A 144,179-nucleotide genomic window follows, 5' to 3' on the forward strand; every position below is an offset into this window, starting at 1 on the left:
ACTTGCTTACTTGGTACTTTTGGCAGTGCTGTTATCCAAATTGGCAAAACTGACTGTTCGCTGCTGACTGGTGGACATCTGCTCACAGGGTCATGAGGAGGACAAAGTTGAGTAAGATAATCAGTGGATGAGAAGCTCAGGAGATGGTGTATGAGGGGAAGCTGAATTCATATTGGATAGCGTTGACAATTTTGGGTAAGACCTGTGTGTCTAAATAAATGTGAGAGGTTATGGGGGAATATTTACAAAATGTAAAGGTCAACATTTATCCCTCAACCAACACCTAAAAAACAGATGATCTGATCATTTTTTTTATTCGTTCATGGGATGTGGGCGTCGCTGGCAAGGCCAGCATTTATTGCCCATCCCTAATTGCCCTTGAGAAGGTGGTGGTGAGCCACCTTCTTGAACCGCTGCAGTCCGTGTGGTGAAAGTTCTCCCACAGTGCTGTTATGTAGGGAGTTCCAGGATTTTGACGATGAAGGAACGGTGATATATTTCCAAGTCGGGATGGTGTGTGACTTGGAGGGAACGTGCAGGTGGTGTTGTTCCCATGTGCCTGCTGCCCTTGTCCTTCTAGGTGGTAGAGGTCACGGTTTTGGGAGGTGCTGTCGAAGAAGCCTTGGCGAATTGCTGCAATGCATCCCGTGGATGGTACACACTGCAGCCACGGTGCGCCAGTGGTAAAGGGAGTGAATGTTTAGGGTGATGGATGGGGTGCCAATCAAGCGGGCTGCTTTGTCCAGGATGGTGTTGAGCTTCTTGAGTGTTGTTGGAGCTGCACTCATCCAGGCAAGTGGAGAGTATTCCATCACACTCCTGACTTGTGCCTTGTAGATGGTGGAAAGGCTTTGTGGAATCAGGAGGTGAGTCACTCGCCACAGAATACCCAGCCTCTGACCTGCTCTTGTAGCCACAGTATTTATGTGGATGGTCCTGTTAAGTTTCTGGTCAACGGTGACCCCCAGGATGTTATTTTATTGCTGTTTGTGGGACCTTGCTGTCCACAAATTAGCTGCCACGTTTCCTACATTACAACAGTGACTATGCTTCAAAAAATACTCATTGGCCAGAAAGCGTTTTGGGACGTCTTCAGGAAATGAAATACTCCATATAAATACAAGTTCTTTCTCATTTTCTTTTTAGAGGAGCACTTAACTAGGTGCAAAGAGAAGTGAAAGGTGTATTGGGGGAAAGGCGGACACACGAGGATAAAGCTGAAGGACAGAAACAGAGTGGGAGGAAAATTGAAAACTTTAATAATGTGAGGGAACAAGCTGTGAAGAGAGGCCTATGGTGTGCTGAAAAGTTTATGAGAATAGAAAGTGGATGAGTCAAGAAAAAATGTGGAGGCTATAACCAAGCCAAGGGTCTGTTTTAACTGCGAGAGCCAAAAATAGGGAAGGAAAAGGAAACCAAAACAAAACCACACAGGACAATATTTCAAGTGCGTGTGAAGCAATGTTTGCATCGATCACAGCTGCTGATCATTGTTTGTCAGTCCCTAATTTCCCCCGTCCCCTGAATGTTAGTCACGCAAGGAAATGGGAAACAAAAATACCGTTGTGTGAGTTCAAGTGTCCTCTGGCAGCCAACAAGGCTGGCCGACGTCATTCTGTCCAGTCCCTGTCTCCATGTCAGTCAGGAAGTAGAGATGGAAGCTCATCCCTGCTGTCACACTGCACTCAAAACGTAGGAAGCTGCAGCATAAAAGGCAGTGATTATGATCTGTCGTAAAACAAAACAAGTTTGAGGAAAAATCCCATTCAAGTAGGGGTTGTATAAGAATCTGGATGCAAAATAACGTGTAGGTAACATCTTCACGTGGAATGGTGGGGGAGAAATTCAACTTGGGCTGCATTGCGTCAGGCACACATTATACGCCCCACCCAATATTCAGTTCCATTGGTCACACCGAATATCGAGTGGGGCGTATAACGTGTGCCCGACGCGATGCCGCCCATTTTGCGATGCCGCCCAGGGTGAATTTCTCCCCTGGTGTCTCTACTCACAGGTAGGTTCATTCTTGTTTGGTATCTCTTTGTTTCTCAACAATGCATCATTAAAAAAAACACACAGACTAACCTTCAGCAGCTACACCAGCCCTGTGCTCCGGGTGTCTGTAAAGATGCGAGTAATTTTACACTACCAATCTTGTTATGGGCTGAACACCCTGGAGTAAAAATTGGTATGTGTTGTGCTCAATTTTCGGGCATAAAACAGGTGCGAAGCATGCTAATTCAGCATTGGGACGTCCTGCACCCAATTTGCGTAGACGTTGGTTCCACTGCTAAATTCGTGGGCGCCTTTATTTAGGCGTCCCGGGCAGATGTCTAAAACAGGCACTTGGCCCCTTAAATACGTAAATCATGGACCTAATGCCTGTTAACGGGCCCCTTTTCAAAATTTGTCGGTGATGAACCTGCTCGGCTCAAGATTCTTCAGCTGTCCCCGCGCCCGCCAGCGAAATGTAAGGCATAAAAGAAAGGTTTTTTAAGAAACCCCCATCCTGTGGAGTCAGGAGAAGCAGGAGTGTTCTTCTGACTTAAGAGCCCTCCTCCTCCCTGTAGCCCACTCCAATCCCCTCATCCCAGGAATAAGCTGATGCCTGCTGCCGGTGAGTTAGGCGGCCTGACATCGATGTCTTCACTCGAGCGAGCTACTTATGGAGGTGAGACCAGCCCCGACAGCTCACCCGAGTATGCTGATGAGGCCCGAGGGCCAATTTCCATCGACCCTCCGGCCTCCCGGATCAGATCTTGCTGATCGTGCAGTGCCAAGTCTCAGCCCAAACGTGGGCGCAGGCTCATTTCTCTTGAGTAAAATGTCTAAAATGTGAACTAGACAACATGGAGTAGATTCCTGTCTTTAGTGCTCCCCACACTGAGCTTCGCACGCCAGGAGCTCATTTCAGGAAGTCCTGCCCTTAGCCAATTTACATTCTCAGCAATTTTCTGTGCATTATAGGTGAAAAATCATGGGAATCCCAATCAGGTGAGTGTCAAACCTGCTGGACCCTGAATTTCTCTGGAATTCTGCTCAGCGGAACCCCTGAGGAATCAGCAGACACTTTTTTTAAATTTCAAGATATACTTTATTTCATAAAATTTAAGGATAGGCACAATTCAATGTAAATATCAATTACAATTCAAAACAATACAATACGGACTGTACGCACTACGATCCCATTATTCCAATTCAAAACACAGTACATATCTTATAATACCTGGTGAACAATACAAGGTGGGGTGGCCTTACACGGTGGCCTTTCTTATTAGAGCCTTTGTGTAGGTCGCACCTCACTTCAGAGCGTCCCGCAGCACGTACTCCTGAACCTTGGAATCTGCCACTCGGCAACACTCAGTCATGGACCGCTCCTTCAGCTGGAAGACCAACAGGTTTCAGGCAGACCAAAAGGCCTCCTCCACCGACTTGATGGTCTTCCAGCAGCAGTTGATATCTGTCTCGGTGTGCGTCCCGGGGAACAGCCCGTAGAGCACAGCGTCCTGTGTTACCGAACTGTTTGAGAAGAACCAGCACAGATACCAGCTCATCTCTCTCTACGCCCTCTGCGCGAAGGGGCAGCCCAACAGGAGGTGGAAGATGGTCTCCTTCCCGCCACAGTCTCGAGGGCAGTTGACGGTGGCGCTGAGGTTCCATGCGTGCAGGAAGGACCGCACTGGGAGGGCCCTTCTCACCACCATCTACTTTACATCCTGGTGCCTATTAAGTCAGTTCCGGCGACGAGACGTTCTGCCAAATGGCTTTGACCGTCTGGTCGGTGAACTGCCCGATCGGATCCACCCTCTCCTTTCCCTGCAGGACTCCCAGAACGTTCCGTGCCGACCACTATCTGATGGCCTTGTGGTCAAAAGTGTTCCTCTTCAGGAACTTCTCCACCTGGAACAGGTGGTGGGGTACAATCAGTATAAACAGCTATTTTCAGCTCCCCAGAATTCCAGCTGTGTTCTTTTAATGTGTGGTCGGGAGGAACAATCCTTCTCCTCCCGGTTCCACATTCAGGTAAGTATATTTTAGAACCTTACCTCGCTGGTTGCGGCCTAAAAGGCGGTTCCTTTAAGGACCACCTGTTAGGTCACATGTAGACCTGGTTTTCCTGAGTGCAGCTGGGAAACCAATCTAACAGTGAGGGCCTCAGACAGGTGTTAGACCCCTTATTTGCATATGCAAACGTGCTAATGCCTGTTTCAAGTATGGGCACCGCACGGCGATTTTTTGGCCTTTACCAATATGGTGAGCGACCCACTTGTGAATCGTAATGAGTGTGCGTTTCCTGCCCGTCATATTGGCGCTTAAGAGGCCATTTAGCACTCGGAAAACAGGTGCTGCACGGCCAAATTTCTAGTCCGATGTCTGCCTTTTGGATCTCTGCTTGATCACGGTGTCTATAATCCCAGCATCATCTCACCAATGCTTACTTGTTCAAGAGCTAACAACGCTGCTCCCAGTATGCCAACATTCTATGGTGTTGTAACCTGTAATTGGTCGCTGCAGATCTAAAAGTCACATTTTCCCTCATACCCCAGTGGCCTCTTTGAAATAGGCCATTAAAAGAATGGTTGCAGCCAGGAATTCTGCCTCGGTTCAGGTTTGGATTTTGGAAAAGATGCCAACCTTACTTTGCTACAGTCAAAGGATAACAGAAGTCAGTCCCTCCATGAAGGAATAGGAGGGCAGTCAGTACCATGGGGTGCAATATATCTGCTTAATAGGGAATTTCCATCTGGTTCTGGTGGTTGTGGGCACCCTCCTTGGTATGTAGACCTGTCTGGAAATAATGGCTAAGTCATGTTCGGTTTCTTAGGACTGCATTTTTCTCTATGGGTAAAATTTAAAGAAAAATTAGATCTGAGGAAACAGGCAAGGAAAATCAGTAGAAATCGTGAGCGTAGATTTTTTTTTACATACTCGGTACCTTGCTTCCATGCTGAAAATACGAGCCAGCCGACAGGATCGGTCCCACTGCTGCAGAACGTGCGATTGTCTTCTAAAAAAAAATTACCATTCCCCCTTAACGTCCATCCCCGTGCATTTAAATGGGGGCAAGTGAGGGTGGCCAATGTTCCCGCTGCATTTTCCCCAAATCCGACCCAAAGTAATGTCGCCAGTTTATAATTGGAAAGGGTTACGGCATCCCCGAGGCTGACAGACACTGCATTCAGGAGGAGGCCATTTTATTGGCTGGAGATGAAGGTTTACTTTACATTGCCCACATATCAATTTTGATTGTTTGGTGTTCTGGGGGGTCTGCCAAGACTTTTCCTGCCATATTTAGACAGCTCTGAAGGAAGAATAGTTTTGGACTGGAGACATAGAATTTGAATTCCCTCTGTTCCTGTGTTTTGAAGAGGAGGAGGTTGAGGGGATGGAAGCGGTTAGATTGAGGCTAGATTAGACTGAGGCATCACAGAAAACGTTTGTCTCCTACACATAGATATTCACCAAGAAAGTCCTACATTTGTCTGCATGTCACGGCCTCAGAAGGTGGTGCTTCCCCCAGCGACTCTTTGGCTGCTGTCTGAAGACCTGCAGCCCACTTCCACCCGGAGAACAGCACTGTCTGTACCAGTCAAAGTCGCCACTGTCGTGACTTTGTTTGCAACTGGATCCTTCAAGGCAACATCTGGTGTCACACTCAGGCAGCAGCACACCGTTGTGTGAAGGAGATCATTGATGGTCTCTTCAGGTGGGCCACACAGTTCTTTTTTCTCATTGGAACTGGCTAAACAAAGACAGCGAGCTATCCAAATCTGCAGACTGGCGGGACTCCCTCAGGTGAAAGGAGCAATTGACGGAATGCAAATGGTACTCAAAGCCCCACATGAAACTCCCTTCAGTGTCTTGAATAGGAAAGGCTTTTTTCGATTAGCATGCAGCTAAAGAAAGATTTGCATTTATATAGCACCTTTCACAACCTCAGGATGTCCCAAAGTGCTTTACAGCCAATGAAGTACTTTTGAAGTGTAGTCACTGGTATAATGTAGAAAACACAGCAGCCAATTTGCGCACAGCAAGGTCCCACTAACAGCAATGTTATAATGACCAGATAATCTGCATGGTTGAGGGATAAATATTGGCCCGGACGCCAAGGAGAACTCCCCTGCTCTTTTACGAAATAGTGCCGTGGGATCTTTTACTTCCACCTGAGAGGGCAGATGGGGCCTCGGTTTAACGTCTCACATGAAAGACGGCACCTTCGGCAGTGCAGCACTCCCTCAGTACTGCACTGGGAGTGTGAGCTGAAGTCTCTGGAGTGGGAATTGAACCCACAAGCTTCTGACGCAATGGCGAGAATGCCATCACTGATCCAAGGCTGGCATCTTGTGTGCAATGCCAGTCACCTTAACTTGCATTTAAATGCCCACTACCCAGCAAGCTATCATGGTGCTTCCACCATGTGCCAGTCCACCATATCAGCCCTGATGATTCAAAGCGATGTGTCAGAATAGTTGATTGGCGTTCAGCAATGGTGGCAGCTATATGGGTGACTGAAGAATGGCTGTATCTCCAGCAGCGAATGGTCTTATCTCCAGTCATGTATCTTTCTGGAGTGTTTCTGCCGCCAGCTAATAGACTCAGTGGTGAGGGGCTCAAGTTCTGTGTGTTCCAACGGCAATCGATGGGGCCAGTCAATGGGTTTTATTCAACATTTCCATTTACTGCTCAGTCTCTTCCCTACCACCAATGGCAGCCAAGAATAATGCCAACCACAGCGGCCGGAGCCAGCCAAGCAGTCGTTAAAATATTCAATCATCCCTGAAGAGAAAACAGCAAAAGTAGGTGGAAGTGGAGTCTGTCTGTTGACAAGCTGCAGATTGATTCAGCACAGTCCTGACTTTGAGCTGAACATCCTGAGCCCCGATTTGGACACTGAATGTGCAGACAGAGGATGGCAGAGCGCGGAGAAGGTGACGCACTGTCTCATACACACCGGGAGCCGCAGTCAGGATCCAAGTAAGGGTTCGAGAATAACTGAATGTTTGTCAGTTTGAGTGCTCTGAGGACTTGTTTATTTTTCATTATAAACAAATAGTTTGGCAGCCTGAATGACACAGGCCAGAGGGAAATGCAAGACTGTTACTGACTGACCAAGCCTGATTAAAAAAAGGGTAAGGACATTATTGCACAGTTCAGATCACTCTGTAGACAATGGGGCAAATACCGGAAAATGGCAGTCAAAGCTAATTTTAATGTACTGTTGTATTAAGTTTGAGAAATGCTGCGATATACAAGGACTGAGGGGTTCAGAGTTCAACAAGAACGATCGACAGATAATAAATGTCCAGGATACATTTCAGAATGAAAGTGGGGTTATTTTTATAACTCTGCATCTGATACTCAATGAGTGGCATTGTGCCTCAGTGAAGCACAGCAGAAAAACTCGTTATCTCAGTGTGTCATGACTTGTCTGCTCATTTCCTTCATTTGTAAACAATTTTACAACACCAAGTTATAGTCCAGCAATTTTATTTTAAATTCACAAGCTTTCGGAGGCTTCCTCCTTCCTCAGGTGAACACCTGAGGAAGGAGGAAGCCTCCGAAAGCTTGTGAATTTAAAATAAAATTGCTGGACTATAACTTGGTGTTGTAAAATTGTTTACAATTGTCAACCCCAGTCCATCACCGGCATCTCCACATCATTTCCTTCATGAAAGTTAGTCCAACACTGTTGGGCTAAACAATGTTCAGGACTGTCAGAATGAATGGAGCAAAGTAGTGAAAGCTACCGAGTGTAAATTATAATTCCACTTTGGGCAGGGTGGAATACCATTGGTTGAGGATCTCTCCCCTATTATACTCCCCACCTGATTTTCTGTTCCATTCATGCCAATGGAAGGGGAAAACTGGGCAGGGTGTACAACAGGCGGCCAATCCCATACCTCCAGTTTCCTGCCTCCTGCCAAAAATGAGAACTACCCCCATACTTGGATGGCCCCCCTCTGGCGTATAAAAACTAACCAACTTGAGCTTTGAGTAGAATGCATGGACTTAGACTTTAATACCAGTCCATACCAGCTAACCTGCAGTCTGTCCTGAGTATGGTGTACACAGGGAGTGTGATTTTACATTTTAATACCAGAATACGCCAGCTCACCTATCGTCTGTCCTGGGCTTTATAATAGAAGGCGTTCCAGTAATACCTGTACAAGTACCTGCTGTCCAACCGCAATTCATTTACTTTTCTGGGCCCCTTCTAGCCCCCGGCTCCTCTTACTGCCAGGTTACCCTGCTGGGGAAGCGTCATTCAGATTCCTCTCTCAGAGGACAGCGGATTGGAATAAATTGCCACAGAATTGGGTTTGTACTGTAAAAGGGTATAGAACTATAGTCATGTCCACTTAAATGAATAACTGATAAACTCATAAAACGTTTAAGAGAATAAAATCTCCGTGCACAAATCCCTTTTCTATTGTTTTCAGCGATAACAGTCCCTGTTAAATGAAACAAAAACAGAAAATGCTGGAAATGCTCAGCAGGTCAGGCAGCATCTGTGGAGAAAGAAGCAGAGCTAACGTTTTAGGTCGAAGACCTTTCGTCAGAACTGGACGAAGTAAAGGTTTAACAGTTTTTAAGCAAATACAGAGCCTTGTACCATCATCCCTTTTGTCATTTAATCACTCCTGCCCTCCACCCTATCGCAGACCTTCCCTTTTGTTCTTCACCCTCTCCCCCCTCTGCTTTCCCTGGCTCTGTACTTGCTTAAAAACTGTTAAATCTTTATTGCTTCCAGTTCTGACAGAAGGTCATTGATCTGAAACGTTAACTCTGTTTCTCTCTCCACAGATGCTGCCTGACCTGCTGAGTATTTCCAGCATTTTCTGTTTTTATTTTAGATTTCCAGCATCCACAGTATTTTACTTTCTACCTGTTAAATGAATATCGGTTAAGTGAATACAATGTTTAAATGACTTGCAAAAGTCTGGATTTATTAATTGTACTGCCTCACTAACACCGATGTGTTATTTTTTGCCAATCAATGTGTTAAGATTTTTTTACAAATGTTTTTGTCTAGGTGTGAAAATCGCCTAGAAACCAACTCAATGATGTTTCCGAGTCTTTTTCACCTCATCAGATGCTGGGGCTCAAGCACTTTTGGCAATGTGAAAACTGCCTTATCAGGTGCTAATGCTCAAGCTTTGTGATGCTTAAATATTATGCGATATTGTAAGATGTGATTAATCTGTATTTAAAGGAGTTTTTTTTTAAAAGATTTTATGTCCTTTTTTTTAAAAAGGTTCGTTGTCCCGCGCACTAATAAATGTATTGTAATGAAGCAAATGATGTAAATATGGTTTCCATAACAACTGTGTGACAGTTTTTACAGCACTGTCATTGCAATCCAGTTTACATTCCATTGTTGGCTTCTTGCCAAACTTGATACAACAGTTAAAACAGATGAAAGAAGAGAATGGTTAAGTGACTAAAATTATTTGGCAAAATTATTATTCATTTGACCATTTTGCACTGTACAGAGAAATTACAAAACCGCACTCACAATGCAAGCTTAGTCCACTGGGGACTCTGAGCAGGAATTTGGACTGGACATAGCAGGAACTCTCCATTCATTTTAAGTAGAAACATTTTTTTAAAAATCTGAACCCATTATCAATACAGGAGGGGTATACGAACAAATGATGGGCAGGAAAAGACGAGCTGGTCCATCAAGCCGGCCCTACACTTATGATGGCTGGAACATCATGATTAGAATCTTCCCACCCCCTCCCCCCATAATCTCCTGGGAGAGGCCAAAAAAACAGAGAAAAACCCAGCGCCAATAAGGGAAAAAATACTCTGGGAAATTCCTCTCCGACCCTCTCAAGTGATCGAAACCAGTCCAGGAGATCACATAGGCCATGTGTTATTTGCAAAACCACTGCATTAGGTTCTATATGATGCGATCTCTGTCCCCAGTCAAGAGTGGCAATCAGAGTTGTCAATTAGTCAATTGAAATGGAAATGAAGGTAAAACAAAGTGGTGGTGGGAAATGCCTTAAAATTCAAAGTCTTATCTGGCTGTATTAGTGATCAATCGTTTAATGAGTTTGTGCAACATTCCTCTATCCATTATTTTATGATGTGGAGATGCCGGTGATGGACTGGGGTTGACAATTGTAAACAATTTTACAACACCAAGTTATAGTCCAGCAATTTTATTTTAAATTCACAAGCTTTCGGAGACTTCCTCCTTCCTCAGGTAAATGTTCAGGAGCTCCTCGAAGCCTACGCATTTATACATATAGAACAATACATGGTGTTACAGAATGCCCCTGCAACTGCCCGTTGCCAAGGCAATCACCGTGTTCAGACAGAGAGGTGTCACCTGCAGAACCCCCGAATACACATTCAACAAAAAAACAAACAGGAAAAAAAACAGAGAGAGGCAGAAACATCCGGAAGGCAGAGAAAGCCAGCAAATGACCCATTATATTAAAAACAGATAACATTTGTTCGCTGGTGGGGTAACGTGTAGCGTGACATGAACCCAAGATCCCGGTTGAGGCCGTCCTCATGGGTGCAGAACTTGGCTATCAATTTCTGCTCGACGATTTTGCGTTGTCGTGTGTCTCGAAGGCCGCCTTGGAGTACGCTTACCCGAAGGTCGGTGGATGAATGTCCATGACTGCTGAAGTGTTCCCCGACTGGGAGGGAACCCTCCTGTTTGGCGATTGTTGCGCGGTGTCCGTTCATCCGTTGTCACAGCGTCTGCATGGTCTCGCCAATGTACCATGCTCTGGGGCATCCTTTCCTGCAACGTATGAGGTAGACAACGTTGGCCGAGTCACAGGAGTATGAACCATGCACCTGGTGGGTGGTGTCCTCTCGTGTGATGGTGGTATCTGTGTCGATGATCTGGCATGTCTTGCAGAGGTTACCTGCCACGGTAACCTCTGCAAGACATGCCAGATCATCGACACAGATACCACCATCACACGAGAGGACACCACCCACCAGGTGCATGGTTCATACTCCTGTGACTCGGCCAACGTTGTCTACCTCATACGTTGCAGGAAAGGATGCCCCAGAGCATGGTACATTGGCGAGACCATGCAGACGCTGCGACAACGGATGAACGGACACCGCGCAACAATCGCCAAACAGGAGGGTTCCCTCCCAGTCGGGGAACACTTCAGCAGTCATGGACATTCATCCACCGACCTTCGGGTAAGCGTACTCCAAGGCGGCCTTCGAGACACACGACAACGCAAAATCGTCGAGCAGAAATTGATAGCCAAGTTCTGCACCCATGAGGACGGCCTCAACCGGGATCTTGGGTTCATGTCACGCTACACGTTACCCCACCAGCGAACAAATGTTATCTGTTTTTAATATAATGGGTCATTTGCTGGCTTTCTCTGCCTTCCGGATGTTTCTGCCTCTCTCTGTTTTTTTTCCTGTTTGTTTTTTTGTTGAATGTGTATTCGGGGGTTCTGCAGGTGACACCTCTCTGTCTGAACACGGTGATTGCCTTGGCAACGGGCAGTTGCAGGGGCATTCTGTAAACACCATGTATTGTTCTATATGTATAAATGCGTAGGCTTCGAGGAGCTCCTGAACATTTACCTGAGGAAGGAGGAAGTCTCCGAAAGCTTGTGAATTTAAAATAAAATTGCTGGACTATAACTTGGTGTTGTAAAATTGTTTCCATTATTTTAAACAGAGGCATTAACCCATTTACTTTAAAGTAAATAAATTGACTCTGGCATTTAAGTAACAGACACAGGAATGTCATACAAATACATAGAATCTTACAGCACAGAAGGAGGCCATTTTGCTCATCGTGCCTGTGCCGGCTCTTTGAAGGACCTATCCAATTAGTCCCTGCTCTGACCCCACAGCCCTGCAAATATTTCCTTCTCAAGTATTTATCCAATTCCCTTTTGAAAGTTATTAATGAATCTGCTTCCACCATCCTTTCAGGGAGTGCATTCCAGATCATAGCAACTCGCTGTGTAAAAAAATTCTCCTCAGCTCCACTCTGGTTCTTTTGCCAATTATCTTAAAATGTACTATTTCACATTTATTGAGCTGAACTGCATTTGTCACATATCTGCCCATCTGCTAACCAGTCTACACCTTCCTGCAATCTCCTGTATTGTTTCTCATATTTTGCTGTGTGCCTACAGTTAAAAAAAAACTCAGAGTCTATGCAATATGTAATGTTCTTTATATCAGTTCATTGCAGCTCAGATGAGAACCATTTAGCCCATCTTGCACATCCTCACTCATTATGGCTTAAACATCCACTCACTTCACTAGTGACACACCGTGTCTGCGGTGTGTACTATCTACAGGATGCACTGCAGCAACTTGCAAGGCTTCTTCGGCAGCGCCTTCCAAACCCACGACCTCTACATAGACGGACAAGGGAAGCAAGCGCATGGGAATACCATCACCTGCACGTTCCCTCCAAGACACACACCATCCTGACTTGGACATATAAGAACATAAGATGCCTTTAATATCTGGAAATCTATCGATCTCTGTTTTGAATGTACTCAATGACTGAGCCTCCACAGCCTTCTGGGGTAGAAAATTCCAAAGATTTACCACCATCTGAGTGAAGAAATTTCTCCTCATCTCAGTCCTAAATGGCCTACCCCTTATTCTGGGACTGTGACCCCTGGTTCTCGACTCCCCAGCCAGTGGAAACATCCTCCCTGCATCTACCCTGTCGAGCCCTGTAAGAATTTTGTATGTTTCAATGAGATCACCTCTCATTCTTCTAAACCCTAGAGAATACAGGCCGAGTCTACTCAATCGCTCCTCACATGACAATCCCGCCATCCCAGGAATCAGTCTGGTGGACCTTTGTTGCACTCCCTCTATGGCAAGTATATCTTTTCTTAGGTAAGGAGACCAAAATTGTACACAATACTCCAGGTGCGGTCTCACCAATGCCCTATATAATTGCAGTAAGACATCTTTACTCCTGTGCTCAAATCCTCTTGTAATAAAGGCCAACATACCATTTGTCTTCCTAATTGCTTGCTGCACCTGCATGTCAGCTTTCAGTGACTCATGTACAAGGACACCCAGGTCCCTTTGAACATCAACATTTCCCACTCTCTCACCATTTAAAAAATACTCTGCATTTCTGTTTTTCCTACCAAAGTGGATAACTTCACATTTTTCCTCATTATATTCCATCTGCCATGTTCTTGCCCACTCACTTAGTCTGTTTATATCCCCTTGAAGCCTCTTTGCATCCTCCTCACGACTCACATTCCCACCTAGTTTTGTGTCATCAGCAAACTTGGAAATATTACATTTGGTCTCCTTATCCAAATTATTGATATAGATTGTGAATAGCTGGGACCCAAGCACCGATCCCTGCGGTACCCCACTAGTCACAGTCTGCCAACCTGAAAAAGACCCGTTTATTCCTACTCTCTGTGTTCTGTCTGTTAACCAATTCTCAATCCATGCCAGTATATTACCCCCAATTCCATGTGCTCTAACTTTGTTCACCAACCTCCTGTGTGGGACCTTATCGAAAGCCTTCTGAAAATCCAAATACACCATATCCACTGGTTCCCCCTTATCTATTCTACTAGTTACATCCTCAGAAGAACTCCAATAGGTTTGTCAAACATGATTTCCCTTTCTTAAATCCATGTTGACTCTGCCAAATCTATTATTACTTTCTAAGTGTCCTGTTATCACATCCTTCATAATAGATTCTAGTATTTTCCCTACTACTGATGTTAGGCTAATCGGTCTGTAGTTCCCTGTTTTCTCTCTCCCTCCTTTCTAAAATAGTGGGATTACATTTGCCACCCTCCAATCTGCAGGAACCGTTCCAGAATCTATAGAATTTTGAAAGATGACAACCAATACATCCACTATCTCTATAGCCACCTCTTTCAAAACCCTGGAATGTAGATTATCAGGTCCTTGGGATTTATTGACTTTCAGTCCCATTAATTTCTCTAGTAATATTTTTTTACTAATACTAATTTCCTTCATATATCACCATTCCTTCATTGTCGCTGGGTCAAAACCTTGGAACTCCCTACCTAACAGCATTCTGGGAGTACATTCACCACACGGACTGCAGCGGTTCAAGTAGAAGGCTCACCACCACCTTCTCTAGGACAATTAGGGATGGGCACTAAATTCCGGCCTTGCCAGCGACGCCCACATCCCGAGAATGAATTAAAAAAACACAGGTGCAGGAAAGAAAGCATTACTCTGTATTTGCTGGGAGTGCTTAATGCTAACACTGCTTACATCCCTCACTTTGATGAGGACAACATTTCATTCCGCTGCCTCTAGAAACTGGAGGATAAAAATTTTAAAAATAACTTTCAAAATTATCACGTGCTAAAACTATAGTGTGCAACTAGTGGCAGAATTCCGTGTGCCAGGGTCAGAATATCGGGCGTGAAGGCTGGCACAGCAGCTTGCATTCATTTTTACCAAAGGAATGCCAAGCGGACTGAGAAACAAGCATGCCGACCTTCACGCCCAAAATTCCGATTAATGCTCCCAGTGCGAGAATCTCTGACCCGGGGACGAGAATACGGAAAATCTGTCCCCTAGTCATCAATTTGACATTAAGAAAAATTACTTGCAGCTTCAGTTCTTCTCCAAATAGTACTGCTACTGCTGAGTGCTAAGTTTCTTCTCGCCTCACAGAAAAAGGTGTGAGATTTGCATGTGATAGAGCTGATGCCAAGGAACAGTTTTGGTTTGGGGTGAGGTATGGTGGTGTAGCGGTTATGTTACTGGACCAATTAATCCGGCAACCTGGCCTACTAATCCAGATAAATGTGAGTTCATAATCCCACCGTGGCAGTGTGAGAATTTGAATTCAGTTTTTTTTAAATCTGGAAATAAAAAGTTGGTGTCAGCAAAGTGACCACGAAGCTGTCGGATTGTCGTAAAAACCCAACTGGTTCACTAATGTTCTTTAGGGAAGGAAACCTGCCGTCCTTACCTGGTCTGGCCCATATGTGACTCTAGTCCCACTCCAATGTGGTTGACTCTTAAATGCCCTCCGAAGTGGCCTAGCAAGCCACTCAGTTGTATCAAACCGCTATCAGTGGTTCAAGAAGGCGGCCCATCACCACCTTCTCAGGGCATCTAGGGATGGGCAATAAATGCTGGCCTTGCCAGTGATACCCACATCTCTGTAAATGAATTTTTAAGATATATCTAATGAAACAAGCTTTTTTCTGTGAGGGGATTCTGCAATTTCATTTATTTAGCCACTTTTCACAAGTCCACTCTTGCACCGCGATGGGTTTCTTTTGCTGAAGTCAGTGAGGGTTCACTGTCTTCTGAGGCAGCGCCTAGAGTCTGTTATACAGGGCTACACGATGGGACAGATTTTCTGTTGATATGAACGCCAATTGGCGGCTCCTGTGCTTCCCCTACCACGGCTAGGGGGCATCTTCTGACCGTCTGCATTGATCTGTCGGAGCACAAAACACTGGACCTTTAGGAAATCTTAGAATCTCTCCCTTCTGGTTGTCACTTTTCAAGTGAGTTGAAGCTGACAGTGTTCTATCTCTCAGTTTTTTAAACCTTCTCCCTGATGATTATAGTGTAATCCTGGAGTTAAGATCAGTTAAGACTAAATCTTCTGTGACAGCAGTGGAAACAATCATAATACATGCTCTTTCTGTGCCTATAGTCCGCATAACTGAGGTCCCCATTTCAGGTGACACTGTTACCATGGTGATGTACTCCTGCTTGCCTCCTTCTTTGCAAATTCTCCTCAACCAATAATGTTTTAGTGACGACCCAACAGCAACAACTTGCATTTATATAGCGCCTTTAACGTAGAAAAATATCCCAAAGTACTTCACAGAGGTATAATAAAAAATAATGAGAGAATTCACATTCACACCCATTAGAGAATTTGTTAGAAGGTGCAGTGTGTCGTCACTGAAATGTCTCTGTGTTGAACCGTTCTGTAGTACATGTTCATTGGATTAATGGACTTGCTGACAGTTAACTGGTTAAGTGGCTGGTAAGCTATTTGAGATGCATTAAGGGATCAGTACAAGTGGCTAGTTTTTCTCAGCCGTTGCATATTTGTAGAACATGCATTCCCACAATTTTGTTAGTGGGTCATTAATTTCAACAAAAAATATTTCTCCCATTTTCAAAAAAAAGGAATAGGCCCCACGAAGATTTGAGAACAAATAAGAAAGAGAAAGATTACATTTAGTTTTTTAGTTGAAATGTACCATGTGTCACATCCAACTATTAAAGTCAATTTGGTGGTTTGACTTTTAGTTTGTTAATATTTATATGTAATGGTGCCAGTGAGATCGCTGTTTGGCTGGGATCTACTGTCTTAATATTACAGGAAAACACCATGCGGACAAATAGTGGCGTCATAGATTGACTCCGTATTGTAAGTTGATTTTATATAAGTGTTGACCTTGGTATGTCTTAAATCAGAAGAAGGGCAGTCTCTCAGAGCATGGGTTAACTAATCTTTAGATGTACTGCAACAGTCATAAGAAGGATGGGTAATGATTTTGCAAGTTCCTCCATTAGTGTATTAAAATCTATCTATAGATTATTTGGCGAGTTTTACTTTGTGATTTCACTCTCACATTTCCAACAATTTTCTGAAGCTAAGGGAAACACGTTGCAGCTCCGTTTATCAATTGTCCTGGCAGTTGTGACCAATCAAGAATGCTATCGAGTTAAAGGATGCCTTTCGTGAACTAAGAATTGCCTATAGCATACACTATCAAACAGATCGGCCTAAATTTTAACCCTGAAGAACGGGTGGGATGGGGGCGGGGAGGCAGTAAAATTTTTTAAAGTTTGGAGTGGGAACGAATCCCAGCTCCAACCCTCCGACTTCCGCGTTTCACCCAGACGCATCTGGGTGTGCGTGCGCTTCTGAAACCCGGAAATCCCGCCGGCAATTAAAGCTGGCGAGATGGCATGTAATGGGGCAATTAAGATAGTTGAAGTAGTTAAGGGAATTAAACTTTTGTGTATTGAGGCTGACAAATGATTTTCACTCTACCTGAACATGTCACCCGTGGCCTCTGAAATACGCCATGGAAATGGAAGCAAGTTGCAGCCGTCAGTCATTTGGATCTTTAAACCAATGATTGACATGTGAAGAAAAGGTGAGTTTTTGCAGCAGGGCAATCAGTTCTCTCAGACAAACCTTTGGCTGGGAATTCTTTGTGTTTAGACTGAGATTTCTTGGCTCACACTCAGAATTCTTGTGTTCAGACATAGTTACCCACATTTTGGACCCCCCTCAAACTGACACCATCAGGATGGGGGGAGCAATGGATGTATTCAGCACTACATCTAAGGAGGAGGCACACCACCATCTGCGATAGGCACGGCGTGCAGTTCTGGGAGTTGCTGGGTCAAAATCCTGGATCATGAAAAGACACTTTCACAAAAGGGGCTCAAGAATGGGCAAGACGTGACAGTGGTGGTAAGAGTGATAACATTTAATGTGAATTTAACAAAAAACAAATATAAATGAAAAACATGACATTATGTCAGACACCCTTGTGCATACCCCTTGTGATTACAAAACCTTCGACTTCCTCTTCCTACAGCTTCTACGTGGTTCATCCCCTGTGGTTGCAGCTGAAGTAGTGGCAGGTTGCTCAGAACCATGCCTGGACTGCTTAGATGTTTTCGGCCTACGACCTCTGGGTTTTGGAGCCTGTGAGTGCCCTTCCAAAGACTGCTCCACCTGCACTTCTACAGAGGCAGACTCGGCCATCTGGAGAGGAGGTAGCATTGCAGGTACTGGTTGGGTGGGAGCAAAGGGTGAGGCATGGGAGCGCTTTGCATGGAGTCCCCAATTCCATGTTCCCTTTCACCATCATCCCTCTCCTGGGCCAGGCCCACATTACTCCTGCCAGTCTGCTGGACAACAGTTTGGAGGACATGTGTGATGCCTTGTAAGGCCAGTGCTAATGTTTCTGTCTGTCTGTTTAAGGCGGCAGCAAGTTGTTCACCCTGAGTTTGCACGGCCATTGCCAGGGCCTGAATGGACTCATTTGTGAGCCGTGCATGAAACTCAATGGAGGCTGCCAATCTTTCCATCGCAGACATTCCCGCACTTACCTGTACCACCAGTCCACTAATGCTGGTGTTGGACTCCTCCATCCACTGCGCTAGTGTGGAGACTGAGCGTGGCAAGTCTTCCAGTACGTCGCAAAGGTGTGTCTGTACCTCTATCATTCTCCTTTTCAAGGATGGCCCCCGGGGTTCAGCATCTGTGTCCAGCTGAACAGAGCTTGGAGCCGAATGTTCCCACCGACGCAGAGTCTCTACCACGGCCCCTACTACCAGTGTCTGGTCATGCTCACTCGTGTGTGGTGACTCACCAGATGACATCCCAACCACTTCTCTAATAGGACTCACTGAGGTGTGAGTATCTGCGCTGGTGGATGGCACACTAAGATGTGACGCTGCGCCCTCAGAGGCAGGGAGCTCCTTTGAGGAATTGCCCTGGTCCATGTCTTCAGTTCTTGACAGCCCTGGAAGACAACATACAGCAATATTAAGATATAACGCAGAAGTAATGTTGCGATGAGCATACTGAGGAGTGCAACAGGTCAATCGTTGATGACATTAATTCATGTTGACTGTGAGGGATGTTAAAGTTCTGTCACCAGACATTTACGGGCTGCCAGACTCGGCATCCCCGATGGCCAGGCACTCCACCATTCAACTAATTTCCAAGGCCTCCTCCTCCACCTCTGCACGGGCCACTATTTGTGGAGGCCCCCTCCAGTCCGACTTCTCTCCCTTGTATTTTGCGCTCTCTTCTCCTACAAGGGGAGAAAGTACAGATGTGTGAGTGAGTGAGGGTGATGTGGTCACCCAATGGATGCATTGCTCTGGGTCAGGCTGACAATGAAGCAGATGCATCGGAGGGTGACTATCAGACAGATTGATCACATTGTATCAGGACTGGGGTGAGTGGGAGAGCTGGGTGCACAAATCGGGGGGGGGGGGTGAAGAAGTGCACAGAAAGTGAAGGTAACTTGACACTGAGCCTTAAGTGGGTGTGAGGAGTGATGTGATGGAGTAGGCTTCACAGGGCAGTGTGAAGGGAGGTAATGTTCACCACAGAATGCAGGTCAATCAGTAACTGTACTCACTTTTCCTGATCTGGTTAGGTCATTAAATCACTTCCTGCATTGCAGCCATGACCGGGACACCGTGCTCCTGCTGCTTCCCGGTTCTGCCACCTCCAGCCACACCTTCTTTGTAGCAGAACCAGGTTTCTTCCTCCTGTCTGTTGGGATAGAACCTTCCTCCTGTTTCTGACAGTACCCAGTAGTGTCTCCAGGGCAATGTCTGAGAACCTTGGTGCAGGCTTTGCTCTAGGACGTTCCATTGTGATTTTTCCTCCTTTCTCCTTCAAGATGCATTGTTGGACTGACCCTTTACATAGTGGGCTTTAAACGCCTTATGCGGTTGCACAGTCCGCCCGCTGCACAGCTTGAGGATGCGAAACCCGCAAGTTCAGTTATGTGGCTTCAATTGAGTCGTGATTGCTCAGGAACACGCACAATAATTTTTTCTGGGTTTCCCACCTGCTTATTGACCGCGTCCCCCCACTGAGGTCCCGCCTCATTGTTAAAGTTTAGGCCAACGTGTTTTGTTGCCATTATAACCCTCTGACACAATATTCAGGATTGGATTCCGACACTCAATTGTTTCCTAAAGTCTTTTCTTGTTTTGTGAAAGAATTGTATTACAATAAACAAAAGTACCTCACCTCATATTGGCAATCCCTTCTTTTGGCTAACTTGCTCTTCCCCCCTCCCATGGAACTGCTCAGCCAATGGTTCATAGTCTTAGCCATTATCTATTTGTCTCTGTCAATCTATCCTATTTTTTCCTGGAATCCAGGGCTTTCATCATTATCTAGCTTTTAGGGGACATTGTTATCCCATTGGGATTTGGTTGATTTAAAAAGCTATTATGGATTCTGCTTCCACTGCTGTTTCTAGTAAGGCATCCCATGCACTAATATTATTAATATATATTATTAATATGTACTAAAAAATTCTTCTTTTGATGATAATCTTAAATTTATGCCTCCAGTTACTGGCTCAATTATCAGTGGAAATAGCTTTTCCTAATTTATTTTATCAAATCCACTTATAATTTTAAATATCTCTATTAGATCTCTTCTTAACTTTGGTCTAATGAAAAGAGCCCCTAACAAGTAACCGGAAGCAGACAGTATCGGTGAACTGAATGGTTTTCCGGACTGGAGGAAGGTTTATAGAGTGGTGTTCCCCAGAGGTCGGTCACTGCTTTTCTTGATATATATTAATGACTTGGACATTGCTGCAGGAGTTCCTCAGGGCAGTGACCTGGGCCCAACCATCTTCAGCTGCTTCATCAATGACCTTCCCTCCATCATAAGGTCAGAAATGGGGATGTTCGTTGATGATTGCACAGTGTTCAGTTCCATTCGCAACCACTCAAATAATGAAGCAGTCCGAGCCCACATGCAGCAAGACCTGGACAACATTCAGGCTTGGGCTCATAAGTGGCAAGTAATATTCGTGCCAGACAAGTGCCAGGTAATGACCATCTCCAACAAGAGAGAGTCTAACCACCTCCCCTTGTCATTCAATGGCATTACCATCGCCGAATCCCCCAACATCAACGTCCTGGGGGTGACCATTGACCAGAAACTTAACTAGACCAGCCATATAAATACTGTGGCTACAAGAGCAGGTCAGAGGCTGGGTATTCTGCGGCAAGTGACTCACCTCCTGACTCCCCAAAGCCTTTCCACCATCTACAAGGTACAAGTCAGAAGTGTGATGGAATACTCTCCACTTGCCTGCAGCTCCAACAACACTCAAGAAGCTCGACACCATCCAGGACAAAGCAGCCCGCTTGATTGGCACCCCATCTATCACCCTAAACATTCACTCCCTTCACCACCCAAACCCGTGACCTCTACCACCTAGAAGGACAAGAGCAGCAGGCACATGGGAACAACACCACCTGCACATTCCCCTCCAAGTCACACACCATCCCGACTTGGAAATATATCGCCATTCCTTCATCGTCGCTGGGTCAAAATCCTGGAACTCCCTTCCTAACAGCACTGTAGGAGAACCTTCACCACACGGACTGCAGCGGTTCAAAAAGGCGGCCCACCACCACCTTCTCAAGGGCAATTAGGGATGGGCAATAAATGCCGGCCTCGCCAGTGACACCCACATCCCATGAACAGATTAAAAAAAATTGGGGGTACAGGGCACAATTTCCAAATTTGCAGATGACACAATACTCGGAAGGGTAGTAAACTGTGAGGAGGATAGTGATAAACTTCAAGAGGATATAGACAGGCTGGTGGAATGGGCGGACACGTGGCAGATGAAATTTAATGCATAAAAATGCAAAGTGATACATTTCGGTAGAAAGAACGAGGAGATGCAATATAAACCAAAGGGTACAATTCTAAAAGGGGTACAGGAACAGAGAGATCTGTGGGTATATGTGCACAAATCATTGAAAGTGGCAGGGCAAGTTGAGAAAGTGGTTAAAAAAGCAAACGGGATCCTGGACTTTATAAATAGAAGCATAGAAAGCAAGGAAGTAGTGATGAACCTTTACAAAACACTGGTTCGACCACAACTGGTGTATTGTGTCCAGTTCTAGGCACTGCACTTTAGGAAAGATGGGAAGGCCTGCAGAAAAGATTTACCAGAATGATTCCAGGGATAGACTGGAGAAGCTGGGGTTGTTCTCCTTGGAATAGAGAAGGTTGAGAGGAGATTTGATAGAGGTATTTAAAACCATGAAGGGTCTAGACAGAATAGATAGAGAGAAACTGTTCCCATTGGCGGAAGGGTCAAGAACCAGAGGACATAGATTTAAGGTGATTGGCAAAAGAACCAAAGATGACATGAGGAAAAACTTTTTTACACAGAGAGTGGTTATGATCTGGAATGCACTGCCTGAAGGGGCGGTGGAGGCAGATTCAATCATGGCCTTCAAAAGGGAATTGGATAAGTACTTGAAAGGAAAAAAACTTGCAGGGCTTTGGGAATAGGGCGGGGGAGTGGGACTAGCTGGATTGCTCTTGCATACAGCCGGCATGGACTCGATGGGCCAAATGGTCTCCTTTTGTGCTGTAACCTTTCTATGATTCTATGATTCTACTCTAGCCCCTTCTCATAACTAAAGTCTCTCATCCCTGCTATCACCTCAGTGAATGTTTGCTGCACCATCTCTATGGTCTTGATATCTCTCTTAAACTAATGTGTCCAAAATTGGGCACAATTGGGTGAAATTGGTCTTCGGCGAAAGCATGAAATGGGTGATAGCGAGTTGGCACCCGTTTGATCCCCAATATTTTAATTGTGATCTAAACAATGATGGTCATAGGTTTAGCATTATTCCCTTGCTTTTGTCGTTTATATCCCTGTTTATGCAGCTTTATCAACTTGCCCTGCCACTTTTAAAGATTCGTGTATCTGAATTCTTAATTCTTAATTTTCTTAACTCCTTTTAAAGTTTTACCTTTCAGAATATATGTTCTTTGCTTATTCTTTCTCCCGAAATGTATCACCTCACATTTCAACAACAACAACAATAACAACAACTTGCATTGATATAGCGCCTTCAACGTAGTAAGACGTCCCAAGGCGCATCACAGGAGCATTATCAAAGAAGATTTGACACCAAGCCACATAAGGAGATACTAGGAGAGGTGACCAAAAGCTTGGTAAAAGAGGTAGGTTTTAAGGAATATCATAAAGGAGGAGAGAGAGGCAGAGAGGTTTTGGGAAGGAATTCCAGAACTTTGGGCCTAGACAACTGAAGGCATAGCCGCCAATGGTGGAGCGATTAAAATCAGAGATGCACAAGAGGCCAAAATTGGAGGAGCGCAGAGATCTCGGAGGGTCGGAGGGCTGGAGGAGGTTACTGAGATAGGGAGGGGCGAGGCCATGGAAAGATTTGAAAACAAGGATGAGAATTTTAAAATCAAGGCGTTCCCGTACGGGGAGGCAATGTAGGTCAGCGAGCACAGGGGTGATGGGTGAACAGGACTTAGTTCGAGTTAGGATATGGGCAGCAGAGTTTTGGATGAGCTCAAGTTTGTGGAGGGTGGAAGATGGGAGGCCAGGAGAGCATTGGAATAGTCACGTCTAGAAGTAACAAAAGTATGGATGAGGGTTTCAGCAGCAGATGAGCTGAGGCAGGGGTGGAGACGGGCGATGTTACGGAGGTGGAAGTAGGCAGTTTTGGTAATGGAGTGGATATGGGGTCCAAAGCTCATCTCAGGGTCAAATAGGACGCCAAGGTTGCGAATGGTCTGTTTCAGCCTCAGACAGTGGCCAGGGAGAGGGATGGTCACGATGACTAGGGAATGGAGTTTATGGCAGGGACCAAAGACAGTGGCTTTGATCTTCCTAATATTTAGTTGTTGGAAATTTCTGCTTATCCAGTGCTGGATGACGGACAAGCAGCATGACAAAGTAGAGAAAGTGGAGGGGTCGAGAGAGGTGGTGTGAGGTAGAGTTGGCTGTCGTCAGCGTACACATGGAACCCAATGTTGTGTTTTCAGATGATGTCGTTGAGGGGCAGGTGTAGATGAGAAATAGGAGGGGGCCAAGGATAGATCCTTGGAGGACTCCAGAGGTAACGATGCGGGAGTGGGAAGAGAAACCATTGCAGGTGATGCTCTGGCTACGACTGGATAGATAGGAATGGAACCATGCGAGCACAGTCCCACCCAATTGGACGACGGAGGAGAGGCATTTCTCCACATTAAATTTTATCTGACATCTATCTGCCAAATCCACTAACTTGTCCATGTCCTCATGATGTCACTCCTCAAGTCAAGTGACGGTTGACAGCAGTTTTCTCGCTGCCTGAATTCTAGAATTCATGTTTGCAATCCAAAAGTTCTTGGTGACAGAGCTCTTTAAATCAGCATTGTGGCAAATAAATGCCCTTGCTGATATTTTTTGATTATTATTGATTCTCGGGCTGTGGGCGATGCTGGCAAGGTCGGCATTTATTGCCCATCCCTAGTTGCCCTGAAAACTGAGTGGTTTGTTAGGCCACTTCAGAGGGACGTTAAGAGTTAACCCCATTGGTATGGGACTGGAGTCACATATAGGCCAGACTGGGTAAGGACGGCAGATTTCCTTCCCTAAAGGGCATTAGATAAAAGGGAGATGCCTTGGATAATGGGGCGTAACTCACACAAACCATGTTATGAAGATTTCCAACCAGGGATGCCTGCTTCCACCAAAACTCAGCACAGCTATGGCACTTGTTGTATATGTGCCGGTAAATTTACGGTGACGTGGCAATTGTAAAGTGTTCCGAGCTCTCCAGTCTGTGTGGCCAGTATAACCCAGTATAACCCAGCTACACACACATCACACCTATCTAGAAATGGATCGTGCACCAGTTTGAGGAAGTCCGACTATTTTATGAGTGAAGAAAGCTATTGCACAACCTAAGGCCCTGCGTAACGCTCCAGTTAGATTTCCCCTAATGTTGCAGTGTGATATGTTTGTTATTTAGAGTGATATAAATAAGCAGCCACTATTTGGGAAAAGTGGAGCTCCATGCATATTCAAGCATAGACAGAGCTCTGCTCCTGGCCTCTCTCTGCCAATGAAATTTTTTTAAGTGTCAGCTTAGCTCAGTTGGTAGCACTCTTGCTTCTGAGTCAGAAGGATGTGTTCACACCCCACTCAGGACTTGAGCACGTGATCTAGGCTCACACTCTAGTGCAGTACTGAAGGAGTGCTGCATTGTCAGAGGCGCCATCTTTCATGAGAGGTTAACCAAGGCCTGTCTAGGTGGATATGAACGATCCCAATGCATTATTTGAAGAAGATTAGGGAGTTCTCCTGGTTTCTAGGACAACATTCCTCCATCAATTAACACCACCCAAAAACAGATTATTCAGTCATTCATTCATTTGCAATTTTTGAGATCTTGCTGTGCACAAATTGAATGCCTACATAACAGTAATTGCACTTCAAAAAATAAGCAAGTTTTTTTTTCATTATTGGGACGTGGGCATCACAGGCAAGGCCGGCATTTATTGCCCTTCCCTAATTGCCCTTGAGAAGGTGGTGGTGAGCCACCGTCTTCTTGAACCGCTGCAGTCCGTGTGGTGAAGGTTCACCCACAGTGCTATTAAGTAAGGAGATCCAGGATGTTGACCCAGCGTTCAAAGTTGTAAAGAGCTTTGGGACATCCTGAGGATATGAAAGACACTATGTAAATGCAGGTTCTTTCTCTGATGGTGGAAAATACCTAATGGGATTTAAGTGCCATGCAGTCGGTCACCTGACTTCCTTTGAAGTGCACCAACTGCAGCCTACAATAAGGAGGACCTTTACGAACAGCCATTAGGGAGTTGCTGGTTTATTATCTGAAGATCAGTGACAGGATTTTGGAGAATAATACCTGTCAACAATAGGCTGCCAACTTCTATGAAATGGAATGCTTGCTATTGGTGCAGTTAAAAAAGAAAGATTACACGGGAGGAGGAGGCTCTGTAAACATCCCCATCCTCAATGATGGCGGAGTCCAACACGTGAATGCAAAAGACAAGGCTGAAGCGTTTGCAACCATCTTCAGCCAGAAGTGCTGAGTGGATGATCCATCTCAGCCGCCTCCCGAAATCCCCACCATCACAGAAGCCAGTCTTCAGCCAATTCAATTCACTCCACGTGATATCAAGAAACAGCTGAGTGCACTGAATACAGCAAAGGCTATGGGCCCCGACAATATCCTGGCTGTAATGCTGAAGGCTTGTGCTCCAGAACTAGCCGCGCCTCTAGCCAAACTGTTCCAGTACAGCTACAACACTGGCATCTACCCGACAATGTGGAAAATTGCCCAGGTATGTCCTGTCCACAAAAAGCAGGACAAATCCAATCCGGCCAATTACCGTCCCATCAGTCTACTCTCAATCATCAGCAAAGTGATGGAAGGTGTCGTCGACAGTGCTATCAAGCGGCACTTACTCACCAATAACCTGCCCACCGATGCTCAGTTTGGGTTCCGCCAGGACCACTCGGCTCCAGACCTCATTACAGCCTTGGTCCAAACATGGACAAAAGAGCTGAATTCCAGAGGTGAGGTGAGAATGACTGCCCTTGACATCAAGGCAGCATTTGACCGTGTGTGACACCAAGGAACCCCAGTAAAATTTAAGTCAATGGGAATCAGGGGGAAAACTCTCCAGTGGCTGGAGTCATACCTAGCACAAAGGAAGATGGTAATGGTTGTTGGAGGCCAATCATCTCAGCCCCAGGACATTGCTGCAGGACTTCCTCAGGGCAGTGTCCTAGGCCCAACCATCTTCAGCTGCTTCATCAGTGACCTTCCCTCCATCATAAGGTCAGAAATGGGGATGTTCGTTGATGATTTCACAGTGTTCAGTTCCATTCGCAACTCCCCTGATAATGAAGCAGTCCGAGCCCGCATGCAGCAAGACCTGGACAACATCCAGGCTTGGGCTCAGAAGTGGCAAGTAACGTTCACACCACACAAGTGCCAGGCAATGACCATTTCCAACAAGAGAGAATCTAACCACCTCCCCTTGACATTCAACGGCATTACCATCGCCGAAACCCCCAACATCAATATCCTGGGGGTCACCATTGACCAGAAACTTAACTGGACCAGCCACATAAATACTGTGGCTACAAGAGCAGGTCAGAGGCTGGGTATTCTGTGGCGAGTGAAACACCTCCTGACTCCCCAAAGCCTCTCCACCATCTACAAGGCACAAGTCAAGAGTGTGATGGAATATTCTCCACTTGCCTTTTTTTTTATTAGTTCATGGGATGTGGGCGTCACTGGCAAGGCCATCATTTATTGCCCATCCCTAATTGCCCTTGAGAAGGTGGTGGTGAGCTGCCTTCTTGCACCGCTGCAGTCCGTGTGGTGAAGGTTCTCCCACAGTGCTGTTAGGAAGGGAGGTCCAGGATTTTGACACAGCGACGATGAAGGAACGGCGATATATTTCCAAGTCAGGGTGGTGTGTGACTTGGAGGGGAACGTGCAGGTGGTGTTGTTCCCATGTGCCTGCTGTTCTTGTCCTTCTAGGTGGTAGAGGTCGTGGGTTTGGGAGGTGCTGTCGAAGAAGCCTTGGCGAGTTGCTGCAGTGCACCCTGTAGATGGTACACACTGCAGCCACAGTGCGCGGGTGGTGAAGGGAGTGAATGTTTAGGGTGGTGGATGGGGTGCCAATCAAGAGGGCTGCTTTGTCCTGGATGGTGTCAAGCTTGAGTGTTGTTGCAGCTGCTCTCATCCAGGCAAATGGAGAATATTCTTCTACGTAAGAGGGGTTAGTTCCCTGCATATCCAGGAAGTGGTTGAGATCACAGGCTTAGTCTATCGACAATCTTTGTCTGAAACATCAGCTTTGACTGAAGCAAATAGAGAAATCCTTTTTCAGCTGCACTACTAAGAAAGAAGTGAGCACGTTGCTTTTCAGCAGTTCCAGGTAAGGAAATCTTTTTCTTTCCTACCCTTGAGTGCAAGGAGCCCTTACCATGGGGTTCACAATGGGCATCCCATATATGTCCTTATACTGGAGGCAGAACAGGAGCAGGAGAAAGATGAAATGAGAAATCAGGAATTCTCTCCCCCAAAGAGCTGTTGAGGCTAGGTCAATAGAAAATTTCAAAATTGAGATTGATAGATTTTTGTTAGGCAAGAGTATTAAGGGTTACGGAACCAAGGCAGGTAGATGGAGTTAAAATACAGATCAGCCATGATCTAATTGAAAGGCGGATCAGGATTGAGGTGCTGAATGGCCTACTCTTGCTCCTATAATCCTAGAAAGGTACACAGGGTAAGACCAACTTGGAGGCACTTTCCCACCAGAGTCTATAGACCACTCCACTCCTTTTAGAATGTATGCAAAGAGGTCAACTTAAGGAGGTTCAGTAACCACCTCCTTGACAAAGTTTTTGTTCACCCCTTCTAATATGTCCTTCTTTGGCTCAGCATCCACTTTTGTCCGATTGCACTTCTCTGAAGCGCTTTGGGACATTTTTCTCCATTGAAGGCATTATATAAATGCAAGTTGTTGTTGTTGTAAGGAATTGTAAACAATTTTACAACACCAAGTTATAGTCCAACAAATTTATTTTAAATTCCACAAGCTTTCGGAGGCTTCCTCCTTCCTCAGGTGAACGGTGTGGAAAATGTTTTTCTACACCGTTCACCTGAGGAAGGAGGAAGCCTCCGAAAGCTTGTGGAATTTAAAATAAATTTGTTGGACTGTAACTTGGTGTTGTAAAATTGTTTACAATTGTCAACCCCAGTCCATCACCGGCATCTCCACTTCATTGTTGTAAGGAGGCATTGAAGGAACTGTGTCCCCCATTACAACTGACCTCCAAACATCCTCTCAAACACAAAAAACCAAACAAGATGGCTGGACTTCACATCACAAAGTGGTGTTACTGTGCACCTGTACATTTCTATATATGTACGATGGCTCTGGGAACCCTGGGGGGGGGGGGGGGGGAGGGAAGCTTTACTGTAATGCCTTAGTGCACAGAAAGAAGCCTCTACCCATTGCTGGCAAAATGGGATGGAGTATGAATCGATCAAGAAGCACGAGTGAATTTTACTACCACATTTCTCCAAGGTACCATCAGCGTAAATCTTTGTATCAACAACAATTTCTAGGCATGAATTTATAGAGTATTTTAAGTAATAATTGTATTGTTTAAATAGCCAATTTTTTTTGTGATAAATTGTAAATGGTGTGCTAGTTTATTTTATAAAGTATGTTATAAAATTACCAGCGGCGGCTCATAAAGTGTTTTGTTGTGTGTTTTCAATTACTGTGGCGGTTGTTGTAATCTTATGGCCTGCGCTAAAAAAAAAATGGGCTAAACCACCTAATCCTAACCAACACAATTAGTTATTTCTCCGTGAAACAGTGTAAATTTTGCTCCATGTAACAGCCAGCATACTTCTGGAGTAATGTTGACAATAAAACTGCTAAGAATTGGTAAGTGTTTTTTTCAAGAAAAAAGCGGTCTGGAAGTAACCAGGTGATATGTTGTAAATCAAGCTACCAGTTTGTCAGCAAGCATTTAATTCTTTGGCTGCAGACACTGAAGTGTGAAGGCAGCAAAGATTCCAGAAAAACTGTTTACATTCCCATTAGCAATCCTGTGGAGTGGGAGAGAGCGACGTCTTCCTCATAATCTTCTGGCCCAAGCTAAGAAAAATACGAAGAGAATGGGGTCGATTTCCAGTCTTCAAGCTGGCGAGCAGCGTCAGGAAGCCTGTTTGTCAACCCACAGCTCACCTGGCACCTCCCAGAACTGAGAGGATATCCTTATCAGGAAAGGCGGAACAGGCTGGGGCTCTTTTCTCTAGAATAGAGAATGCTGAGGAGTGACCTGATAGAGGACTTTAAGATTGTGAAAGGGTTTGATAGGGTAGAAGTAGAGAAAATGTTTCCACTTGTGGGGGAATCCAAAACTAGAGGCCATAAATATAAGATCGTCACTAATAAATCCAATAGGGAATTCAGGAGAAACTTCTTTACCCAGAGAGTGGTTAAAATGTGGAACTCGCTACCACAAGGAGTAGTTGAGATGAAGAGCATTAAGGGGAAGCTAGATAAACACATGAGGGAGACAGGAATAGAAGGATATGCTAATAGGGTTAGATGAAGGAGGGAGGGAGGAGGCTCGAGTGGAGCATAAACACCGTAGAGCCCTTTTGGGCCGAATGGCCTATTTCTGTGCTGTAAATTCTATGTAAAAATCTCAGGCTGGGGAGCACAGAAGTGGAAAATCAAGCCAAGAACTCTGAAAACATTTGTCTGATGGCCCGGGCCTTATGCTGGTGACATCGTGGGCGCTTCCCACCCACCCACCCCGGCTCCTGCACACCACATTCATATCTCCGAGTTAAAATCGGGGCTAGAGAGAGAGAGAATGGGACAAGAGAGAGATTGCCATCATTAAGAAAGAAAATTGTGGAGAAAGTGAAAAGAAAATGAAAAAGACTTGCATTTATATAACATCTTTCACGACCTCAGGGCATCCCAAAGTGCTTTACAGCCAATGAAGTACTTTTGAAGTGTAGTCACTGTTGTAATGTAGGAAACACGGCAGCCAATTTGCACACAGCAAGGTCCCACAAAGAGAAATGTGATAATGACCAGATAGTCTGTTTTAGTGATGCTGGTTGAAAAATACATACTGCATTAGTTCATAACCCACAGGAATCATAAGGGGTGATTTCCTGAGTTCATACTGTGGAGCTTCACCCATTGGGTGCACATGTCGGGGGTGCAGACACCACAAAAATTAAAACTTATGGGGCCAAAATTCTTGGGGTCGGAGAGGGAGAAACGGGATGGATCACTGCTCAGGGGGAGTTGGGGTGGGATGGGGCGGGAATATGGGGCAGTAATCCAGATCCACTAGGTTTTCGCCTCTGGAACATTCCATCCTAAATTCTGTTGGGTCTCTGGGGCCGTTCCTCAGCTACCCTGGGAATTCTGGCCAGTGTGCCTTGAGAGCAGGCATAGGTTCCATTGTGGGCCTCAAAAATGCCAGGAGACAAAGGTAATCCATCCCACAGAGATCACTTACCCTTTTGCAGGCTTCCCTCTTTCAGTGTCTACCCAATAATAAAAATGTTTTACTTTTCATCTTCGGCACGTTAAGGCCCTCAGGCAGGCCCATTGAAGCAGCAGGGGGCAACTCTGATTTGTTGCTGGCCATTCAGGGTGGGCGTCTATGTTGCACCTCCAAGGTGCAGACCATCCACCCTGTTTATTAAAATGACCCCATCCCCAGGATTTGGGACAGGGTCTTCTCCAGGACATGGACCAAAGCCCCATCCCACCCCACTGCCAGTGGCGAAGGTGGGCTCCAGGAATTTTGGCCCTTTATTGTCTATTTTCAATGTTGCCTACCATTTTTAAAATCTCTCTCTCTCCCTCTCCCTTCTATTTCTTTGTGTTTCTCTGTTATCCTTCTGCACTTACACGCTCTGTCTCTTTATTTCTTTTGTCTCCTTTCCTGAGTAGATACTTTCCTTGCTTTTTGGGTCAAAAGAAAATGGAAAATGCTGGCAATCTGAAGTAAAATCAGAAAATGATCGAAGTGCACAGAGCTCTGTCTATCCATGTTGCTTCTTCCCTCTTCCAATTTCCATAAATTAGACCTCTGTTTATGCCTGTGGGCTAGGCATTTCCTGTAAGTGTGTTCTTCTTTGGGCCCAATTTCCATCTCTCTTGCTACCCACAAGACCACATCCAAACTTTAGCCTACATCCTCATATTTAATCTAATGATGCAGCTTCACATAGCAGCCACGATAGTTGTTTAGATCTTAACTCTTAACAGCTCCAAGGAAGTGGTAAGCTCAAACTTGCAGTTTTTAGGTAGCTTCTGAGGTCTCCAAGTTGAGGGATGTGGTTTTCTCAGTACTCGCCGAAATGTTCCAATTGCTCTTTCTTAACTCTTCAGTGTAGTACCTCCCTGACCTCGCGAGTACCAAGTATTAGAACCCTTGCACTGGTATTGCAGTCACAATTGGAAACCAGAGAGTGACATAAATCAGGCAAAGCTGAAGAATCATGAGGAAAATGGTCATATTAAGAAGAATCCAGACAGCTATTAAATCTGATCGTGGCTGGTCCTCCAGTTTTTGTACATTTGAAAGAAATGAAAGCTACAGTTCTCCAGGGTTATTGTACCACGATACACAGGCAAAACAAAATAAGATTCATCCAAAATACAACACTACACAAGAAAAATAAAATAAGATTCATCCAAAATACAACACTACACAGGCAAAATAAAATAGCATATGTTACCATTTTAACTGTGCACTACTTTTAGGCAGCCAAGGTGCCCACCGGAAGCAGGCGGGTCCTTCATGAATGCATGCAAATCAGGGTCCTCTGGGTTTGTTAGGACCCTGATGTGATTCTAATATGCAAAAATACAAACCCCACCAGCAGTCAACCTGCTGAATAAAACTCAGTGGGCCTGGTTTCCAGGGCAGTTGGAAGCAGAGCCTACAAGCACTCAGATCATTGGTATCTGTTTTCTAATGCGTTTTGGGATTTTCACAGGTGAGTTTGCCTTGGAGATTGTTTTTTCTCATTTGCATTTATTCTGCTTACACACCCTCAATAGGTTCAAGGCTTAGCTTGGGTGCCATTCTCACTACATTGATTTGGTTGCAAAAAGAGGAGGAGGAAGAGGAGCAGCAGTAGCAGCAGCAGAGTGCCCTGCCACAAGGAGCAGCAGTTGGCTCTCTTAGAAGACAGTAGGCGAGGAGGGCTGCTCGACGAAGGCCGTACCCAGTCCATAGGCTGTACAGGCCCAGAGTGAGTCTCCTGGATCTGTCTGAAGAGCAGTGTATGAGGAGGCTGCGCTTCTCCAGACAGAGTGTCGCAGACTTCTTCGGCCTCTTGTAACAAGGCCTACTGCCTGCGGGTTAGGTGGCCGAGCTTTGCCTGTGGCTGTTTCCAGGGTTCTACAGGCGACATTTCTCACAACAGGTCACCAATGCACTCTTTGCCAGGACCAACGAAGACATATCCTTCCCAATGGACGGCAGCAGTCTGAAGGAAAGTGCTCTGGCATTTGATGTGGTGGCTGGCTTCCCTCGTGTGCAGGGGGTTATAGAATGCAGATGTGTAGCCATCAAGGCACCAGGAAACCAGCCAGAAGCCTTCATTAACAGGAAGGGATTTCATTCAATGAATGTGCAGCTGGTCAGTGATCACCACCACAGAATAATACGGGTCTGTGCCAGATTTCCAGGCAGCTATCACCGTGTCTTCATGCTGCACCAGTCAACTGTTCGCCCACTGTTCCACCCATCAAGGAAGGTCAGAGGATGGATGCTAGGCTGGTGACACTGCTCTGTAATCCCAGCAGTCCTGTACAGATGAGGTACAACCAGAGCCATGAGACCACCAGGATAATCATTGAACGCACTGCTGGGCTCCCAAAACAAAGGTTTGGGTGCCTGGATTGGTCAGGAGTCTCGCTTTAATACTGCCCTCAGACAGTCTCATGTATTGTGGTCGTGTGCTGCATGTCACACTACCTTGCTATCCAAAGAGGTTTGTTCATTGAGAAGGAACAGCAGGCAGAACTCCCCTCATCTGATGAGGAAGGCTTGGGTGAAGGTGAGGAAGGAGCAAAAGACAGAGGGTCACGACAGCACCTTGTAGCCAGAGATACCAGGGATGAGAGGATTGTGCAGAGCTTCAGTTGACCTGCTCATTCCCATGAAATGTTACACAATCCCTCTTTGTATTAATAGTCCTTGTTACTTCCTTTACCACTACCTCAACCCTGTAATAAAGAATAATTAAACCATTCAATCAACTATCATATTTCTGACAGTGCAGACTCATTGTCTGCTATGAAACCACACTGCAGACAAAAGTGCCAAATGTGAAATGGTTAATTCTTCAATGGCAAAAATGATAATTGCCTAGAAATCAATTTTCACTCAAGTGTTAAACCCAATATGCCTTTCTTCAAACTAACTAACTCCACTCCTCCTACGAGGTGCTCCCTCAGTGGCTTGATCATAGATGGTGGAAGGTTCCTGTTGCCCAAGTGAGAACCCCTGAAATGCTTGTGGTCTGCGGCCTGTGGGAGCTCAGGCCTGAGAGGGGCTGGCTGCAGACTGCGGCCCCTCGGTTGCTGCCGGGGCAGTTTGGCCCAGCTGGCCAAACTGCCCCGGTGGGCATTGGTTGAGGGGGTGGCGAGGGTGCAAACATGCTGACATCCTGTTGATGGGGCTGTGGCTCATCACTCCCACTAAAGCCCCTCTCCAAGTGACCCACCAGCCTATCCAAGGTGGAGCAGACCTTTGAGCCTAGAGTCTGAATGGCAGCTGTTTGAACTTCCAGCAAAGCTGTGCAAGCTGGCGATACAGACCCCTGGTGTGAAGGCCTGGCTGTAATGTTCATAGGGGTGACCGCACACTCCAAGGTAGACTGCAGAGTGCTGATATCCTGCGACAGGACTCGTCACAAGCTGGAAGTGGAATCCTTCAAACTTTCAGACATAGAACGGCAACTTCTAACCAGGGTTTACAATACATTGTACAATTACACGAGTGTCAAAAGGAGTATTTTTTCGAAGGCTGGGCCCATGACCACTGTCCTCCTCAGCAGAATTTGGAGGTGAGCTTTCCTTTCGATGAATCGTCTCCTGAGCTGTCCTTTCCACTAGTCCCTGCTCCTGCTCACTCATGCAAGGTGCTTCACCAAGTGCAGACCGCTGTAACTCACACTTTAACCACCCGGAGCGTCAATCTCTGCGCTGGTCCTTGGGAGGGATGGTGCACATGACGGTTCATACTCGGAGGACCGTCCTCCCCAAATCCTCTTCGACAGGGTCCATGTGCTGAGAAGGACCTGGAGAAGGGTACAGGAGTTAGCACGGCACTGACAGGCTTGACAGTAGCAGATGACAGGTTTCACTATACAGCATTACATTGGCAAGCTGGTTTAATGTGCAATCGCCTGAGGTGAATGAGTGTGATAAATAGGTAGCCCCCCCAGCTCACTGTTGTCCCCAGCCTCACCATCTCCGAAGCTTTTTGCTCCTGATGGGTCAATGAGCTCCAAGACTGCTTGCTCCACCTTGCTAAGGGCCTGAATGTTAGCCTGTCCCTCCCCTAGTTTTGCTCCTCTCCCTTGTTTTGTGTTATGTTGTGAGCCATTTTTCCTGCAGAAAGAGAGGGAGAGAGTTAATGAGTGGCTATCAAAATGGAATGAGCATATGTGTGGAGCTTGTTCATTCTGAGATGGAGAAGAAGCAAGTTGCGAGCAGGATGGGGAGGTGTTCACTGGTGTCCTCAGAGGAGTTCATTGTTTTGCAATTGCTACCATGCAAGAACGGAGTGCTACATCAAGTTACACTGAAACTACAGCACAGAAATAGGCCAGCATTTATGCATCACACATAGAAACATAGAAAATAGGAGCAAGAGTAGGCCATTCGGCCCTTCGGGCCTGCTCCGCCATTCAAAATGATCATGGTTGATCGTCTAACTCAGTACCCTGTTCCAGCTTTTTCCCCATATCCCTTGATCCCTTTAGGATTAAGAAATATATCTATCTCCTTCTTGAATACATCTAATGACTTGGCCTCCACTGCCTTCTGTGGTAGAGAATTCCACAGGTTCACCACCGTCTGAGTGAAGAAATGTCTCCTCATCTCAGTTCTAAATGGCATACGCCCTCCCTACCTACTTCATCTAACCCTCTCAGCATTTCCTTTTATTCCTTTCTCCCCCATGTGCTTATCTAGCTTTCCCTTAAATGCATCCATGCTATTCACCTCAACTACTCCTTGGAATTAAAGGCTGCTGCGTGGGTTTCCGGCGGCCGGGAAACTCGGCAGTGAAACTGAAGCGAAATTGAGGGCACAGTATCGGAATGGTTAACGGTCAGGAGGCTAGATCTGAATAAAGGCTCAGTGCTCACAGCTACTTTCTCAGTGCCCTCTGGGACACAGTTTGGTGAGAGTACCTGGTGTGAGACAGTCATTTGGAAAGACTTGAGTTGTTCATGTAGAGAAGCTCATGATGGGTGGCGTGAGGGCTGCCTTTGATTGGACTTCGGAAGAGGAAGAGAAAGAGGATCAGCAGCAGCAAGGGCGTGTGGTGGAGGGAGCTGCAGGTGGCCAGCAGAGAAGGGAGCAACAGAGGGGTCGAGGTCGCAGGAGGTACTACCCACCTAACAGTGTCTACAGGCAGAGGCTCAGCTTCCTTGACCTGAGCAGTGCTTCCGAAGGCTGAGATTGTCACGTCAGGTGGTCGCAGACACCTGCAGCCTCCTAGAAGAAGACCTACTCCCTGCTGGGCCTGGTGGCCACGCACTACCAGTGACTGTGAAAGTCACCACCGCCCTCAATTTCTTTGCCTCTGGCTCCTTCCAAGGCACTACAGGAGACATATCAAGGGTCTCGAAGTCGGCTGCACATACGGCAGGAAATGGATGGATTGTTTGCCAGAGCTGGGAGGTATGTAAACTTCTCGTGACGACAATAGCCAGAATGAGTGGGCACTCAGATTTATGTCTCTGGTTGACTTCCCACAGGTACAAGGTGCCATCGACTGCACACACATGGCAATCCGAGCACCATCTGATCAACCAGGAGCATTCGTCAACCGCAAGGGATTTCATTCCATCAATGTTCAGCTGGTGAGCAATCACACAAAAAGGTTCATGCAGGTCTGCGCCCTTCAGTACTCACCAGCGAGGGTCTTTAGAATAATCGTGGTGTGCTGTGTTCTGCATAACATAGCACAGCAGTGAGACCGAGAAGTGCAGGAGTAACAAGCCTCTCAGCACTCCTCATGTGATAAGGATTCCAATGGAGAAAACGAGGACAAGGAAGATGAAGATGGGGCTCCCAATGCCAGACCAGATGACCACGTTACTGCTCGAGATGCTAGAGATGCCCTAATAGCTCAAAGGTTCATTTAGTTATACGCTGGACCAAAGTAACTATAACAACTATAACATGCCCCCACCCCCATACCCTGACACTTACATAAGCAGTCCTGTAACCATCCATCCACTTGTTCCACATCCACTAATGGTGTCAGTCAATTCATGGCTTCACATTCAGCACCAAACAAACGAAAAGCACAGTTGGCACTCGCCTTTCAAGAATAGGGAACACAGGAAAGTGATGCAAAGTGATAAATTTAATGTGATGTAAAAAAGTAACTGTATTAACAAATATTCAAAAACACCCATGTGCGCACCCTTGGTGAACTATAAAGCTTTTCCTTTCAACCTCTGGCGCTTCTACCTGGTGCAATCCCTGTGGCTTCAGCAGAGGTAGTGACAGGCTGCTCTGATCCTTGGTTTGACTTTTGAGATGTTCGCAGCCAACGACCTCTGGGTGTCGGAGCTCCTGAGGGCCCCGCCAAAGACTGCTCCTGTTCAGGGGCAGACTGGGCCAACAGGAGAGGAGGCAGCATGTCGGGTACTGGTTGAGGTGGGGGGCAACGGGTGAGATGTGCAAATGCTTTGAGAGGAGTTCGCACTTTCATCTCCCTTATCGCCATCCACCCTCTCCTGGGCCAGCGAAACACCACTCCTGCCTGTCTGCGGGAGAGCAGCTTGGAGCAGATCAGTGATGCTTTGGAAGCACACAGCTATTCTATCTGTCAGCCTTTGGAAGCCGGTAGACATGTTGGCATTCAGAGTTTGCAAGGCCGTTGTCTGGGCCTGCAGGGACTCATTAGTGTGCCAGTGATTCAAGTTCCATAGAGGAGGCCAGACTCTCAATGGCAGATTGTATCTTCACAAGGCCTGTGATATCACTCCACTAATATTTGAGCTGAACTCCTCCATCCTCCCGCTACTTACTTCTTGGGCCACCTCCAGCCATGCCTTCTCTGTAGTGGCTGCAAGTTTCTTTTTCCCATTGCTGGGAAAGAGGACCTCCTTTCTTTCCCTTACCCTACCCAGCAGAACATCCAGGGACACCTCATCAAATCTGGGCGCAGCCTTAGCTCTCCTTCCTTCCATAACTGTTAATGTATTGCTTCAAAACCAAGGTAGCAAACTCCAAACCTCCTCCTCCATTGCAACTGTGAAGTGGGCCTTTAAATAGTCGAGGTGACATCTCGTCATGTGGGTCCGCATCTCGCCCGCTAACGCGCAGTGAAACCCGGGAGTAAAATGATAAAGAGGCACCCCCGTTGAAATCAGACATTCCCACGATATTGCGCAATTGTCGCCGGCTGTCGCTCTCCCCCGCAACCCCGCTCCGTTCCTGTCTCTGCGGTAGTATCGGGGCCAATGTCTCCTTCAGCATAATGCCATCCTCTATCAACGCACTACTCAATGTCTTTTCTTGTAGATTTCTGCCTTGCTCTGATTTCTTGATTCCAATACTCTGGCAAGGAAAATCTATTCCAAATTCAGGTCTGTGCCAGACATTTTCTCAGGTTCAGTGTCACTGGACTCACCCATAAGCAGACCCCACGTCCCTTATGATCAACAGTTTACCTATACTATTCAGTATCTGGTCATACAATCGTGTGACCCAAGGCTTGTAACAATGAAACCCCATGTTATATGAACTGGATACTATAATCTCTCACGTGGCACCACGCACATTCTCCAATTTTCTGAAAGACGAGCTGATTAACACTTTAATGAGACAAGGCCAAATATAAATCAACAGGTTGGTTTATTTTGCAAACAAACGGGAGCTTTCTTTTTGCCAGATTTTCCATGTTCCCCTCTTCCTCTGCTATTCTGCTGTAACCATTTACACCTCCTCTGGACCCATTTTTGTTTCTATACTTGTCTCATTGTCACCTTATTTTGCCTTGCACCATCATTCCTTTTGTCATTTAATCACTCCTGCCCTCCACCCTATCATAGACCTTCCCTTTTGTTCTTTTCCTGCCCTGCCCTCCCTTTTCCCTGGCTCTGTACTTGCTTAAAAGCTGTTCATGTCTAACATCAGTTCTGATGAAAAGTCATCGACCTTTGTTTCTCTCTCCACAGATTCTGCCTGACCTGCTGAGTGTTTCCAGTATTCTCTGATTTTATTTCAGATTTCCAGTATCAGCAGTATTTTGCTTTTGTGCAAATACCACACTGTCCCCATTAAACGCGCTCTTCCGAACAGTGAATTCCCTGAAACTGGTCAGCCCTGAACTAAAAGGAGAGAGCTTTCTCTATCGTGATCTGGCTTCCTTACCAGCTCTCCCATACTGTTTCAGGTCATGTATTTCTTTGTTCTTTTATTTACCTGTCTGGATGGGAAACCAAGGGTTTGACCTTTGACCGTCTCCCAGCATCCTGTATCCAGGGATTAGTCAACTGTGCAGCCAAGTAAACTAGCTACAGTCCTCCTTGGTGAGGGTTCCTGCAACAACTGAAGAAGTCCAATTAAATTGCTGTTTCTAGTGTGGCATTTTGTTATTTTCTATGTTACAAGATTCGTTGCGGAATTAAGTTGAAGATGAGATTTACTATAAATGTTTTCTATTTGTTCATTTATTGTTTGTAAAATAGACCAGCCTGTTGATGGGTCGAATGGCCTCTTTCTGTGCAGCATCACTTCTTCAGCTGGTTCATCTAGCTCTAATCCACATTCCCTAAAAGCTGTGTTTAGCGCATTTAATTTCACCAAAGTCACCAAAACATAACAAGCATGCACGTGTTTTGATCTATATAATTGCAATACATAGACTGATATCATTTGGTTTCAACCAGTTATTACATTTCATGAGAGCTGCAAGAAGCTCTCGTGAATAGAAATTCCTGTCCTTTATGATATCATACTTAATGAGCTCGTAAAACATCCCCCTGTCTGTTATTTCAATGGATGTGTTAACCTCTTTGTTTTAAATGGGTTAAAGTTCTGTTCAAGTAGCAGAGAGAGGAGTTTGATATGGCTGTATTAAATAGATGCACAATAACATTGCCAGCAGTCATTTCCAGGCTGATATTTTTATCTTGGGAGCAGAAATACAGGAGGTATTTCTCCAACCCTCAATGATCAGTCTCACTGCCCAGCACCGCATGCTGAAAACTCAGGCTCCTGCTTTGGAGGATTTTCCAACGATCGTTTACAGTGTTTCTCTGCGGGTTCTGTCAATCTCCTGCCAAAGTTACAGTGGGAGCCTAGGAGAAGCCATACGGAGTTTCAGTGCCTATATGTAGCCCCAAGACTCCACGGTACATTTCTATGCAACCTACGAAAACAAAAGCTTGAGTACTCTTGCTATCGGAAGTAAGAGGAATGCACTTGTCTTTGAGAGTGCTTTGATTAAACAAGGTGCCCAATAACTAAAGTGCCTCAAACTAGATTATTTTTCTTGATGATTGTTTCATTAGGGCCAATATACTGACATCCCCATTGACTCTGACTCTCTGTTAAAAGCAGGAAATGCTGGAAACACTCAGCAGGTCGGGCAGCATCTGCGGATAGAGAAACAGAGTTAACGTTTCAGGTCGAAGACTTTTCATCAGAACTGGAAGATGTTAGAGAATAACAGCTTTAAAGCAAGGGAAGAAGGGGGAAGGGGGCAGGAAAAAAAGAAAAAGGGAGAGGTCTGTGATAGGGTGGTATCCCCATTTTCTGTTTTTATTTCAGATTTCCAGCAAACACAGTATTTTGCTTTTGTTCTCTGTTAAAAATCCTGGACTTGAAAATGTAAATAAGCCATTCTAGGGAATTCTTCTGAGATTTTAATTTTAGGGATCATTTCTATAGTTTGTAACTTGAGAAATGCGTTCCAAAGTGTCTGAAACCACTTTTATTTTCCAGTTCCATAATTTTCCACCTACGTGGCAATAACTTCATATCCGTAGATCTTCTCTCTTGACTTTTAATAAAAACACCCCTATGTATATTTTTTGGATTTCCTTGCAAAGTGGTCACATTTCCCGCAATAAGGTTTCCATTCAACAGCTGAGAGTGTTTGTGTCACTCCACTTCCAGTTTTTTTAGTGTTACTCCAGGTCAAGCTGGGTCCAATTCAAGTTTAGGTTTATGGAAACTCTGAAGAGAAATAGAAGGTTCTGGGGCGCACCTGTGTTCATCCTTTTAAGTGAACTGCCATGTTTTCTTCCGACTGTTCTATAAATAAGCCTGTTTACCAGAAGTCACAGTTTAACCAAATGTTAACACTTAATCTCACGCATTCACAAACTTAATTTATGTGTGCTTAACTTAAGTGTGCTTTTAAACAGTTCCCATGTGGGTTTAATCTTATCTAGTCAGGCTCTCTCTCTTCCCTTCCCTTGATGGCCCAATTTCTTCATTGCAATGTAAAATCAACCCTCTTATATGGAAGTACAATTCTCCACAGCTTCTTTTGCCTGGATTGAAATATTATATTTATATAGATATATAAATATATAAAATCAATCTAATTATTTTCCATACAAGCAACTTAGACTATCCAAATGTGGATTCATAATTCTTAGGCCACCCACGATTGTGTGAAAACATGAGTTTAAGGAATGTATTCTATTCTACTGAACGCAATGTGTTTGGAACTCATCACAGTACCATGGTAGGTACAACTCAGGAGGAGGCCACTCAGCCCATCGTGCCTGGGCCAGCTCTTTGACAGAGCTATCCAATTAGTCCCATTCCCCTGATCTTTCCCCATAGCCCTGTAAAGTTTTTCCTTTCAAATATTTATCCAATTCTCTTTTGAAAATTACTATTGAATCTGCTTCCAGCACCCTTTCAGGCCAAATCATTACAACTCGCTGCATAAAAAAATGTTTCCTCACGTCGCCTCTGGCTCTTTTGCTGATCACCTTAAATCTGTGTCCTCTGGTTACCGACCCGTCTGCCACTGGAAAAGGTTTCTTCTTGTTTACTCTGTCAAAACCATTCCTGATTTTGAGCACCTCTATCAAATCTCCCCTTAACCTTCTCCCTTCGAAGGAGAGCGCATTGCGAACAGAGTGGATCGTGAACCGAGTGGGGACTTGAGAATTTGGTGAGTGGTAATTAGGTGTAGAGGGGGAAGGAGGCAATGAATTTTAAAAATTTAATTTAAAAAAAAGCAAAAAAACAAAACAGACTAAAAAGTAATTATCTATAAATAAATGTGGACTAAGAGATGGCAGAGCAGGTTGTGTGTCTGGACTGCAGTATGTAGGAGTTTGTGGACAGCGAGACTGTCCCGAGCGAACACATCTGCAGTTGATGTCTCCGCCTCCAATCTCTCCAGCTCAGAGTCATTGAGAGAGTTGGAGACACTCCGACACAGAAGGGAGGGGGAGGGATATCTGGACAGTTTGCTCCAGAACTCGGTCACACCTCATAGAGAGGCACAGAATGGGGTTGGTGTGACTGAGAGTGTACAGAGTAAGGGGAACACTTGCAAAAGGCGTTTGATAAAGTGCCGCATAATAGGCTTGTTATCAAGATTGAAGCCCATGGAATAAAGAGGGCAGTAGCAGCATGGATACAGAATTGGCTAAGTAACAGGAAGCAGAGAGTAGTAGTGAATGGTTGTTTTTCGGACTGGAGGAAGGTATACAGTCGTATTCCCCAGGGGTCGGTGCTGGGACCACTGCTTTTCTTGATATATATTAATGACTTGGACTTGGGTGTACAGGCACAATTTCAAAATTTAAGATGACACAAAACTTGGAAGGGTAGTAAACAGTGAGGAGGATAGTGATAGACTTCAAGAGGGTATAGAAAAATGCGAGGTGATACATTTCGATAGGAAGAATGAGAAGAGGCAATATAAATTAGAGGGTACAATTCTAAAAGGGGTACAGGAACAGAGAGACCTGGGGGTATATTGAAGGTGGCAGGGCAGGTTGAGAAAGTGGTTAAAAAAGCATTTGGGATCCTGGGATTTATAAATAGAGGCATAGAGTACAAAAGCAAGGAAGTCATGATGAACCTTTGTAAAACACTGGTTCGGCCACAACTGGAGTATTGTGTCCATTTCTGGGCACCACACTTTAGGAAAGATGTAAAGGCCTTAGAGAGGGTGCAGAAGAGATTTACTAGAATGATTTCAGGGATGAGGGACTTTAGTTACGTGGATAGACTGGAGAAGTTGGGGTCATTCTCCTTGGAACAGAGATGGTTGAGAGGAGATTTGATAGAGGTATTCAAAATCATGAAGGGTCTGGACAGAGTAGATAGAGAGAAACTGTTCCCATTGGCAGAAGGGTCAAGAACCAGAGGGTATAGATTTAAGGTGATTGGCAAAAGAACCGAAGGCGACACGAGGAAAAACTTTTTTGTACAGCGAGTGGATAGGATCTGGAATGCACTGCCTGAGGGGGGGTGATGGAGGCAGATTCAATCTTGGCCTTCAAAAGGGAATTGGATAAGTACTTAAAGGGAAAAAATTTGCAGGGCTACGGGGATAGGGTGGGGAAGTGGGATTAGCTGGATTGCTCTTGCAGAGAGCCGGTACGGACCCGATGAGCCGAATGGCCTCCTTCCGAGCTGTAACCTTTCTCCAATTCTATGATTCTATGAACCCAGGTGAGATAGAGAACGGGATTTGCAAAAACTGATCCTATTCAACAGGTACAATGTCCTTGCTACCTGTGAGGAAAAGGGTAAAGACTGTCAAAAGGACATCAAGAATGCTGACCATGGCACTTTGGAGCAGAAGGCTGTCCAAAGGGAGGACGAGCAGGAGGAGGAGAAGAAGCGCGATGTGGTAGTTGTAGGGAAGGACATACTTGCATTGGAGGCAGTTCAGAGAAGATTCACTAGGTTGATTCCGGGTATTGAAGGGTTGTCTTATGAGGAAAGATTGAACAGGTTGGGTCTATACTCATTGGAGTTTAGAAGAATGAGAGGAGATCTTATTGAAACATGTAAGATTCTGAGGGGACTCGATAGGGTAGATGCTGAGAGGATATTACCCCTCATGGGGGAATCTAAAACTAGGAGGCATAGTCTCAGAATAAGGGGTTGCCCGTTTAAGTTGGAAATGAGAAGGAATTTCTTCTCCCAGAGGGTCGTGAATCTTTGGAATTCTTTACCCCAAAAAGCTGTGGAGGCTGAGTCATTGAATACATTCAAGGCTGAGTTAGACACATTTTTGATCAGCAAGGGAGTCAAAGGATATCGGGAAAAGGCGGGAAAGTGGAGTTGAGGTAAAAATCAGATCAGCCATGATCTCATTAAATGGTGGAGCAGGCTCGAGGGGCCAAATGGCCTACTCCTGCTCCTATCTCTTATGGTCTTATGGTCTTATTCAATAATTAGGGCAACATATAGCATCCTTTGTAAACAGGATCGAGAGTCACACGTAGCATGTTGCCTACCTGGTGCCAGGGTGAGGGACATCTCGGACTGGCTTAAAAGGATTTGAGGAGGGAGAGGGAAGATCCAGTCGTTGTGGTCCATGTTGGGACCAACAACATAGGAAAGAGAAGGCAAGAGATCCTGTTCCGAGAGTACCGGGAGCTAGGAGCTAAATTAAAAAACAGGACCTCAAGGGTTATAATCTCTGGATTATTACCCGAGCCACATGCAAATTGGCTTAGGGATAAGCAGATTAGGGAGGTGAACACGTGGCTGAAGGAGTGGTGTGGGAAAGAGGGGTTCCATTTCATGGGACACTGGCACCAGTACTGGGACAGGAAGGAACTGTACCATTGGGACGGGCTCCACCTGAACCGGGCTGGGACCAGGGTCCAAGTGGAAAGGATAAATAGGGCGGTCACAAGGACTTTAAACTAGTAAATGTGGGGGAGGATTCAGGTGGAAAAGGTAGTATAAATAATAATTGTAAAAACAAACAAAAAGGAAGAGAGTAAAGTAATAGTCAGAAATTATGCTTTAGGCACTGCAGGTAAAGGGAAAACTAAAAGATGTAAAGTAATTAAATCAGGAGAGAGAGATAAGAAATGTGTGAGAAAAACATTAGAGCAGAAGGACAGGTTGTGTGTGGCCCAAATAAGCATTCTTTATACAAACACATGGAGTATAAGGAACAAATTGAATGAATTGTAGGCGTAAATTCAACTTAGAGGGTACGACATGGTAGCCATTACTGAGACATGGCTGCGAGACGGTCAGGACTGGGAACTGAATATATCAGGTTATAAAGTCTATAGGAAGGTTAAGGAAACTGATAGAGGGGGAAGAGTAGCCTTAGTGATTAAGGATGAAATTACTTCAATGATAAGAAAGGAGAAAAGAGAGGCAAGCAGGCAGTGGAGACTTTATGGGTAGAATTAAGAAACAGAAAAGGACAAGCATGTAGCAAGGGCAGAGTGGTTTTAATGGGGGATTTTAACTTTCATATTGATTAGGGATAAGCAGATGAGCTCATGTCAGAAATGTAACGAATTTCTTGAGTGTGTTCAGGACAGCTTTCGGCAACAATATGTCCTAGAGCCAAAGGGGCGGTCCATATTAGATTTAATAAGGAGTAATGATCCAGATTTAGTTAACAGCCTAATGTTGCGTGAACATTTATCTAATAGCGATCATAATCTGATCGAGTTCAACGTTGTGTTTGAAAGGGAGAAACCGTAACAGTTACTAAGATTCTAAATTTAGGTAAGGCCGACTTCAACGGGATGAGACAGAGACTGTCCACAATAAACTGGGCAAATTTGTTAATGGGTAAAACGACAGAAGATCAGTGGGAGGTGTTCAAAAAAGAATTTAAAGGTGATACAGAACTAGTTTATACCCCTAAGGGGCACGAGCTCTACTTGCCAAAAAAAAACAGCCATGGACGACAAAAGAGGTAAAGGACAATATAAAACAAAAAGAAAAAGCTTACAAAAATGCAAAAAATAGCACAGATCCTGGCGACGGGAGAGATACAAAGAACAGCAAAGGGTGACAAAACGGATAGTAAGAGCTACAAAAAGGGAGTATGAAAAGAAACTCGCAAGGGATATCAAAATCAACACAAAATTTTTTTAAAATTATATTAGGAAAAAGAGGGTGGTCAAGAGCAATGTGGGCCCCTTAAAAACTGATAATGGTGATTTTGTAAATGAAAATAAGGAAATGGAAGACATGTTAAATAATTAATTTGTGTCAGTATTTACAGTAGAGGAAGAGGATAACATGCCAGACACCCGAAGGAAACTCATTTTGAATCAGGGGCAGGGACTCACCATAATTAACGTAAGCAAATTAACAGTAATGAAGAAAATAATGGCACTAAAGAGTGACACACCCCCAGGAACAGATGGTTTCCATCCCAGGGTTTTAAAGGAAGGAGGTGAGAACATTGTAGATGTCCTAACTATAATCTTCCCAAATTCTCTCGATTCAGGAACCCTTCATTTAGATTGGAAAATTGCACATGTCACTCCACTATTTAAGAAAGGTGAGAAAGGGAAACCAGGGAATTATAGACCAGTTAGCCTAACATCTGTTGTCAGGAAATTACTAGAGTCTATAATTAAGGAAAGAGTGTCTGAACACCTTGAAAATTTTCAGCTGATCAGAGGGAGCCAGCATGGATTTGTAAAGGGTAGGTCATGCCTTACGAACCTGATTGAATTTTTTGAAGAGGTAACTAAAGTAGTGGACAGGGGAATGTCTATGGATGTTGTTTATACGGACTTCCAGAAGGCATTCAATAAAGTTCCTCGTAAGAGGCTGTTAGCTAAAGGTGAAGGTCATGGAATTGAGGGCAAATTATTGACCTGGTTAGGAAATTGGCTGAGCGGCAGGAGACAGAGAGTAGGGATAATGGACAGGTACTCAAATTGACAGGATGTGACTAGTGGTGTCCCACAGGGATCTGTGTTGGGGCCTCAACTATTCACTGTATTTATTAACAACTTAGATGACGGGATAGAGAGCCACATATCCAAGTTTGCGGATGACACAAAGATAGGCAGCATTGTAAGCAGTGTAGATGGAAACATAAAATTACAGAGAGATATTAATAGATTAAGTGAACGGGCAAAACTGTGGCAAATGGATTTCAATGTAGGCAAGTGTGAGGTCATCCACTTTGGTCCTAAAAAGGATAGATCAGAGTACTTTATAAATGGTGAAAAGCTGGAAACAGTGGAGGTCCAAAGAGACTTAGGGGTCCATGTACATAGATCATTAAAATATCATGGACAGGTATAGAAAATAATCAAAAAGGCTAATGGAATGCTGGCCTTTATATCTAGAGGACTAGAATATAAGGGGGTAGATGTTATGCTACAGCTATACAAAACCCTGGTTAGACCACACCTGGAGTACTGTGTTCAGTTCTGGGCACTGCACCTTAGGAAGGATGTATTGGCCTTGGAGGGAGTGCAGCATAGATTTACTAGAATGATACCTGGACTCCAAGGGTTAAATCATGAGGAGAGAATACACAAACTGGGGTTGTATTCCCTGGAATTTAGAAGATTAAGGGGTGATTTGATTGAAGTTTTCAAGATATTAAGGGGAAGTGATAGGGTAGATAGAGAGAAACTATTTCCACTGGTTGGGGAATCTAAGACTGGGAGCATAACCTAAAAATTAGAGCTAGGACTTTCAGGAGTGAAGTTAGGAAACACTTCTACACCCAAAGGGTGGTAGAAGTTTGGAACTCTCTTCTGCAAACAGCAGTTGATACTAGCTCAATTGTTAATTTTAAAAATATGAGATTAATAGATTTTTGTTAACCAAAGGTATTAAGGGATATGGGGCTAATGCGGGTATATGGAGTTAGGTCACAGATCAACCGTGATCTCACTGAATGGTGGAACAGGCTCAAGGGGCTAAATGGCCTACTCCTGTTCCTATCTTCCTATATTCCTATAACCCCAGCTTCTCCAGTCTCTCCACGTAACTGAAGTTCCTCATCCCTGGTACCATTCTAGTAAATCTCTTCTGCACCCTCTCTAAGGCCTTGACATCTTAAGGTGTGGTGCGCCGAATTGGATACGATACTCCAGCTGAGGCCTAACCAATACTTTAAAAAGGTTTAGCATAACTTCCTCGCTTTTGTACTCTATGCCTCTATTAATAAAGCCCTGGATCCTATATGCTTTTTTAACAGCCTTCTCAACTTGTCCTGCCACTTACAAAGATTTGTGTACATACACCCCCAGGTCTCTCTGTTCCTGCACCCCCGTTATAATTGTACCATTTGGTGTTTATTGCTTCTCCTCATTCTTCCTCCCAAAATGCACCATTTCACACTTCTCTGCATTAAATTTCATCTGCCATGTGTCTGCCCGTTTCACCAGTCTGTCTATGCCCTCCTGAAGTCTGTTACTATCCTTCAAATTTTGCTTACTACCTATCCGAATTTCGTGTCATCTGCAAACTTTGATATTATATCCTGTATACCCAAGCCCAGGTGATTAATATATATCAAAAAGAGCAGTGATCCTAATACCAACCCTTGGGGAACACCACTTTAAATTTCCCTCCAGTCTGAAAAACAGCCGTTCACCACCACTCTCTGCTTTCTGTCCCCTGGCCAATTTTGTCTCCACGCTGCCACTGTTGCTTTAATCCCATGGGCTTTAATTTCTGATTCCACCTGTTGTTTCTAAAGGGTTGTGATCCAGATTTTTAACCAGAAGAGAATTAGTTGCTAGTAAATGCTTTAAAATATTAAATTCGGTGAATCTTACATTTTGTTAATAAGCGCCAAAGGATTCAGTTGAACAAGACAGAAGAGTGTAAACACACAAGCATGGGACAATTAAACAAAACCATCAGAATTGCTGCCACACAAGCAATGTTTGCACAAAAGGTTTAATTTTGCAAGGCTAAACTCCAAGCATGGAGCCTCACTAGATGGGAGTGAGGCTGGGGTTCCATATAGGGTGATAACACTTAAGGGCCAATTCGAAGACTAGCTCCCATCTAGTAAGGCTCCATTCCCAGGAGTGGTGACTCACTAAATTACCATTTGGGACTCTTGTGGAAGGATGTACTATTGAAAGAAATGTATTAATTGGAAGCAAAAGAAAGAAGAATTATCATTTATACTGAGTCTTTCATGTACTCAGGATATCCCAAAGTGCTTTACAATCAATGGATTTCTTTTTGAACTGTAGACACTGTTGTTACGTGGGCAAATGCCAATGAATGCACAAAAAACCCCACAAACAGCAAATGAGATGGGTGACAAGATAATCTATTTTTGGTGTTGTAGGTTGAGGGAGGAATCTTGGTCAGGACACCAGGTGAGCTCCACTGTTCTACTTCAACTAATGTCATGGACTCTTTTACATCCACTTGAATATGTAGGAACATAGGAACAGGAGTAGGCCATTCAGCCCCTCGGGCCTGCTCCGCCATTTGATAAGATCATGGCTGATCTGTGATCTAACTCCATATACCTGCCTTTGGCCCATATCCCTTAATACCTTTGGTTGCCAAAAAGCTATCTATCTCAGATTTAAATTTAGCAATTGAGCTAGTATCAATTGCCGTTTGCTGAAGAGAGTTCCAAACTTCTACCACCCTTTGTGTGTAGAAATGTTTTCTAATCTCACTCCTGAAAGGTCTGGCTCTAATTTTTAGACTGTGCCCCCATTAGGGATGGGCAATAAATGCTGGCCTCGCCAGCGACGCCCACATCCCGTGAACGAATTTTTAAAAACTCCTAGAATCCCCAACCAGTGGAAATAATTTCTCTCTATCCACCCTATCTGTTCCCCTAATAGCTTATAAACTTCAATCAGATCACCCCTTAACTTTCTAAACTCTAGAGAATACAACCCCAATTTGTGTAATCTCTCCTCGTAACTTAACTCTTGAAGTCCGGGTATCATTCTAGTAAACCTACGCTGCACTCCCTCCAAGGCCAATATGTCCTTCCGAAGATGCGGTGCCCAGAACTGCTCACAGTACTCCAGGTGCGGTCTAACCAGGGTTTTGTATAGAGGAGGGCCTCACTTTGACATTTCATCTGAAAGACGGCACCTCTGATGTGAAGCACTTTTTCAGCACTGAGCCAAAGTACATTATGTGCTCAAGTCTGAAGTTGTACGTGAAGCTTGAACCTTCTGACCCAGAACCAAGAGTGCTACCAAATGAGCCAAACTGACACAAACGTATATGTACAATCATCCACATCTATAAAGGACTTAACTGTAAGATCTTCAATGGTTCCTTCGAATACAACCAACGTATTATTTTCTAATTTTTCTTTTCAAGTATTTTTACACCATTCGCATTTGCCAGCCAAGCAGATGGAGTGGAGAATTGTTCCCAGTTTAATATCAATGGTCCTTTATAATTGGCCACTACAAGCCATGTGCAAGCACCCCAGAGTGATTCTCTCTCTAATCTTCTTTCTGCCCCTTTATGAAAGTGCTTGACTTCAGCTTGGTGCTTCCTGATAATAGCACAGGACAAATCTGTAACTCACTCTGTAGGGAACAGCATTCACAGCACCTGTCAACAGAATTAATATTTTTCTGGTGAAAAGCCAAACAAAACCTTCCAATACTGCGGTATTCTAATCTGGCTGAAAAGCCTTAGCGATTTCATTTTTAATTTGTCCTTGGGATGTTGGCAACATTGGCCATCCCCAGCTGTCCTGAAGGCATTAAGAGTCAATTGAATAAGATGGACTTTAGTTTTACACAGATCCATCTTATTTCTTTGACTTGTGGAAAGAGAAGATACTACAGGATACTGAGAAGAAGAAGAAAGAGAAAAGAAGACAAAAGGAGCAGAAGCGTGTAGATGGCACAACCCGTGAGGCAAAAAAATTTAGAAAGGCCAAGAACAGGCGGAGGGATGGAATATGATGGCATATGACAAAGAACGTAGACCTGACAACAGGTTGTCTCAAAATTTGTACCATGGAGCATCTTTAGAGGGATCAGTATCCCCGGACAATAGAGAGAGAAACATAAGTTTAATAAAAAGTCTTGTATGGAGCATGAACACTGGCACAGACCAATTGGCCTGTTTCTGTGCTGTAAATTCTATGTAATTCTATGTAATAATGTGGGGCTGGAGTCACGTGTAGGTCAGACTGGGTAGGGGTGGCAGGTTCCCTTCTCTGAAGGAAATTACTGAACCAGTTAGGTCTTTTACTACAATCTGGCAGGTTTCATCATTGATTTCCTGCTTCCAACCTACAAATGAGACACTATGGCCTGAAGTTCTGCAGAGGCTTTCTCAGTGCCTCGTCATAACTCCGGCAAGTGATTCACAGAGCCCCCAGGGAAATGGTGTAAATGGTCATTTCCAGACATTTACACCATATACCTGGGCGTTCTGTCAGCGTAATGGCGAGATACCGGTAGAATCTCCATGGAATTTCAGGGCCTATTACAGTAAGAGAGGGTGTCCAGTCCTGATCAGAGTTGGAACAATCACATTACACATCTCAATGTGGTGATGACTATTCCAACCAAGAAACTGTAACAAATCATCGCGAGTCTTTTCAGATTTCAACCAATTAAGAATCTACAGCGCAGAATTACCTAGTGATTGTTAATCTCGAACCAATTAACTATACATATATCTCGTTAGATAAGCACAGTGACTTTTGGGTGGGATCTTTATATGTTTCGAGGTCTTTTTACCCTATTTTTACTCTAGATCCGGATATTTCACACTCTCATAGGTGGGTCCTCACTCCCTTCGTCCTTGAGAACTTTACACGTCCTGATTTCTAAGTAGGTTTGATGGTGTGCTCAGGATAAAAAACAGAGAACCCTTCTTTAGAATGCTTTAGCTACTGGGTCTATCCCATGTCTCCACAGGAACCTCCTCATCTCGGAGTAGCAGTAGAATCACATTACACTTCTTTTTGGTTTTAACTGCCAAACAAATTTATTAAACAGTAATAGAACAAGTGAATAAATCACAGAAACTTAGCATAGATTTTCACAGTAGTCATTAAGCTTTGCTAACTCTTCGTATAGTAGAATATCACAAATAATTTGCAACTCTGAGTTGAACTAATTGTAATCAATCTTCTTAGATTGATTTTTTTTACCCTTTACCCATCAACTATGGCAGTTACCTATCTTAACTAATACTCTTCAGAAATATCAGATTGTGTTTGAAACCTCCAGATAAAGCTTATTGATTTGAGAAGTCCAGGTTAATAAATACCCTCGAAATAGTCACTAAGGACTCACAAGATTTAATCATTTGCCAAATTTAAAAAGAGCTGCCAATCAGGCATATATTTGAACAAGTCATACAGCACGTCTGAATTGTGTGTCTTGGCTCCTCCCTCTAAGCAAAATACCTGGATACAGCCAGACAGTCGGCAAAACACTGTATCGAGTTAAGCAGGGATATGATTTCCATATGCAAAGCTGGTTTTAACCCCTTATGTATCATGACAGAACTAAAGGAGCTCAAACCTTAGACAAAAATGCATCACTAGACAGGTTAAGAGAAAGGCTATGAAAAAATCTGAGACATTCTGTCATTGATCCACGGTAGTTTCACATTACAATTCACAGCATCTGTTAGCAAGGTCATGCTGTCTCCAAAAATGGAAATCTATCTTTAGGAAAAGTCCTGTTATTTAAGACTGCGTAAAATAAACCAAACAAACAAGCCAAAGGAAAGTTTGAGATCCATTCCATCAAATATTTCCACGTTTCAGACCCTGTCGATACTTTTTGCAGGTCCAGATGTAACTATCTTACAACCAGTTGTGCATTCCTGTGTTATCAAGTTATAAAGCTTACGGCCAATCAAGACATGATTCAACTGATTGACTTATAGGGTTGATTTAAACTGGCATCAATGTGCTGTTGGAGCAGGGAACGTGCTTGTGCATCCAGTCAGGCAGTAGCCAGCTCGAGTTACTACATGATTAATGTCAATATATAGTGTCAATTTATAAGAGTAATTAAAAGTGATTGTTGGAAAAATCTCCCGAGTCTAACAAAATACTCATGGATGGAGAGTCCATCTCTATCAATCATCACTACTGTTGGGCATTTACAAGATTGATATGTTACCATTCAACATAGTTCTTTCACACCAGAGTGACTAATTCTCTTAGATTCATAGAATCAGGGAATAATACAGCACAGAAGGAGGCCAATAGGCCCATCATGCCTGTGCCGGCTCTTTGAAAGAGCTAACCAATTAGTCCCACTCCCCTGCTCGCTCCCCGTAGCTCTGCAAATTTTTTCCTTTTTAAGTATACATCCACTTGCCTTTTGAAATTTATTGTTGAATCTCCTTCCACCATGCTTTCAGGCAGTGCATTCCAGATCATGACAACTTGCTGCGTAAAAAAATTTCTCCTAATTTCCCCCTGGTTTTTTGGCCAATTACCTTAAATCTGCTTCCTCTTCTGGTTAAAAATCTGAAACACAACCCACTTGAAACATTATTTCTTATCAACACAGCTCTAAACAATCAAGGCTCAATACAGGTCCCAATGATGTTATTATTGAGCTTTAAATCTGTGCAGTTTCTTATCTAGAATTCAGGATTCATTCTGCTTTTCTTTGGTGAGTGTGTGTACACTGTTCCTCTATGAAAGGGCAGAGATAACCTTTTCTTCAGTTTGTGGAAGAACAGGATTAGATGCCTACCAACCATCACTCAAATCAGACAGTTTGATGAATTATTGTTCAATGAATCCTCATCTATGTAACATGACTGACATGCAAATGTCACATTTTTGAAATAAATGATGCTTCATGATAAGTGTTGGATATTAAAAATCTGCTAGAATTTGTTTTTATACTTTACAGATTTTAATGATGGAACCTGCTACCAAATTTTAGTAACTATAAGTATTTTAACAAATTGACAATGCCCTTGATTTTCCATTTGGTGTAATAACCCAGAATGCTTTTTCCATTGGCATAAAAGAATCCTTCATCACCGGTTCTTGGCTGATATGTTTTTTCAACGGTTTTTACAGTGCCAGATTTTCACTTTAACACATTGCAACAGTTGAAAACAATACCGCCTGGTGTTATTAAAGTGAAAAAGTACATCAATTAGGGCATGTGTTTTCCTTAACAGAGCTGCACAATATATTTTTCCTCTCAATTATTGAGTGCAATTCCCTGCTGTTAATAAAGCCAATTATTTCTCTCTCTTAATGTAGCCAGACTGCCCTGTAGCACATTAGTCAACACTTACAGCTAATTGTTAAGATGGTTGAGGAATATGTGGTCATGCAGAAGAAAGAAGGTGATTTTATGCAAATTATATTTTTTATTAATTCCGTGCCATTCAATTTGCCCTGTTTTACCTGCTCATCTCCTGAAGGCATTAACTCTTGCTGGAGTATGATTCCACAAGCTCTGGCAGCCCCTCTGTTAACTCATCCAAGTGAGCACTTTTCATGTGAGGAGGATGTAAGATATATGTGGATGGAAAAAGGTTATTGAACATCAACTAGGGTTACAGGACTAGAGGACATAAGCATAAATAGCAAACTTCAATCAAGACCATGGATCTTCTAATCTTGTTAACTCTGCGCTTATGTTTTGTAATTGAGTGAGTCTTTGGCTTAGTGGTAGCAGTCCTGCTTCTGAGTCAGAAGGTGCAGGGTTCAAACCACCCTACAGACAGCCCCAGTGAGCAGAGACCAGAGCTCTGGGTCTGAATTCTGGGTTGACATCCAGCGGGATACTTGTGCCTGATGCATGTAGGTGACCCACCTCATTGTATGAATTGTGGGAGCTCACAAAACCCTCCTGCCATATAGGATAACCACCCAGTGGCTGGTATAAAGATGGTTATGGCCATGGAAGGAGCACTCATGGAGTGGCCTGTCAGACTGTTAAACAACTGCAAATCCTTCCTCTACACTATTCTCCAAGGGAAGAGTATGACGATACAAGAACATGTCTTTTAGTTCTGTCCTCCCAGCTGAAGTAAAATAATCTTTCACATCCACATTATCCATGCCTGTTATCATTTTAGAGATCTGATCATGTTCCCTCTTAGCCTTTTTTATTGCCAATTTCCCTCCCCTCCCGAAAGCATTGATCAGTCGGCCTATTATTCCCTGAGCAGGAGGCCCCTTCTGGTACCTCACTCGACGGCTTTTCTTGATGTGTGAACCTAGACCAGGGATTATAGACTTTGTAAGAGAAGGTCTTCCCACCCAATGAGCAAAACCATGAATCCTCCCCAGTCATTAGTTAACAAAGCAAAAAGGGGAAACAGGAAGGTATTTTCCAAGTATCCCAGACCCCACAACAACATAAACAGGTCTTTTTAAAATTTATTCAAACCACAAATCCCTGCGAAACAAATAATGATCAAATACAATGGCCCAGAAATTGCTCGAAGCGGAGAACAAGAGAGCTCGCCACTCTAAAGATTTATACTAACCACTAACTTACTGGGTGCACTTCCTCGAATAGGAAGTGGAGAAGAGCCTGGTGTGAGCTCCAGCAAAGCTAGGATCCATGGGAGAAACGAGAGGATCACCAATCAAATTGCAGCATTTTTGACACGCTGCAAATAGTTACTGCAAGCTGGTATGTAAAATCCAGGAAGTGAAAGATACAAAATTAAAATCATTGTAAAAACAGTTATAGACAGCGAAAGAAAGGCTGAGGAAACTTCTGGCCTGGAGCCCTTTCCTATTCCCCACATCCCTTCTGACGTGGGGGGACACTTTGGCGCAGAGAGTGGTTCTCCTGGAAACTGAAGGGGCAGGCAAAGGCCGGTGTATCTGTGTCCTGGCCTAATGCACGGCCCTTCCGAACTCATAGCGGGAATGCAACGGAATGCTGCAGATTTTTGACCCCAGTGTCGTTTCCTGTTATCTTAGCTGTGCACAGCTTTTCTATTCAGGGTTACTGGGAAAAAAAGGTAAAGGCTCAGGTCACTCTGCACCATTAAGCTTGCTCTGTAATTTGTCCAACCTTACTGAGTCCAACAGTACTGATAGGTGAATACAAAGGGAGTCAGCAGCCTCGGGGCTCATTGCGCTAATCAGGAAAATTCACCTCGTAAGGTCAGCCAAAAAACTGACCAGTGGCTTCTAGGAACATGTTCAGTGACACCTTCCTAGTCCTTGACGACAAATTAGCTGCAGTTGTTGACTTGACAATGAAGGGGCTCTTGACCCAGTTGTCATCTGCCATAGTTGCCAGATTCTCGAGTGTATTCGCTCAGGTAGTGCCATAGTCCAGTCAAATGTTGAACAGTCACAGCTTGGATACTTCCAGTTGACAGAAAGCCTTGTATTTGCACAAAGGCTTCTAATGTCTCAAAGGAGCTCAGAGATTCCTCCTTCTCCATTCATGAAGACCACAAGGCAAGTTTGCGAACAAACACGTCAATTTTTGATAATGAAAGCAGTGATATCCCATTCCTGAAATGACACTTGAGTGAATTCAGATATTCAAATGTGTCAGCTAAAAACTATAACAGACAAACCAGCGCGGATTTTCATAATGTTGAAGAGGTTAGGAGCTACATAGAATTACGTAGAATTACATTGAATTTACAGCATAAAAACAAGCCTTTCAGCCCAATAGGTCCATGCCGGTATTTATGCTCCTCACAAGCTTTCTCCCACCCTACTTCATCTAACCCTATCAACATATCCTTCTATTCCTTTCTCCTTCATGTGTTTATCTAGCTTCCCCTTAAATGCATCTATGTTAGTCACCTCAACTACTCCTTGTGGTAGCGAGTTCCACATTCTAACCACTCTCTGGGTAAAGAAGATTCTCCTGAATTCTTTATTGGATTTATTAGTGACTATCTTATATTTATGGTCCCTAGTTTTGGTCTCCCCGCACTAGTGGAAACATCTTCTCTCTGTCTACCCTATCAAACCCCTTCATAATTTTAAAGACCTTTATCAGGTCACCTCTGCAAAAAAGATGCAGACTTCTTCATAAGGCAAGTCAAGATTTCTTCCCTGAGCAGCCAGTGGACCTCAGTTTGCAACAACAGCTGCTGGTGCTCCATCTCTTTGCACAACAAGAGCCATGAATGAACTAAATGTGCTTTGATGGAATTCTCTATTTCATCTGAACTGTTGAGGACATTACAGAGATCTTCTGGCATCATATTGGCTGCAAGTGGTCCTTGATACACCATGCAGTGAGCCCAACAGCTTTGTGAGTCATAGCCTTTCAGGGAGCTGGCTCAATACGAGCCCCAGTTAAAGCCCTTCTTTTGGACAAATTATCCAGGGGAAACATTTCCTCACCAGTGCATGGGCAGGAAGTGGTTAATAGAAGAGGAAGTCTTCTTTCATTTCTGTCTCCACAGCATAACAAAAGTTCACTAAGAGCTATACAACATTGGAAATGTCAATTTACTCATCATTCGAATGTCAAAGAATGGGTTCCTCTGTTTAATGGACTCAGTGACCTGCTCTTTTACATGAATAGCCATATACTCAATATTACAAAAAGACCGTTGTTGGAAAATGGGATCTAATCTAGATGTTTTGCTGATTTCTCCCCCAACAGCACAATGCGCACAATTACAGTGAGAAGAATTAGCATCTTTCCAATGTTCAGTAGCTTTGGCAGTATGCAGCAGAATATGATAGGACACCTCCAGCACTTTTCCAACAACAGTACTCTGTACATGAACCATAGCTTTCTTCCCCTTTAGCAGCCAGCTTTCTCTGAAAAAAAATTCCAAGAGCTTACCAACAGCAGCTGAATGTTCAGCTTCCAGATGGCGATGAAGCCTGCATGGCTGCACACTGTCCTTTGCCAGCACTTCAGCACACAGAACACATTGAGGTTGCATGTCATTGCTGTATTCAATCCAAGTGAATCCAAATTCCAAGTGGCTGGGATCACGTTTCCTGTTCCTGGCATATGTTGATGATCCAGGCTCTTTGTCAGCACTATGCTTTGTCCCCTCGCCACAATTAACAGTACTAAAAGACTACAGGGGTGAAATTCGACATGAGCTTGGGACGCAAAACAGGCGGGATTGCATCGGTCGCCTGTATTACGCTCCGCCTGACGTTCACTTCCATTGACTTCAATAGAACTGAACATTAGGCATGTCATATGATGGTCGGCAAAATGCGTTTACACCTGATTCACACCTCGCCCATGTCCAATTTCAGCCCCTTCATGTCTTTGGCTGAGTGATCAGCTTCATGGAGTTTTTCTTTAATTGGAAGGTCTGCCCCAAGCAGAACTTAATAAATAGTGGGAGCTTTCTGTCACAAATGAAGAAATCACTTTAAAAATACCAAAATAAATAAAATACTGAGGGATCGATAAGGAAATGATCTGCACCTGAAAGAACTTGCCTTTATATAGCACCTTTCACAACCTCAGGACATCCCAAAGCGCTTTACAGCCAATTAAGTACTTCTTGAAGTGTAGTCACTGTGGTAATCTCGGGATTACTACATGAGCCACATGCTAATTGGCGTAGGGATAGACAGATCAGGAAGGTAAATGCGTGGCTGAAGAATTGGTGTGGGAGGAGGGATTCCATTTCAGGGGACATTGGCACCAGTACTGGGACAGAAAGGAACTGTACCAGTGGGATGGGCTCCAGCTGAACAGGAATGGGACCAGTGCCTAGCGGAAAGGATAAATAGGGCTGTGAGTAGGACTTTAAACTAATAAGATGGGGAGAGTAATCTGGTGAAAATAACATAAGTCTGAAGATAAAAGAAATAGGAGATGAGAGTAAAGGTCAGACCAAGGTAAGGAATAAGGGTAACATAAACGGTCAGGGAACAAATACAGTTATAGAACATAAGTACAAACTGACTGTTAAAAATAAAGTGAGGGGAACAATTATTAAAAACAAATGAAATTGCCTGTACAGCAATATGAACAGCATCTGAAACAAGATGGGGGAACTGGAGGCAATAATTCATAGTGAGGAGCCAGTTGTAGTAGGAATAACTGAAACATGGTTACATAAGGAATAGGACTGGCAGTAAAATATTGCAGGATATGGCATATTTAGAAAGGATAGGGAAGGAAGAAGGTGGGGGGTGGTTGCTGTACTAATTAGAGATAACATAATGGCAACAGAAAAAAAGGACATAGTAATATTAAGATAGAAACAGAATCCATATGGTTTGAGACAAATGATAAGAAGGGATCGATCATGTTAATAGATATATTCTACAGACCATCTGACAGTGAAAGAGAAGTGGAGGAAGAAGTATGTAGACCAATCAATGAAATTAGTAAAAAACACCAAATAATAATCCTGGGAGATTTCAACTACCCCCAAATAAACAGGCAAGAAGAGATAGCGAAAGGGGAAAAGGGAATGGAGTTTTTACAGTGTGTACATGACTCCTTTCTTACTCAGTATGTGAGAAGCCCAACAAGAGAGGAATCACTGCTGGATTGAGTAATGGGAAATGAACCAGAACAGATAAGAGAAGTAAGCGTAGGGGAACATCCAGGCAATAGCGATCATAACATAATAAGGTTTGAAGTAATGATTAGGAAATACATAAGTAAGACAAAGACCAAAGGAATAGATTGGAAAAAAGCTAATTTTAAGGGAATGGGAATGAAATGAGGGAAGGTAAACTGGAAAAAAAAATTGACAGACGAAGAGGTAGAACAGCAGTGGGAAATATTTAAAACATGATCAATAGAGTTCAGGAGAAATATATTCCTCTAAAAAGCAAGAACAAACCAGTCAATAATGAAACACCACGGATAAATAAAGAGATAAGGGTAAAATTGAAACTAAAGTAAAAGGCATACACTAAGTACATAGACAATAAAGGAGAGGGTGACAAAAGGGAATAGGAAGAGATTAAGAAAGAAGTCAAAAAACAATTAGGAAAGAAAAGAGGAACTACAAAATTAAATCATCAAGGAATATAAGAAGAACTAGTAAAGAATTCTACAGACACATAAATAACAAAAGAAAAATCAGGATAGGGATAGGGCCACTAAGGGATGCACAAGAAATATTGAATAGTTACTTTGTCTCCGTATTTACCAGGGAGACTAACAAGGTGGGAATGACATTAGAAGAAGAGATCAAAAAAGATATAAAGACATTTAAGATAGAAAGGGGAGAGGTAACTAATCAAACTTAGAGAGGACAAAACGCTTGGTCTGGATGGATTGCATCCTTGCATATTAAAATAAGTTAGGGAAGAGACAGCAGAGGCACTATTACATATATACAAAAAATCATTAGAAAAGGGAATAGTGCCAGAGAACTGGTGGACAGCTAACATTATACCTATATTTAAAAAGAAAGATAGAACAAGTCCAGGGAACTATAGATCAGGTAGCTTAATGTCGGTGGTAGGAAAGATAATGGAATCTTTACTGAAAGATGTAATAGAAAAACATCTAGAAAATGCAAAAGTAATAAAGAATAGTCAGCACGGATTTCAGAAGGGAAAGTCATGCTTGACCAACCTTATTGAATTCTTTGAAGAAGTAACAGAAAGAGTAGACAAGGGTAATGGAGTAGATGTAATATATTTGGATTTTCAAAAGACCATCGATAAGGTACCGTATTGTAGACTCATGACTAAGGTCAGAGCATGTAGAGTCAGAGGACAGGTAGCAGAATGGATAGCAAGCTGGCTACAAAATAGAAAACAGAGAATAGGGGTTAAGGGTAGCTACTGAGACTGGCAAAAGTTGGGAAGTGGTGTACCACACGGATTGGTGCTGGGACCACTTTTGTTCAAAGTTTACATTAACGATTTGGACTCGAGAATCGGAAGTACAATTTCAAAATTGGGAGATGTAATTAATACAAAGGAGGAATGCGCCAAAATGCAAGAAGACATTAATAAACTTGAAGAATGGGCATGTAGTTGGCAAATGAATGTCAATATAGATAAGTGTGAGGTGGTGCATTTTGGTATGAAGAATAAGGAGGTCACATACTGTTTGGAATAATAAGAGTCTAAATGGGATAGAGGAGCAAAGGGATCTCGGGATACAGATATACAAATCACTAAATGTAGCGACACAGGTTAATGAGGCTGGAGAAAAGACAAACCAAGCACAAGGGTTCATTTCTAAAGGGATAGAATTGAAAAGGAGAGAAGTTGGGTGCTACGCGACCTCTCGAACATCCAAGATGGCGTCTTGGCTGCGCATGCACGTTTCCAGCGTGATGTGTGCCGGACGCCATCTTGGTATAGGAGTTAGCGCATACACAAATACCGAATGCCAGAAGCATGTAAAGTAGGGAGAAAATGCGTGCATCGGTGTGAAACGCTGATTTAAAGTGATAGACACCGTTTTGGACCTTAACGCTCAACTGTCTTAACGACGCACACCTGAACATGTTTTAGAGTGCCTGGAGGACCCCCCACCACCCGCGCTATTTAAAGGGACCATACAGGATTTACAGGTTAGTTGCTGGATTATTGCTTCTGGCTGCTGGTGGAATAGGAAGTGTTTTTTGAAGCTCCCTATACTTACTGAGAGTTGCTGGAGTACATTTGAGAGTGATTTGGCAGGTACTGCCTTATGGTTCGGAAAGTTACAACCGTGGTCGAACAACATTCCTGACAACCATGGGTGGTCTGCAGGGGCTCCCGCTTGGCATTGAGCACGACTGGGAGCATGCAGAGAGGCCACGCACAGTAGGTCAAGCTGCGAGGAGAGGGAGGATGAGAAGGCGCAGGGCACTGAGCAGGAGGCCGTATCCAATGAGGGCCTTCCGGGTTCCACCGGTGTGCTGATGGAGGTGACGTTGGAAAGGATGGGCTCCAAGCTCTGCGCAAAGCCCTGTGCCAAGTTGGAGCTGGACTCCTCCATGCCCCTTTGCATTGTGCGCAAGCTTTCTGGCAGGCTTTCCAGTGCCCCAAGCATTTGGTGGTGTACGCCCATCAGCCATCTTCTGTAGCCTGGCCCATCAAAGTCCTCATCTGACTCCTCTGCAACAGAACTAGTGAGCGACATCATCCTCCGGTAAGCTGGCACCTGTGGTATCCGTTCCCCCCGCCCTGGTTCCTGCACACTTGTGCTCGGTGTCTCACCACGTGCAGATCCCTCCTCTAAACTAGCCTCTAAAGCACGTGCAGTGTCAGTCTCTGAGCTGGTGGATGCGAGTGTCAGATTGAGTAATGGTGTGGCTTCAGTGTCAGTGTCCTCCTCCTCCTCCTCCTCGGACAGTGCCGTCATGTGTTCTTGGGTATCTGCAACGACAAAAGGAAACAGGTTGAGTTGTGGAGTGGGGAGAGGAGCAAGTAAGATGTGCGAGCCGACAGCATCTGCAGCACATGAGTCAGAACAGATTATGGGAGGAGGGAGATGTAGGAAACAAGAAGGAGTATTAGATACGCAGAGACCCCCTTCATCAGGACCTCCAGCGTGGCATGTTATCACGGCTGCAGCGATGGCCCGCCCAATGATCCTAAGCATTGTCTCCTCTAGAGGGGTGAGGACATGTAAACGGCACCATCCACCCTCAGGTCTCTCCTGCTGCCGGCTGTTATGCGCCACCTTCTCCTGCAAGACAGAGGACAGTGTGTCAGTGAGTATCCTGCAAGGTGTGTGGGTGATGTGCCCATCATGGTCAAATAGCTGCCAGTGTGTGTGAGCTGTGAGTGGTGGTTGTGTACTATGTGCGGGTGAGATGCAGCATGCTGAATGCAGCATTCTGTATGGATGGGCAGTGTTTGTTGGTGGGTGGGTGACGGGGAGTATGATGCAGTGGTGCGGTTGGTAGGATGTGCCACTTGACACTTGCATTCACTCACCTTGACCACTCATGTCAAATCATTGAACTTCTTTCGGCACTGCACCCACGTGCGTGGTGCTATGCTCCTGGCGTTCACTTCCTGTGCCACAGCCTGCCAATGCCTGTGGAGCTGCAGTCTGGAGGTCTCCTGCCACCCTGCGGGTAAATGTCAGCCCTCCTTTCATCCATTCCTTCCACCAGGCCCTCCAGTGCATCATCTGAGAAGTGTGGGGCCCTCTCTCACGCCGATCTTGCCATCCTTGTGGCCATCTTTCCCTCCTCCTAGTGGACTGTGCATGTCCCAGTTAAAATATGCACCTGCACCTTTAAGAGATGCAGCCTGCTGATGACGTGCGCTGAGCACGTCCCATTTCCGACTTCCTCTTTCACCGTGCAGCCTCTCAGCAGCGCAGGTAGTGCTGGCTGCACAGAGATATCATGATAATTAGCAGGCAGCTCGAAATTCACATGCTGCCTGCATAGGGGCTATCGGGCATGGGGTAATAGCGGATCATGCTACCCGCGCCCGAAAATGGGCCCTATCGAATTTTTTTTTCTCCCATTATGTTAAACTTGTATAGAATCTTGGTTAGACTATATTTGGAGTTTTGTGAACAGTTTTGGTCTCCATATTATAAAAATGATATAGGGGCATTGGAGAAAGTACAAAAAAGATTCATAAGAATGATATCAGAACTGAGAGAATATACTTATCGGGAAAGGCTGAACAGGCTGGGGAAAAGAAAAGACTGAGGGGTGAGCTGATTGAGATCTTTAAGATTATAAAAGGGTTTAATAGGGTCGATGTAGAGAAATTGTTTCCACTTGAGGGGGAGTCCAAAGCTACAGATCATAAATGTAAGATCGTCACTAATAAATCCAATAGGGAATTCAGGAGAAACTTCTTTACCCAAAGAGTGATAAGAATGTGGAACTTGTTACCACAAGGAGTAGTTGAGGTGAACAGCATAGATGCATTTAAGGGGAAGCTAAATAAGCACCTGAGGGAGAAAGGAATAGAAGGATATGCTGATAGGGGTAGCTGAAGTAGGGAGGGAGGAAGCTCGTGTGGAGCATAGATGCTGGCACAGACCTGTTGGGCCGAATGACTTGTTTCCGTGCTGTAGACTCAATGTAACTCCTCGTTGCAGCATCTTCCCCTCTCTGAGATGCTCCTTGCTGTCCTAGTCCTCACTACTAGGGTTCCAACTCCTACCCAAAGCTGTCATTTGGCTCTGGGAGTGAACTCTCTGCTACTTTCCGGGGATGATAATTCCTGATTTCCTAACAAAGACAAATTATGAGAATCTGAGCACACCCATCATTCCAGGGTGAGACTAGATGCCAACTACATTCAGAGGGCAGGGTTGATTATTTTTCCGTTTTTTGTTAGAAATTGTCTACGAAGGAAATCATCTTCAAAACTATTCCTTTCAAGTTGACTTGGTTATTCCACTTCATTGACCCCGGTCACTTTAGAACATCACAAGTACAAAACTCAACCTGCACCTGGAGCACGACCACAACACTCCAGATGTAGGCTGAGTGCTATGCTGAAGTGTGAGGTCACCAGTACAAATGAAAGTGAGTAATCAGCTGACCTTATTAGATTTGAAGATGACAGTACTTTAATATTCTGAAGTGTGCATTCTATAAACTCTGTGGTCATGCCTTGAGACGTTTGAGAACTACTGCACTAGTGAGTGTTGATGGGCTATCAACCTTAGTAGGCACCTCAACCAAGTCCAATCTTTTCTGAGTCCAACATTCATATATGCGCACTTTCCAGTAGGGTTTATTGGATCCAGAGCTGATTTTTTTTCCCCCTCCTCAGCCAAGCGCACCTCGGCCAATTTTAGTGCCCCCAACCTCTCTAATGTCAGCTACCTCAGCTCAGTCCAGAGATTCAAACCTGGAGCTTTCCTGGCTTCTTCAGGGTAGTCCTTCCTTTTTCCAATAAAAATAATATCAGCTCTATGAGGCCCCCTTCAAGCCTAAGAGCCATAAATAAGTCTAGAATATGCCCTTTCTGTTCCCTGAGCTCTCTGAGTGGATCAATGCTTTGAAGATAAGGAACCCAAAACTAAATACTATTCTAAATATGGTCTTATCAATGAGTTATATAATTGAATGCTGTTGAAATCTGTCTTAGTAACCCTGTTGTCAGGTTCCTATTGACGGAATACTTTTATTGAATGGTTAATTATCTTACTGTTGACCTCAACACAAAGATCCATGAATTCTGTGGTGGACTGAGATCAAGAGGGTTACAAGCAATATGCTGCCAGAAAACATCCTTTGAAATTTCTTCTTCACACTCCGCTGTATATTGACATACTCCAGGTAACTCACAGTTGCATTTCCTGGAACACTGGCTGTAAATCACGAACAAAAGCACAAGGGGTCATTTTCCCAAGTATACATTGGTAGCGAGGAACCTAGCTCACCATGTAATCAAAATAATTACTTCCATAAAGTCTGGAGTGAGTACAGGCCATTCAGCCCATCAAACTTACACCATCCACGGCCCATGTAAGATTATTGTATCAAGGATACCTCCATCACAATCCCCCCATCACTGCCACAAGTTTATCAATACAGGCTTGTATACCCTTAAGTATAGAAGATTAAGGGGAGACATAATTGAGGTGTTTAAGATGATTAAAGGATTTGATAAGGTAGATAGAGAGAAACTATTTCCTCTGGTGGGAGAGTCATAACCTTCAAATTAGAGCTAGGCATTCAAGGCTGATGTCAGGAAGCAATTCTTCACACAAAGGGTAGCGGAAATCTGGAACTCTCTCCCCAAAAAGCTGTTGAGGTTGGGGGTCAATTGAAAATTTCAAAACTGAGATTAATAGATCTTTGTTAGGCAAGGGTATTAAGGGCTACGGAATCAAGGTGGGTAGATGGAGTTAAGATACAGATCAGTCATAATCTAATTGAATGGCGGAACAGGCTCAAGGGGCTGAATGGCCTACTCCTGTTCCTATGTTCCTAAGTTGATTCCTACCTTAAGGAACACTAAAGACGTAATTTTGCAAAATGAAGCTCCCACTACACAGTCTCACTCGCAGCGAATCAGAGAACCGGGAAGGTGGGGGAGGCGGGGTCAGTGTTCCCAATTTCCAGCATTCCCAATTTCCATCCTTGAAATTAATAGACAGAAAATGTTGAGCACTGTGAACAGGCCACACCAATCTCTTCACCTGATTCTTCACTCCAGGTGAACAAGGCTTCTTACCAAGAACCCTGGCCTCGATTTTAAATGGGTGGGGGAGGGTATAGTGCGCGCGAGTCCTCAAGCAGGCGGCGCACCCGGAGAGTGCGGGGCATGGAGGCCCGCCGATCACAACGGCCGGGCCTCATTACCATAACTTTCAGCGGAGTCCTGCTCGAACCCGGCCAGATGCATTACCTGGCCGGCGGGTGGGAGCGGAAGATCTCAGGCAGGAGGCCACAGCCATGGACCCACAGGATCGGCCCCCAGCATTCAGGTAAATGGTAAGGGGATGGGTCGGGTGGAGCGAATGCAATCGGGGGCAGGGGCGCCAAGGGCAAGAGAGGCCCAAGGCTTTCTTGTGAGGCCTGGATGAGCACTCCTGCTTCTCCTGGCCCACAAGGAAACCTAAAACTTTTTATAAAACTTACCTGCCTGGGTGTCTTCTGGCCCGCGATCCCCCTCCCGACAGGTTTAGCCTGACGGAGATGCCATCACTGCTCCCCCGCTCAAGCCTCGGACTAAAATAGTAGAGGACCCCACCAGCTTGGGATGGGTGTCCCGCTTGCCTGCTCAAAAGAGCACGTTAATATTTGAACCCGTTGGAGTTTGTTGTTATTCCTCATTTTAACTGCGCCCCCCCCCAACAAAGTTTCCGCCAGGCAGTTAAAATCAGGGCCTTTGTATCGCAAAATTACACCATAACTTCCTTCCCTAGCCAGCCCATTAAAAAAATCAAGCAATTTTGTTAATACCTCGATAACCGTCTTCTAAAGAGCTTTCAATCCAGCTCTTTCCTTAAAGGTGCAAATTGATCCCCCAACCAACGACCTCCTCTGGGAATCTGTTGCACATGGTGATTCACAGTGACATATCTCACAAACAGAAGGTTGGGCACAGGAATTATAAAAGAACCTGTTTAGGTGAAGAAAAAAATCCATCATCAACTAAAATACAAAAACTGCTGCACACCAATTTTTGGCCGATTTTCCAAGTTTTCACTGTAATGGGCAGCCTTGCATTGGCTGCACGTATCGGGAAGTTGGGTTCAGGATTTTGTCCTTACCCAATATGGCGGTGGGCGCACTTCTGGCCAGAAATGTGTGCATGCTTCCTGCCCGCCATATTGAGGCTTTAGTAGACTGAATAGCACTCAAAAAATGGGTGCTGTGCGGACCAAATTCTAGGCCTTTGACTGATGGAGGTTGGCCTAAAATCCTGTGCCAAAACACACCATTTATATCGCTGACTTTCCACCAAGCTAGACGCTAGCACTGGAGACAATGCAAGTGAAGGCTTCTGTCATGTTTGCATTCACCCCATCATGCCAATCAGCCTAACAACTACCAACAAGAATCGGAACTACACTGTTGTAATTCTATCTCTGACCTTTGCTCCCTGCTGGAAGCTTGGAATCACAGAATTACCTCCTAATTATCTTGTAGGCCATGGTACAAGGACAGTATCATCAATGAAAATGTCAAGAAATAATTGGACTCATCACTAAAGTCATTAAAATACAATATAAACATGAGACCTGTTGTCAAACCTTTGAAACTGTCTATACATGAATAATTAATACTTCCTCAGCCCACTACATTATATTTTTATTTGTTCCAACAATCGTGTGGAACTCCAAACTGGAAAGCCTCACAAAAGGTATCACTTTGGCAAACAAGGCTCCAGAGGAGCCTAAAATGAGTACCGCTCTTTGCTGTTGATTTGGTATTGATAAATTAATTAGCATTTATGATTAATAATGCTTTTGACCTGTGTATGACAGATTGGCATTTCACAAAAGTATAGTTTTCGACAGATTGAAGTCTGCCTGTAGACGACCCCGATAAATTCAGTTTACATTTCAAAGGGTAAAGGTGATAAAAGTGCGTTGTGATAATCAGGTATAAGCCAATATTAATGATGGGCTTCCTTCTTGAATATACAGACCGTGATGACTATGGATTTGATCCCTGTGTTGTCCTGAAAATTTTCAACAGACCTAATTTATAGTGCAGAATTCTACACTCATTATTAACTACTCCAAGTTTTAGGATTGTAAAATGAACACAACGAGGTCCAATTTCTACCCCAAAACCTGCATTTATTTAGCATCTCATTGGGGTTGATTTTAACTGTTCCCGCCAGGCAGGAAATGGGTGGCAGTCAGACACCCGTTTTACATCCTGCCTGATTTTCCTTTCCATTGAAAAATCGGGCAGGGTGTAAAATGGGTAGCGGACTCGCTGCCACCCGTTTCCTGCCTGGCAGGAACTATTGAAATCAACCCAGGCCCCTTTTGATGAGGGAAGAAGAATGGTGAGATGGCTTTAGGCAGGCTCACAATGTCAGTGCACTCAACTAGTTATTCACAAGAACGTGAATATTTTGCAGGGCAATACTGAGCGGGCGGGTAGCAACTAACCCCTTGAGGGGATTGTAGTGAGCTTGGAAATGAAAAGGGGGGATAGGGACCAGGTTGAGGGAGTTGACCCACAGGAAGCATGGTGGCAGGTCGGGGACCCAGTGTAACCAGGTTTCAATCCATATTCCGCTCCACCACCTGCCCAGATTAGGGCATTTCTCCACTCCCAGATTCCCCCAGGATTTCAGGCCTCAGGTTTGTTTCTGTTCATGGAGTAGTGGATATGTGGAGCAAGCTCCCAGTGGGGGAGTTGATGAAAATTCCTCTCTGACTCCCTCAGGTGATCAAAACCAGTCCAGGAGATCACATAGACCAAGCGTTATCGATAAAGACACTTACCTTCTATATAATGCGATCTCTGCCCCAGTCAAGCACCAGTCCTGCTTCCTCTTGAAGGCAGGCAGAGAGGCTGACCAGATGGTCCCAGTCGTATCATAACACTGAATTTTCGCAAGCACTGCATGGAAAAGAGAGCAGGCATTCTTTCTTTCTGCAAGTGTCAGTTCTTGCAGGCTGGGTGATCCATCTCTTCTGGCCGTGCGAGTCTAAGAATTGGACTCAATCTTCTTCTCCGTTGGCTGCGTTTAATATTGAATATTTTCCAGGTATCCATCCAGGTTCTGTTGATTACAGAGATCATGTTCAATTACTCACTAACCACGTCCTGTGCCAAAAATGTCTGCCTTCAGCAACTCGCGCACAACAACATAATTTTCCTGATTGTGGATCTCGACTTCCTTTATCCTTTCCTGCTGATGAGCAAGTTTATACAATTGTAATATGTCGATATTAATGGGTGAAACCTTATGAGGGGGGGGGGGGGTCAAGGACTTAATTTCTGGTTTGTTTAACTAATTGATCCAATTATTGTAGTATGCCCTGATTTGTCATTTTAAATTGCTATTAGTGATAAATTATCATGTGGAATACAGACAATGCTGTTCTTACAGATCAGCTGTTAATAATGTGAGCTATTCAGGCATATTTAGCACCAAAAGTGCCCTAGTTTCCCCACAGGATGATCTTCTCCAGGGAGCTTAAAGGGAGAAGTAATTGGATAGAGCTGACAAACCATAAAATGCCTGTAACCCATAGGGAGCTCTAGATTTAGTCTAATGTATCCAGAGTAGCAAGAGATAATTGGTTTAAAGCTAAAGAGAGGGAACATAACCATGCAAAGTAAGAGCCTCTGATAAAGAAAGGCCTATTTCAGCTTATGAATGATTTACCTGGTACAAAGCAAGTATGTAGCAGCAGTATATGTGCAGGCTTGAGTTCCGATACATAATTAGCCAAATGCCAATGTAACCTTTTGGATTTAATAACCTTGTTAACCCAAAAACTGTAATGCTTCCCTGAAGAACCTGAGCCAGTTAATGGAACAACAAAACAGTTCAGGAGAAAAGAGGTAGAACTGGTGGGGTGGGGGGGGGAATGGCAGTCATCATAGTATTCAGGTCTCTGTCATGGTATTGTTTAGTCACATGACCATCCAGGTTGTTAGGCACCTGTACCAAGAGACCATTTACATAGAAACAAACCTGCATTTAATGGGGTAGAAATTGGTCCTCACTGCGCCCATTAAATGGAGGCAAAAAGGACCAATTTCACGGCGCAATGTTCCGCACCCGATTAGCACCTGTGTTACTGGCACTGACATTGTTGTAGGTGGTTTGATAGTTGTTACGGGTGACTGCCAAAACAGGCATTAGGCCCCTTACATATCTAAATAAGGGCCCTAACGCCTGTTTTAGGTCCCCTCACTGAAATTGGTTAGCGATCAGCAGAGCAGGTAATGGGCCTGCTTTACTTAGGAATCTTCAGCAGCTCGTACGGCTGCCAATAAAATGTAGGTAATTTTCTTTAAAAATGATAGTCGTTGTTTTGGAGCCAGGAGGAGCAAGAGTGCTCCCCGAACTCCACAGCACTGGCGATCGGCCCCACACCCATTGCTGCTTCAACTATTGTATGCTTCAACTATTCCCTGTAACAAAGCATTCCATACTCCAACAACTCTCTGCATAAAGAACTTTCTCCTCACTTCTCTCCTCACTCTCATAGGGACAATTTTAAATTGTCGATTCCTTGTAACTGACGCCCAATGAGAGGAAATATTCTCTAGTCATTTCATCAAAACCCTTTGTAATTTGAGCCATGGGAGCTGTGTGCCTGGAGGAGCCAGTGAGGCAGAAAAAGAAATAGTACAAAATCTAATTGGAGGTCAAGAAATACTCAGCAAAAAAAAAGTTTGTTCCACATAGGTTCTCAAGTCCTTTCTTGCTTGCACTGTCTCTTCACCCTCATTGTCTACTGCCACATTTATTTTAGAGGATGGTCTCCTACAAGAAGAACACCATCAAATGCAATCCAGTAAAGGAAACACTGTTAGAGGCATCAAGGGGGTGAAATTCATTAGGGTACCTCTCGCTCCGCCGCTGTAACTTGGGCAGAGGTTCGGTGGAAACCCCAGTTACTTGCCTAAATGGGCTTTCCGCCGAAGTAATGGCGGTGAGACCCGGGGAAAACTCCTCCCCCCCACCACCACCACGAGGCTCTCCTCAGAGAAGAATTTCTCAGGCTGCTTCTAATTGCTGGGTATTGGCAAATAGAAAAAACTTTCAACAACTGGGTCCCTCATTTTTGGACCTGGCTGCAGTATGGGAAGCCAAATGGAAGTACATCTAAATGGCATGAGCATCATTTTAACAGGTCCCCAACCAACACCAAGGAAAGCATGACTTATGGTTACTAATGGACTTTACACCCACTGCTCCCATGTTATCTGTTTGGCTAGCAGGGAAAGGAAAATTTGTCATCCTTTGGTAAATATTAACCTTTTGTGTTTGCGATTTAACTGAGTGAAAGTACTGATTTGAACATTTCAGTATTTGTAATCCAGAGACTGTAAAAGACCCCATGGCACTATTTCAGAGTCAGAAGGTTGTGGGTTCAAGTCCCACCCCAGAGACCTGAGCACAAAAGTCTAGGCTGACATTCCAGTGCAGTACTGAGGGAGTTCTGCACTGTTGGAGGTGTGGTCATTCAGATGAGACATTAAACTGAGGCCCCGTCTGCCGTCTCAGCTGGATGTAAAAGATCCCATGGCACTATTTCGAAGAATAGCAGGAGAATTCTCCCCGGTGTCCTGGCCAATATTTATCCCTCAAACAACATCACTAAGACAGATTATAGGGTCATTATCACGTTGCTGTTTGTGGGACCTTGCTGTGTGCAAATTGGCTGCTGCATTTCCTACATGGCAACAGTGACTACACTTCAAAAGTATTTAATTGGCTGTAATGCATGTTGGGACGTCCTGAGGTCGTGAAAGGCGCTATAGAAATGTAAGTTCTTTTTTTTCGGTGTGAGATGGGACGCGATCATTTTATCCACAGGATGGATGAAGTCAGCAAGACAAACTGGCACTAGAGACTTGCTCCATAAATTCCATTTGTACGCACTGTACCAAATAACACAGGACGAACACTCCATGGACACTAATAAGGCCGTTCTTTTTGTTTCGAGAGCAACTAAGAGTGCTGCTGTCTTAAATTTACAATGCCATAGCGCAGCTGGCCTGTCTCTCGACCGGTGGCAGAGTGCGTTCCATGGGCCGTATATGAGCATTGCTGATGTGGCTATTTCGCTGCTGTGCATGTGCAACATCACTGCGTCTCGGTGTCATGAGGTTAGTGACTCACCAAACGCCCCAGGCTTTCTGCAGCACATTATGTCATTGCTGCTACCAGGGTGGGCTCTGCAGCTCTTTGCCGATGGTGCTGCTGCCAGTGCAGCACTTTTCATGGCCAGAGTTAGACTGATGGCAGGCACTAAGACCCAGTGGAAAATGGCTCTCCCTGATCACTGGTCTGACTAAATCCAGTCGTTCTAAGTTCATCTGACCACCACAGGAGACCCAGGCAACAGGAGCCAGCAGCTGAAATCAATATAAAAGTGGCTGTAAGCTGTTTCATCCTCACTCTCCTAGGACGTGACATCTACTAAATCCTTGCTAGGTTACTACCTTGAACAGCCAGTACATTATTTCTTCTTTATGCAATATATTGTTAACACTATATTCAGCCTGTATGGAAAGCTCAGCACTGCCTCCTCAGACTGGAATCTGCTGATAACATGATCACTGTGCGATTGGGCAGTAGAAATTTGGATCCCGTTGTACCCCTTTTATGGGCGTAAGACAGACATGATGAGGGCCAATTGAGGAGACCATTGTCCTGCACCCTAAGGATGCTTGAAAATGGGGTACAGGACAATGTTCCCTGGAATTAGGTCATACCGCTTTTCTGGTGTCACTGACGGCCACCTAAAACAGGTGTAAGGTCCCTTGCATATGTAAATGAGGGGCCTAGTGGCTGTTATCGACCCATTCTGTGAAACTGGGCAGCGATAAGTTACGGCAAAGGTCCAGTTGTCCTGCTCAGGAGTCTTCAGTAGCTGCTGCAGCCACCAACTAAAAGTAAGGTTTTTTTAATGCCACTGCCGTGTGCAAATGACATAATAATAAAGCAGAGGTGATACGATAACGCCATCGTCGTCACTCTCCTGTGTCCAGGTTGCTAGATACTGAGCTTTATTCACAAGTAAGTTTAATGGCTAGTTACAAGATTCATTCAACTTATACAGAAGATTATACAGAATTTACAGCACAGAAACTGGCCATTCAGCCCAACAGGTCTATGCCGGTGTTTATGCTCCATACGAGCCTCTTTCCACCCTACTTCATCTAACCCTATCAGCATATCCTTCCATTTATTTTTCCCTCATGTGTTTATCTAGCTTTTCCTTAAAGGCATCTATGCTATTCACCTCAACTACTCCATGTGGTAGCAAGTTCCACATTCTAACCACTCCCTGGGGTAAAGAAGTTTCTCCTGGATTCCTTATTAAATTTATTAGTGTGTATCTTATATTCATGACCCCCTAGTTTTGGATTCCCCACAAGCAGAAACATCTTCACTATGTTTACCCTACCAAACCCTTTCAGTATTTTAAAGACCTCCATTAGGTCATCGCTCAGTTTTCTCTTTTCTAGTGAAAAGAGCCCCAGCCTGTTCGATTGATGTTAACAACTCAAGATATACATAAACTAACGTGAGCGCGTATTTAAATGTTACATGTGGCCCCGAAGCTCCATGACACCTGTGCAGGTTAGGAGAACAAAGGAGTCTACGGTTTGTCTCATATGAATCCAGGGTTCTTGCCTCCACTGCCTTTACTTCATTTTTAGCCCATTTCAGGTCCACTTTTCTTCATTTCTTTTCTCTACTAAGCACTTAGGTTGGCCTGAGGCTTTGTGCCAGTTGTTTGAATTTTGTTTCCCACCCCTCCCACCAACCAGCATTATTAGTGACAACAATGGGCTGTCCAATGGGAATCTACCTATCTGAGGTGCTTGGAAGAAGAGGATGAGGAGGTCCACCAGAGGGATGGCAGGCAGGTCAGGCTGCACAAGAGGTGCGCTGTGACCATCCACTGCTACCCACACATGGACATCTACAGAGTTCAACATAACCTCACTTTCACAGATGATCAGTGCTAAACCTTCATAAATCACTGGTTAGGCCTCCGTTGGAGTATTGTGTCCAATTCTGGGCACTACACTCTAGGAAGGATGTCAAGGCCTTAGAGAGGGCGCAGAGGAGATTTACCAGAATAGTACCAGGGATGAAGGACTTCAGTTATGTGGAGAGATTGGAGAAGCTGGGATTGTTCTCCTTACAATAGAGCAGGTTAAGGGGAGATTTAATAGAAGTGTTCAAAATTATGAAGGGTTTTGATAGACTAAACAAGGAGAATCGTTTTTTTCCACTGGCTGGAGGGTTAGTAACCAGAGTATACAGATTTAAGATAATTGTCAAAAGAACCAGAGGGCAGATGAGGAGAATTTTTTACATGCAGTGAATTGATATGATCTGGAATGCACTGCCTGAGAGGGTGGTGGAAGCAGTGTAACTTTCAAAAGGGAATTGGATATATACTCGAAAAGGAAACATTTTCAGGGCTGTGGGGAAAGATCAGGGGAATGAGATAGCTCTTTCAAAGAGCCATCACAGGAAAAATGGGCCAAATGGCCTCCTTTTGTGCTGTAAGATTCTATGATTCTCTGAGGAAGCTTCAAATTTTAAGGAAGTTTGTGATTGCAGGCGCAATGGTACAGATATATATAAAGGCCTGAGTAAGCATTACACTGGATAGTTCTTCAGAAGCACCTCAATCATAGCATGTCATGTTATATGTGATACTTATGAACCTTTTAGGTGAGTTTTTAACTATAATTTCTCGGTGGTGGAGTACCATTCCACCACCCTGAAAAACAAATCTGGGAATTTATAGTTAAAAACTCACCTAAAAGATTCATAAATGGTTGTCTCCCAAATTTCATTTTTTTTATCATAATTTTCCAATTTTATTCACAGATAATTAGGTCAAGAGATGTGCCGTATCACATTTATGATATTAATTGACACAGAGGTGATCTTGGCCCAAGCTTCTGTCCACACCGCACTTTAACTGGCCACTAAGAACGGCCTCAGAATACTGCAAATTGATTCACATCCCATGTTCATTTGCTCCTTCTGACGATCTGCTTGACGTCTGGTCAACATCATTGGCTCAGTCAAGACCAGGGACTTGCCAGGTAAGAATCTGCCTGCAGCATCCTGAGATGGCACACCAATGCCAGGCTGCGGGCCGCCAAGCCGGTTTTGTGGTGTTCTTTTACTACCCTGGGCAGAAAACACAAATCGAGAGGGAGGGTTGTGAGGTGGAGTGTCTACACTGCAAATCCTGTGCAGTTTTAGAGAGCTGGCACTATCCCGAAGTCTAGTACACGAGCAGCAACTGTGCAGCCACTTTGTGCCATATTTGTGAACTGTGATTAGTTGACATTTGACTGGTGTAAATCTGATCTAAATGTTGACTGCAAATTGCCTGCCATGTTTGCCTATATAACAGAGTCTGTACTCCAGGAGTAATCCATTGGCTGTAAAGCACCTTGGGACATTCTGAAGATGTAAAAAGCGCAAGTTCTTCCTTTCAATACAAACTGCACCACCTCCGCATCATCTTTATTGGCTGCTTGTTTACTATGAACAACCTGCTTGAATTGGATGAAGATGGCTGATCTGAACTGCAGCACAACGGGGCTGGGTGGGTGGGTTGGGGGGTGGGGGATGGTGAGGAGGTGTTATGTTGAATGCCAGTAAAGTTCCAACGGGTTGAATGCTGACTATTGAGAAATGTTTTGCCAATTTTAAAAGGCCATGACAGCTTTAAATTTTGAGCAAGACAAAATTAAATCACACAGTTTAAAAATAATATATACTTTTCACTCCAGATTGTATTAATCTTTAGCCCTCTGACAAGGCAATGACCGCATAAGGCAACACTGCCATGTTATGCAGGATACAACCAACAATAAAATATTCAGAGACCTTCCTAAAGCTGCTGCGGGATCTGTCCCATATAGAATCCAAACAGCTAACTTTAAAAATACCAAATGCGCGCTCTGTGACTATCTTTGTGGTGTGTGCCTCATTACAGCTCCCTTTGTGCTTGGCTTTGCTGATTTGGCACTGAAATCATAAAGCATAGCTTCAGGTCACCTGCAAAAGCTGGACGACTTTAAATACCCACAGCACAGATGCAGACGCAAGACACCTGCTGCAGAGTATCTTACCTGACATCAGTCATTTTCTCATTCCCCTTTCAGAATTTCAAAAGGGATCAGTGAGTTGTGGCTGCTACCAGAATAATTGGCACGTGCATCTAGGGTGTTAACAGATGGAAGCCTTTCCTGTTCAGATGGATGCATCCATTCACACACCAGGTGTGTTTTGGGGTACAGTCAGTAGCACCCAGTACATTAGAGAAATCAGCAGTTCAAAGAACTTGGTTCTCAGTGGTTGATACTGGTACAGGGGAAGCTGATAATGAGGTGTCCTCCCAAGAAATTCAGCAGGGACTTCACGTCGTTGCTGTGTGACTGATACAGCAGCACAAGTTCTTAAAATAGCATAGAACATGACAGCAGCAGTCAGCTCCACTGGCACCTGAAGTGTGTACATTCTGATAACCCTGATGCTTACACGGCTCTATCATCTCCTCAAACAGGCCATTAGAAACATTTGTGTATTGGAGCTAAACACTAGGGCATACACAGCACTGCCTGAAGCTGTGAAGGTAACCATGGCCCTCAACTTCTATGCCACAGGTTCATTCCAGGCTGCAACAGATGACATCAACATCAGGCAGTTTGCTGTCCATACTGCCATCAAGCAAGTGACAGATACCATCCTTGCAAGGAGACTGCAATCCATCACCTTCCCCACATAGGCTGCTGATCAGGAGGAGAGAGCTCTCGGATTTGCCCGCATCACTGGATTTCCTCAGGTGTAAGACATCATTGACTGCATACATGTTTGCCTTGCATTTTCTGCAGCATGAACCGGCCATGTTTTATAACAGGAAGGGGTTCCACTCCCTGAATGTTCAGCTGTCGTGTGACCACAGTCAGCAAATAACGCAGGTCTGTGCCCGGTATCCTGGCAGTCTCACGATGTCTTTGTACTGTGCCAGTCCTCAATGCCCTCTATCTTCAACCCAGACCAGTGGGTGTCAGGCTGGCTCCCCTCTACACCTGGCTCATGACTCCTGTCAGTAACCCAGGCACAGACGTGGAATACCGTTACAGTGCGAGCCACACTCAAACCACAGCTCTCATTGAGCAAACCATAGGCATCCTCAAACCAAGGTTCCAGTGCCTGGGCCAATCCAGCGGAGTCATGCAGTATAGCCCTGAGCGAGTCTCCAGGCCAGTACTGGTTTGCTGCATGCTACACAACTACGTCATTCGGAGACGCCAGGCTTTGCAGCCGCTACAGGAGGCAAAAGTGCAGGAGCAAGATGAAGAAGGGAGTGAGGAAGAAGAAGATGATGAGGAAGACCAAGGCTGAGCTGTGTTGCCAGAGCTGTAAGGCAACAAATTATTGAGGCGAGATTCACCTAAGCAAAACCCTCCCCCAGCACACCAACAGTCCCACCATTTGACCCACTCCTTCCGCCCACTGTCTGAATGCCTTCCAACACTACCATCTCATTGATCTTCCAGGGTTGCTAAGGTAAGATTCCTAACTCTGATCTCACATTACTCTCTGCGTAACTCTGCATTACCTGGAGTCCCAGCCCTCGTCACCACCCTTCCCTCCCCGAGTACCAGCACTCTCCTCCATTCACTGCAGCACACCTCACTCCACCTCCTTCTGCTCCTAATGCCACACTCTGCACCTCCTACTCTACTCACTAGTACTGCTTTCACCTCCTTACTCCTCTGCCATCCTTCACACACCAGCATTGCTATTCGACCTTGACATGCCACATCCTCAAACTATGAGTGTGAAAACCACAGCAAATAAAAACTCTTAACTTCATCTTTTTCACATTGTGCATTTTACAACTTCTAGTGTGAAGACAGATAAGTGGCTGTTGAGAGCAGCTGCACTTTGTCATTCTTAGCATGTGAGGGTGAGATTGCAGTGAGAATGGACAGAGTGTAAGATAGCCAAGAACCCTGCAGGATGCATCCTCCAGCCTGGCCACTCGCGAGGACCCTGACGTGACCCATCCCCAAGATCTCCATGACGTGCTCCTCGAATGGGGAGAGGACCTGACCTCTTTCCTCATCTCCTCTCTATTATTGTTCGCCAGCTTTGCCTGCAAGAAAGAAGGGAGCATTAGTGGTCTCCTAGTGAAATGGTTTGAGGATGTGGCATGTCAAGGTCGAATAGCAATGCTGGTGTGTGAAGGATGGCAGAGGAGTAAGGAGGTGAAAGCAGTACTAGTGAGTAGAGTAGGAGGTGCAGAGTGTGGCATTAGGAGCAGAAGGAGGTGGAGTGAGGTGTGCTGCAGTGAATGGAGGAGAGTGCTGGTACTCGGGGAGGGAAGGGTGGTGACGAGGGCTGGGACTCCAGGTAATGCAGAGTTACGCAGAGAGTAATGCGAGATCAGAGTTAGGAATCTTACCTTAGCAACCCTGGTCAGGTCATTAAATGTCTTCCTACATTGCAGCCAAGTCAAGGGGACAATGTCCCCGGCGCTGACACCCTCTGCCACCTTGGCCCACTGCTGATGAGCAGCTTGGTGAAATAACTTCTTGCCGCTTGTTGGGAAGAGAACATCCCTCCTCCTGCCGGCCTCCTCTATCGGCACCTTCACTGCAGTGTCGGAAAATCAAGGGGCCCTTGAAGCATCTGCTTCTACTGCCGTCTCCTGAGCTGCCTTCAGGTTGCCTGCAGCCAAAGTGCACCTCTCCTTTAAGAGGTGTAGGCTACCTTTAAATAGCGGCGGGAATGCCGGAAATTGAGGCTCCTGATTAGGCGAGCTGCCAATCAATAGCAGGACTAATGCTGGCAGCCCGCCTATTTAATCATAATGTGGGCCCCCGACCAAATTGCCAGTCTTGTCCCGCCAACGTGATTAGGCGTGTGTTGCCAGCATGGTGCTGATTCTCGGCCTGAAAACGGGCCTATACGAATTTCTATCCCTGTATGTCAGACCCATCAATAAAAGCAATGCAGGGTCTGTAGATCCTCGAGTCACAACACATTCAGAATGGTACCATCAATACCAATACGCCAATTTTCCTTTCCGTTGAAGTCATTTTGCACCTCGCCTGCCATAAACACGCACCCCGTGCTTTCTTTGGGTCCCACCGTATGGTGAGAGCAGGCGTGCTGGTCAAACAAAGAGCGGATGTGGGGTCGACTTGGGGGTCCAGCTATTTATACTTAGCTTAGCAACATTCTTAGGGACACAGGAACAAGAGTAGGACATTCAGCCCCTCGAGCCTGTTCCGACAATCAATTAGATCATAGCTGATCTGTATCTTACCTTGATCTACCCTCCTTAGTTCTGTAACTCTTAATACCCTTGCCTAACAAAAACCTCTCAACCTCAGTTCTGAAATTTTCAATTGACCCCCCAGCCTTAACAGCTTTTTGGGGAGAGAGTTCCAGATTTCCACTACCCTTTGTATGAAGATGTGCTCCCTGACATCGTCCCTGAATGGCCTAGCTCTAGTTTTAAAGTTTTGCCCTGGACTCCCCCACCAGAGGAAATAGTTTCTCTCTCTATCTACCCTATCAACTCCTTTAATCATCTTAAACACCTCAATTCAATCACCCTTTAATCTTCTATATTCAAGGGAATACAAGCCTAGTCTATGCAACCTGTCCTCATAATTTAAACCGTGTAGCCCCGCTTCTTCACCTCAACTCACAATTCTCGAAGAGAATTTTTTAATTGTTTTTGTTCTAAGGACACGGGTGCCACTGGAGAGGCTGCACTTATTGCCTGTCCCTATTTGCCCAAGCACTGAGTGGCTTGGTGAGTCACTTTAAAGGTCATTAAGAGTCAATTCCTGCGGGGGCACAAAACGGGCGGTGAGCAGATCGGCCACCCGTTATACATCCTGCCCAATTTTCCTTTCGGTTGAAGTCATTTTGCACCTCGCCGAAAATGGATTCCAGCCCCAACCATTCTTGCCTGGAGGACCAGTTGGGGTTTTTCTTTTGACAACAATCCGCCAACTTTCATGGTCATTTTTTCCTAGTGCCTGCCCACAGAATTCAGTTTCACTACTTGCCGTGGTAGGATTTCTGGGTTGCTAGTCCAGTACCATAAACACTGCAACTAATGTGTAAAAGTGTCACTGATGTAAAGCCATAAACACGCACCCCGGGCTTTCTTGTTGTTGGTCAAAGAAAGAGCGGATGTGGGGTCGACTTGGGGGTCCAGGCCGCGATCGATGCTTGGAACCCTGAAAACTTGGGCAAAGGGTGCCCCCCCTTTGTAAGGGGAGTGCGGGAGCACCTTCAGTTTTCTACCAAGGTAAGGAACCCAGCCTAGCACTCATCAGCTGGACTTCTGGCCTCTTCAGCACGGTGAGGTAGGGAGCAGAGGGAGAATATCTCAGCTGTTCCGCTAGCCTTCCAAAGGCATGTAAATCACAGGATGTCCCTCTTACCCCACAAACGGGTTTTGGGGGAGCGGGATCATCAGATACACTGAGATGTGCCACCCCATGTCTTTTTGAGCCCTACGTTCATGTCTGGCTGAAATAAGCATAAAGTAAACTGCGTATTCATCGGCATGCTAATGTAATGCTGCACTGCATATCACCCTGCTGAATTGTTTTCAGTCTATGTGGATTTGGCAGTGTCGAAGAGCAGACATATTAAGGGAACTTTTAACTCCCAGGGTGGAAGCCATTTGGGACGCACGGACCACCTGCCTGGGAGTCTCCATTGGAGGCCCGGATGATATTAAGTGCTGGATATCATTTACACCCCGCTGGTCAACTGCCTGCCCTAAATGGGTGCAAGGAGGCTGCTGGCAAGCCAAGATCTGGCGGCCCGGAGGCTTCCCACCAGCACTCGGGTAAGTTGCAGGGGGGGAGAGGGGTTCAGTAGAGTCACATGGGTGGGGTGGAGGGGAGCCTGGGCAGCAGAGGCCTAGACTTTCCTTGTAAGAGCCTGGAGCTTCATGCGCCTCCTGGGCCCACAAAGATGCTTAAAGCTTCCCTTTTAGGGCCTTGGCCTCTTCCCCGACAGGCTTCACTGAGTAGGCTGAGTACGGGGTTAAATTGTCAGCAGGATGTCAGTGGACCCCGATTAACATGCAGTAATGAGGCTCCAGCCCCAGTCAGGTGGACGTCTCATCCGCTGGCAAAATCAGCGAGGTTAAACCTGCTGCAGGCGGGAAAGGAGTGACAAATAGAGCCACTCGATTTTAACTCCCATTCCGTCCAGTTTCCGCTGGGTGGAGGAAGTTAAAATTTCCCCCCATTATCCTCCAGTCACTAATGTGCATGAAAACGATCAGTGTGAGCACGAAACAGGTTCTCCATTTTATAACTGCACCACCATTTTGGCTCACGTTTAAAGAAATGATCCCTTCAGTTGACCCTCTGTACTCTGTACTCAAGCGATACTCAGGCCATTTGTACCTGGTCTGCAAACGTTTTACTGCTTTCAGAGCTTGAAGAGTGACTGCAACTTGCACTCCATTTCTTGCCAGGGTCTTCTTGTCAGAGCAGATCTAAACCCTTTGCCACAATCTGCCTATTACCGATATGTCTCGTGGTTGACATTTAAAGGAGGTGGAGGAGGAGACAGTAACAAGAACAGGTCAGAGGCTGTCTTTTCATATAAGGCAAGGTGAAGAAGCACATTTGTTATGGTTTCTGTTCTATGACTTACACATAGGGTCATAGAATGATACAGCACAAAAGGAGGCCATTCAGCCCATCATGCCTGTGCCGGCTCTTTGAAAGTGCTATCCAATTAGTCCCACTCCCCTGCTCTTTCCCCATAGCCCTGCAAATTTTTCCTTTTCCTATACAGGTCAGCCTCATGAGTGGAATAATAAATAAAACATTTCCTAGCAATACACTTATAATAAGGTGCAGTGTGACTGGAACATTTTAGGTGTCTTTTTTAGGTTGTTTAAATGTTGTATGTTTTACAAGGAGTGGAATCCTTAGCCCGTGAGGTAACAGCCATAAGATACCACTTCCTTTGTATTCGGTTATGGAAATTTAAATTCTGACGGCAATTCCTAAATCATTTGCCTACCGTAGAAACTTGTGTTTTACAGTACAAATGTTAGCTCGACAGGAAGTCACAATGCACCACATCACATCAATCCACCCAACATTATTTATACACAGTTTTTTTTAACAATTTAAACTATGTTTTATATGTTTTATATTTATAGAATGGATACATATTTAACGTATAAACAGAAAACATGGCGGAGAGCCATTGGATATTATATTTATACAAGTGGACCTTGTCATACACACTTATGAATACTTCATAGCCTAGAAATTGGGCCGCAGACCGCCCATTTTTCGGACGCGACGCAGCCTGCTAAATCCCCAAAATGGTGGACAGGAAGCGCACACGCACCTCCGACTGGAAGTGCGCCACCCGCCATATAACGTGGCGTCCTTTACCCATGCTTGGAGCAGGCATTGGGCCCTTTACATATACAAATAAGGGGCCTAACCCCTACTTGAGATCCCCACTGCATGATTGGTTTGCCCTGAGGAGGCCAGCACCATCGCTGGCTGCACTCATGGAAACTAGCTCTACAGAACGCCTGCATTATCAAAGGTGAGTTAGCTCCTCACGACCCCACATAAAACCACCCGCTTGATTGCCGCTCCCACCTCCCCTTCCCCCCGACCCCCGCACCGGCCACAAGAACCCCGACCTCCAGGCTCCCTCAGACCGCTCCATTCATGTGCAGGGTAAGTACCGTGCACAGGGGGGAGCGCCCAGAAATGGATGTTCCCGAATTTCTAGGCCCATTTGTGTGTTATTCAGTCAAGTTGACCAGTTGGGTAAGCATCATAGCCAATGGTGCTTACTATACATAACATATTCCTTTTATGGAACAAGAAGAGCAGGATTCCTTATTGGAGGAGCAGGGGTCATGTCACTGTGATGTAGATGGATCTGAGGAAGATAGCTTCAGTCTTCAGAATAATGGGAGGGAACAACACAGTGCACAAGCTCAAACTGGAAGGATTGACAGCTGCAGGGAGCCTGCAGAGGCCATTAGGATAATGGCATTTGGATTGAATATTCTGGAGATTAAAGCAGTCAAAAGCCTGAAGAGAGAAGATTGGCCCTTGGGGTTTTGTGGATAACATTTCATAATGTAGGAGTCATATAACATGAGTGCCCTTCCGGCAGCATAGTCACAGAGCAAGGCCAGATCAATAAGGTTCAAGCAAAAGACAGACAAAAGTGCAGGCATAAATACTGGCAGTTTATTCACACACAATGCATCAAGGCCCCTAGATATGCAAGTTATACTACACCACAGTACACTCCTAATTCCATGCTATCCTTCACAGTGGAACTCATATGCAGAGGACATTTGCAGATTAGAGTAATAGGTAAGTATAGTATTGAGTAAGTAATAACCTAGTACTTCTGCTGAATGTTCCCTTCCTCATTACTCTCCTCGACAGCACCTCCTAAGCCTGCGACCTCCACCACCTAGAAGGACAAGGGCAGCAGGCATAATGCAACCCCACCACCTCCAAGTTCCCCTCCAATCACACACCATCCTGACTTGGACATATATCACCGTTCCATCATCGTCGCTGGGTCAAAATCCTGGAACTCCTTACCTAACAACACGGAGGGAGAACCTTCACCATACGGACTGCAGCAGTTCAAAAGAAGGCCCATCACCACCTCTCAAGGGCTACTAGGGATGGACAATAAATAACGGCCTTGCCAGCGACGCTCGTATCCTGAGAATGAATCTTTGAAAAATGTAGGGCTCTTGGCTCCACACAAAATAAGACAGCGCTGCTTGCATCATTTTGTTCCCATACGGTGTCTCAAGAGGGTGGAGCCTATTATAATAACATCAGTGGAGGTCAAAGGTCCCATCTAGGAAATGCCTTGCTGAGCTCATAGCAAGAGGTTGTCCTCTTGTAATATATTATGTAGGATCCGTCATGTGATACGATCTCCTGGCCGGCCTCCCAGCTTCCACCCCCTGTAAACTTGAGCTCATCCAAACTCTGCTGCCCATATCCTAACTCGCACCAAGTCCCATTCACTCATCACCCTGTGTTCGCTGACCTACATTGGCTCCCGCTTTGGCAATGCCTCGATTTTAAAATTCTCACCCTTGTTTTCAAATATCTCCATGGCCTCGCCCCTCCTATCTCTGTAACCTCCTCCGGTCCTACAACCCTCCGAGATCTCTGCGCTCCTCCAATTCTCTCCCTCCCGATCTTCCCCACTCCCCTCAATCTTCCCCTCTCCCCCCCGATCTTCCTCTCTCCCCCCCCGACCTACCCCTCTCTCCCTCCCGATCTTCCCCGCTCCCCCCAATCTTCCCGTCTCCCCCCTGACCTTCCACTCTTCCCCCCCGACCTTCCCCTCTCCGCCCCCGATCTTCCCCTCTCCCCCGCCGACCTTCCCCTCTCCCCCCCTCCCCTCTCCCCCCCCCTTGATCTTCCCCTCTTCTGCCCCCCCCCACCCAGTCATCTCGCTCTCTCTCTTTCCCACCCTGCCCGCCTCCCCGCTAATATCGGGGCCAAACTGTTCCCATTGGCGGAAGGGTCAAGAACCAGAGAGCGTAGGTTTAAGATGATTGGCAAAAAAAACAAAGTTGACATGAGGAAAAACTTTTTTACACAGCAAGTGGTTACGATCTGGAATGCACTGCCTGAGGGGGTGGTGGAGGCAGATTCAATTGTGACCTTCAAAAGGGAACTGGATAAGTACTTGAAGGGTAAAAATTTGGAGGGCTACAGGGACAGGGTGGGGGAGTGGGACTAGCTGGATTGCTCCTGCATAGAGCTGGCATGGACTCAATGGGCTGAATGGCCTTCTTCCGTGCTGTAACCTTTCAATGATTCTATGATTATCAATTGGGTTAATGTCAGGATTGTGGGGGTAGGAATCGGAATGCGTAGTGCTCATTGTTCAGGTGTAAAATGGGCGCAAAGTATTCAAATATAGCATTGGGACGGCCTGTGCCCAATCTGCACAGGCGTTGGTCCCACTGCTAAATTAGTGGGGCCCTTTTTTTGCGTGTCCCGGGCAGACACCTATAACAGGTATTAGGCCCCTTGAATATGTAAATGAGGGGCCTAACGCATTTTGAGGAAACTTTTTAGAAACGTGTCTCTGAGGAGGGGGAGGGGTGGGGCGGGGCGGGGCGGGGCGGGGCGGGGGGGGAGCGGCTAGACATTGGAGCCCACCCAGCTCAGGAATCTTCAGTGACCCTGGCAACCGTCAACCAAAGTAGGTTGTGAAAATGTTTTATTTTAAAAAAGCACATTCCTGTGGAGCTGGAGGCTTAACCTATAGTGTAAAAAAGCCTTAAGGAAGATTACCATTTAATCTTCTAACAGTACAGGAAGATTAACTATTCTAGAGCCTCCACTCTTTATCTCGTCCCCTCCCCCCGTCCCCCTCCTCTCAACCACTTCCCCACCTCCGCCTCCAACTCACCTACAGATGCACAGTTGTGATTTGGAGCAATCTCAATTGACCGGGATTGAAATTCATGGACCCTTGAGGTAGTCGGAGTCCCACTGCAGTTTACTAAACTGAAACCTGCAGATAATGGTGATGCTTGAAGTCAGCCATCCACAGGCACTGACCCCCATTAATGTAGACAGGCATGGACTCATGCTGCCACTTCCAAAATCTGCATATTACAATTTTGTCCCCAGTCTGACCATTTAAAATAAAGGCACGAGCTACAGAGGGAAATAATGGTTTGTTAGTTGGGTGTCAAATGCTCCTAAGTGTGTTTTGAATTGATTTCGGTCAACATTTGACATCCCTAAGGGCAATATGGGATTAGGTTCAGTGTCCGTGGCATGATTATTGATTGGAAATAGCAAGTACCAACATCCCTCAGCTGAGACATCTTCATTACTGCATCAGAGAAAGCCGAAAGCTCAGAGTATTCTCCTCAATTCAATTTTCAGCATCCAGTCTACTGACTCCAGGAGAAAGGAAACGAACATGGACAATGAACAGAAGTGCATCCAACGCTGAGAAAAGCAACCCTAAGCTCATTGCAGCAGTTGCAATGTTTGAGTGCTGGGCTCCAGCTGGGGGACCTGAGTATCAGTCCCAATCTACGCTAACAGTCAAGTCTGCACATTCCCCCTACAAATCTCTTGGGCCTACAGAAGAGGTTTGCCAGGCATACAGGTAAGGGGGCTAGGGAGAAACAGACCAGAGATGGGGAGGAATTTCCCTTCCTTACTCTTCAAGCACATTTCCTGAAGGGCTGACTGACACTTAGTGTCTGGAGGGCAGAGGTGGTTGTGCCGTTTTTGATTAGAACACGTGTGGTCGATTGTAAATAAAGCATTCACAAGAGTTCAGCAGTACAGAAATATCCTTAAAATATTGGGGATGTGTAAAGCAGCCCCTACAGCACTAACTTTCACTCTAGCTCATACTGCAACCGAGTATCAACGCCTCCACTGTGTCTCATTTGTCTCACTGCTTGTCCAACACCTAGTACTGGATGAGCAAAGATTTCCTCCAACTAAATATTGGGAAGACCGAAGCCATTGTCTTTGGTCCCCGCCACAAACTCCGTTCCCTGGCCAGCGGCTCCATCTCTCTCCCTGGCCATTGTTTGAGGCTGAACCAGACCGTTCGCAACCTTGGCGTCCTATTTGATCCTGAGATGAGCTTCTGACCACATATCTGCTCCATCACCAAGACCGCCTACTTCCCCTCTGTAACATCGCCCATCTCTGTTCCTGCCTCAGCTCATCTACTGCTGAAACCCCCTTCCATGCCTTTGTTACCTCCAGGCTTGACTATTCCAATGCTCTCCTAGCCAGCATCCCCATCTTCCACCCTTCATAAACTTGAGCTCATCTAAAACTGCTGCCTGTATCCTAACTCGCACCAAGTCCCATTCACCCATCACCCCTGTGCTGGCTGACTACATTGGCTCCCGGTCCAGGAATGCCTTGATTTAAAAATTCTCATCCTTGTTTACAAATTCCTCCATGGCCTCACCCCTCCCTATCTCTGTAACCTCCTCCAGTCCTCCAACCCTCCGAGACCTCTGCACTCCTCCAATTCTTCCCTCTTGTGCAGACCCAATATTAAGCTCTCCACCGTTGGCGGCTGTGCCTTCAGCTGCCCAGCCCGAAGCTCTGGAATTCCCTCCCTAAACCTCTCCACCTCTCTCCCTCTCTCTCCTCCTTTACGACACTCCTTACAGCCTATATCTTTGACCAAGCTTTTGGTCACCCGTCCTAATATCGTCTTATGTGACTCGGTGTCAAATTTTGTTTGAAAATCGCTCCTGTGAAGCACCTTGGGATGATAAAGGCTCTATATGAATGCAAGTTGGCGTTGTTGTTGTAAGTGACAGAGTCCAGTGCTGTTTGGCAAATCAATGTAAAATCAATAATGGCAGTTGATGTAAAAGCGCCTCAATCAGAATAAGTAATAATTGATTTGTAAATACGTAATAATTGTCTATACCCCCCATATGCCATCACTGTATCTGCAGGCCCAGGCACACCTACCTGGCAATGACCAAAGACAATAGCTTCTGCAGACTCCAGGGGCTCTATTTTAGCACCCGCGATCGGGTGCATTCTTGGCGGGGGGGGCTATGAAAATCGGGGATTCCCGGGGCGGGTCAGGAGCTCAGCTCCAACCCGCCCCATTTCCGGGTTTCCCAGTGACGCGCTGACATGCGCGCACAGCCCCCGCATGTGGGACTCCCGCCAGCAATTAAAGCCGGCGGGGTGCCTCTTAAGGTATTTATTTTGGTATTTCAGGTCGTTTACAGACCTGATTAACGAGATATCTTAGGAGGGTTGGGATTTTACAAACAACTAGGACTGTTTCCCGTACTGGGGGAAACACTCCCAGTTTAAATGGACGTGTTGCAGCCATCAGCCTGTGGCAGCTGCAAAGGTCCATTTGACAGGTGTGGGGGGACAGACCCTCACTCATTGCAGGAGGCCACTCTGTCACTTCGGACAAAGTTTGGCCTCCACCACCCTCCTCCTAACAACAAAATTCACCAACTTGCACACTTACCCCGGTGTCCAGACACATGTACCTACCTTGCGGACCCCCTCAGATGTACATCTTCCGGATGGGGGCCGCCGTAGCTGCAGTCATGACCTCCGAGGAGGGCAAACAGCATCACCAGCCTCGCCGGCCAAGCCATTCACCTCTGACACATGGAGCTCCACAACACAGTGCTGTGACACATCCACCTGCACAGCAGGAGGGAAGGCAACCGCAGAGAGAGATGCATCGCAGGGGGCACTACCCTCGCCACAGGGTCCACAGACCGAGGCTCAGCTTCCTGGACCTCTCTGAGCAGCAGTGCACACGGAGGCTCAGAGTCACTCAACATGTAGTCGTGGACATCTGCAGCCTCCTTCATGCCGAGCTGCTCCCAGCTGGCCCAAGCACCATCTTCTTACCTGTCGCTGTCAAAGTCACCACTGCCCTCAACAACCTCTCCTCCGCATCCTTCCAGGGTGCCACCGGGGACATCGCTGACGTCTCTCAGCCGTCTGCACAAAAGAGCCCTGCAAATACACCTACACCCACTCTGCAGTGACACAATGGGTGGCATCAGTTGTGGGTCTTCATTGTGATCCTCAGGAAAGGGCATTATTGCACAAACCAGACAAGATTCGCAAAGACGTGGCAGTAGTGGTGCCAATATAATATGTGATGTGAGTTGATCAGAAATTAAATAGAAGTAAAAACCATGACAAACCCTCAAACACCCTTGTGCATCCCCTTCATGCTCACGACACGTTTGCCTTACGCTGTCTACTGCACATATGTGATGCATGCCCTGTGGCTGCAGCACAGGTAGTGGCAGGTTGAGTGAGGCTGACTGTGAAAGAGATGCATGAGAGGGTGAGTATGAGATAGAGCCATGAGATTGTATGAGGATTGGGTTGAGTGGTAGTGGCGGGATGAGTACTGGCGAGGGGAGTAAGTGCAGGTAAGATGAGGATGAGGTTTGAGTGGGTGTGAGGGGTGATGTGACAGAGTAGTGTTGGCAGTGCAGAAGGAGATGTGGGGTGGGGGCGGTGATGTGGCAGACGGAGCATAGGGGAATGAGTAAGTGTACTCACTTTGGCTGACCTACTTAGGTCATTGGAGTGCCTCCTGCACTGTATGCAGGTGCGTGATTTGTTGGTGGTGCAGGTGACCTCCTCTGCCACCTCGAGCCAGGCCTTCTTGGTGGCAGAGGCAGGCCGCTTCCTCCCGCCCGCCGGGGGGAAGATCTCTGTCCTCCCCCTCCTCCTCACCCCATCCAATGATACCTGGAGTGAGGCATCATTAAACCTGGGAGCAGCCTTCCCCCTGGGCTGCTCCATGCTGTAATTTTTCCTATTTCTTGCAGCATCAGTCAGTGGAGGACTGCCCCTTTAAATAGAGCTCCTCCAGCTGACAGACCTTACTGTGCATGCGCAGTCCGCCCGCCGCGCAGCTTAGCAGCGGGGAACCCGGAACAAGAGGTAAGTGGATCTAATCAGCCTGCGATTGCGCGCGGGGCAGACTGATTTCACCAGGCACGTTACCCACGCGCCCAATCGCCCCCCACCACGAACCCGCCGCCCTGGTAATATCGGGCCCCAGGTCAGACTCCAGGTCAGCACAGAGGGAATTGAACAGCTGTGCATTCTGCTGCAAGGAAAGCTTCACCCAACCTCTACTATAGGGACATCACTGTCGGGTGGCAGTCAAAGTCATCTCCTCCCTTAACCTTTCTGCTTCTGCCTCCCCTGCACTATCAACTAATTAGTTGCCCATAGATGTATCAAACAAATGACCATTGAGCAGGGCCAGCACTTCCATCTCCTTTCCCACTGACTAGCAACAGTAGCACATAACTACATAAATGATTTGGACTCGGGAATCAGAAGTACAATTTCAAAATTTGCGGGGGTATAGTTAATACTGAGGAGGACTGTGACAAAATACAGGAAGGCATTAATAAACTTACAGCATGGCTGTGTAATCGGCAAAAGTACACAAATTGCTGAAAGTAGTGACGCAGGTTAATAAGGCCATTAAAAAAAGCAAACCAAGCACTGGGGTTCATTTCTAAAGGCATAGAATTGAAATGCAGAAAAGTTATGTTAAACTTGTATAGAACCTTGGTTAGACATCACTTGGAGTACTGTGAACAGTTCTGTTCTCCATATTATAAACAGCATATAGAAGCACTGGAGAAGGTGCAAAAAAGATTTACTAAGATGATACCAGAACTGAGAGGTTATACCTATCAGGAAAGATTGAACATGTTGGAGTTCCTTTCTCGAGAAAAGACAAGACTGAGGGGTGATCTGATAGAGGTCTTTAAGGTTATGAAAGGGTTTGATAGGGTAGACAAAGAGAAGATGTTTCCACTTGTGGGGGAGACCAGAACTAGAGGCATTAATATAAGATAGTCACTAATAAATCCAATAGGGAATTCAGGAGAAACATTTTTTACCCAGAGAGTGATTAGAATGTGGAACTTGCTATCACAAGAAGTAGCTGGGGCGACTAGCGTAGATGTAATTAAGGGGAAGCTAGATAAGCACAGGGAGAAAGGAATAGAAGGATATGTTGATGGGGTTAGATGACATAGGGAGGGAAGAGGCTCGCGTGGAAAATAAACACCGGCATGGACCTGTTGGGCTGAATGGCCTGTTTCTGTGCTGTACATTCTATGTAACATCTATGTAACTACCCAATTTCATGATAGTAGCCCTATGAGCTTCCATGGCAACAGTGTATGCTGCCGTGGAAGCTGTCAGAGCTGCCATAAGACACTCCATCACGGTGGGTTCCACCATGGTGCTTATGGAGCTCCACGTTGGACAGAATGGTCTCCTTGCTCAGTGCAAAGTCTTGAGACAAGTTGGAACTGGACTCCTCCATATACCATGACATACGGTGAGCATAGGGCCTTCCTGGACTATAAGGCATAGAAGTGCACTGTGCAAGGTAGCTACTGACTCAGGGGAGCATACTGCTCACTACTTATGTTTTTAATCATTATTTTTGATATGTATACAGCTGGAATCAACTCCTTCTCACAGGCGTTTATAGAGTGTTTGGATGGCAGTCCTCTCTAGCTGCTGCCTGTAAGGGTCCCATGTGAAATAAGACTGGGCCCAGTTCCTAGTGGGCATATGCCTATGACACAAAACTGCCCCTAATTCAACAATTATTGGCAATCTCACTCAGAGAGGCCACAATACTAACACGTCTTGCCCTGATAAGCACAAAAATTTTAAAAAGGAAAAAAAAATCAAACCACACAAGTGCAGAATCAAGACATGGCTGATTCCCAGTCCAGTGAGTTCCCAGTCTCAACCATAAAGCTGCAGGAAGGAGTTGTACAGAGGCTGAGACTTAGAAATACAAAGGGGCCACATATGCTTTTCAGGCCCAATATGGATGCCTATGCATCAAATATGGCGCCTGGGGCATGTGCATGTTATGCAACAGAACAGCACCGACCACCATATTGGTGAAGGCAGAAAAAGAGACGTCCAGGACCTGCACCTGAAGCCGGCATTAGGCCCTATACATATGCAAATAGGGGATCTCATGCCTGTTTGAGACCCCCTTTGTAAAATTGGGCTGTTCTGAAAGTACCTATCACTGCCCCCTCCCTCTCCCTATCATTGCCCACCTCCCCCTCCATATCACTGTCACCTCCCCCTCCCTATCATTACCCCTCCCCTCCCTATCACTGCCCCTCCCCCTCCCTATCACTGCCCCTCCCCCTTCCTATCACTGCCCCATCCCTCTCCCTATCACTGCTCTCTCCCTCTCCCTATCACTGCCCCCTCCTTCTCCCATTCATTGCCCCCATCCCTCTCCCTATCACTGCCCTCTCCCTCTCCCTATCACTGCCCTCTCCCTCTCCCTATCACTGCTCTCTCCCTCTCCCTATCACTGCTCTCTCCCTCTCCCTATCATTGCCCCCATCCCTCTCCCTATCACTGCCCTCTCCCTCTCCCTATCACTGCCCTCTCCCTCTCCCTATCACTGCTCTCTCCCTCTCCCTATCATTGCCCCCATCCCTCTCCCTATCACTGCTCTCTCCCTCTCCCTATCATTGCCCCCATCCCTCTCCCTATCACTGCCCCCTCCCTCTCCCTATCATTGCCCCCATCCCTCTCCCTATCACTGCTCTCTCCCTCTCCCTATCATTGCCCCCATCCCTCTCCCTATCACTGCTCTCTCCCTCTCCCTATCATTGCCCCCATCCCTCTCCCTATCACTGCCCCCTCCCTCTCCCTATCATTGCCCCCATCCCTCTCCCTATTACTGCTCTCTCTCTCTCCCTATCACTGCCCCCTCCCTCTCCCTATCACTGCCCTCTCCCTCTCCCTATCATTGCCCCCATCCCTCTCCCTATTACTGCTCTCTCCCTCTCCCTATCACTGCCCTCTCTCTCTCCCTATCATTGCCCCCATCCCTCTCCCTATCACTGCCCCCTCCCTCTCCCTATCACTGCCCTCTCCCTCTCCCTATCATTGCCCCCATCCCTCTCCCTATTACTGCTCTCTCCCTCTCCCTATCACTGCCCCCTCTCTCTCCCTATCATTGCCCCCTCCCTCTCCCTATCACTGCTCTCTCCCTCTCCCTATCACTGCCCTCTCTCTCTCCCTATCACTGCCCTCTCCCTCTCCCTATCACTGCTCTCTCCCTCTCCCTATCACTGCCCTCTCCCTCTCCCTATCACTGCTCTCTCCCTCTCCCTATCACTGCCCTCTCCCTCTCCCTATCACTGCTCTCTCCCTCTCCCTATCATTGCCCCCATCCCTCTCCCTATCACTGCTCTCTCCCTCTCCCTATCACTGCTCTCTCCCTCTCCCTATCACTGCCTCATCTCTCTCCCTATCACTGCCCCCTCTCTCTCCCTATCACTGCTCTCTCCCTCTCCCTATCACTGCTCTCTCCCTCTCCCTATCACTGCCTCATCTCTCTCCCTATCACTGCCCCCTCTCTCTCCCTATCATTGCCCCCTCTCTCTCCCTATCATTGCCCCCTCTCTCTCCCTATCACTGCCCCCTCTCTCTCCCTATCATTGCCCTCTCCCTCTCCCGATCATTGCACCCCTCCCTCTCCCTATCACTGCCCTCTCCCTCTCCCTATCACTGCCTCATCCCTCTCCCATTCACTGCCCTCTCCCTCTCCCGATCATTGCACCCCTCCCTCTCCCTATCACTGCCTCATCTCTCTCCCTATCATTTCCCCCCTCTCTCTCCCTATCACTGCTCTCTCTCTCTCCCTATCACTGCCCCCTCTCTCTCCCTATCACTGCCCCATCTCTCTCCCTATCACTGCCCCCTCCCTCTCCCTATCACTGCCCCCTCTCTCTCCCTATCACTGCCCCCTCTCTCTCCCTATCACTGCCCCCTCTCTCTCCCTATCACTGCCCCCTCTCTCTCCCTATCACTGCCCCATCTCTCTCCCTATCACTGTCTCATCCCTCTCCCTATCACTGCCCTCTCCCTCTCCCTATCACTGCCTCATCCCTCTCCCTATCACTGCCCTCTCCCTCTCCCTATCACTGCCTCATCCCTCTCCCTATCACTGCCCCCTCTCTCTCCCTATCACTGCCCCATCCCTCTCCCTATCACTGTCTCATCCCTCTCCCTATCATTGCCCCCTCCCTCTCCCTATCACTGCCTCATCCCTCTCCCTATCACTGCCTCATCCCTCTCCCTATCACTGCCCTCTCCCTCTCCCTATCACTGCCTCATCCCTCTCCCTATCACTGCCCTCTCCCTCTCCCTATCACTGTCTCATCCCTCTCCCTATCACTGCCCCCTCTCTCTCCCTATCACTGCCCTCTCTCTCTCCCTATCACTGCCTCATCCCTCTCCCTATCACTGCCTCATCCCTCTCCCTATCACTGCCCTCTCCCTCTCCCTATCACTGCCTCATCCCTCTCCCTATCACTGCCCTCTCCCTCTCCCTATCACTGCCTCATCCCTCTCCCTATCACTGCCTCATCCCTCTCCCTATCACTGCCTCATCCCTCTCCCTATCACTGCCTCATCCCTCTCCCTATCACTGCCCCCTCTCTCTCCCTATCACTGCCCCATCCCTCTCCCTATCACTGTCTCATCCCTCTCCCTATCATTGCCCCCTCCCTCTCCCTATCACTGCCTCATCCCTCTCCCTATCACTGCCCTCTCCCTCTCCCTATCACTGCCTCATCCCTCTCCCTATCACTGCCCTCTCCCTCTCCCTATCACTGTCTCATCCCTCTCCCTATCACTGCCCCCTCTCTCTCCCTATCACTGCCCTCTCTCTCTCCCTATCACTGCCTCATCCCTCTCCCTATCACTGCCTCATCCCTCTCCCTATCACTGCCCTCTCCCTCTCCCTATCACTGCCTCATCCCTCTCCCTATCACTGCCTCATCCCTCTCCCTATCACTGCCCTCTCCCTCTCCCTATCACTGCCTCATCTCTCTCCCTATCACTGCCCTCTCCCTCTCCCTATCACTGCCCCCTCTCTCTCCCTATCACTGCCCTCTCTCTCTCCCTATCACTGTCTCATCCCTCTCCCTATCACTGCTCTCTCCCTCTCCCTATCACTGCCTCATCCCTCTCCCTATCACTGCCTCATCCCTCTCCCTATCACTGCCCTCTCCCTCTCCCTATCACTGCCTCATCTCTCTCCCTATCACTGCCCTCTCTCTCTCCCTATCACTGCCTCATCCCTCTCCCTATCACTGCTCTCTCCCTCTCCCTATCACTGCCTCATCCCTCTCCCTATCACTGCCCTCTCCCTCTCCCTATCACTGCCTCATCTCTCTCCCTATCACTGCCTCATCCCTCTCCCTATCACTGCCTCATCCCTCTCCCTATCACTGCCCCCTCTCTCTCCCTATCACTGCCCTCTCCCTCTCCCTATCACTGCCTCATCCCTCTCCCTATCACTGCCCCCTCCCTCTCCCTATCACTGCTCTCTCCCTCTCCCTATCACTGCCCCCTCTCTCTCCCTATCATTGCCCCCTCCCTCTCCCTATCACTGCCCCCTCCCTCTCCCTATTACTGCCTCATCCCTCTCCCTATCACTGCCCCCTCCTTCTCCCTATCATTGCCCCCTCTCTCTCCCTATCATTGCCCCCTCCCTCTCCCTATCACTGCCCCCTCTCTCTCCCTATCATTGCCCCCTCTCTCTCCCTATCATTGCCCCCTCCCTCTCCCTATCACTGCCCCCTCCCTCTCCCTATCACTGCCCCCTCTCTCTCCCTATCACTGCCCCCTCTCTCTCCCTATCACTGCCCCCTCCCTCTCCCTATCACTGCCCCCTCTCTCTCCCTATCACTGCTCTCTCCCTCTCCCTATCACTGCCCCCTCTCTCTCCCTATCATTGCCCCCTCCCTCTCCCTATCACTGCCCCCTCCCTCTCCCTATTACTGCCTCATCCCTCTCCCTATCACTGCCCCCTCCTTCTCCCTATCATTGCCCCCTCTCTCTCCCTATCATTGCCCCCTCCCTCTCCCTATCACTGCCCCCTCTCTCTCCCTATCATTGCCCCCTCTCTCTCCCTATCATTGCCCCCTCTCTCTCCCTATCACTGCCCCCTCCCTCTCCCTATCACTGCCCCCTCCCTCTCTTAATCGCAGCCCTCTCCCTTTCCTGATCATCCCCTCCCTCCTGATCGTGCTCGCCCCTCTCGCAAGGCCTACCTGAGGGCCGCTGCCATCAACACAGTGGCCTGAAATTCAAATCCTCTTCGCCAGTGAGCTCCCTGGGGATGCCCAGCAGACGTCAGCAGCTCGCCGACCTCATGTAAAAGAGGCCTGAGGCCCAATATCGGGTGGGCCCCGTGCCTACCCGTTCTGATGCAGGGATCGGTTCCTGTGCCCAGTTCGCGCCGGCAGGGCAGCGTGAACCAATTTCTAGGCCTAGGTGTTTTCCCTGCAGGGAAGGGGATGGAGATTCACAATCAGGCTGCTCTTGCAGGGCTCCTGGGAGTCAGCAGGAAGCACCATTACCAGGTCTCTTCTCAGGTGATGTGGAGATGCCGGTGATGGACTGGGGTGGACAAATGTAAGTGATTTTCAAATAAAACTGTTGGACTATAACCTGGTGTTGTAAAATTTCTTACATCTTCTCAGGTGCAGGAGGCATGTGACTGACGGGAGTAGACAAGAGAGAAACCGGAAGCAAAATACGGCAAAATACCGACCCACCTAACAAAAAAACACAACAAAACCCACTATATACATCAATACAATCCAGTTCACAATACATTTTGTAGGATAAAATTAGTCTTTTCCTCTGACTTTTACAAAGTCATACATTTATAATTTGAAACATGAATTTACATTTTAAAAAGCCATAAAAGCCAATAAAACATCTGTGCCACTGTCCCATTGAAGTGATTAAATCAATAAACATTGAAATCAAAGAAAATTACTAATCCCACATAAAGAGGAAATTGTTTTGTCTTTAATCTCATGTCTGGGCACACTGCAGTAAGGGCCAATAAAACTGTATGAGGAAGAGGTTGTAAGCTCCCAGTCTGAAACAGACACATCAAACCAACTTTCATTTCACGATAGAGATGTAACTACAGATTCAACATCTGAGGGCATTGCACTCTGTGACTAAAAAAAAATATCCTGAACCAACAGATTTTGACACCATCAAGCACTGTCTCTTCTGTACTGAGTCACAGAATAATATTCTCAACAACTGTTGCACAAATACTTTATTGAACACCCGCTTACCACAAGTCCAAAGCACAGTACATCCTGTCTCAGATCCTTGCTTCTTATTCATTGCCATCGTGCCTTTGTTCCTCATATGGTCTATGGATCAAGGCTTCATCCTTATACTTTCCTGTGGGAATAAAGGGAAGCTGTTGAAAAAAAAAAGTGGCTGCGCGCCCAGCACCACAAGTAGGCAGCATAATCACACTCATGTCACCGTCACTACATCAAGTCAGCCCTGTATGGAGTGAAACATAACTTAACCCTTCTGGTGAATGCCATGCAAGGAGAGGATTTATAGGAATATTCCACCTTTGAAGTGTGGGGGGAGCTGTTGTAGTATTTTCCAAATGCATTCTTCTGTGAGATGTATATTCACAGGCCTAAGAGCCCAGGCCAGCCAGGGGGCAGGCTGCAAACACGCACACACACACTCACAGACAAACACAGACACTCATAGACACACACACACTCTCACACACAGATACTCACAAACACAGACACTCAGACACTCACAGACACACACACACACACACTCTCACAGACACACACTCACAGACACACACACACACACACACTCTCACAGACACATACTCACAGACACACACTCACAGACACTCTCACAGACACACACACTCTCACACACAGACACTCAGACACTCACAGACACACACTCACTGACACACACACACACACTCTCACAGACACACACTCACTGACACACACACACACTCACAGACACACACACACACTCACAGACACACACTCACACACACACTCTTACAGACACACACTCACAGACACACACACACACACTCTCACAGACACACACTCACAGACACACACTCACACACACACTCACAGACACACACACTCACAGACACACACTCACAGACACACACACACACTCTCACAGACACACACTCACAGACACACACACACACACTCTCACAGACACACACTCACAGACACACACACACACTCTCACAGACACACACTCACAGACACACACTCACACACACACTCTCACAGACACACACTCACAGACACACACACACACACTCACAGACACACACTCACAGACACACACACACACACTCTCACAGACACACACTCACTGACACACACACTCTCACAGACACACACTCACTGACACACACTCACTGACACACACACACACTCACAGACACACACACACTCACAGACACACACTCACACACACACTCTCACAGACACACACTCACAGACACACACACACACTCTCACAGACACACACTCACAGACACACACTCACACACACACTCACAGACACACACTCACAGACACACACACACACACTCACAGACACACACTCACAGACACACACACACACACTCTCACAGACACACACTCACAGACACACACACACACACTCTCACAGACACACACTCACTGACACACACACACACACTCTCACAGACACACACTCACAGACACACACTCACACACACACTCTCACAGACACACACTCACAGACACACACACACACACACTCACAGACACACACTCACAGACACACACACACACACTCTCACAGACACACACTCACAGACACACACACACTCACAGACACACACTCACAGACACACACACACACTCTCACAGACACACACTCACAGACACACACACACACACTCTCACAGACACACACTCACAGACACACTCACAGACACACACATACACTCACAGACACTCACACACTCACAGACACACACACACACTCACTCACAGACACTCACACACACACACAACACACACACTCACAGACACACTCACAGACACACACTCACAGACACACAAACACACTCACACTCTTTCATGGACACACACACACACACTCACAGACACACACACACTCAGGGCACTCACACACACTCACAGACACACAGGCACGCAGACACACACACACACGCACTCACACAGACACACAGACACTCATACACACATAATCCTGAGACGTACCTTTGTTTTCAATAGTGTAACGAGAGCCGTGGCCTAAGTGCTTTGTCACTTCTCTACTCATTGGATTCCCAAGTGGCCATTCCTCATGTGTGAGCCGAGGGAGTGAGCACCAGCAGGTTGTTTGGCGATGGAGGGCATGACATCTGAGCCCAATCCACATGCACAAATTTTCCAGCATCAGTCACTGGATAGCGAGCAACAGCACAAATCGTTGTCCATATTTGCCCCTCTGTATCCTGGAGGCTTTGAGGCCAATTTCAGCACCTCAACTGCTGTGTACCTCTGCAACCTCCTCCAGCCTTATAACCTACCCGCCGCCCCCCTCCCAATCAGATCCTTTGGTCGTCCTCTAGCCTTATAACCCGCCCAGCCCCCAAACCCACTGATGGCACAGCCTTCAGCCGACCTAGTCTCCATCCGATGCTGGCTTTGGGCGGGCAGCTCAGGTGGAATTCAAAGATCGGCCCCTAACTGTTGTGATTACACAACAATTGTGATATAAAACACCGTACTAACAAAAGTTATTTGAAACTCCAACAATGGCCCAATTTAGCAATGGTATTTCCCAGTGCAGAACCAAGGCATACTTTCAAGGGAGCTCTCAGGTTTGATCCTGGTCTGTGCTGAATCTCAGCTGGAGTCGAGATCCTGATGGGATAATTGGCATCTGTGAAAAGGTGAAAAATCAGCCAAGGTTGATGCTCCTGAATCCTGCACAATTTTTTTCCCCCTTCCTTAATCTAGAAGTGATAAAGCCAATTGTAGGGCCCTTACTGCTACTGGGCTTGAGGTTAACTAACTCCTCACACCTCAAGGATTGAACCTGGGCCTTGCTTAGTCTGTATGGATCAGCTACTTAATGGATAATGTCACTGAGCCATCGGGGAGCTTAACATTCATATATAAATGTTATATTCACAGATTGTCTTTGATCCCCGCTGCAAATTCCATTCCCTAGCCACCGACACCATCCCTTTCCCTGGCCACCGTCTGAGGCTGAACCTTGGTGTCCTATTTGACCCCGAGATGAGCTTCCGACCGCATATCGGCTCCATCACCAAAACCTGCCTGCTTCCACCTCTGTAACATCGCCTGTCTCCGCCCCCGCCTCAGCTCATCTGCTGCTGAAACTCTCATCCATGCCTTTGTTACCTCTAGACTGGACTAATCCAATGCTCTCCTGGCCGGCCTTCCATCTTCCACCCTCCATAAACTTGAGCTTATCCAAAGCTCTGCTGCACGTATCTTAACTCGCACCAAGTCCAATTCACCCATCACCCCTGTGCTCGCTGATCTACATTGGCTCCTTGTCCGGGAACATCTCAATCTTAAAACCCTCATCCTTGTTTTCAAATCCCTCCATGGCCTCGTCCCTCTCTATCTCTGTAACCTCCAACCCTTTGAGATCTCTGCGCTCCTCCAATTCTTGCCTCTTGCACATGCCCAATTTTAATCCCTCCACCATTGGCAGCCGTGCCTTCAGCCGCCTGGGCCCTAAGCTCTGGAATTCCCTCCCTAAACCCCTCAGCCTCTCTACCTCTCCTCCTTTAAGATGCTGTTTAAAACCTAACTCTTTGACCAAGCTTTTGGTCACCTGTGGCTCGGTGTCAAATTTTGTCTGATTACGCTCCTGTGAAGCACCTTGGGACATTTTACTATGTTAAAGGCGCTATATAAATGCAAGTTGTTGTTGTTGTGAATAAAAAAACTACTCCTCGGAGAATTTTATTACAGTAATATTATTGATTTAAGTATTATATCACGATAAAGGATAAACTGCAAATGCTGGAAATCTGAAATAAAAAACAAAAAATGCTTGAGTTACACAGCAGGTCAGTCAGTATCTATAAAGAGAAAAGATGGGTTATGATGTTTTGGGTGTGCCCCCTTCATCAGAACTGAAATAACTAGTGAGGGAAAAAAATATATAAAGGCAATATATAAGGCGATCGTTATTAATGAGCTGGACTTGGGCATAGAGGGTATAATTTCAAAGTTTGCAGATGACACGATACTCGAAAATGTAGTAAACAATGTGGAGGATAGTAACAGACTTCAGGAGGACATGGACAGACTGGTGAAATGGGCAGACACATGGTAGATGAAATTTAACGCAGAGCAATGTGAAGTGATACATTTTGGTAGGAAGAATGAGGAGAGGAAATATAAACTAAATGGTACAATTTCAAAGGGGGTGCAGGAACAGAGGGACCTACACAAATCTTTGCAAGCGGCAGGACAAGTTTAGAAGGCTGATAAAAAAGCTCGGCTGCTAAATTGGGCCGGGTAGTGTCCGTTGTTTTGGCGCAACACGGCCTCTCCGACATCCAAGATGGCGTCTTGGATACGCACGCACATTTCCTGCGTGACGTGCGCCAGACGCCATCTTGGTATAGGAGTTAGCGCAGGCGCAGATAACGAACGCTGGAATCATGTAAAGTAGGGAGAAAATGGCTTCAATCAGTTTGCAACGCTGATGTATAGTGATAGACACCATTTTGGGACTTAACGCTCAACTCAACACACAGTCTTAACTGCGACCATCTGACCGAGTCTTAGAGTGCCTGGAGGACCCCCCACCGGCACTATTTAAAGGGACCATGCAGGATTTACAGGTTAGTGGCTGGATTATTGCTTCTGGCTGCCGAGACATTTGTAACTGTTTTTGCACATCTCCTAGACTTCAATACTAGGACGCGGGGACATAGCCTAACATTTAGAGCCAGGACGTGCAGGAGTGAAGTTAGGAAACACTTCTACACGCAAAGGGTGGGAGATGTTTGGAACGCTCTTCTGCAGACGGCAGTTGATGCTTGCTCAATTGTGAATTCTAAATCTGAGATTGATAGATTTCTGTAAACCAAGGGTATTAAGGGATATGGGGCTAAGGCAGATATATGGATTAGGTCACAGGTCCACCATGATCTCATTGAATGGCAGAACAGGCTCGAGGGGCTAAATGCCACTGCCACTTGCTGCCTCTTGATATGCGCCACCTTCTCCTGCAAAACAGCGGAACATGTGCCTGGGTGATGTGCCTGTCATGGTTGAATAGCTGCCAGTGTGTGTGGCCTGTGAATTGTGGGTGGGCGGCTTGAAACAGTGGTAATGTGTAAGAGTGAGAGGAAGCATCTGATTGGAAGAGTTGAGTACTGATGGAAAGAGTTTATTGGTATGTGGGTGATGGAGGGTATAGTGCGTGGTGCAGTTGGTAGGAGACGCCACTTGACAGTTGACCTCACTCACCGTGACCACTCGTGTCAAAGCATTGAACTTCTTCCTGCACTGCATCCATGTTCATGATGCTGTGTACCTGGCATTGACTTTGTCCCCCGCTGCCTCCCACTGCCTTTTGGGTATATGTCTGGAGAGACTCTTGTTTCCCGCCACCCACCACCCCCCACCCCGCGGATAGAGGATGTCCCTCCTTCTGTCCACCTCTTGCACCAAGGTCTCTAGTGTATCAGCAGAGAACCTTGGTGCACGCACTCTCGCAGGCCTGGTACAAACTCAGATCGGCAGATTGGTGAGGTCTGGTGTGCAGATTGGAGGATGTGGGATTTAGTAGTGTGCAACCTTTATTCAATGTTTTAACATAACTCATCAGTGTGTAAACATAAGGATGGGATCTGCATCTGTGTTTTACGTGTACGATGTCTGATCTCCGTTCAGACTCCGTACAGACAGTAGACTGCTATTTTCAGCAAATAACAGGTACCAGCTACCTTTAAGAGATTTCTAAGAAACATCATCCCTTTAAGAGATTGAGCTCCTTCTGGTGGTGGAAAGTGTGAATTGCATTGATTCCACGTGCAAGGCCTGGAATGGAATGCTGACTTCAGGTAAGTCCTGGGATGGGGTGAAACTTGCGTCCTGCCTGCGCAGGGGTCATTGGGCTTGGAGTAATAGCACATCACGCTACCTATGCCCAAAAACGGCCCCTATTAAATTTCCCTCCCCTCATCTTTCGTTTAGGCTCTTTACAACCTTCCGGACTCTACATTGATTTCAATAACTTCAGATCATAACCACTGCTCCCATATTTTCGGTCGGCTAGTGCTGGTAATGGTTCTGCTGCTGCCATTTACAGCTAGTCCTGATCAATCTTTTGTTTCTTAACCTGTCCTATTACCACCTTCCTTGCCTTACACCATCATCCCTTTTATCATTTAATCACTCCTGCTTCCACCCTATCACAGACCTTCCCTTTTGTTCTTTCCTCCCTCTTCCCCCCTTTCCCTGACTCTGTACTTACGCAAAAACTTTAACTCTTTAACATCTTCCAGTTCTGATGAAAGGCCTTCGACCTGAAACGTTAACTTTGTTTCTTTCCCCACAGATGCTCCCTGACTTGCTGAGCTTCTCCCGCATTTTCTGTTTTTATTTCCGATTTCCAGCATCCGCAGTATTTTGCTTTTGATTTATGAGATCCTGGGCTTTATTAATAGAGGCATAGAGTACAAAAAGCAAGTAAGTTATGCTAAACCTTTATAAAACACTGGTTAGGCCTCAGCTGGAGTATTGTTTTCAGTTCTGGGCACCACACTTTAGGAAGGATGACAAGGCCTTAGAGACGGTGCAGAAGAGATTTACTAGAATGGTACCAGGGATGAGGGACTTCAGTGATGTGGAGAGGCTGGAGAAGTTGGGGTTGTTCTCCTTAGAACAGAGAAGGTAAAGGGGAAATTTGATGGAGGTGTTCAAAATCATGAAGGGTTTTGATAGAGTAAATAAGGAGAAACTGTTTCCAATGTCAGAAGGGTCAGTAACCAGAGCACATTTTTTTTTATTCGTTCATGGGATGTGGGCGTCGCTGGTGAGGCCGGCATTTATTGCCCATCCCTAATTGCCCTTGAGAAGGTGGTGGTGAGCCGCCTTCTTGAACCGCTGCAGTCCGTGTGGTGAAGGTTCTCCCACAGTGCTGTTAGGAAGGGAGTTCCAGGATTTTGACCCAGCGACGATGAAGGAACGGCGATATATTTCCAAGTCAGGATGGTGTGTGACTTGGAGGGGAACGTGCAGGTGGTGTTGTTCCCATGTGCCTGCTGCCCTTGTCCTTCTAGGTGGTAGAGGTCGCGGGTTTGGAAGATGCTGTCGAAGAAGCCTTGGTGAGTTGCTGCAGTGCATCCTGTGGATGGTACACACTGCAGCCATGGTGCGCCACTGGTGAAGGGAGTGAATGTTTAGGGTGGTGGATGGGGTGCCAATCAAACGGGCCGCTTTGTCCTGGATGGTGTCGAGCTTCTTGAGTGTTGTTGGAGCTGCACTCACCCAGGCAAGTGGAGAGTATTCCATCACACTCCTGACTTGTGCATTGTAGATGGTGGAAAGGCTTTAGGGAGTCAGGAGGTGAGTCACTCACCGCAGAATACCCAGCTTCTGACCTGCTCTTGTAGCCACAGTATTTATGTGGCTGGTCCAGTTAAGTTTCTGGTCAATGGTGACCCCCAGGATGTTGATGGTGGGGGATTTGGCGATGGTAATGCCGTTGAATGTCAAGGGGAGGTGGTTAGACTCTCTCTTGTTGGAGATGGTCATTGCCTGGTACTTATCTGGCGCGAATGTTACTTGCCACTTATCAGCCAAAGCCTGGATGTTGTCCAGGTCTTGCTGCATGCGGGCACAGACTGCTTCATTATCTGAGGGGATGCGAATGGAACTGAACACTGTCCAATCATCAGCAAACAACCCCATTTCTGACCTTATGGTGGAGGGAAGGTCATTGAAAAGGGTCACCTTAAATATAGATTTACGGTGATCGGCAAAAGAGCCAGAGGTGACATGAGGAAACATTTTTTTACGCAGCAAATTGTAATGATCTGGAATGCACTGCCTGAAAGGGTGGTGGAAGCAGATTCAATAGTAACTTTCAAAAGGGAATTGGATAAATACTTGAAGGGAAAAAAATTACAGGGCTATGGGGAAAGAGCAGTGGAATGGGACTAATTGGATAGCCCTCTCAAAGAGCCAACACAGACATGATGGGCCAAATGGCCTCCTCCGGTGCTGTACTTACTATGCTACGATGATACTATAAATAATGTAAGTACACTCCCAATGAGTAATGGAACTTGAAATTTAATCTAGCCCATGTAACAAATTATTAATTTCTAATATTATGTAGAACTAACTTTACATCTCATTTCCAATTTCAATCTCTTCTTAGGGAGCTAGTAATTTAAACTAGGTCCCATGACAAATTGTTTAAATATAATTAGCATGGTAGCCTTGGGATGCTAAGGGAGTTCTAGGACTGTTCTGTCAGTCCATGTGGCTGAATAAATTACATAAATTAGGGGCCATGATATAATAGACATTTATCCCACAGCTTATTTGCTAACTAAAATCAATAACTTGAATAATAAATTGATTGCATTATGAGGTAGAAAATTATCCTGGGGCCTATTTTTCAACAAATTGGTTGACCCCATTCAAAAGAAATTCCTGCATTCACTATTTTAAAGAAGTTATTTTATGTTGATTGCTATCCAGTTAACCCCCGGTGGAAGGTGCATATGCGTGGAATCAGGTAAGAATGGGATCTGGCTGGGCTGTGGTGCTCTCCAGGGTAGATTAATCTGCTGACACTCACTGTGTAGGCTCATACAAGAAGAATGGCTGGTTGGGCAAAGCAGTGGAGGACTAATGCTACCAGTGGAACTGTACCTCAGCAAGAAAGAAAAAGAACTTGCATTTCTACAGCACCTTTCATGACCTCAGGACGTCCCAAAGCGCTTTACAGCCAATGAAGAACTTTCAAAGTCCAGTCGCTGTTGTAATGTAGGAGATGCGGCAGCCAATTTGTGCACAGCAAGGTCCCACAAACAGCAATGTGATAATGACCAGATAATCTGTCTTAGTGATATTGGAGCCAGGGCCTTCAGGAAATTGGAGAAAAGGAGAGTCAATTGAAAGGACTTTTTAAAAAAGTACTGGTATTAGTTTACTGTATTCTATGTGGCTCAGCACATTGGAGCTCTGACTATGTTAGTCTAGATGTGGAGATGCCAGTGATGGACTGGGGTGGACAAATGTAAGGAATCTTACAACACCAGGTTATAGTCCAACAGTTTTATTTGAAAATCACAAGCTTTCGGAGCTTACCTCCTTCGTCAGGAGGACGAAGGAGGTAAGCTCCGAAAGCTTGCGATTTTCAAATAAAACTGTTGGACTATAACCTGGTGTTGTAAGATTCCTTACATATGTTAGTCTAGATGTGGAGATGCCGGTGATGGACTGGGGTTGACAATTGTAAACAATTTTACAACACCAAGTTATAGTCCAGCAATTTTATTTTAAATTCACAAGCTTTCGGAGACTTCCTCCTTCCTCAGGTAAATGTTTCAGGAGCTCCTTGAAGCCTACGCATTTATACATATAGAACAATACATGGTGTTTACAGACTGCCCCTGCAACTGCCCGTTGCCAAGGCAATCACCGTGTTCAGACAGAGAGGTGTTAGTCTAGGGTAACAAGATGTTAGTCTAGGGTAACAAGATGCAGGCTCGCAGCCTCAGTTCATCAGCCTGTGAGGTCCCAATCCCGACTATGACGGGAAGGATGGCACCAGGCAAAGGCCAGCTCCTTGCCCACAACAAAGAGAAAGTCAGAGAAGAATCACACCCCTCTCCACAGGCCATGCCTGTATATTTGCTAACGACCTGCTACAGAACTCAATTGAAAGACAACAGGGAGCAGCCTGCCTTTCTGCACTCTCACCAGGATATGGTGCCCAACATGATGAGACTTAGAAGAGTGGGATGAAGTAAATATCGTACAAAACGGTGCAGTAACCCAAATCACTTACCAAAGTGATATATAATTATAAATGAAGAGATTATGCTATGGGTGATTTATCCATAATTTGTTCACGTGACCCACTGATCCTATGAATCATAGGACTTTACAGCACAGAAGGAGGACATTCAGCCCATCACGCCTGTGTCGGCTCTCTGAAAGAGCTATACACTAAGTTTCATTCCCCTGCCTTTACACCAAACCCCGTTAAATTTTCTTGCTCAAATATTTATCCACTTCCCTTTTAAAAGGAATTTAGGTTCTGCTTACACCACTGTTTTTGGTACACGCTCTTGGGCATCCCAGATTTTCATCGCTTCACCATTGGTGGCCGTGCCTTCAGCTGCCTCGGCCCTAAACGTTGGAATTCCCTCCCTAAACCTCTCAGCTTCTCCACCGCTCTCTCCTCCTTTAAGATGCTCCTTAAAACCCACCTCTTTGACCAATCTTTTAGTCACCTCTCCTAATATCTCCTTATGTGGATCCGTGTCAAATTTTCTTTGATTACGCTCCTGTGAAGCACCTTGGGATATTTTACTACATTAAAGGCGCTATATAAATGCAAGTTGTTGTTGTTGTTTGCTAAGGCATTCTGGGCTGGCTTCTCCTCTTCAGGACGAAGCTTCAGTGAGTTGGGACTTCTGCTCACCTCTCCCCCCACCCCTCTTTTCCAATTCTGCCCCAACCTCGACCTATTTCCCTGGGTCTGGAACTCTTGAAGATGCATGTTGGGCTCCCAGCAGGATTCTTTGCACCGAGAGAAAGCCCGCCAGTGCCCAAGCCTCAAAACCGTGGAGTTGCTTTAGCGGGACGGCTGCTGCCGCACCAGAAGACGCAGCTGGGCATTTAAAGGGGCAGAAGTGCCCCAGAGATCAAGGAATCAGCAGCCTAGCAGGCCCCCACAGAGACTGAGGGCTACACAGAGAAAAGGTAAGTGATTGCCAGATTGGAGGGAGAGAAGGCCATCTCTCTCCATTGTGGGGGACCTCATGGACATTATGTCCACTTCCCAGGGCCGACCGCCACCTTCCACATGGTGGTCCCAGGAAGTGATGGCAACTGGGTTGGGCACCAGGAAAATTCACCAGGGACTTGTAGGTGGAAAATGGGTTGGTGGTGGCCAGCAGGGCAGGTAAGGGTAACCCAGGTCAGGGCAGTGAGGTGGTTATAGGCCTCACCACGAGATTTTGACAGCCTTCCTAACGTACAGTGTCCAAAACTGGACACAATATTCTAATTGCAGCCCAACCAATAATGTATATAGGTTTAGAATGACCTCTTTGCTTTAGTACGCTGTAAAACCTATGATCTCATATGCTTTTATTTCACAGCTTTGTCAACTTTTTAAAGGTTATGGGCTTGATTTTAACATTGAAAAACGGGTGGGTTGGGGGCGGCGGGGGGGATTGAAAATTGCCACCATTTCAGACCCGCCTCCAACCTGCCCATTTCCAGTTTTCACTAGGGCGGGCGACCAACCCGCTCCCAGGAGGTGGGTCGGGCCTTATAATCTTTCAAGGAGGCTTTGGGCCTCTATTTTTCTGGACTTCCCAATTTCAACCCCGAGGAGCCGGGATTCCTGGGCCTTCTGCTTTATGCCTCGTGAAAGGAGGCGAGAAGGCCCAAGACTAACAGGTAGGTGCCTACAAAGTGCTTCCCCCAGACCCAACAAGCCTACCTGTTCCGACCCCCCAACGATTGCGGACCCCCAGCACCCGATTGCGGACCCCCAATCGTGGATCCCCCCACAATCGCAGACCCCCGACCGCTGATTGCAGTCCTGCGACCGGCGACCCCCAATCCTCCCCCACTCCGATTCTCCCACCTGACCCCCCGATCCTCCCCCCCACTCCGATTCTCCCACCCCGACCTCTGATCCAACCCCCCACTCCGATCCTCCGACTCCCGATCCCCGATCCTCCCCCTCAATGATCGCGGACTCCCACGATCTCAAACCCCCCCCCCCATGAATGACCCCCGGTCCCATCCCCCATGACTCATGATCCCTGTGCCAACCTATGCTCACTCATGCCAAACTATGCCCACCCATGCCCTGTACCCACCTGTGCCCCTGTGCTCACCCATGCCCCCCGTACCCCTCGTCCCATCCATACAAACAAAGACTTACCTGCAGACTTATTTGAATACGTCCTCTCCCTGGCTGGTCACCGGTCCGACTGTCAATCAGGCCAGTCAGCCGGACGGAAAACCGACAAAAAAAAAGACGTCTTTACATCAAATCGTAAGGACGCCCGGGAAACCCGTACTAATGGGTTTACCGACCTCAATTTGACCCCCCCCGCCTCTTTCCCGGCTCGGTTTTAAAATTAAGCCCTATGTATCTGACCTCTCTCTGCTCCGTTACTCCTTTTAAAGTTTTACCATTTAGTGTATATTTTCACCCTTTATTCTTCCTCCCAAAATGTACCAACTCACCTTTCTCTACATGAAATTTCAACTGACATTTACCTGTCCAATCTACTAACCTGCTTATGTCCTCCTGAAGTCACTTACATTCCTCTTCACAGTTAACCATGCTCTCTATTTTTATGTTGTCTCCAAATTTTGATATTGTGTTCCCTGTACCTGGGTTGGGCCAGATTATTTATATATATATATATAGATATATATATATATTGGGAACAATAGACTCAACATTGACCTCAGGGGGACACTGCTGTTTACATCCCACCAGTGTGAAAAACATCCATTAATGATGACTCTCTGTTTTCTCTCCTTATCCCAATTTCCCATCCTTGCTGCCACATTCACTTTTAATCCAATGTGGCTTGATTTTCTCGACAAACAGCCTAAGTGGCATGTCATCAAATGCTTTTCAAAGTTCATCATACAACATCCACTGCATTTCCATTGTCCGAAGTGCTGCAGTCGGCAGCCAGGCCCGAGCTCCTAGAGGTCACCAACCACGAGCACCTCAAGAGCCCTCATCAATCACTGGTTTCATGTGCCGCAGACTGACTGATGGTGCTGACATTCCCTGTTGTGGCCTGGGAGGAGCAAGAGGCGAAGAAGTTGAGGACTGCAGTCACATTCAAATGCAACAGGCAACGCTGTGCTAGCTCTGGGACTTGGCTGCAGTTAGGGTTGCCAACCCTGGTTGGACATGTTTCTGGAGGTCTCATCACATGACCTCCTGCCTCCAAGCGCGCGGCCCCCCACTCTCCCGCCATTGGTCGCCCAACACATCCATACTCGCGGCGCACCACCTTCCCCGGCCAATCACAAAGCGAATAGACTCAATTGGATGATTTTCGACTGTTGGTCAAACAGCCTTTTTTTCCAATCTCAGATATTTTTATTACTAATAACAAAAGTGTTCAAAGAATTTTTTTTTTAAATGCAATTTTTTATTGCCCCTATGATTTTTCTCCCAGGTTGCTTGCGACAGTGTCCTGAAGATTAGTCTTTAATTCCTGGAGACTCCAGGGCAGTCGTGGAGAGTTGGCAACCCTGGACAGCAGGTCTTGGTGCAGGAAGTGACACAACTCTGTCACTGCCTCCCTAGAGAAGCTCAACCTCCTTAGGTACTGCTCCCCTGAGAAGTGTTCTTGTGGGCTGCCTCGCCTCATCAAAGGAACCTTCCCATTCTCCATGATACGGTGCACAATGACCTCCGTGGTGTGCTCAGTGAAATGGGCTTTATGAATTTGTCGCTGAGCCAAAATTTTAAAGGTTTTGTGCACTCCACAGCTGAATCAACAAAATGTTCATCATTTGAACTGGTTAAGTGACTTATTAGCTGTTTGAAAAGTGTGAAGGGAAAGTTTCCCATGATAGCCCTTTAATAACACCTTAGCATGCACAGGATTACTTTTTTCGTATCTTGTCATTCTTCCATTATTGGAATATTAGAAATCCTGAGAGAACTTAGGAACAAAATTAGGCCAGTCAGCCCCTCGAGCATGTTCTGCCATTCAATGAGATTATGGCTGATCTGCATCCTAACTCCATTTACCCACCTTGGCTCCATATCCCTTGATGCCCTTGGCTGGCAAAAAATCTAGCAATCTCAGTTTTGAAATTTCCAATTGACCCCCAGCCTCAACAGCTTTTTGGGGGAGAGAGTTCCAGATTTCCACTACCCTTTGTCTGAAGAAGTGTTTCCTGATTTCACCCCTTAACCGGCCCAGCTCTAATTTTAAGGTTTTGTCCCCTTGTCCTGGACTCTCCCACCAGAGAAAATAGTTTCTCTCTATCTACCCTATCAAATCCTTTAATTCGAAATACTAAACATGGATTAAAAAGCCCATTAGCGGTTTCTGAACAAATTCCACTACTTTTTATACATATCTACCTTTTTGTTAAAATTAGCAAAGACATGAATCTCAGCCCCAAAACATGTCTCCACTATAAAAGGACAGAGTCCCACTGCTGTTTGGCGCTGGAGGACAAATGCACCCTGTACAGCAACATCATCTTAACGTCCTTGTGAAATCAAACACATTCAGCTATGACAAAGACCCTAGTAGTCATTAAATGTGGGCACCAAATTGGTTCAATTGTCTTGTCCTTTGACACTTTCATTCCCATGATTCCTGTCTGCCAGTATCGGGGCCTTCTGGCTGCTGCAGAAAAGCACAACCAGAAGGCCCCAACATCATCCGGTGAGGCGGATTCTTTAAAATCTTGAAGTACCTTCTGATCTTCTTTCAGGGTCTTCACAGATTCCTGACACAAGCTCTGTCACTTTGGACACCCCTCTGTTTGGGCACCTAATGGGCTGAGGAAACTGAGGCGGGAAGTCAGGAACACCCACACCTGCATCATTATAATGGTTGCACTGAACCTGCATCAGCTCCAGTTGCAGCTCCCACTCCAGCCATTTCGGAAAGTACGGGAAATCCAAGGGCGGTATAGTGGGGGAGGCGGTGGAACAGAGACCTAATACATTGGGAATATAGTGCCTTTCATGACCTCACATGGCAGCCAATTTACGCAGAGCAAGGACCCATAAACAGCAATGTGAAAATGACCAAATAATGTGATTTAGTGATGTTGGTTGAGGGATAAATATTGGCCAGGACACCAGAGAGAACTCCCCATCTCTTTTCGAAATAGTGCCATGGGATCTTTTACATCCACCTGAGAGGCCTGACAGGGTCTCGGTTTAATGTCACATCCGAAAGTCGACACCTCCGACAGTGCAACTCTCCCTCACTACTGCACTGAAGGGCTCGATATTACCAGTGCGGTGGGTTCGCGGCGGGGGGGGGGGTGATTGGGCGCGTGGGTAACGTGCCCGGTGAAATCAGTCTGCCCCGCGTGCAATCGCAGGCTGATTGGATCCACTTAACTCTTGTTCCGGGTTCCCCGCTGCTAAGCTGCGCGTCGGGCGGACTGCGCATGCGCAGTAAGATCTGTCAGCTGGAGGAGCTCTATTTAAAGGGGCAGTCCTCCACTGACGGATGCTGCAAGAAATAGGAAAAATTACAGCATGGAGCAGCCCAGGGGGAAGGCTGCTCCCAGTTTAATGATGCCTCACTCCAGATATCAATACATGGGGTGAGGAGGAGGGGGAGGACAGAGATCTTCCCCCTGGCGGGCGGGAGGAAGCGGCCTGCCTCTGCCACCAAGAAGGCCTGGCTCGAGGTGGCAGAGGAGGTCACCAGCACCACCAACATATCGCCCACCTGCATACAGTGCAGGAGGCGCTGCAATGACCTAAGTAGGTCAGCCAAAGTGAGTACACTTACTCATTCCCCTACACTCCGTCTGCCACATCACCGCCCCCAACCCACATCTCCTTCTGCACTGCCAACACTACTCTGTCACATCACCCCTCACACCCACTCAAACCTCATCCTCATCTTACCTGCACTTACTCACTTCGCCAGTACTCATCCTGCCACTACCACTCAACCCAATCCTCATACAATCTCATGGCTCTATCTCATACTCACCCTCTCATGCATCTCTTTCATGGTCAGCCTCACTCAACCTGCCACTACCTGTGCTGCAGCCACAGGGCATGCATCACATATGTGCAGTAGGCAGCGTAAGGCAAACGTGTCGTGTGCATGAAGGGGATGCACAAGGGTGTTTGAAGGTTTATCATGGTTTTTACTTATATTTAATTTCTGACCAACTCACATCACATATTATATTGTCAGCACTACTGCCACGTCTTTGCGAATCCTGTCTGGTTTGTGCAATAATGCCCTTTCCTGAGGATCACAATGAAGACCCAAAACTGATGCCACCCATTGTGTCACTGCAGAGTGGGTGTAGGTGTATTTGCAGGGCTCTTTTGTGCAGACGGCTGAGAGACGTTGGCGATGTCCCCGGTGGCACCCTGGAAGGATGCGGAGGAGAAGTTGTTGAGGGCAGTGGTGACTTTGACAGCGAAGGGTAAGAAGATGGTGCTCGGACCAGCTGGGAGCAGCTCGGCATGAAGGAGGCTGCAGATGTCCACGACTACATGTCGAGTGACTCTGAGCCTCCGTGTGCACTGCTGCTCAGAGAGGTCCAGGAAGCTGAGCCTCGGTCTGTGGACCCTGTGGCGAGGGTAGTGCCCTCTGCGACGCATCTCTCTCTGCAGTTGCCCTCCCTCCTGCTGTGCAGGTGGATGTGTCACAGCACTGTGTTGTGGAGCTCCACATGTCAGAGGTGGATGGCATGGCCGGCGAGGCTGGTGATGCTGTTCGCCCTCCGAGGAGGTCATGACTGCAGCTACGGTGGCCCCCATCCAGAAAATATACAACTGAGGGGGTCTGCAAGATAGGTACATGTGTCTGGACACCGGGGTAAGTGTGCAAGTTGGTGAATTTTATTGTTAGGAGGAGGGTGGTGGAGGCCAAACTTTGTCCAAAGTGACAGAATGGCCTCCTGCGATGCGTGAGGGTTTCCCCCCCCACCTGTCAAATGGACCTTTGCAGCTGCCACAGGCTGATGGCTGATGGCTCCCATTTGAACTGGGAGTGTTTCCCCCAGTACGGGAAACAGTCCCAGTTGTTTGCAAAATCCCACCCCATGTAAAATTTCTCCTTAATCAGGTCTGTAAACGACCTGAAATACCTAAATAAATACTTTAAGTGGCACCCCGCCGGCTTTAATTGTCTGCTGGAGTCCCGTATGCGGGGGCTGCGCGCGCATGTCAGCGCGTTTGTGGGAAACCCGGAAGTGGGCGGGTTGGAGCCGGGCTCCCGACCCGCCCCAGGAATCCCCGATTTTCGGAGCCCCCCCCCGCCAGGAACGCACCCGACAGCGGATGCTAAAATCGACCCCGATGTGTCAGCCTAGATTTTGTGCTCAAAGTGTGTCACAAATTCACTCTACAAGCCTTAATTCCTTTACCTATGCTTGATATTAATTACATTTACTTATTTATGATGGTTGTTGATTCTAAACAAAAATTTAATCTGAAGGATAGAAAGTATAGTTTGTATATAACTGCGAAATGTAACTGAAAGGTTCACATATGGAAAGAGTTTGTTTCAGTCACTGTTCTAAAGGAACTTTCAACATTAACTGAACAGAATAGTTAGTTTGGAGATCTTAACTGGAGTTTAATCAGAACCATTTCAGCTAGAGATTCTGAACACAAATTGTACATTAGACGCTCCCTTCCCTTAAACATGCAATCTATTTATTAAAACTGACATGTACAAGAAAGATGATTATTGTTTTTCAGAATCCAGCCCACTAAACAGCCACTGCAATCCATTCCCATCTCCAGCCACAGGGTAAACATTTACTTTGCGTGCACCCACTCACCAAACAGATGTTGGCAGCCACAGCAGGAATCGGAAAATGGATTGGCACCACTTATTAAACTGTTCCAGCTCCTGTGTAAATAAAATGTCAAAAAGAAATAAAATAAAATTTCAACTAAATGCAATTGCAGCAGTGTTTATGAGAATATAAATGCACTAAGGCTAAATATTTCTGAACAGTTGAATACTGAATTTACTGGAGGCCAAAAGGGCCCTCCAAGTATTTACTTTAGGCTTCTATTTTTACCTTTCCCACCAATTTCATATTCTTGGAAGTAGGACAGTGTCACTGTGAGGATGCTTCTCTGGAATGTTTCCATACTAAAGGCAGATTTGAAGGTTTTCTCATTAGATTTGAGTGGTAATATGATTCTTACAACAAATTGCTTGTGACCTAGGCCTGTATTGCTGTTGGGAAGATGTTAAGCGATCAATGTTCATTCTGACATAGTTCCCTCCAGCTTCGAGTGGCCGTGCCACCTCAGTGCTGCGATTACCCACTCTTGGGCTCTCACTGATGTGGAATATGGAGCCGTGTCCTTAACAAATGTGTAACAGCCTGATGAATCAATTTGCTTTGGTTGGGACCAGGGGGGATGTTTTCCAGTGGCCATTCCCACCGGCGCTGGAACGGAACGGGCAGTCGAGGTTTGAGAAATTGGATGGATGGCGTGGTCACCAGATCTCTGCCCATTATACACCGCGTATGATCTTCCAGACAGCCTTTGTCGGCTGGTCTAAAGTGCTCTGGCATGAGAGCTAAATTTAAATATTATAATATATTCAAATGGATTTAAATGAAGCACAACGTTATTTCCTACCTGTTTAGGGTAAGATTGCACTGTGCGCTCCATTCACTATCTGGAATCAGCCTAAGAGAAGCCCTTTGGGGTAGATCTTGACTTTGTGCGATAGTGTAAAATGGGCAATAGCGAATCAGCAGCCCGTTTTACATCTCTCCCGATATTTATTTCCAGTGAAGTCAACAGCAGACTGCAGAGTAGGCACCAAGTGCTCTTTGACCTACGTGAGCAATGGCAGCACATACCCAGATGTTAAACTGCTGCACACTGTGCAGACCACCTTCCAATATCATGTGCAAGGAAGCAAGCGACTGCTCATTACTGTACATCTGCTGTACAAGGCTCCATTTCAAATCAAACCTGTGCAACTTAGGAGGGGACCTTAGGATACTGGATCGCTGCCCTGTGGCAACTGTCTCCTCTTCAGCTACAGCAATGGCCACAACTTTGTTTCCAGTTTTTGGTGCCTCACATTGTGCTTCTTCAACAGCATCTCCAGCAATGTCTTTTCTTCCCACTCCCACACAATCACCTCAAGAGTCCCCCAAGGATCTATCCTTAGCTCACTCCTCTTCCTCATCTATATGCTGTCCCTCAATTATGTCTTTTGCAGGCATGGGGCCAGCTTCCACAAGTATGCTGATGACACCCAGCTGTATCTCTCCACCAATTCCCTCGACCCCGTGACCATCTCTGTGCTGTCAAACTGCCAGGTGCAGCAGAACGAGTCTGTGAGTATTGTACTGACTGTGGAGTATTGTAATTAGGGGCCTCTTATCTCCCTAAAATGGAAAGGAGTGAATCGTACGTGGACTGATCGATTCCATTCCATAAGGGTGGGATCTTATTGCCATAAATTACATATGTGAAAACCATCATGTGTTCAGCTTCATTAGTAATTTGGATAAAAGCACGCTCTTAAAGTTAGTTCTTTAAGGCAACATACGGAACTTAAGATTTGGTCTTCAAGAGACTATTCAAAGAAATCCAAGCAAGGGAGTACCTTCCAGACATTCTTAACCATATGCTTTGACTTCTTCACAAGGAATAACCTAACCATTTTGAGAGGGTTGAACAAGAAACCCTGGTCAGCATTAGCAGCATTCAGATCAGTGGCCAACTTCAGGCCTGTAAGGTGTCGAGATGGCAGACCATTTGTTAAAGGGCATCAGATAGTTGATAATAAGGTATTCTTCTGATGGCTTTGACTGAGATTCCCAGATAAGTACAATGCTAATCTCAATTAAAGAGTATTTCAAGGCTGTACCAATGTTTCTTGTTATAGTGATTAAGATTAATATGAGATACACTACCTACAGATTCCTATTTAAATTTATGGTCATGGCAATTGGGAAACTGAGTGCAGCTCATTCAATGATATATTCATTCCATATCTGTACCATTTTTTAAAAATTATAATCGCTATCTGAAACTCAAATGTTCTGAGGTACTACGTACAGTTCTTGAAATATAACAGTCATTTCTCTCAATCTTTGATCTCTCTCTAACCGATCTTACTTGCTACCAGTTATAGGAATTGGTGGCCTCTAGCTGTATAACAGACTACAGGCAGCATGCTGTAAAATGCTGCAGCTCAGACCCATGAACATGTTTCATCTAAGATAAAATCTCATATACTGCAGGTTGTAATTCTGGGCTGCATTCACATGGTCATCCTGTACAGGTATAGAACACCAAACTATACGCGATTGGCTCCCTCATTGGCTCAGTGAGTTTATTCGCTACTTGAGCCATAGAGATCAGGAAATTCTTGACTTCAGTCTTCAATCTGCGCTGAGTTATTTGATTTCAGCTGAGGCGGCAGAAAGCCATTCCAATTGGCCTCAGTGGCTTGGATGAAAGAGGTGAAAATCATGCTAGGGTTCCTGATTGTCATCCAGCAGCCCCTATTAGAAGTGTGTGCATGTGGCTGTTAGGTGATGGTGAGACCAGGCACGGCTACAGTGCCTCTTTATTGTTGAATGACCAACCATCATTCATTGATAAGGCCCACACGTCAACAAAGGCAACTCGGGTAAGTTACCAGACGGTAATTGATGCCCTCAGGGATGTACCTAGTAAAAGGGTCAGTGCCTCAGGAGAGGGCAGAAAAATTGACAATTATGGTGATTGATAACAGAAACATGACACCATGTATGATAATATTAATTTATAGTTACTGTAGTTGGTAAGCTGGGTCCAGCACCTTAAATAATATATTTAATCCAGAACTGCTATTTGAAACATAAATAAAAACAACCAAGTCAGAAAAAAATGATGGCCCAGAAATTGCTTAAAAAGGAACTGAGAGCTCAACAGCGCTCTCCGTTGTTAGTGGCGAAATGGAGGAGCAAGTTCCGGCGTTCGCACATGTGCAGTGAAACGTGGAAATCCAGAACTTGCTCCTCTTGCTTCGCCGGCAATATGACAGCTTCGAATTAAAGGGACCTTGCCAGCTGGAATCAGTGGAATCAATGGACCAGCGCCAACTTGCTCTTCTGCCCAGCTGGAAAGTAACTAATATCACCACAAAACAGGTACGCTTAAAAATACCAGGTCAAAACTAAGTTTTAACAGCGTGGTTAGTCTTAATGACTGCCAAACAGCTAAAAATTTAATTTTTAAAACTGTGGAGTCTCATTACTCCTTAGTTAAATAGTTTTTGGTCATTAAAAAAAAACTTTTAAATTAAGAATTTTTTTTTTACTTTTCCCTCCTGCCTCTTTTATTTAATTTGATTATTCTCTTTTTTCACTTTCTATTACTGTTTTTACAATGATTTTAATGTTGTACCTTTCACTTCCTGGATTTAACGTTGCAGCTCGCAGGGGCAGCTGTCAAAAATGCTGCAGTCTGATTGGTCGAGGGGACCATTTTTTTTACTTATATTGAATCTAGTTAATTCCTCCCCTTGATTTATTTTTATTTTTCCTTGTATCTCTGGTATTTTATCCTCATTCTCTACTGTGTAGACCGATACAAAGTAGACAAAGTAAGTCTGCCATTTCTTGATTTCCAATTCCAATCACCTGCATCTGTCTTTAAGGTGCCCACTTTACTCTTAGCCACACTCTTTCTCTCAATATATTTGTAAAAACCTTTAGTGTTGTCCTTGATATCCCTCACAGGCTTTCTCTTGTATTCCCTTTTTGCAGCTCTTACCACTTTCATTGTAACCCTTTGCTGTGCTTTATATCTCTCGCAGTCCGCAGGATTTCTACTGCTCTTTGTCTTTGTATACGCCCTTTCTTTTAGTTTTATACTATCTCTCACTTCCCTTGTTGACCAAGGTTGTTTAATTACACACGTAGAGCTCTTGCCCTTTAGGTGTGTGTACAGATGCTATATTCTATTAAATACTTTTTTGAACACCTCCCACTATTCACCCATTAATAGTTCTGCTGGGCCTATTACGGATAGGGAGTTCCAGGATTTTGACCCACCGACCATGAAGGAACGGCGATATATGTGCAAGTCGGGATGGTGTGTGACTTGGAGGGAAACGTGGAGGTGATGGTGTTCCAATACACCTGCTGCCCTTGTCCTTCTAGGTGGAAGAGGTCGCGGGTTTGGGAGGTGCTGTCGAAGAAGCCTTGGCGAGTTGCTGCAGTGCATCTGTCAAATTGTTCATATCTCACTCGTTTTTTTTCAATATGAAATTAGAAATGACTGTAAATTACGTTATCGCCCGAACACTTAACAGGCTCAGATCAAATTCCTCTCTCCAGGAAGGTGTAAACCTGTTTACTTTAAATATTTGGCACCTCCATTAAAAATAGCAGAGAGTGGAATGTCACACATACATGCTGGCTTAGAAATTCGCAGTCTGGGCCTGTTTTTGGGTGCAGACTCCGTGCTGGGTGAACTGATAGACCCGAGGGTGGATGGAAATTGGTCCTCAGGTCTCATCAACATATTCAGCTCGAGCTGCCGGGGTTCACATGTCGGGCCACCTGCCTTGCTGACAGCGGCCCTCAGGGAAGTCCCGGGAGGGGGGTTGGAGCGGGCTACAGGGGAGGGGAGGCGATCGTGACTCCCCTGTGGAGTCAGAGGAGCACTCCTGCTCCTCCTGGCTCCACTGGATGGGTTTTTTAACCTGGAGTTGGTGGCCGTGGAGGCCCGCTGAAGTATGTCGAGTGGGGCAGACCCAACTCCTGACCCACTCATCACCGACTAATTTCACGATGGGGTCCTTCAACCAGCATTAGGCCTCTAATTTTATATTTAAGGGGCCTAACGTCCGTTACATCGAGTCTACAGCACAGAAACAGGCCATTCGGCCCAACTGATCTATGCCGGCATATATGGTCCACACGAGCCTCCCACCTTACTTCATCTAACCCTATCAACATATCCTTCTATTCCTTTCTCCCTCATGTGTTTATCTAGCTTCCCCTTAAATATATCAATGTTATTTGCCTCAGCTACTCCTTGTGGTAGCAAGTTCCACATTCTAACCACTCTCTGGGTAAAAAACTTTCTCCTGAATTCCCCATTGGATTTATTAATGACTATCTTATATTTATGGCCCCTAATTTTGATCTCCCCGCAAAGTGAAAAAATTTTCTTCACGTCTACCCGATCAAACCCTTTCGTAATCTTAAAGACCTCCATTAGGTCAACCCCCAGCCTTCTCTTATCTAGAGAAAGGAGCCCCACCCTGATAAGTTTTGCAACCATTTTCAGCCAGAAGTACCAAGTGGATGATCCATCTCGGCTTCCTCCCGATATCCCCACCATCACAGAAGCCAGTTTTCAGCCAATTCGATTCACTACACGTGATATCAAGAAAAGGCCGTGTGCACTGGATACAGCAAAGGCTATGGGCCTCGGCAACATCCCGCTGTAGTGCTGAAGACTTGTGCTCCAGAACTAGCTGCGCCTCTAGCCAAGCTGTTCCAGTACAGCTACAACACTGGCATCTACCCGTCAATGTGGAAAATAGACCAGGTATGTCCTATCCACAAAAAGCAGGACAAATCCAATCCGGCCAGTTACCGCCCCATCAGTCTACTCTCAATCATCAGCAAAGTGATGGAAGGTGTCGTCGACAGTGCTATCAAGCGGCACTTACTCACCAATAACTTGCTCACCGATGCTCAGTTTGGGTTCCGCCAGGACCACTCAGCTCCAGACCTCATTACAGCCTTGGTCCAAACATGGACAAAAGAACTGAATTCCAGAGGTGAGGTGAGAGTGACTGCCCTTGACATCAAGGCAGCATTTGATCAAGTATGGCACCAGGGAGCCCTAGTAAAATTGAAGTCAAGGGGAATCAGGGGAAAACTCTCCATTGGCTGGAGTCATACCTAGCACAAAGGAAGATGGTAGTGGTTGTGGGAGGCCAATCATCTCAGTCCCAGGACATTGCTGCAGGACTTCCTCAGGGCAGTGTCCTAGGCCCTACCATCTTCAGCTGCTTCATCAAAGACCTTCCCTCCATCATAAGGTCAGAAATGGTGATGTTCGCTGATGATTGCACAGTGTTCAGTTCCATTCTCAATCCCTCAAATAATGAAGCGGCCCGTGCCCACATGCAGCAAGACCTGGACAACGTCCAGGCTTGGGCTGATAAATGGCAAGCACCATTCGCACCAGACAAGCGCCAGGCAATGACCATCTCCAACAGAGAGAGTCTAACCACCTCCCCTTGACATTCAATGGCGTTACCATCATTGAATCCCCCACCATCAACATCCTGGGGGTCACCATTGACCAGAAACCTAACTGAACCAGCCACATAAATACTGTGGCTACAAAGCAGGTCAGAGGCTGGATATTCTGCGGTGAGTGACTCACCTCCTGACTCCCCAAAGCCTTTCCACCATCTACAAGGCACAAGTCAGGAGTGTGATGGAATACTCTCCACTTGCCTGGATGAGTACTGCTCCGACAACACTCAAGAAGCTCAACACCCTCCAGGACAAAGCAGCCCATTTGATTGGCACCCCATCCACCACCCTAAACATTCACTCCCTTCACCACCTGCGCACTGTGGCTGCAGTGTGTACCATCTACAGGGTGCACTGCAGCAACTTGTCAAGGCTTCTTTAACAGCACCTCCCAAACCCGTGACCTCTACCACCTAGAAGGACAAGGGCAGCAGACACATGGGACCAACATCACCTGCACATTCCTCTCCAAGTCACACACCATCCTTCATCGTCGCTGGATCAAAATCCTGGAACTCCCTACCAAACAGCTCTGTGGGAGAACCTTCACCACATGGACTGCAGCGGTTCAAGAAGGCGGCTCACCACCACCTTCTCAAGGGCAATGAGGGATGGGCCATAAATTCCGGCTTTGCCAGCGACGCCCACATCCCATGAACGAATAAAAAAAATCCTTCTCTAAAGTCTATATATCCTTTCTGTAATATGGGGACTAGAACTGTGCACAGTACTTCAAGTGTGGTCTAACCAAGGTTCTATACAAGTTTACAATAATTTACATATTTAAGGGGCCTAACACCTGCTGAAGGACCCCATCGAGCAATTAGTCATCGATGAGCGGGGCAGGCCTGTTTTAGACAGATGGGGGACCGGCCTCCCACTGCTAAATTGGTATGCTTTGTGACCGTTTCATACCTGCACAACGCATACCAACTTTTACCCTGATAAGTTGTTCTGGCTATCATCATTCACAGTCATCCATAAGCCATAAAGGCCAATTTTATGAATAGATGCTCCAGTGGAGGAGTCTTACCTCCCAGGCGTGCGTATTGGGAAATCACAGACGCACTAACCAGGGTTTTCCATCCATAGAGATTGAAGAGTCAAGCTCCTAACCATCTGTGAAAAGACCATTGCTGTTACCAACAGGCTTCCCACCTGCTGCAACCTGTCCACAATTAAAGGATTAATGATCACATCGTACCTGCAGCACATATCCAGACATCCCCACAGGATTATCCTCATAATGTAAGGTAACAGATACCAGGGAGTGTGTCACAAAGGTCCAATACAAACAACAGGCTCAGGTTTTAAATATCATCTGAATGCCAAGGTTGTGTTATACCTTTCAAGTGCACTCCCAAGTCATGTTTATTTAATATAATATATGGAAAGTAGTGAATCAGCAGATCATTTTGCCACCTGCTTTCTCCCTAAAGCCCCCATCTTCTAAGTACCCTTTGCTAGAGTACAGATCCATGCATGCTGGTGATTCTCCAATACTTCACCTAAATGGAACAACAACAAAAACAAACAACAACAAGATGCATTTATTTGGCTCCTTTAATGTAGAAGGTGCTTCACAGAGGACAATTGGATATCAAGCTTCAGTAGAAGGCCAAAAGCATGTTCGAAAAGGTAGGCTTTGAGGAAGCTTTTAGAGGCAGCAGCCTGGCCGCCACTATGTTGTGCCTTGTCTCCCACCCCCACTGTGCTCCCAGCATAATTCTCACCTTCTTATCATATGGGGAAATTAGGAGACTTTTTTTATGCAGCAAGTTGTTACAATAATAACTTCCAAAAGGGTATTGGATATATAAATGAAAAGGAGAAATTTGCAGAGCTATGGGGAAAGAGCAGGGGAGTGGGACTGATAGCTCTTTCAAACAGCTGGCACAGACACGTTGGGCTGAATGGCCTTCTTCTGTGCTGTATCATTCTATGATTCTATGATACCCTTGCGTCTGAAGGCTGCAAACTCAGGCGTCCCTGTCACTCGAATGGTCTCGTCATCCACCATCAAATCTGATTTGATCATCTCAAGCAATGCTTTGCCGCCCTCTCTAGAGCCAAGTCCGCCTATTATTCCAGGATCATTCTGCAGGGTAAGGACATTCTCACATTCTTCTTCTCAATAACAAACTGAATTCTCAATTCCCTTGCTCCCTGGGGAGGAGCTAAATACGATTAAAATCACTCAGGAGATGGTACTCAGTAAAATAATGGGACTCAAGGCGGATAAATCCCCTGGACCTGATGGCTTCCATCCTAGGGTCTTGAGGGAAGTGGCAGTAGGGATTGTGGCAGTAGTGGCAGTAGGGATTGTGGATGCTTTGGTGATAGTTTTCCAAAATTCCCTGGACTCAGGAGAGGTCCCGGCAGATTGGAAAACTGCTAATGTAACACCGTTATTTAAAAAGGGTAGTAGGCAGAAGGCTGGAAATTATAGGCCAGTTAGCTTAACATCTGTGGTGGGTAAAATTTTGGAGTCTATTATTAAGGAGACAGTAACGGAACATTTAGATAAGCATAATTTAATAGGACAAAGTCAGCATGGCTTCATGAAGGGGAAGTCATGTCTGACAAATTTGCTTGAGTTCTTCGAGGATATAACGTATAGGGTGGATAAAGGGGAACCAGTGGACGTAGTGTATTTAGACTTCCAGAAGGCATTCGACAAGGTGCCACATGAAAGATTATTACTTAAGATAAAAAATCACGGGATTGGGGGTAATATTCTGGCATGGGTGGAGGATTGGTTATCAAACAGGAAGCAGAGAGTTGGGATAAATGGTTCATTTTCGGACTGGCAACCAGTAACCAGTGGTGTTCCGCAGGGGTCGGTGCTGGGTCCCCAACTCTTTACAATCTATATTAACGATTTGGAGGAGGGGACCGAGTGCAACATATCAAAATTTGCAGATGATACAAAGATGGGAGGGAAAGTAGAGAGTGAGGAGGACATAAAAAACCTGCAAGGGGATATAGACAGGCTGGGTGAGTGGGCGGAGATTTGGCAGATGCAATATAATATTGGAAAATGTGAGGTTATGCACTTTGGCAGGAAAAATCAGAGAGCAAGTTATTTTCTTAATGGCGAGAGACTGGAAAGTACTGCAGTACAAAGGGATCTGGGGGTCCTAGTGCAAGAAAATCAAAAAGTTGGTATGCAGGTGCAGCAGGTGATCAAGAAAGCCAACGGAATGTTGGCTTTTATTGCTAGGGGGATAGAATATAAAAACAGGGAAGTATTGCTGCAGTTATATAAGGTATTGGTGAGACCGCACCTGGAATACTGCATACAGTTTTGGTCTCCATACTTAAGAAAAGACATACTTGCTCTCGAGGCAGTACAAAGAAGGTTCACTCGGTTAATCCCGGGGATGAGGGGGCGCACATATGAGGAGAGGTTGAGTAGATTGGGACTCTACTCATTGGAGTTCAGAAGAATGAGAGGCGATCTTATTGAAACATATAAGATTGTGAAGGGTCTTGATCGGGTGGATGCAGTAAGGATGTTCCCAAAGATGGGTGAAACTAGAACTAGGGGGCATAATCTTAGAATAAGGGGCTGCTCTTTCAAAACTGAGATGAGGAGAAACTTCTTCACTCAGAGGGTGGTCGGTCTGTGGAATATGCTGCCCCAGGAAGCTGTGGAAGCTACATCATTAGATAAATTTAAAACAGAAATAGACAGTTTCCTAGAAGTAAAGGGAATTAGGGGTTATGGGGAGCGGGCAGGAAATTGGACATGAAGCTGAGTTCGGATCGGTCAATGCCCTGTGGGTGGCGGAGAGGGCCCAGGGGCTATGTGGCCGGGTCCTGCTCCGACTTCTTGTGTTCTTTAGATTTGTGGTTGGGATCAGATCAGCCATGATCTTATTGAATGGCGGAGCAGGCTCGAGGGGCCGATTGGCCTACTCCTGCTCCAATTTCTTATGTTCTTATGTTCTTATGTTCTAAGTGTGAGGAGCTTACAGACGTTTTCATCTCAAAGCTTGAGGCTACGGGCTGGGTTTCCCAGTTGTTGGCGGTAGTGCGACAGGCCATAACTCCAACCCATTTCCTGGGTCGGGGCTCATTGGGTGTGCAGGGGAAGCTCTTAATGGGATCTCTGCCCCCAATAAGGAGCACGTTGCGGAGGAGGAGGAAAATGTGCGGGTGCTGCAATGGGAGACCTTCTGTAATACCAACAGAGGTAAAGATCATAAGGGGGCAGAAAAGCCCCAAAGAATTTGGAATGTCTTGTACTGAAGGCCTCGCACTGGACCATGGCATCAGCAGCTTAGTTTCTGGGGCTATCATGAAGGGAAAGGACACCACCATAAGGCCCTCTGCCTCCATCCAGTGACCTAGAGACCTTGATGCCACTACCCCACCACCAAGCACATCCTTCTCCTGGAGGACCCTGCGGTCAATCGAAACAGTGATGGCAAGGAGGGAAATCAGCCAGGAACCAGGGCCCCACCTCATTATGGCGGGGAGCAATGCGGCAGCTGGCTGCCTTCGTGGCAGAGGCAGGGGTAAGAAACTTCAGCTTGGAGTGGAGCTGCAACGATATACCTCACCGCCTAATTCTGCCCCATTTTCCATCATGATCTCACCCGACTTGTGGTGAAATTGCAGAGGAAAATCCAGCCCTAAATCAAAAGCAAATTACTGCGGATGCTGGAAATCTGAAATAAAAACAGAAATTGCTGGAGAAGCTCAGCAAGTGGGGCAGCATCTGTGGAGAAAGAAACAGAGTTAAAGTTTCAGGTTGACAACCTTTCGTCAGAACTTCTCCACAGATGCTGCCCCACTTGCTGAGCTTCTCCTGTATTTTCTGTTAAAATCCAGCCCTTTATGTTCAGCCACATCAGCCATCATCTCCTCACTTGATCTCTCTCACCGTAATCCCCCTAACTCTCCCTCACCCTAGTCCCAACAACTTATCACTGTACAGTTTCTCTCCATATTCCCCTTGTCCTCAGCAAGGTTATTTCTTCCATGAGATCCATCTTAGAAACATAGAAACGTAGAAAATAGGAGCAAGAGTAGGCCATTTGGCCCTTCGGGCCTGCTCCGCCATTCCAAATGATCATGGCTGATCGTCTAACTCAGTACCCTGTTCCTGCTTTTTCCCCATATCCCTTGATCCCTTTAGCATTAAGAAATATATCTATCTCCTTCTTGAATACATCTAATGACTTGGCCTTCACTGCCTTCTGTGGTAGAGAATTCCATAGGTTCACCATCCTCTGATTGAAGAAATTTCTCCTTATCTCGGTTCTAAATGGCATACCCCGTATCTTGAGACTGTGACCCCTGGTTCTGGACTCCCCAGCCATCGGGAACATCCTCCCTGCATCTAGTCTATCTAGTCCTGTTAGAATTTTATATGTTTCGATGAGATCACCTCTCATTCTTCTAAACTCTAGTGAATATAGGCCTAATCTCTCCTCATATGTCAGTCCTGCCATCCCAGGAATCAGTCTGATAAACCTTCATTGCACTCCCTTCATGGCAAGGACATCCTTCCTCAGATAAGGAGACCAAAACTGCACACAATACTCCAGGTGTGGTCTCACCAAGGCCCTGTATAAATGCAGTAAGACATCCCTGCTCCTGTACTGAAATCCTCTTGCAATGAAGGCCAACATACCATTCGCCTTCCTAACTGCTTGCTGCACCTGAATGCTCGCTTTCAGCGACTGGTGTACAAGGACACCCAGGTCTCGTTGCACCTCCCCTTTTCCCAATCTATCACCATTCAGATAATAATCTGCCTTTCTGTTTTACAACCAAAGTGGATAACCTCACATTTATCCACATTATACTGCATCTGCCATGTTCTTGCCCACTCACCCAACTTGTCTAAATCACATTGGAGCCTCTTTGCATCCTCCTCACAGCTCACATTCCATCCCAGCTTTGTGTCATCTGCAAACTTGGAAATGTTACATTTAGTTCCCACATCCAAATCATTGATATATATTGTGAATAGCTGGGGCCCAAGCACTGATCCTTGTGGTACCCCACTAGTCACTGCCTGCCACCCGGAAAAAGACCCATTTATTCCTACTCTCTGTTTCCTGTCTGTCACCAATTCTCAATCCATGCCAGTATATTCCCCCCAATCCCATGTGCTTTAATTTTGCACACTAACCTCTTGTGGGGACCTTATCAAAAGTCTTCTGAAAATCCAAATACACCACATCCACTGGTTCTCCCCTATCTATTCTACTGGTTACATCCTCAAAAAACTCCAGTAGATTTGTTAAGCATGATTTCCCTTTCATAAACCCATGCTGACTTTGTCCAATCCCGTTAACGCCCTCCAAGTGTTCTGTTATCACATCTTTTATAATAGACTCTAGCATTTTCCCCACTGTTGTTGTTAGGCTAACTGGTCTGTAATTCCCTGTTTTTTCTCTCCCTCCTTTTTTAAATACATCTGCCACCCTCCAATCTGTAGGAACTGTTCCAGAGTCTATAGAATTTTGGAAGATGATCACCAATGCGTCCACTATTTCCAGGGCCACTTCCTTTAGTACTTCTGCTTTCTCGATCCTCTCCCCACCCAATTCCTAACCACTCAGTGACCTTTCCTTGCCCTGTGCTCGCTGACACTGCAAGCAGTTCACTACACTCAGTAACAGTTCCTTTCTCCTTCTATTGAGGGAAGTGATTGGGTTTCATGACTCACTGGGGTTCACCCATGAAAATCATGGGAGGGGACGAGGGATGGGGACATGGCTGCAACTTCCTCATATGTGCTCCTGGTAAATGAGGCTCCACGCTAGGTGACAAAGGCCCAGATCAGGTTTGATGACTATTAGTTGATTTTATGAGTGGGGGAAGAAGATCAATGTTCTCATCCTCATTTGCCACTTTTGCGGTGAATTCCCCCACCTCTGCAACCTCTTCCAGCCTCACTTTCCAGCCCGTCCTTTCTGGTACCCTGACACCAGCCTCCTGTACAGGGGTCACTGGACAGCAATCTTGAGCAAAGTCCCACATTATTCATGTTCTCCCTCCCTACCCCAGGGGTGCTGAGACCATTTGTCGCACCCTTACAGTCGCCAACTAAAATCAACTACCGCAGCTCACACAAGGGATCAAAGCTAACCTGGACCCTCGCTGTCTGGCGAGGAGTCTAATTTGCCAGAGGCACATATCAGGAAATGGCAGGCAGACCGCCTCTCCACCCCCCCCTCCACTCCCCAACGATTTCTGTGGGCGAGCCTCTACGCTGGGAGTGCGAATTTTCACAATTTACCCCAGTGAGCCATGAAACCCAATCACTTTCCTCAATTGTGTTGAAATAAATCCTGAGTGAAGTGGAGGAATGAGCCACAGCAGTCTGGTGCCATTTGACAGTCACTGCATTGTGACATCCTCACTGAAGTGATCTGTTATTATTGCACTCAGATGAGGGTTTTCCACTTTTGTCTTACAACGTAACATTGGTTCATGTCATGTCTTGTATGTGTAATGAATAGTATGTAATGAATACAGTAATGGCCATTGTGAATGCAACAATGTTAACCATTTCCTCACTTATTCGCACTGTCAGAGGATGTTGCCGTAGAGTTAATGCATCTGGATGCTTTGAAGTGACAAAATCACTTGACTCCCCTCTAAACACCAAGTTAAAGGACAGGTGCTGGATCCTGTGGTGCCATAAAGACAAGTTGTATTGATGGCTTTGAACCTTAACGATCTTTGAGCTGCATGTGGTACATCAACCATGGTAGACAGATGCTGCAGGGAAAAAACAGGACACACCTGATTAGTCCTGAATGCAGTCGGAACTCAACAGCTGTCACTCAGGGTCATTTCCTGTTTAGTTTTCACTTTCATGGTCAACTTGCCATTAAACTAAAGGGCTATCAGCTATCCGGAAGTGTAGCTTTTTTGTTTCCTTCCTTTGAAATGCATTGGGGACCTCTCCTTTCATTAAGTACTAGGACGGGGCCTGCTCCTGTGGATTCACTCAATGGACCCCAATAAGAAAAATTCAATATTTGCAGATAGGAGCGATCTATTGCTTAACAAAGGCGATAAGCACACACTCAATTGCCACGCTACTTTGAAATGGTCAACAACAACAACAAAAACCACCTGGACTTCAGACATTGCCTGCTGTGAGCAATTAAAGCTAGTCTGGTCCATTGGGAATCATTCTAAGAATGTCCTGCCCATGAAAGAATGGAAGAATGGCTCAAGGCACATTGAAAGCTACCAAGTACTTTACTAGTCTATTATTTATATTGACAAGAGTATCAGTGTTTGTACCATTTCCCCCAAAAGGAAGTTGTGTGAGATGAACTAGCTGATAAGGTTTCACCTCCTCCGCCAGTAAGTATTTGGCTTGGGTTTGGCTGCACACTAAATCTCACACACACCAGTCAACACTCCTGCCTCAAACCCACAAATAGGTCATTACTACGTAATCCAAGTGACAAAACTCATTTCAAACTGCACCTTCTCGTGGCCAGATAAGTCTAAATATTAGATGCAAACAGTTGCGATACTTATTTTAAACAAAAGAATCGTATCCTGATCTGAATCTCTTAAGAGATTATGTAAAAAAAAAGTACCAACTTAAAATAAAGACTCAGGGCAGTATGGTTGGATGGCACATTGGAGTACCAAGGTAATATGCCACAGTATAGTGAGGTACAACCATGATGCCCACATAGTGGGATATGATCTGTGTTACGACTATGGGGAACCAGTGAGTGGAAGCCATGCATTTCGCTGCCAGAAGGGTTACCCCTGAACTACACCCTTACACCACCTAGTGGTCAATTTCAAGGTAACATTGACCTGGAAGCAGTTCACTTGCTCACCCTCGCCGCTGTAGATGGTGCACAGCACAAGCCAACTGAAAAGCGGCTACTGTCACTGCATTGAAATCAACAGGTGGGACTGTAAATATAATGGTAACACCTTTTCTTACTTGCTCCAGAGGTGGCCCTGAAGGCCCCATTTTAAAAACAGTATGACAAGAACATCTGTTATTCTTACTTGTATCAGAGGTGGCACTGTAACCTCTCTCAGCCTGTTATAACAAGCAGGCCAAAAGACATTAAAGAAAGAACTTACATTTATATAGCGCCTTTCGTGAAATTCGGATGTCCCAAAGTGCTTCACAGCCAATTATGAAGTGTAGTCACTGCTGTAATGTAGCTAAACTCCAACCAACCATGAGCAACACCTAAGAAGATTCAGTCCTATTTTTAATAAAGAGAATATTTCCGTCAAAAAGTAGATTGATATTTTTAAAGTTTATAAATTGGAGCCTGGGTGATACAGCGGGTTAGGGCACTGCTCTTTCATCCCAGCGCTAAGGTTCAAGTTCAGCCCAGACCGATGGGATAAAAGTTTCCTTTCTCCATTAGCTGCAAGAGTCCTAACTTATTGTTGTTTTCATATCTTCGCACTCTTCCCTCAGAGAATAGTCTGAAGTAATGGAAAGAATCACAGGCTGATAAACAGTCTGACGGCCGCCACATGCATGTTCCTTCCATGGCCGTAACTATCTTTGGTTAGTCCTATACGGCGAGAGGGTTTTATGGGCTCCCTCAGCCCATACAATGAGGCGGGGGAGGGAGCCACTCACACCCACTGGAAGTGAGCTTCCCGCTGGATATCAAATGAGAATTCAGAGCTGGAGCTCCAATCTCCACTTGCTGGGACTGTCTGGAGCTGGGGCTCGAACCCTACACCTCCTGACACAGAGGTGGGAATACTACCACTAATCCAAAAGCTCGCTCTGGCACTGTCACAAGTGAGAATAATTCAGCAAAAATATACACTTAGCAAAAACGAAATAGCAATGAGAGGTAGAAATTCTTCTGTCCGCTATTTTTAGCATGGGTGAACTACGACCCCGACAGATTTTACAGCTGAAGTATAGAGTCACTTGGGGATCTGATTGTCATTTGAGAGAGATATTATAACCCATTGAACACAGTGATGGAAGCAGAATCCATAATGGCTTTTAAGAGGAAAGTGGGTAAATATTTGAAAAAGACACATTTAAAAGGGTCCGGGGTAAGGGCAGAGAAATGGGACCAAGTGGCGAGGTCTGTCAGAGAGCCCGCACAGGGGCAATGGGCAGATGGCCTGCCTCTACTCTGTAAAACTTTAATGGGCTAGAAATTGAGCCGTGCAGCGCCCATTGATTCGGCACTACGTGGCCTCCCGAAGTGCCAAGATGGCATCTTGGCTGCGCACGCACATTTCCAGCGTGCTGTGCGCCGGATACCATCTTGGTATAGGAGTTAGCGCATGCACAAATACCGAACGCCGGCAGCATGTAAAGTAAGGAGAAAACGGATACAATCAGTGTACAAAGCTGATTTAAAGTGATAGACACCATTTTGAGACTTAACGCTCAACTCAACGCACAGTCTTAACCAGGACCATCTAAACATGTCTTAGAGTGCCTGGAGGACCCTCCACCAGCGCTCTTTAAAGGGACCATGCAAGATTTACAGATTAGTAGCTGGATTAGTGATTTTTGGCTGCTGATGCATTTGTAACTGTTTTTGGAGGTCTCCTATACTTGAATAATAGGACATGGTGACGTGCAGGAGTGAAGTTAGGAAACGCTTCTACACGCAAAGGGTGGGAGAAGTTTGGAACGCTCTTCTGCAAAAGGCAGTTGATGCTAGCTCAATTGTGAATTCTAAATCTGAGATTGATAAATTTCTGTGAACCAAGGGTATTAAGGGATATGGGGCCAAGGCAGGTGTATGGAGTTAGGTCACAGGTCCAGCATGATCTCATTGAATGGTGGAACAGGCTCGAGGGACTAAATGCCACTGCCACTTGTTGCCTCCTGTTATGCACCACCTTCTCCTGCAAGCAAGCGGACGTGTGTCTGGGTGATGTGCGTGTCATGGTTGAATAGCTGCCAGTGTGTGTGGCCTGTGAGTTGTGGGTTCTAATGTGTAAGGGTGAGAGGAAGCATCCGACTGGAAGAGTTGAATACTGATGGAAAGACTTTCTTGGTATGTGGGTGATGGGGGGTGTAGTGCGTGGAGCAGTCGATGTGGCTAGTGGTGTAGTTGGTAGGAGACGCCACTTGACAGATGACCTTACTCACTTTGACCACTCGTGTCAAACCATTGAACATCTTCCTGCACTGCATCCATGTTCTTGATGCTGTGTACCTGGCATTGAATTCATCCTCTGCTGCCTCCCACTGGGCATACGTCTGGAGGGCCTCTTGCGCCCCCACCCAACAGATATAGGATGTCCCTCCTTCTGTCCACCTCTTGCACCAAGCCCTCTAGTGCATCAGCAGAGAACCTTGGTGCACGCACTTGCACAGGCCTGGTACCAACTCAGATCGGCAGATTGGTGAGGTCTGTCATGCAGATTGGAGGATGTAGGACTTAATAGTGTGCAACCTTTATTCAATGCTTCAACATAACTCATCAGTTTGTAAACATAAGGATGGGACCTGCATCTGTGTTTTAGGTGTGCGATGTCTGATCTCTGTTCAGACTCCGTACAGATAGCAGACTGTTATTTTTAGCAAATAACAGGTACCGGCTACCTTTAAGAGATTTCAAGAGACATCCTCCCTTTAAGAGATTGGGACTCCCTCTGCTGGTGGAAAGTGCGCATTTACTTGAATCATCATGTAAGGCCTAGTTTTCAACGCAGCTGTCAGGTAAGTCCACTGGCCGGACGAATATCTTGTCCTATCTGCGCAGGGGCCATCGGGCGCGGGTTAATAGCAGATCGCACTACCCGCGCCCAATAATATGCCTTATCCAACTTATTCTACAAAGGCGACAATTAACAGAACAGCAATGTTTCGATATCTTTAAAAAGTGAAAGGCTATCACTTTAGGTTGGCAACGCTTACGTCACATTTGAAGCAGGAAAGCGTCTTCATGGAACTGATTGAAACAAAGAGGGGAAAGGGAGGAAAACATCTCAAGGTTCACAAGTACAATGCTGCCTGCAATTACAAAGATCCACTTACCACAACTTCAACAACAACTTGCATTTATATAGCACCTTTAATGTAGTAAAACGTCCCAAGGCATTTTACAGGAGCAACTATCAAACAAGATATGACACTGAGCCACATAAGGCAATATTAGGACAGGTGACCAAAAGCTTGGTTAAAGAGGTAGGTTTTAAGGAGGAGAGACAGTTAGAGAGGAGGAAGGGTTTAGGGAGGGAATTCCAGAGCTTAGGCCAAGGCAGCTGACGGCACAGCCGCTAATGGTGGAGTGAAGAAAATCGGGGATGCACAAGAGACCAGAATTGGAGGAGCGCAGAGATCTCGGAGGGTTATAGGGCTGGAGGTTACAGAGATAGGGACGGGCGAGACCATGGAGCGATTTGAAAACAAGGATGAGAGGGTGAATGGGACTTGGTGCAAGTTAGGATATGGGCAGCAGAATTTTGGATGAACTCTAGTTTACAGAGGTTGGCAAGGTGGGAGGCCGGCCAAGAGAGCATTGGAATAGTCAAGTCTAGAGGCAACAAAGGCATGGATGAGGGTTTCAGCAGCAGATGAGCTGAGTCAGGGGCGGAGATGGGCAATGTTGCAGAGGTGCACAGGTATTATAGTAACTGGAAAAAGATGAAAAGTTCCAGCTGATGTAAAAAGGCAATTTCAATCAGATTGTGAAAGGGCATTAGAACCATAGGCCCCGATATTTAAGGGGAGGCGGGGAGGGAGCTGGGTGGAGATGTAGCAGCCGGAAAACCCGGAAATACGGGTAACCTGGAGGTCCTACCAAATTTAACGGCAGGACCTCATTTTAATCTTTTGTCTCCGTTTCCTGCCCGCAGCCAGCTTGAGAGGCTGTCTGGCTGTCATGCAGGAAGGCTTGCAGCACCAGGCCACAGCCGGGGTGCGGAGAAGAAGGAGGGAGGGAGAGATCGTGGGTCGGAGGGCGATCGGACGGGCGGGGGGCAATTGGAGGGTTGCCGGAAAAGAGATTGCTGAGGGGGGGAGGAGGGGTGGGCTGGAGTTGACATCACGGGCCGGGAGGAGAACGGTGGGCGGGGGCCGGACAGGAGATCGCAGCCCGGGAGTAAATGGGGAGGTGGGGGTGGGGGGGTGCAGATCGCAGGGTGTATAGATCGGATCGTGGGGAAGCACTGCTGCTCCTCCTGGCCCAGAAGCAGTGCTGAAAAGGCACTTCCCTGCTGGATCCGGCCGCTCTCACCTTCCTTCAGCTGCTGGGTTTTCCAAGCTCTGGGAAACCCAGCCCACAGCCATTAAATTTAAAACTGTCCTAAAATTTGAGGCGTGCAGCCTTATTAAAATATTTAAGTGATGGGCCCGAATCCGCAAACTAGGTTAATTAACCAATTGCCCATCCCTTACCCCGCCTCCGTTAAAACCGGAAGTGGGCGCATTTGAGGCGGGTTGGGGTTGGGTTTCCCATTTTTGAATCATCTGCCCATTCTAACCACTCGGCCTGTGCCATTCGGCCCATCGTGTCTGTGCTGGGTCTTCGAAAGAGCTATCTAATTATTCCCGCTCCCCTGCCCTTTCCCTGCAGCCCTGCAAATTTTTCCTTTTCAAGCATATATTAGAAAGACAAATGGGGAACAAAAAATAAGCAGAATATCAGAAACTGCCAGGAAAATGGAGAACTTAGAACAACAGAGGTCAGATTTTACAAATCAGCGTTCCTGGCTCACAGCTTTGCCTGGCTCCACACCCACATTCTCAACACGTGCTCTCAGTGCATGAAGGCCTACACAGGCAGCCTGAGCCCGTAAAAGCCACCCTAATGTTCCATCTTATTGTATGAATCAATTTGTTTGAAACAATCTGACCACTTCACTCAGTTTCTAATATCGCTCTCATGTCTTAACATTGCCCCTTTCATTTCTCTTAGTGCCACCAGCTAAACCCTTAGCATGAGCTTAGAGTTAAGGAGCGAGATTGAGAGAGAGAAAGAAGGAACAAGATTTGCATTTATATTGCGCCTTATCTTGTCCCAAAACACTTCACGACCAATGAATTGCTTTTGAAATGCAATCACTGTCACTACATGGAGAAACAAGGCCAAAAGGAGAAAATTGATATACACAGGGGGAAAACGTTAAAAAATGATCAAAACTGCACTGAAATAAAGGCTGAGGAGGGTGATTACTGGCATGGAGTAAGTTGCAGTTTTGACATATAATGTTATTTGGATGATATAAACATCGGTTCACAAACTCCAGCATGGGTTTTACACAACGTTAAGTCTTTTACACCGGTCAACTGAAAATCTCAATTAATGGAGCATGATCCAATTAAGTTAAGTAACAGTGGAAATTCTACTCACATTGTACATGCTACTGGAGCCATAAATCACACTTGGACCACCCTTAATCTAAACCTACAAACTAAAGTCAATAATGATTAAAGTCTTTTTTTCACATCTTTCAGGATGTGTTACTTAAAACGATTTCAGAGACACTGTTGAGTTTCACACAACCCAGATTGCACAATATTATGCAATGTGAACACATCAGTGTGAATCTAGATGTTATCAGACTGTGCACTGGTATAGATATTGATAACCTGTTTTAGTGATGTTGGTTGAGGGATAAATATTAGTCAGGGTGAACTCCCCTGCTCTTCTTCGAAATATTGCCACAGAATCTTTTACGTCCACCTGAGAGGGCAGACGGGACCTCGGTTTAACGTCTCATACAAAAGACAGCACTTCCGACAATGCAGCACTCTCTCAGTACTGCGCTGGAGTGTCAGCTTTGCTTATGGGCTCAATGTGCTTTTGTGCCTTGTCACTGAGACAGATCCAGAGAAGGATGCAATTGAGCTGAATAAATACGATTTATCTGATGAGACATAAAGGACATTGTTCCTTTAGTAACTTTGGAAGTGGAAAATGGCACATCATCACACAAACAACAAGACTAGAAAGAAAGATCTTACATTAATATGGTGCCTTTTGTGACCTCAGGACATACCAAAACGATTTACAACCAATAAAGAACTTGTGTGTGTAGTCACTCTTGTAATGTAGGAAACACGGCAACCAATTTGCGCACAGCAAGGTCCCACAGACAGCAATTAAATAAGTGTGGTTTAGTGATGTCAGTAGAGGGATAAACATTGGCCAGGACAACAGGGAGAACTCCCCTGCTCTCCTTTGAAGTGCACCGTGTGATCTTTCATATCTATCTGAGAGAGCAGATGAGGCCTCAGTTTAACTCCCTCAGCATTGCACAGAAGTACCAGCCTAAATGATGTACTCAAGTCTCTGGAGTGGGGATTAAACCCAGAACTTTCTGACTCAGAGGCGAGAGTGTTACCCACTGAGCCACAGCTAATGCGACTTCCAGCAAGCATAATTTTGGTTCCCACAACACTACCACCCAATCTGGGCCCCAACCCCCTGCTCAATCTGGGCCTGCCACCCCTCCCCATTCAATCTGGGCCCCAACCCCCTGCTCAATCTGGGCCTGCCACCCCTCCCCATTCAATCTGGGCCCCAACCCCCTGCTCAATCTGGGCCTGCCACCACTCCCCATTCAATCTGGGCACCCCCCCCCCCCCACCGGCTCAATCTGGGCCTGCCACCCCTCCCCATTCAATCTTGGCCCCAACCCCCTGCTCAATCTGGGCCTGCCACCCCTCCCCATTCAATCTGGGCACCCCCCCCCCTGCTCAATCTGGACCGACTCCCCCACCCCCACCCCCACCCCACTCAATCTAGGCCCTCCCCTCCCTTCCTATAACTTTGTTTGCCCAATGTTGGTTGGTAACACAGAATAATATATGTATTTCATGCAGATTTAAAGATCAGGGGCGCAGGATTATATATTTTTCCAAACATCTTTATTTTGTTATGACTGTGTTGTACAAAAAAATTAACAAATCTGTATTCATGTGAATTTGTGACTACCACTGGCAAGTTGATTGAGGCAACTGTTAAGAACAGCGCACCAGTATTAACAGGTTATTAAGGCCAGCGACCCCATTTTGAGGCCATTACTGCCCCGTTAATGCCAGGTGAAGGCAGTGAAAATCAACCTCACTGTTGACAATCTACAATTTACATTACAGTTACATGGCAGTGAAAGATACACAGCACACACTTACTATGCAGATGGGAATAGTACAACTTCAGACAAAAAGTACCTTGACTTAAGTACAGGGGGAAAAAACCATTGTATTTTCTACTTGCTAGACTGTTGAGACTTGGGGGACGTGCTTTTTCCCTTCCTGTATGGCAGTCATGCATGCAGACCAGATGATGGAAGTCTCAGGGCTTCCATATTGTGCTTCGGACCTGCAGATATTATATTTCACTTTCTTTTTGCCAGTCTTTTGAGATTGTTGCTGTGGAGTAGATTTTCAACCTACTGCTCGAGGGTAAAACCGAGACTGAGATGAAAATCTGACGGTTTCTCTAATGGGAGGGCCGATCCGCAGTTCTAGTTTTAGGCCCGGCTGGTAAACTAAAAATCCAGCCCGTGTTTGCCATAAACCATTGGCGAATCATGATATTTTGAAAGCTTTGTTAACTGTCTTGGGTTACATAATCAATGCCCGTGTTTGCCCTTCTGGTTGGTAGCATTGATTGTAGGCCAAAGAAAGCACCTTTCATTTCAGGAACTGTTTAACTAAAATAAACAGCCTGCTTCAGTAAAACTAGATGGCTTTTCAGTATATTAAATTATATTAATTATCATCCATCAGCATAACATTGCCATACCTAACATGCCTTCCTATATGAAGCTGTAGATTCAAAAAATTCCAACTAATTCCTAAGTGTACACCAGCAGTGAGTTAAGGTATTTTTTTGTCTGAAGTTGTACTATTCCCATCTGCATGGTGTATGCCGTGTACCTTTTACTGCCATGTAACTGTAAGGTAAATTGTAAATTGTCAACAGTGAGGTTGATCTTCACTGACTTCGCCTGGCGTTAACGGGGCAGCAACGGCCTGAAAAATGGGGTCAGTGGCCTTCCTGACCCGTTAACACCGGCGATGCGGCCTGCTCCATTTTGGGTATCTATAGCGCCCGCCTGTTTCAGGCGATAGGCCCCTTTTAATATGGAAATCGGGGTCCTACGACGTAAGTGCTCCTCCGGGGCCCACAAAAATAATCTGGGCCGCTGCCACCCCGGGAACACCTCCTCCACCCCTGCGACTTACCTTGTTGGTGGCTGCCTCGGCTCAATCTTCAGGCTTCAATCCAGTGAGCTGTGTCAGGATGCCTGTTTGGCGCCTCGCAGCTCGCCTGACAAATTTAAATGAGTTCGAAGTCTCAATACCGCGGGGGGCCTCTGTTGCCGGAATGAGCGACCGACCAATGCGCTCTCCCAGTTGGTCGACCAAAAGTCAAAATCCACCCCAATGACTGACATTAAGGGGCTAGTTCTGCAACGCACCCTCCCGCCAAGTTTAATATTAAGGGCACTGGGAGTGCAACATTGTTGAATTTACCCTTGTACGAAATATTTCAGACACCAGCCTTGGCTCAGTGGTAGCACTCCTGCCTTTAAGTCAGAAGGTTGTGGGTTACAGCTCCATTCCAGAGACCTGAGCACATAACCTGGGCTGGCAATTCAGTGCAGTGCTGAGGGAGTGCTGCACTGTCAGAGGTGTCATCTTTCAGGTGAGAAGCCCCATTCCCCGGCGGGCCTTGAGCATGTAATCTCTTCTTTTCTTTGGCAGTCCTTCGGGGTCGAGGATGACTTGCTTCCACTCCGGGAGGGTGGATTCTGCGGTGGATGAATAGTCCAATCCTGGACCGCAGACTCTGCCATAGGTGGGGCAGGTAGTGTTTAATAAGGCGGGTTGGTGAGACGCTCTGGATTCTGCGCGCTCTTTCCGCTGCTAACGCTTGGCCTCCACGTGCTCCACTCGGTGACGCTCGAGGTGATTGGTGCCTTTGCAGATGCTTCTTCTCCAGTTTGAGTGTTCTAGGGCAAGCGATTCCCACGTGTCGGTGGGGATGTTGCATTTTTTTAGGGAGACTTTGAGAGTGTCCTTATTGCGTTTCCTCTGCCCTCCTAGTGATCGCCTGCCATTGTGGAGCTTGGAGTAGAGCACTTGTTTAGGGAATCTTGTGTCGGGCATGCGGACAATGTGGCCCACCCATCGCAGCTGGTTGAGCGTGACCAGTGCCTCGATACGGGGCTGTTAACCTGGGAGAGAACGCTCATGTTGGTACGCCTATCCTGCCAGTGGATTTGCAGGATTTTGCTGAGGCAACGTTGGTGATATCTCTCCAGGGATTTGAGGTGTCTGTTGTACATTGTCCATGTTTCTGATGTGTACAGGAAGGCGGAGACCACAGCTGCTCTGTAGACCATGAGCTTGGTGCTGGATTTGAGGTCTCGGTCTTCGAACACTCTGTTCCTCAGGCGTCCGAAGGCTACACTGGCGCATTGGAGTCGATGTTGAATTTCATTGTCGATGTCCGAGAGGAGGCTCCCGAGGTATGGGAAATGATCCACGCTGTCCAGAGGCTCACCATGGATCTTGATGGTTGGGGGGGGCAGTGTTGTGTGGCAGGAGCGGGCTGGTAGAGGGCCTTTGTTGTCCGGATGTTTAGCCTGAGGTCCATTCTCTCATACGCCTCGGTGAATGCGTTGACGATGGTTTGTAGCTCGGCCTCTGAGTGTGCGCACATGCAGGCGTCGTCTGCGTTCTGCAGCTCGATGACAGAAGTTGGGGTGGTCTTGGTTCTGGCCTGGAGGCGTCGAAGGTTGAACGGTTTCCCGCTTGTCCTGTAGATTAGCTCCACTCCAGCGGGAGCTTCATGGTGATGGGGTGGAGTGTTGCAGCGAGGAAGGTGGAGAAGAGCATTGGTGCGATGACACAGCCCTGCTTGACCCCAGTTTGCACTCGTAATCTAGGGTTCAGTTCAATACCGAGGGAGTGCTGCAATGTTGGAAGTGTGGTTGAGACATTAAACTGAGACCCAGTCTGTTCAGGTGGATGCTAAAAAAAATCCCATGGCACAATTTGAAGACGAGAAGGGGCCAATAGTCCTCCCTCAATTAACACCACTACCCGCAGATTAACTGGGATTTTGCTAAATTTGACCACATAAATAACTGTGACCACATTTCAAAAGTAATGCCCTGGTTGTAAAATGCTTTAGAATGTCCAGAGGATGTGATAAAGCTCTATATAAATGCAAGTTCCATCTACCCTGAATGCTGCGTTTCTCCTTATTTTGTACAAAGAGCAAAACTGAAGATTAGAATAAAGATTCTGATTGTAGTCATGAAACCAACCAATGTGATTGAGGGGAACCTCAAAAGCAATGATCTGATAAGGAACGTCATCGAGTGTAAACAACGTGAGCAATGAGCTTACTTCGCAACCTTTGACCTTCAATTAACTTTATTGACAGAAGGGGGAAAAGCCAGATCATTTGTCCTCACAGCCTCTTTGCTCTCAGACACTGCTGCTTTGAAGTAGATGTAAACTTTTGTGATATTGTTTTACTCAGTCTGTTTAAGATTAGTTTTGTTCAATAAAATGATGCATTATTTCATCCAGTTCTTTTCATCTGTTGAAAAGTTTATTTTGATGTGGTCAGGCTAATGAGGTCTCTTAAAAGTCAGAACAGCCTAGCCCTACTCTGAAAAGTCTACTGCAGTGCTGCCAGCTTGGCAGCTTTGTTGAGATTGTGTTACAGCAGATGCATTTTTCCAAAATGGTCCTTCCATTTTTAATATCCATAAATGATAGATTTGCTATTATAAGAAATATAAAGTTAGCAGCTCCATTAAAACACCACACACAAACTCATTCATAGTGAGCTTACAGAGGAAGAGGAGACTTGATGATATCATTGCGTTGCCCATTGACCCATCATGCTCCCTGTTTATAAATAGCTAACCTGCCTTACAGAACGCATTACCTCAATGAAGTAGGCCAGGCCACGATAAGGAAAATTAACCGTTCAATAAAAATAGAAATGAATAACTAACTCATCCATAACAATGACATATTGATCCAATGAAGTCCTTCATTTAGATAATAATTGCGGTTTCAAAAAAATCACTGTGCAATCACCAGGATGCATTGCTTTTTAATTCCAGTTCTTTATATTGCAGGCACGATAGAAGCCTGACACTCAGCAGACCGTTGCCTTGACCCCTGCCTGTCTGCAGTAGAATGATCCGGAACTCTGACATCACTTCACCAGTCCCACAGAGCAGCCTTGTGTTCGCAATTACCACTGGAACCAATCACCAAGTGAATGTACGGTCGATTTGTCACCTATGTGGTAACTGAACATGACTCCATTAATATGCAGATTAGCCACTGCTCCAGACTCTGTGTATGGCGAAGATCTGAGAACAAGTGCTGACAGAGATAATCTTGTTCTGACTGCAACATCCTGAGGCAGTGTTTCATTATTTTTCGACAAAATCTAAAAGGTCATGGAAGTCCAAAAGCATCACATCACGTTAGCAGCAAACCTCCGTCAAATGAATGCAATACCGGCCCCACCATTTACACCGTCCATGGGCAGCCAGATATATCGGGCAAATTGCACTAACCATGCAATTACCATAGGAGTCAATTACAAAGGCGCCACTTATAACATGTTACACCTGCTGGCTATTTCAGGCAATTCAGTTGAATAAGTTCTTTGCACCTCATTATCATAATTGTATTTAAATCCCTCCATGGATCATTCTGCGTGTGTTTTGAGCCCACGCTATCTCTCGTTGTTAACAATCACCCGTTTTGTACCAGAATCCACAACCCATGGCTCAGTTACCAGTATCCGCTGCAGAGATTGAAGAAATCCTGTCCCTCCTGCACTTCCTGCATTTTACCTGCTCCCGATTCCTCAATCGGTAATTTGGGAAAATTAGAAAATCCTCGGTTTAATTCCCGGACAGACCATTTGTCGAAACCTTTCCACGTAAAATTTGGTTAACAATAACCGCAGGGACGGAATTGGAACCCAGTCAGCCTTTTGCTTCCTTCTCTGTTCCGTTCTTTCTCGGTGTCTCTAAAAGACGATACAATGTCCAACACTTATAGCGAGCAAATTGCGTTAACACCAAACGTCTCTTATAAGCGGTGTGGAATGTAATTAAAAAAAACAGAAATAAGTCAAAGGCCACGTAACGAGTAACTGCATCTCTCAGTGTTGAACTATCATATAGTCTTGGAAGGTCTGTGCTGACTTAGCAGATCTCAGTCAGGTTGGCACTGGGGTCACCCCTGGGTGTAAGTAAGAGAAAAATTGGTCAAGTTTCCCGATCCTGATTACTACGCAATGGACATCAGGCAAGGACAGGATTACTACGCAATGGACATCAGGCAAGGACAGGATTACTACACTATGGACATCAGGCAAGGACAGGATTACTACACTATGGACATCGGGACAGGACAGGATTACTACCCAATGGACATCAGGACAGGACAGGATTACTACCCAATGGACATCAGGACAGGACAGGATTACTACACTATGGACATCGGGACAGGACAGGATTACTACCCAATGGACATCAGGACAGGACAGGATTACTACGCAATGGACATCAGGACAGGACAGGCTGTGGTGTCACCTGCAGTCAAATAGCCTGTCAACACCAAAGTGTCGTTTGCAGATGAAGAATGGTCTCTTGGTCAACACCAATGCCGTACATTTATATAGTGCCTTTAACATAGTAAAACTTCCCGAGGTGCTTCACAGGAGCGTAATCAGATAAAAATTGACATCCAGTTAAAGAAGGACACATTAGAACAGGTGACCAAAAACTTGGTCTAAGAGATAGGCTTTAAGGAGTGTCGTAAAGGAGAAGAAAAAGGCGGAGAGGTTTAGGGAGGGATTGGAAGATGCATTAGAGGCCAGAATTGGAGGAACCCAGAATTCTCGAAAGGTTATAGGGTTGGAGGAGGTTAGAGAAATAGGGAGGGGCGAGACCATGGAGGGATTTGAACACGAGGATGAGAATTTTAAAATCGAGATGTTGCCGGACCGGTACCAATGTAGGCCAGCGAGCACAGGGGTGATGGGTGAACGGGACTTGGTCAAGGTACCAGAGGGCTGGTACACACTCCAAATGTTATGATGGTTGATGGAGCTCCTGATCCTTTCTGGATCAGTTCAGTTTTTGTTACTCATTATTACTGCAAAAGTGATTAACTATTATTGACAGGACCGAGACACACTAGCAGCCTGTATTTAATTACTTTTCCCCTTCATCTCATTGTTTTTTTCTCATCCAGGCTCATCAGATTGTCCGCACCACGTGTCACTCCCCTACAAAGGGGCACAATGAGGGGAATTTTAATTCCCGGCGAGGATTAGCCCAGCATCTTCAGGGGAAGAAAGATTACAAATAAAACTGAGGAAAGAACTAATGTAAAGTATTAAAACAGGGTGCACAGAGTAAAATGAAACAAGGTGGACTAGGACCAATGAAGATCTCACTACTCTCAGATCTTACTCACCAAATTGCAAAGGATTATGATGTGTATTTGGAGGACCAAGCGCACACACTTAGGAGACTTTTCATTACTGATGACAAAGGAATACTGAGAGAAATGATAATGTATGATCTTCCAGTGGGCCAGTCAGTGGATGAAACACTTAGTTTAGTTCAGGCATTCCAGTATACTGACATGTGCAGTGAAGTTTTGCCCAGCTGGTTGAAAACCTGGAAGCAATATGATGATTCTGGATCCAGCTAGAAAACTGAAGTGTTTTGATAGAGAGCAGCATTGAACCTAATTACATTGGTGTTTTATAATATCTGGTTCTTGACTCAAACAATAAACTGGTCATTCTTTAAAAAAATAAGAAAAAATGGAAATAAAAACCGTAAATAAATACAAAATGAGGAAACAAAGAGAAATAAGGGATTAAATTGGTTAACCCCCGAAAATGGGCGCGGGGATCGCGGTGCGCGATTAACCTGCCCCCGGACATTGAGATGCAGGCAGCACGTAACATTCATGCTGCCTGGTGATTTCTATGATTGCTGTGTGCAACCCGCCCTACCTGCGCTGTTGAGTGGCTGCTCACCAGCAGGTGGCCCAGATATCGTGAGTGGCTAGCACCACTTAAAGGCAGACTGAACCTCTTAAAGGGCAGGCGCACTATGGCTGCAGGAAGTGATAGAAGTCAATGGTGAAGTGAATCTGTGCTGCAACGTAGCGAAGCATGGCGATGATGGGAACTCTGGGATTTTGAATGAGCAACAACTTGGCTGCTCAAAGTTTTCAGGACACTTATATTGTCAAAATATAAGTTATGGGTCTCAATGGAGTCTGAACGAAGATCAGAAATCGCACACGTAAAACACGGATGCAGGTCCAGTCCTTATGTTTACAAACTGTTGAGTTCATTCACAACATTGAATGAAGGTTGCTCAGCACTACACCCCTCCATAACCCACCTACCAACAAGCTCTTTCAATCAGTACCCAAATCTTCCAATCAGTTGCTTCATCTCACCCTCACACGTTACCACCGTTGCAAGCCGCACACCCACAACTCACAGGTCACACAAACTGGCAGCTATTCAACCGTGACAGCCACATCACCCAACCATCCTGCAGGACACTCACCGACACACGTCCCGCTTTCTTGCAGGAGAAGATGGCGCATAACAGGAGGCAGCAAATGGCAATGGCTCCATGGAACATGAACCTGCTGTCCTCTCTCAGGATGACAGCGTTCCTGTCTCACCCCTGCCACTCTGCCAGTGCCCTTGCTGCTGCGTGTCAGCTAGCCAGCCCACTCACTGTAAAGTATTGAAAATTTATTATAGGAAGATAGGAATAGAAATAGGCCATTTAGCCCCTCAAGCCTGTTCCGACATTCAATGAGATCATGGCTGATCTGTGATCTAACTGCATATACTCATATGCCCCATGGATACATGCAGATATACCAGATATACCTGCCTTAGCCCGACATCCCTTAATACCTTTGGTTAACAAAAATCTATCAATCTCAGATTTAAAATTAACAACTGAGCTAGCATCAACTGCCGTTTGCAGAAGAATGTTGGAAACTTCTACCACCCTTTGTGTGTAGAAGTGTTTCCTAACTTCACTCCTGAAAGCCCTGGCTCTAATTTTTAGGCTATGCCCCTTCGTTCTAGTATTCAAGTATAGGAAACCTCCAAAAA

General features: G+C 46.0%; 2 long non-coding RNA genes across 3 annotated transcripts; one reads left to right on the forward strand and one right to left on the reverse strand.

Moving 5' to 3' along the window:
* The first annotated feature begins 27,411 nt into the window (after positions 1–27,411).
* LOC137333265 (uncharacterized) lies at positions 27,412–113,704 on the forward strand. Of its 2 annotated transcripts, XR_010965831.1 has the most exons (5): positions 27,412–27,499; positions 74,157–74,377; positions 80,815–80,924; positions 85,274–85,502; positions 113,498–113,704. It is a non-coding gene; the product is annotated as an uncharacterized lncRNA (long non-coding RNA). The 2 variants fall into 2 exon arrangements; XR_010965832.1 differs by lacking the exon at positions 80,815–80,924.
* LOC137333258 (uncharacterized) lies at positions 31,409–39,230 on the reverse strand. The gene is made up of 4 exons (XR_010965830.1): positions 38,804–39,230; positions 36,578–36,689; positions 34,602–34,744; positions 31,409–34,431 (listed from the first exon to the last, which is right to left on the reverse strand). It is a non-coding gene; the product is annotated as an uncharacterized lncRNA (long non-coding RNA).
* Positions 113,705–144,179: the final 30,475 nt, after the last annotated feature.

Source organism: Heptranchias perlo, chromosome 2 (genome assembly GCF_035084215.1).
Source record: "Heptranchias perlo isolate sHepPer1 chromosome 2, sHepPer1.hap1, whole genome shotgun sequence".
In the NCBI taxonomy this organism is placed as follows: Eukaryota; Metazoa; Chordata; class Chondrichthyes; order Hexanchiformes; family Hexanchidae; genus Heptranchias; species Heptranchias perlo.